The sequence below is a fragment of the Lycorma delicatula genome, chromosome 8 (genome assembly GCF_047948215.1).
Source record: "Lycorma delicatula isolate Av1 chromosome 8, ASM4794821v1, whole genome shotgun sequence".
In the NCBI taxonomy this organism is placed as follows: Eukaryota; Metazoa; Arthropoda; class Insecta; order Hemiptera; family Fulgoridae; genus Lycorma; species Lycorma delicatula.
Genome location: NC_134462.1, coordinates 126,559,693 through 126,669,808, shown reverse-complemented (window position 1 = coordinate 126,669,808; position 110,116 = coordinate 126,559,693). Strand labels below are relative to the sequence as shown.

At 30.1% G+C, this 110,116-nt stretch overlaps 2 protein-coding genes across 2 annotated transcripts; both read right to left on the bottom strand.

Annotated features, from left to right (window-relative positions):
• Positions 1–6,767: 6,767 nt before the first annotated feature.
• LOC142329527 (UDP-glucosyltransferase 2-like) lies at positions 6,768–32,457 on the bottom strand. Its single transcript, XM_075374201.1, has 7 exons — positions 32,385–32,457; positions 28,366–28,545; positions 22,691–22,881; positions 15,744–16,197; positions 13,700–13,928; positions 10,771–10,990; positions 6,768–7,044 (listed from the first exon to the last, which is right to left on the bottom strand). The coding sequence occupies exons 1-7, from the start codon at positions 32,385–32,387 to the stop codon at positions 6,768–6,770; spliced, it is 1,554 nt and encodes a 517-aa protein (XP_075230316.1). The 5' UTR covers positions 32,388–32,457.
• A 15,030-nt stretch (positions 32,458–47,487) lies between these two features.
• LOC142328813 (UDP-glycosyltransferase UGT5-like) lies at positions 47,488–89,803 on the bottom strand. Its single transcript, XM_075372861.1, has 7 exons — positions 89,721–89,803; positions 74,509–74,688; positions 69,332–69,522; positions 64,584–65,043; positions 56,623–56,851; positions 50,820–51,039; positions 47,488–47,765 (listed from the first exon to the last, which is right to left on the bottom strand). Exons 1-7 carry the CDS (start codon positions 89,730–89,732, stop codon positions 47,489–47,491), a joined length of 1,569 nt encoding a protein of 522 aa, XP_075228976.1. The 5' UTR covers positions 89,733–89,803; the 3' UTR covers position 47,488.
• Positions 89,804–110,116: the final 20,313 nt, after the last annotated feature.

Below are 110,116 nucleotides of genomic sequence, written 5' to 3'. Positions count from 1 at the left end.
CATATTAGGAGAAACCTTTTGAAGAGTTGCATTGGAAATATACGTATTAAGTCTGAAATATTAACTTTAAGTTCATCAATAGTGTGAGGATTGTTTTTGAAGGCCTCGGACTTAATATAGCCCCACAAAAAGTGGTCAGGAAATGTGAGGTCTGGGGACCTTGGACACCATAAGTCCTTGTTTATTATTCGATCATCAAAGAACTCTTGCAGAAAATCCACGGTTTCTCGAAACGTGTGGCGTGTAGCGCCGTCTTGCTGAAACCTGCAATACCGTTCTTGAGGTTCCAGGAGGGATTCAAATTGGCGCACAATATTCCTGTATACTTCACCATTTACTGTCTGTTCAAAGAATACGGGTCCGACGATACGATGACGAGATATCGCACACCACAAACCAATTTTTTCAGGATGTAAAAATTTGTCTTGTAAAGCGATAGGATTTTCAACCACCCAAAATCGATAGTTTTGACTGTTCACATAACGATCGAGATGGATCCAAGCTTCATCAATAAAGAACACTGTGTTTAAAAATTCGATTCCGTTATCGTTTTCGAGAGACCTAAAATCGACCCTGCAATCGCTTGTTTAAATCTGGAGGCTGAAGCTCTTGGACTAATCGTACGCGATACGGATACAATTTGAATTTTTAGCACCTTTCTGAACACTCGAATATTTCAAACTGACTTGAATGGAAACTTTTTGTAAACTTTTCCGTGGAGAATTGAGCAATCTTGTTTCCACGTTCTCTAAAACATCATCTGTCAAGCGAGTTGGTCGACTACTACGTTTTCTGTAGCAAACACTACCTGTCTCTCTAAATCGGTTTGCTAGCCTAGAAATTGACATTTTTTCTGGAGAAGGAACGCCACCAAATTTAATTTGAAATGATTCTTTTACACTCGCGTACGATATACTCGTAGCACTCGATATTCACTCGTAGCAAAATATTGTTCAAGAATGAAAACTCGTTGTTCTATGGTAAAAGACATTCTGTTCGTAACACGACCGGAAACGGCTCAAAAGTTTACACAGCTCAAGGAGAATCAAGCCACACTGCCGTATCTATACCGGTTGAGTAGCGCTACCAACTTCGTGTCACAAAACAAAATTTCCCTTTCTTAGAAAAAAATTTACCAAACATTAACAATTGGGTAACAGGACTAAAAATCATCCTGTATATAAAGCCAGTATGGGCCTACGGGATTTAACTAGGGGATACGGCAAGCAAAAGCAATATCAACATCATCCAAATGTTCTAAAAAAAAGTGGTGAGGAACATTTCGGAGGCACCATAATTTACGAAGAACAAGGAAATCAACGATTACTTACGGATGTCATCTTTTTTTCTTTTCTTTTTTTAACCTCCGGGACCGTCGATACGTATTGCTTCAGAGGATGAGATGAATAATTTTTAGCGTGAAAATGCCATGCCTGACCGGGATTCGAACCCGGGACCTCCGGATGAAAGGCCGAGACGCTACCACTCGCGCCACAGAGGCCGGCAAGGGCCTCCACAAATGTAATTTATTTGAGCCCAAATTCGGCTCAGTTTGAAGTTTGACATATGTACTTAAGTTTACCGCGTATGAAAACCATGTGGCTATTACCCTTTTGGTTATAATAGTGAAGATGGGAGACGATTGAAGAGGCTGCACCTATCGGATCTAAAGGTGGTTGTGCGTTGAATATCATCTTTTTCTTAATAAGGTTTTGCTGATACTTTTTATTAATTATTTTAATTTAGTAATATGAATTTTGTTTTGTTTTGTTGTTTATGAATTACGAATTGTTTTTATGTTTCGTGATTTCGATTTTGTTTCTTGTATGTGACCAATGTTATTGGAATGTCTTCTTTGTGTCTCATATATGACATTTTTAAATTTTTATATTCAATTGTTTGTTCTGTTGTGTAACCGTCTATTGCTCTGCATACTTTTTTTTTGTTTAATATCCGGGTTCACCGTTAGGTATTGCTTCAGCGGATGAAATGAATGATTTGTAGCGTGTTTGAAAATGCCGTGCCTGACCGGGATTCGAACCTGAGACCTCCGGATGAAAGGCCGACAACTGTATACCTATGTTATTTCATGTCACCATTTAACTTTTTTTCTTAACAGTTAATTTTCGAATTTAAATATTTATATTACTATTATTTATTTATGAATATTTTGTCACAGAAACTTTATTTTATTCGAATATTTTGGTGATGTTTTCTTTAATTTTTTTATTTGTTGAAAATCTCATAGTTATTTTATTTATTATCTTAGTTATTCAACGTACCTTAGTTGTTAAAAAAAATGTTAATTTAATTATTTTTTCCATTTCTATATTATTGCTTACAATTTTTTTTTTCAAAATTATAATTGGCTAATTTAAAAATTATAAATTATAATTGGCTAACTAAAAGTTAACTAGATATTCAACTAATGATAAAGAATTGAACTAAAGAAAAAATAAACTTTTTTAAAATTATCCCAATAAAATTGACTCCGCTTTATATTAATTAGACTGCTTTATTTAAGCAAACTTTATTATAAATATGCCGTTTTTATGTATGCTAATGTAAATAAAATTCTTATTTTCAGGTTAGTATTGCATTGGAAATTAAAAAAATCTTAACATCTAAATGTAAGTTTTTTTAATAATTTTTCTTTAAATATCTTAGAATAATTTTACAATGAGAACTCATTATAATAAGCTTTCCATTATTAGATAGCCTATATTAAGTAAAGAAGCCGATTGTTCTAATTCAATTTCAGCATTATTTTTAGAATTTATCATAATACCATTAACCCTCAATAAGAGATATCAGATTGATTTATAAGTATAATTATTTAGAAATAAATTTTATTGTATGTTAATAAAAACTTATTTAAATTCTGTTTTTTTAAACATGTAATTTTAACATTTCGTAAAGTGTATGTAAATGATATGTTTATTTTTACAATATGTGAAAAACGTTTACTTTTTGTCATCAATCTGCTAACTTTTTTGATGCTATTTTTCATTCTTATAAACACTATATTCAGCATTCAGCATTCAGCATCAGCATATTTTTTTCTAAAGATTTAAAAATATTAGTTTTATAAATGAGACATATTTTCTGACATGTAAACACTCTTTTGATTTATGTTTTAATTATATGTTTTTAAAATATTTTTTAAATGTTTTATATTAAAAATTTTAAGATATATATTGGAATGTTATACGGTAAATACATTTTAATATTTTACCAACTTAATAATAAAATTTTCCATTATCCAAAAAAGTATAAATTTTCAGGAAATCTCAAAAAACTACACAACATTTTTTAGTACATTACGGTATCACTATCATATACAGTATAACAAAAAGAAAATGAAAAAATAGTGTTTAAAAATAAACCATTTATATAATTGCTTAAACATAATTGCAAATTATGAAATTAATTAGTCACTCAAAAGGTGTATTTCACATGTTGTACACCTAGTTAAATTATCCAAAAATTTCTAGTTTTAAAAATATTATTTTTACATAAAAAAAAGCAAAGAACCAATTAAAAAAATGCAAGTCTGATTAAATCAGCAGCTTTTTTTTTAATTAAAGTAATATTTTGTTTTCATTTTCTTTTTTTTATGATGGATTTTCAACAACTAAACGCTTCATTCACCGATTATATACATATATTATTATATTATCCCATCTATTTTCCTTTCGTATTGCAGCTTATTCGTAAGATGAATGTTATTTTTAACACAATTTTTTATTAGTTTTGCCTCTGCATAGCCAATTGCATAAATTATCCAATTGCATAAATTAGTCGTAATTTCTTCGTCACTTTGTGCATGCTTATATCTTCGTTGAAATAAGACACGTTATCATAATCTGAGGGAGCGATGGTCCAATCACGAGAGGCCGCAAAATATGTTGGAGAGGGGTTGAACCATAGGCGGTCATTCACTCGTCACGTCCAGTCGGTGAGTGAGAAAGCTGGCAGATTGTCAAGAATTTTGTTAAGTTTTGTTGTTTCTACTATCGAACGTTGGAGGGCCTCGAACCGCGAAGAGGGTGCTATACGTGCATTTGGCGAGCTCAATTCTTCTTTATGGTTCCAGTATGGAACATAGCTATGGCGATAGGGCGTAACAGAAGACTGTTGGAGGAAGTACAGCGCCGTATGGCTCTTAAGGTGGCGTCGGCATACGCCTCTGTCTCCACTGTGGCGGTGTTGGTGGTGACTGGGATGCTGCCACTACAGCAGCTGGTGGCGGCTCCTGCGCATGTATCAGAGTGTGTCTAAGAACGATGCCAACACAATGTCTTGAGGGATTGACAAGCCAGGTGGGATGCATCAACGAAAGGGAAATGGACGCATCGTTTGATCGCGCTCATTGAGCCGTGGGCCGGGAGGAAGTTTGGCGAATTTTGATTCTGGTTGGCACAATTCCTGACCGGTCATGGGATCTTTCGTTCATACCTGTGTGGACGAAGAAGAGCTGAAGATCCCTTCTGCCCCTACTGTCGAGAGTTAGACACGTCGGAACACATGGTATTCCATTGCTCGGGTGGGACGAGGAACGCCGCGACCGTATTGCCGTAACTGGACATCTCGAGGTGGGGACCATCGTTGGAACGATGTTACGCAGTGGACTTCGACACTGTGACGGGGTTTGTGTTGTGAATACTGCAACTGAAATATCCGGAAGCGAGGGGGTGAGGGACAGCTCTGTACGGAACTGCCGTTTGCCCGTGGTTACACGGTGGACCGTGGTGATGAAGTACGGAGATTCTCGAGCCCCCTGAGGTAAAAGACTGAGTCCCGGCGAGGCCGTCCTTCGGGGATGTCCCCGTTAGAGGCGAAGCACAAAGGACCGAGTCCCGGTTGCTGGTTGATGGAGGCCAGGAACGGCATACCCTGGCCTGGCGTTTCCCTCGTCTGGCGACTAGAGGCAAAGGCACCTCCCGGAACAGTGTTCATGCTTAATTGGGGGGTCGGTTCTGGATGGTAAGGGGGGAAAATCACTATTAACCGTATGGTACTCACTTAGAATTATGATTTTTAAAACAGTTCAGTACTTTTTCGTGTCGGTGCAGTGGTTCTGAGACTACTCCAAACAAACCAACAGACTATGCATCTTTATATAATAGTACATAATTAATGAAGCACTATTTCATAAACCACTAGACCAATTAATGTTAATATATCAATTTTATGATCATCATAAATAATAAAAATAAAAATGGTTATTCTTACGTTATACCAAAATGTGGAATGAGTGATAACTTACCAGTGCTTATAATCGGAAATCTGTGTGATGATCAGTTAATCTCTTACAACTTAAAGGCTAGATCATCTCATGGTAAACATATAATATTACTGTACCAGTAAGTCAATTTATTTAGTAGTAGTTCTTGAACGTGAGCCAATTCTTCATATAAAGGTCATGTATACTGATCTAGAAAAGCATTTCTGAGCGGAAGTATTTAAAATTTCTGATAAAATACTCTTTTATTATTTTTTTGAGTAGATTATAAAAATAATCTACGAAATTATCTGATTATTAATTAGTATATCTTAAAAAAAGACTATATGAAAATTACATTAAAATATTTTTCACGTTTCTTACCAATATTTATTTAAGTTATGTATTCGTTAACTGAGGTCATTTATAAAAATTAATTACTACATTTATTATTTTTTTTGCTTAAATATGGAAGGCGTAAAATTTTTTTTCAGTTATTAGCCGAATTATTTACTGTATGGCCTACAGAATTCAAAAAATTCTAAACCACACTAATAAAGGGTCTGTCTAATAAAGGATGCTTTCTATCTTGGACCAACCCGACCCAATCGCGGTCCGCACCCGTCTTCTTACAGCTTAAAACAAGTATTATCTTCGCAAATTTATCTGGGTTTACATTCAATTAGGTCTCATTTAGTCAAATTAATCATATATGGACTAATAATCTAGGCAACTAAAGTTCTGGGGCTTCCTCGATATATTACGTGGAAGTGCAGTTAGTGACTCCAAATCGTGAAACCAAAACATACAGCAAGCATATTCCACACCAGTAAATGTATTCACTTTTAACATCACTGATGAAACTGAAACGAACCCATGTACTCGACTTAGGGTCTGCGTAACAGTTTGGAATCTAACACCGTCAAGTTTAGCGGTGTCGTATCTAATTTCTTGTTACTTTTCTATGTTTTTCTTTTTTATTTATTATTAATGTTTTTGTTTTGTGTACTATCTGGTGCTGAAATTAATGGTTTGTGTTTCATGACTGAGCTTGAAATTTCATATTTGACTTTAAGTTTGCTTAGAACTGTTTATTGCATATTATTTATTTTTGGGGTTTCTTAAGGACCTTCTTATCACGTGTTTTTGTCAGAAAACTTACTTATGGCTCTGCAGGAGAGACAATTGTAATTATAATTATTATTGAGAAAAAAAAAAAAAAAAAACAAAAAACTGATGACCCTGCTCGTGTCCGAATTTGGTAATAATGAATTATTTAGTCAAAAATTGATGTGTTTTTCTATGAAATGAGACCTCAGCCAAAACTAAGTTATCTCATATTTTCATGTGTTTTTAAATTGTGAAGTCCTTTTTCTAATTACCAGATCCCCTTAATTATTAATGTTACTAATATATGTGAATGATGCTTTCGTAATTTATCATGACACATGCCGGAATACTTGCTTTATGGGTAAAAGAAAATCTTTAATATTTTGAATATCTAGGAAACATTTTGAAATAATTCTCATTTTTCTAATTTAATTTACTGTGTTTTAATTTTAGTCTTATTACGTATAGAAAATAACAATTTTTTAACAATAAAATATATAAGATAAATGAACACAAAAAACAACAATAAAATAAATGCAATGATATCCAACAATGTGTATTGAAACCAATATAAATCTTGTACAGCTGGTCTTAAATGCGGTGCGCCTTTGTGTCTTATCACATACTCTACCCACCACGTAAGAGTTTCCTCGTTTTTCATTGGTTTATCTTTTGAAATGGTGGATAATCTTTCCATGTTCCTTTTGTACCTAAATATAAAACAAAATTAAAAATAAGTGCATCACAAAAAAATATATTTCAGATTATTTAAAGCTAAACTATTAGTATTTTCATATACATTAATGTTATAAAGATGCCCTATTTTATTGTACGGAATCTTTTTTGGCTTTCCCGGCTATTGTTGTTATGTTGCTGTTGCATCACCGTATCTAGAAAGCGAAAGTTTAAAAATCGGCCAAAATTTTGAGTAACAGTGTTTTTTGTAAATGTCGGTTTCAAAACTTTCTTTGCTAAAAAAAAAAAAAAACAAAAAAAAAACGAAAATTTTACAGATGTTATAAGCAGTAGGTTTACCAATTTTATTTTTTTGCTTCTGTAGTAATCGTAGAATATTGAACTTTAGAACATCAAAAATAACAATCAATTTATTCAAAATTTTACAGTTTTAAGTCAATCGGCTTTAGGAGTGAAAATATTCAACTTTATTTCGAAATTATTTTTCCCTAATATCAAAAAATACCCTTTGACAAAAATTTCGAAATTTAACGCAAATATTTTCCTTATACATTTTGCCTACGCCCTGATTTTTGACTCCATCCGACAAGGGGATATCACAGAACCCAATTTTTTTATACGAAACTACAATATTTTTTTAGCCATTTTTTGAATAACATAGCATCATGTAGGACCGACTTATTCAAGAAATTATAACTTGAATAAATACTACGGTCCAAAATATATTGAAAGAGATCAAGGGTGTCTAATGGGAACCAAATTTTGTTAATAAAAATATTGATTAATCTTGATGTAAAAACGTCATTTGGTCAAGGGGTCAACTGTAACCGAGAATGTTTTATTAGGGTTTTTCACAATTTTACTTTTAATACTACCTAATTTTTAAGATAATTTTATAAAATAGGTCAAATCTGGCCTAAATAAATTTATTTCTTCAATTGTGTGATCCTGTAACAAATCAGTCAATCCAATAAAATTTCAATTTTCGGATGCAACCGTGCGAAAAGATTGCACGGTTGCTATACTAAATAAACTGACCTTGGTTACGGGTAGGCCATACACAAAATAAAATACGATATTTAATTTAGATAAAACGACAAAACAGAAATTAAACACGGTAAACGTTATTTAATGTAATATAACAAAACTAGACGTAATTAAAAACAACGGAAAACGAATAAATTACGCAAAACCAAATACAGGTTAACGTAAACAAAACAAACTGTAACGAAACACAAAAATTCAATAAAAACTGAAGAAAACAACTAAAAAGAATACATGCAAACGAAAAACTACAAAATTATAAAGAAAAAACACAATAATAACAGCAAATCCACGGAGCTAGAAAAACCCGACCGTATCCATTAAGCGATCAACAGGTGTCCGTATTTAAAAACTTATGTGCATTAAATTAACTTATTAAATCAATATATTTAAATTTATTATCACTAATAAATAATTTTATTACTTATTACCATTTATTTTTTTATTATTATTATTTTTTATTAAGAGAAAAGATTATGGAGGTAGAAGAATTTTGTTATTTGGGAAGTAGAGTTACTAAAGATGGACGAAGCAGGAGCGATATAAAATGCCGAATAGCACAAGCGAAACGAGTCTTCAGTAAGAAATATAATTTGTTTACATCAAAAATTAATTTAAATGTCAGGAAAAGATTTTTGAAAGTGTATGTTTGGAGTGTCGCTTTATATGTAAGCGAAACTTGGACGATCGGAGTATCTGAGAAGAAAAGATTAGAAGCTTTTGAAATGCGGTGCTATAGGAGAATGTTAAAAATCAGACGGGTGGATAAAGTGACAAATGAAGAGGTATTGCGACAAATAGATGAAGAAAGAAGCATTTGGAAAAATATAGTTAAAAGAAGAGACAGACTTATAGGCCACATACTAAGGCATCCTGGAATAGTCGCTTTAATATTGGAAGGACAGGTAGAAGGAAAAAATTGTGTAGGCAGGCCACGTTTGGAATATGTAAAACAAATTGTTAGGGATGTAGGCTGTAGAGGGTATACTAAAATGAAACGACTAGCACTAGATAGGGAATCTTGGAGAGCTGCATCAAACCAGTCAAATGACTGAAAAAAAAAAATTAATTTTATTTACAGTCGCATCAACAATTAAAGTCATTAGCGCGTTATCATTTATTATTGTTTATTATCACTTATTGTTTCATTAGCCCTAATAAGAAAGGGAGTCCGACAAGGATGTTCCCTATCTCCGTTACTTTTTAATCTTTACATGGAACTAGCAGTTAATGATGTTAAAGAACAATTTAGATTCGGAGTAACAGTACAAGGTGAAAAGATAAAGATGCTACGATTTGCTGATGATATAGTAATTCTAGCCGAGAGTAAAAAGGATTTAGAAGAAACAATGAACGGCATAGATGAAGTCCTACGCAAGAACTATCGCATGAAAATAAACAAGAACAAAACAAAAGTAATGAAATGTAGTAGAAATAACAAAGATGGACCGCTGAATGTGAAAATAGGAGGAGAAAAGATTATGGAGGTAGAAGAATTTTGTTATTTGGGAAGTAGAATTACTAAAGATGGACGAAGGAGGAGCGATATAAAATGCCGAATAGCACAAGCTAAACGAGCCTTCAGTAAGAAATATAATTTGTTTACATCAAAAATTAATTTAAATGTCAGGAAACGATTTTTGAAAGTATATGTTTGGAGTGTCGCTTTATATGGAAGTGAAACTTGGACGATCAGAGTATCTGAGAAGAAAAGATTAGAAGCTTTTGAAATGCGGTGCTATAGGAGAATGTTAAAAATCAGACGGGTGGATAAAGTGACAAATGAAGAGGTATTGCGACAAATAGATGAAGAAAAAAGCATTTGGAAAAATATAGTTAAAAGAACAGACAGACTTATAGGCCACATCGTAAGGCATCCTGGAATAGTCGCTTTAATATTGGAAGGACAGGTACAAGGAAAAAATTGTGTAGGCAGGCCACGTTTGGAATATGTAAAACAAATTGTTAGGGATGTAGGATGTAGAGGGTATACTGAAATGAAACGACTAGCACTAGATAGGGAATCTTGGAGAGCTGCATCAAATCAGTCAAATGACTGAAGACAAAAAAAAAAAATAATTTTATTTACAGTCGCATCAACAATTAAAGTCATTAGCGAGTTATCATTTATTATTGTTTATTATCACTTATTGTTTCATTATTTATTAATTAATTTATTATTATTTTTTATCTTTAAATTAGAATCTAATTATGTTTAAAAAATCCAGTAAAGGATAATTAAAATTTACGTTACTAATGTTCATACATCATTCCACTTTTTGATAATCCAATGAAATACCTAACCATAATTTTTTTTATCTTGTTTATCCTCCGGGACCACCGTTACGTATTGCTTCAGAGGATGAGATGGATGATTTGTAGCGTGTGTGAAAAATGCCATGCCTGACCGGATTTCGAAGCCGGCACCTAATCTTGTTTTTTTTTTAGCCTCCGGGTCCACAGTTAAGTATTCTTCAGAGGATGAGATGAGAATGACAGTAGCGTGTGAAAATACCATGCCTGACCGGGATGGCACCTAATTTGATTTAATTATTTTCAAGTATACTTTAATCTGAAAGTTATTACTTGCTACTTGAAGAAAAGTAGTTTCTGCGTAAAAAAAATAATAAATCACTAAGAATAAAAATTAATAATATATGAAAATAATGAAATAATGGCTTAGTAAGCATATTTACTTGTCGTTAGTTAGTAATTCCTTCAATGCTTGGTAGATTTTATCGTATGTTATTTCAAAGAAATTAACTACAAGTCCGGCTTCTTCTTGAAAACTTTTTATTGCGTTCCATTCTTGATCGTAAAATAACGGGATTGATATTAGTGGTACTCCATAATTTACAGCTTCCTGACGACTTTGATGACCGCCGTGAGTAATGAATACTTTTAAATTTTTGTGAGCTGAAATAAATAAAAATTAAATTTGTGATGATCAGTATTTTAAATTAATCTTACAATTTTTTAAATTTATAATCAATTTATTGTCAAAAATGATTTAACAATTCAGTTATTTTTTTTATTGAGTAAAATTAAAATCACGTAAATTATAACATACCAAATTCAAATTCTACACACTAATAGAGACGATATCTGAAATAATGTTAAACTCGAAATTGATAGATGCATTCAAGTTCCAAAAAGAAGTCAAGAATCTGATTATTGCAAATTTAATTTAATGCAGTATTAGAAAAAGTAATTAGGGAATCATGAAAATAGTGACACTAAAATAAAATTGAAAAAAGAAGATTACGACCCAAGATAAAAGGCCTCTCAAAAGTTTGTTTGGCATTTTCAAACAATAAAACGGGCAAAGAACAGATAAACACGTGGAAGGGAAACGGGTAAAAAATCGGGTTTACGAATAACATAATAGAAAAAAAACAGAGCTCAAACATAAAAAATGCACCCAAATACCTTTGTACAAGATACGGTTAAATCTAGAGTGATGACAGCTTTAAATATCTTGGAGAAATAATACAATCCAATCAGTTAGCCAAAGAAGTCAATAAAACTGAAATTACAAAATTCACAAAAACGTATGGTTCGACCAAGAATATACCATAACTAGAAACCAATCTCAAGAAAGAGGAAAATGAGGCATTATAGAATCGTTGTAAGACTTGAGTTATTATACTCGACCTTTGTTATTATACTACCTTTGACAAGAAATAGATAAATTAATTTGAAAACGTGGGAAGGAAAACACTAGAACCAAAAAAAGCAGAATATGGTTGGAACCTACGAAAAACGATGCACTTTACCTGAAGGTAGGCAATTTATCATATAAGTAAACACAAAGTTCCCTCTTACGGACGACACTTAATGATAATGGACAAAAACGTAGCATACTGACAAAGAAAATCTTTGATCAAGAAAACAATACAAATTCAGCTATCAAGTGGTTCAAACAGGTGAAAGAAGATCTAAAAAAAGCAAAGGTAGAAACACAGGAAATCGCAGCAGACAAAACTCATAACTTTTAAAAGATTCAAGAAGAAATTAACAAAAAAAGAATACAACAACGCAGTCGAAAATAATATTTAGAGCGAAAAGTTACTGGGAACTAAAGACAAGAAATGGAAAGAAATTAAACTATTTATCATGGTCCTACAGGAACATGTGCCGATGAAAAAAAGTGTATATATACACACACACACACACACACACACACACACACACACACACACACACCTTAAATACAAATTTGTTAAGAAGTTATGTAAAATTAATTTCATTGCCAATAAATTAAAAGCTAATTAATATGAAATAAAACTTTTATAAAAGTAGAGTTTGTATTGACATCTAAAATAAATACTTGTTTGTCTAGTAATAATTTGTTTAGATGCTCCAAAATTCACATTCAATGGCAGATATAGTTTGCAATGTCAAGGCAAATAATATTAAAAAAAAAATTTTCAAATTTTTTAAAAACTTGCTTTATATTTTTTAGTCGTACTTTAATCAAATCATTATCATACAATGCATGAATTTAATTAGAAGGTTAATTTGGATTTCAAAAGATAATGTCATATACTGAAATTTTTAATATATTTATAAAATATCAAACAAATTTTCAATAAAACATTTACAATACAAAGTAACAAAATAGTGAAATTTTTGCATAGTAAAGTTTTGTTTATTTCATTTACCCATTCGATCCACCTCTGTTATTGCATCATTATTGATGCATTACTAAATCCATTATTAATTTTCACTAGTGGGATATGATGTTCCCACCCGATCTTAGTAATTCTGTAATTTTTCATCAATCGGCAATTTCAGGAAGTTTGTTAAATTAAGGATGCAAGATTTGAGGATAAACATGAAAAAAAAAACATTGTGAGTTAAAGAAAAGCAAGTAAAAGCACTAGTTGCCTTCAGGCGTCATTTCTCTCTGACCACTTTCAGTATATCTACATTATTTCTACGTATTCACTAATAAATCAATTCAAACAAAAGCCTAGTAGGTAAAACATTTGTTATTACAGCTGTAACAACTTTTATTAAATTGTGGTGAATTGTGTATTTTATTTAAACTGTAAATGAAAGTCTAAAAATTGTTAATTATTCTATGTTTGTTTAGAGAATAATCTACTGTAAGTAGATTTGCTTACTTGCGTTATAAATATAATTAAAGAAAAACAAAACTGTCTTTAAAATTCAGCGCCGAGTTGTAATGAATTCTTGAAGTAAATTTTTCCTCCTCATATGCTAAACAGATTTGTTTGAAAAAGTTTAGTTATTCTCGTTTAGGTAAACAGAGAATAGGCTCCAACACATTTCCATTTTAAATTTATTTGCCTCAAAATGATTGAAGTTTCATAAATTGTTTGAAATTATTCACATCTATTTTTCATTGAAAGCCGGAATAATTTTCAGTAATTTATAATTTAATTTACCATCAAAAGTTTTCTTTTTTTTAATATATAAGTATTTTCTGGAACAACTAATTAAATAAAAAATACTTTGAATTAACGAGTTATTTAAATAACGGTTTTTCTTTAAAATCATTAAAGATTTACACAATTCCCAAATAAAATATGTATTAATTTGTCTAATTCATTGTGATGTTTTGAAGTTTTTCATGAATATATGTATTTTAACGTTTACCTAGAATATCACTTTGTGGCAACCATTTTTTAAGATATACATTTGCTGGTTTATTGGGAAATTCGACATCAGATTCCCACTTCATTAATACTTTAATTTTAGGAAATTGTTCAAAAGCTTTTATAAAAACATATAGTTTTTCTTCTGGTAATGAAATACTTCTCATATTACTTCCAAGACTAAAGTAAATGACGCCATCTTTTGCATTATCCATCAAATCTTGTAAATCCTACAAAAAAAAAAAAAAATAAGTTACATTTTAGATATATCATGTGTTTTAAATAGTAGTTAAAGCACAATGTACGTTTGTATAAATTCAGGTCATGATTAATCTTATAGAGGTTGTTACATCAAAGAACATAGAACAGCGACAATATATTTCTTGCATGACCAATTATATTTTGCATTTTACTTTTAGTCAATCTTATCATAATTACTTACTGTATTTTTGAGTAAATACAATTTTTATACTTCTAATCCTTTAAATTCCAATTTTTTAAATTAATAATCCTGGTATCTTTAAATTTTTGAAAATAATTTTGCTTTATAAAATTTAAAATTTATATTATCAATAATAACACGAAGTTACCACTGAAATATTAATTAGATTTTACATTTAAATTATGATTGTCGACAAGTGAATTTGTTCGTTTCCTTTCTAATGAACTGAGGTCACTGGCCATTTATGAAAAGATGCTTTAATGTTTTATATTGGAAATGATTAATAGTATGGCTTGGCAAGTACTTTAGTTTGTTTGTCTGGCTTTTTACATACCCACCGGGTTGGAAAAAAGAAACTCAGAACGGTTCAATAAGCAAAGCTTTCTTTATAAGTCTTTATAAATATCAAGTTAAAACTCGAAGCGGTCCCATAAACTATAACACGGATTTAATGACAATCTAACAAAGACAAAGAAATTAATGGTAGCGTAAAATATAAAGGAAAAAGCAGCTATTCAACGTTTGAGCTTAAAACGAAACAATTAACTCATTCATGCCAATCTTTGTTCGTTTGGAAATGAGGATATTTCTATGCAGGATTGAAAGAGGCATATTTCTGATCAAATTTTACGAAAACTTGGAAAAAATAATGTTTTTCTTTCAGATATTTAAGAACAGTCATCTTCCGTAAGGAAGAATATTTTTTAACCAAAAAATTGTGTGATATTTCGAAATATCCAACTTAATTGTGCAAGCCATTTAACCAGATCTTAGATTGAGTAAAAGGTTCACGTATTTGAAACAAAAGAAATACGCAACGTAACTACGCATATATAGTATGCATGTATGAACACTAAAATTATTTCTGGACTGAAAAAATGATGAGATTACAAGTAAATAGTTTTCTATAGATAACGTATATGAAAACAGAATTAACAAATTTTTGATTGTGCTCATATTAAAAATTTTAATTTTAAATGGGCGATGAACTAACTGACGTCAGCCGTTGCCGTGGCGGTGGACTAACACACGTTGCGGTAATCATAGCAACCACTTACCTACCCATCAGCCAATCGCCGCATTATCCAATAATACGGTTCCCATTTCAGTTCAGCCAATCCCCGTCTCTTTCTTTCCAACGTTTGTTTCATAAAACCCTAAATCAAAATTTTGTGCGATGAAATTCTCCTTTATTAGATCATCTATTTCCCACGAAAAACAAATACATTTTAAGAGAAAAAGATTCAAATTTTAAAAGTAAACGTAGTTTATTTTACATATATTATTTATAGTAATAAATATTCTGTTACTAATTCTTTGTTATTATACTTTAGTTTGTATCAAACACACATTCTTTTCAATTATCTTTCATGGAAAAAAAAATTATTATTCGATATTGTGTTAAAAAAAAAAAATATTTTTTATTTCTTTCAAATTTTTCTACCAATGAAAATTAGGAATATAAGATTTATTTCAAGTTACATGTAATATTTTGTTGTATATTGTATGTTTTTTGCTGTTTTATCTTATGAATCTAATAGATTAATTTTCAAAATATCGACCATTAAAACATTATTTAAATAAAATATTTCTTTATATTTACCTTTGGTAATGATTTGTTTGGTTTTAAATGTAAAGTTCCAACTTGTATAGTATTTGGTTGTAATGGCATCGGATATGATTGTGCTAAATCTCCAGATAATATTAATAAGCTGTTATTCATTTCAAGTTGTTTTGATGAAGGTATGTCGTTTCCAAAATGTTTTTTCATTACAGCATCCATTTTAGGGTAACTATGATAATTATGAATATAAATTTCGTATAATAAATAATACGAATTCATTAGCCGTTCAAAAAATGTCATTTTATCACTAAAACGGGTTACAAATGATGGTATATATGAAGGATTAACTGGATTACCCATTGAAAAATGTAATGCTCCATATAACGGTGTGGTAAATACGACTATAGATGGTACATTATAATGATATTTAAATGCTAACAAGCCTGGATACAGACCTTCATAGATTATCAAATCAAATTTTGTATCTTTTGATCTGAAACAAAATAAATAAGTATTATAGTTTTGTTGTCAATTTTTTATCAAAATAGATTTTTCTTAGAGTTTTACATATAAAAACTTGTATAAACAGAACCAAAAACTGTGGTGGACAATACAACATTTATTGTGCAACAAATCCTATGCGATCCTTAATAAAAAAATAATAATTTGATTGCTTATTGCAACTCGCATTTTTCTAGCTGCAGCAAATCTTAAGCTTTTATTAAATATCTAGCTACTTAGAGCTCGCTTAGCAAGTCCTTACCGTTTGGTCTGTGTGGAACTCCTAGACCCTCGCTTTGTTTGTTATCCTCATGGTTGTGAGAATAATACTGATAAATATAATAAAGCCTGTAAAACTCTCTTTCCTCCACCGTTTCTCTCGTTCTTCACACAGGTGTTTCGATACAATCCTGATGCAGACGAAGCTACAGTCGTGTCTGGGAGTAGCGCATTCGGTTTGCTAACCGAGAATCACAAATATCAGCTGTTTCAGAAGATCTTGATCAGCTATGTCCAACTCGTTCTCGTGGGTCGTATGCAAACCAATTGTTCCTTTTGTGTGGCCCTTATAGATTTTACATACATACTTTTTTTATGCGTTAAATAATTTTACAAAAATTATAATATATTTTATACAAGTAATTGAACATCTATGTAGTATAACTGTGTAGTGCATATATGTAGCGTAACTTGAACATCTATTGACTGTAACTACTTAATACCGTAATACAGTTTTCGTGGCTATATTTTATATTAATTATTTACATCATTCATAGATGGCTCATAGAGTCTTAAGTTTAAGATATGACCCTAAAGATACGTACTATAATAGAGGTTTATTTTTAAAATAATGATTTAAAAATAAAGTACATATATTTTAAATAAAAATGAAAAAAAAATATTAGAAACAAATTATAATAATTTTAGTCGGATGTGAGGAATTTGATTAAAAAAAACATAAAAAATTAAAAAATGTTAAAAAATAAAAACTTTTTGATTTTTTGAAAAATATTGTTTTATTATACTGAAAACTGTTTAATAAATTTAGAAGTAAGTTAAACACTCTAATTATAATAGACGGCCGGCCCTTTATAGATTTTCTATATGTCCAAAGGCTCACTTCACATTCTTAGTATTTTATTAGCCTGGTAAAGATTTTGGGTTGAACATAGCTAACCTAGATAATCTCATTTCTTTAGCAGACTTTGAATAATAAGAAAGGTTACTTCTAATTCTTGAAGGCATATTTTTTTAACTTTTGACAACCCAATATCGACAGCCAAAATAAATAATCAAAAACCCTTAAAAGTTCCCTAAATATGTTTTTTTTAAAGTTAATTACAAAATAATAATTTAATAAAAATATTTAAATATTTTTCACATTAGTTAACATGATTAATATACATATAATAACTTAGAGATCTTTTCTGTTACCATCTAAGAGACAATATAGTTAAGTAAGAGGATTATAACCCACCGAGTTGGTCTAATAGTGAACGCGTCTTCCCAAATCAGCTGATTTGAAAGTCGAAAGTTCCAGCGTTCAAGTCCTAGTAGAGTCAGTTATTTTTACACGGATTTGAACACTAGATCGTGGATACTGGCGTTCTTTGGTGGTTGGGTTTCAATTAAGCACATATCTCAGAAATGGTCAACCTGAGACTGTAAAAGAACTACACTTCATTTACAATCATACATATCATCCTCATTCATCCTCTGAAGTATTATCTGAAAGGTAGTTACTGGAGGCTAAACAGGAAAAAAGTAAGATTAATTTTTTTTTCTAATGAATATTTTTTGTATCAACCCCCACTACATCGTGATAATTCTAATGGGGAATAATGACGAGCTGTATGGCAAAAATCTGCAAAGTTTTAACAAAATCATTCCAGTAGGTTTTTGCGTGATGCGTACAAATGGACGACCCTCGTTGTCATTGTGTTATTTTTGTAGATAATGTTCATCACAATTAAAAATAAATAAATAAATAAATAAATAAATAAAGGAAATTAAAATTGTCTACTTGTTAGATTTAAAATATGTAATAATATATTATGCAATATAAGATTTAAGAAATGACTTTCAGTTTACGTACGGGTAATATCTGCATAATATTTAACCAAAAACCAGTGAATTTTTAAGATAGAAACAACATTTTTCTGTAATACTAATTATTGTAATTTAACGTCAATAATTAATTGTGAAATTGGATCGAAATTACCATAGATGATTGCTAATATTCTACCGAGCAAATGTCAAATTAAAAGATAATCTAATGGACATTACATCAATAAAGAAACTTACATAGAATATGGCATGCGATAAAATTTACAGCTGTTGAATTATTTCTGCCTTGGTGAAGTACCTCGGATAAGTTTAATTACTCTGAATATATTTAATTATCCGCTGGTTCAACTGCATAAATAAAAAGCCTTGATTCAATTATTAATATGAATAATATTTATTGTAATTCACATTAATGATGAATTGTAACAAACACAATATGAGGCTCGAACGATGGACAGTGACTACCAGATTCTAGTGCGGAGCCGGCTTTTATAGTGTGGATGGAGCCGAGTGAGCCTCCAGGATCTGTGTGAATCCTATGGAACCGAGTGAATCGTCAGGAGCCTTATCTCAACAACAGTCTTCTGAATACAGAAATAAATAAAGAGTTCTTTTAGATTGTTGTTGTTAGTTTTCCTGATAATGCCAGTATCCTTAAGATCTTGGTAATAGATATGATACATATGTTACGTTAGTGCTAGACTAAGCAAGAGATATTTTCCAATTTTCTTTTGTAATTTTTGTTGTATGATTTTGTAATTTATGATTTTGTTGATTGTGAGTTATGATTTTGTAAAAACTAGTGAATGAAGGTAAAACGAATACATACAGTAAATTCCTGAGCGTAGTCCGCCGTGGTGTATCAGGAATGCAGGGGTGAGACGCGGTGTAGAGTTAGACTAATACGTAGTAGATATGTAGCAACGAGGTTGGAGATTCTGGATCAAGGAAAATTTAATTTGCGATTCGAGAAGATTCGACGTCGATAGAAATGGCAGTTTGTAGTAATTGAAGCACTTTCAGCAGAAACGTAATATAGTGAATTTGAAGAATAACTTAACGAAGAAACGAGGCTGGACGAACATAGAAAAACTGTGAAATCACGAAAAACTGACGAGTAGAACTAGAAAATATTTTTGACACAGGAATACCGCATCGTGCATGCGAGTATGGAGGTGATGATGAGATTAGCACAAATCTTGAGAGTGAAACGTAAAGACGTGTTTACATTATGAATGTCTGGTCAACTCTGCCGAAAATATGGCGTGAGTGGAAGGAGGGGGAAGCCACAGCTAGGCAGTGAACAGGAGAGAGTGTGTGTTGGCAACAAGAGTATTGTCTTAGTGTTAGTATAAGAACGATTAGAGAGAACGTGTTGGAATTCGAGACCGAAGACATAACAAAAATAATTCTGAATACGCAAGTTGAAGAAATGACATCAGAGCCGACAAAGAGAAATAGACTTTAGGAACTATAACAGTATTGAAATTGGTTGAGAATAAAAAAAACACTAAGCCTAATATATACATTAAGATTAAACAGCAATGAAATAATGCGTGATAGAAATGCGCAAACACCATAACCTTGAATTCATTGGAATAAAACGACTTTACGCTAAACGGCGTAATCATGCTGTTTTCTTTCTTTCGATCGTTCATGAGCACCATTATCTTTTCTCCTATTTTTTTCTTTTTTCCTACATTTTTACTTTTTCTTTTAATTTAGTATAGATATATATTTGATTACTTTTATTATGTAATTAGATGGTGGCTATATTTTTGATTGTAAACGTATATTTAGAGTAAAACATTTTAACCTGTCTACAATTAATGCTATAGACTGTCTTAATTAAAGCTGTAGAATAAAGTAAATATTTATTTTGGAATACATCAGTCATTTAAAATTGTTTTGAATAATAATCAGGTATTGCCATAAAATTTCCAAAATTCTATTTTAGAATAGTTTAGTGTATTTTGTAAATTATTTTAGTCTATTTTGGAAATTAAAAATGTTTAGTATAAAATTTTATTTTGGAGGAATTTTAAACGTCTTTTAATTACATATAAAAACTTTTATATTTGAATTAATATATTTCATATTAATTATATTTATGATTCTTGTATGCATTTGACGTGCCATAATCCACCCACATAACCACCACGAAAATGATTGACAGATTGTAATAGTGATGACGTTGATATTTATTTCATACGCCATCTGTTTTCAGTAATTTATGACAAATCATCATGGAAAGCTAATCGCCTTAACAATTTTGAAAATCGTAAAATTTTATTATTAAAATATGAAATTGTATCACTTCACAATATTTATGGTGTGCATAATCAGCCTAAAAAAAGCACAATTTATCGCTGGGTTAAAATGTTTCAAGAGAATTTGCTCAACTAGATGTTGAAACACCAATTCACAAAAGAATTACAGAAATGAAAATATTGCGGCTGTAAGTGCAAGTTTTCGTGAAAATCGAAATTTTACATGGTTTGTTTAACAACATGGGCAATGTTGCATCAAGATCTTGGTCTATATTCATATAAGATTAACTGAATCAAGAATTAATGTCACGGTACCATTCTTTGTGCAGACAGTTTGTTGATTGGATTCTAGATCATCTCAAAGTAACCCACCGGGTTTGTTTAGTGGTGGACTCGTTTTCGCAAATCTACTGATCTCAAATTCGAGAGTTCTAAGATTCAAATCTTAATAAAGGCAGTTATTTTTATACGGATTTGAATACTAGATCGTGGATACCGTTGTTCTTTGTGGGTACTTTCTTTCTTTTTCCTGTTTAGCCTCCGGTTATTATCGTTTAGATAATTCTTCAGACGATGAATGAGGATGATATGTGTGAGTGTAAATGAAGTGTAGTCTTGTACATTCTCAGTTCGACCATTGCTGAGATGTGTGGTTAATTGAAACCCAACCACCAAAGAACACCGTTATCCACGATCTAGTATTCAAATCCGTGTAAAAATAACTGGCTTTACTAGGACTTGAACCCTGGAACTCTCGATTTCCAAATCAGCTGATTTCGGAAGACGAGTTCACCACTAGACCAACCCGGTGGGCTGTTCTTTGTGGGTTGGGTTTCAATTAACCACACTTCTCAGGAACGGTCAACCTCTCTCTTTTTCCTGTTTAGTTCCGGGAATTACCGTTCAGGTATTACTTCAGAGGATGAATGAGGATGATATGTATGAGTGTAAATGAAGTGTAGTCTTGTACAGCTCGACCATTTCTAAGAAATGTGGTTAATAGAAACCCAGCCACTAAAGAACACCGGTATCCACGATCTAGTATTCAAATCCGTATAAAATAACTGTCTTTACTAGGACTTGAATCCTGGAACTCTCGACTTCCAAATCAGCTGATTTGGGAAGACGCCTTCACCACTACACCAACCCGGTGGGTTAGGATTGGTCGACCTGGTACTGTAGAAGACTACACTTCATTTACATTCATATACATAATCCTCATTCATCCTCTGAAGTAACACCTTACGGTGGTTCCGTAGACTAAACTGAAACAGAATTATCATCTTGAAGTGGATCCAAATTTTTATAAAAAAAAAAAAAATCATCTTTTCAGATCAGGTTCATTTTTCATTTGATGACTTTGAAACAGGTAAAATTGCCGTATTTGGGATGATTCCAATCCACGAATGATTCAACAGCGACAATTACATCAGCGAAAAAAAATCAGCGTTTGGTGTGCATTATGGGCTGGTGTCATCATTGGATCATTTCTTTTTTGAAAATGAGCAAGGAGGTGCTGTTGCAGTAAATAGAGAACACTCTAGGGCTCTGATTCGTGATATATTTTTGTTTGCAAATTTGGAAAATTTTGATTTGAACGAGATTTTTTTCAAAAGGATGTTCACCATCTTTTTGAGATGATTATCTATGAGATTTATTTCACTCAAAATCTTATAGAGCCACATACCATATAGCTGCTGAATAATTCAATTATTGTGTCAAACGTTTGGTGATTCAATAATTTCACGAAATGGTAATGTCAGTTGGCCACTTAGATCATGTGATTTGACTTCCTTAGAATTTTTTCTGGAATTATGTTAAGCTTATAGTCTGTACTAACAAACCAGTATGACTTAAAACAAAGATTCCAAGCGTTATTAGTGGAATTCAAGCTGGTTTGTGTGAAAGAGTCACGCAAAGGTTTGTTGATAGACTTGTTTACGTCAACCAAAGCGATGGAGGCTACATGAATGATATTGTTTTTCGAACATAATGTAAAGTTATAAGCTTCAAGATAAAAAAAAATTTGCTTTATAATACACAAGTTTTGTTTTATTGCAATTTTACTTTTTACGCTAAAACTTAAAAATCCTTTATTTACTAATGTCAGTATTAAAATATCTATTAATTTACATAATTACAACTGACCTGAGCATATTCTGTATAACTTCGGAACTAAATATCGCATCTGTCCAAATTCTAAGTAAATTAGTTATAGGTGGAAAAAAATCCGATGGTGTTAAATGTTTTTGAACAGAAAAATTATTTTCTACTTCGAATTTTCTATACAAGTCATATAAAATCTTCATATTTATTATATGAAGATTTGGATGTGGATCCTGGAAAAAAGTAAAACAAGATTACATTTTTTTTTTCTCTTTGATAATTAATTAAAAACTATTCGGTTACATTCTCTATCTGCTGGTCGTGCAACTTTTTTATGTAAAAATTAAAAAAATTAAACTAGTATTAAATTCCATGATTTTATGTACAAGTGTTAGTATTTTCAATCATTACGTAGATAACGGTGCACCAATATCCTGTATGAGCTAACGGCGTACCGGGATCCATCCAAAAAAATTATGGGAAGAGATTCCTTTTTTTTGGAGTAGCCTATCTGCACATTGCTAAAGTATAATTTCTTTAACTTTATATTATATACTATAAAAAATAAAAGATTTATTTTTTATTTAATATTGTAATTTCATACCGGAAATAGTTGATGTAGGAAGATATGTTAATAAATTTGTGTAAAGATATCAGACGAAGAAGTTATGATTTTAAATTAAGTTTTTAAGAGAATAAGGGAGAAATTATGAGTGTTCAATTACTGTTTGGTACACCATATTATTTCATCATGAACCATTGAAAACTTAAACTACAAATTTTGAACATCAATTTTGTATTTTTTACAAACCGCTCGTGTATAAATACAATTTTGTGAAAATTAAATTACTTGTTTTTATTTTTGTGGAAAGGGAAAATATTTCTATTTACTTATTATTATACATATAACAAAGATTTACAATTTTTTTTTTTTTTAGTATCCAATCCCTAATAAATAGTTGATAATTTTATTTTTTTTTTTTAATTTTCATTAATACATTTTGAATTCAGTGGAGGATCCAGCTACTGAATTTGAGAGGCCGTTGGTTGCAAGGGGTCAAATTTTCCTACTCCCTTGTAATTGAGTTGGGTATATAATATTTAATTCACTTTTATTGGATACATACTACACTTTTCAATTTTTAAATACCAAAAATCGTTTAACCAATCAATAATGTTGCTGTAATAGAGGCAAAAAGGGATGGTTTAGGCAAAGCCAAAATAATACTACAATTTTATTTCGATTTATAGAGATTAAGCTGTAAATTATTCAAAGTGACCCACACGGGGACTCCAAGAGCTAAATTAAATTTAAGCTCGGACTAGATAACCCTAACAACATCCATCAAAACTGCCATGCAAACAATCAAAATTATATAATAATATAAGATGGAATAAAAAGTAATATGATGAAGATTAGGTTTATATTTGTTCATTCTTTTCAGTAATTTTATAATTAATTAATTATAATAAAAAATTTTACACATTTTGTTTCATACACTAATAATAATAATAATAATAATAAAAATAATAATTTATTAGCAAAATAAATTCATCTACATGATTACACATCTTAGCATATCAACTGATAACGTGCTCTATATAAATTTGCATATCGTTATGAATATGCATATGCTGTTGAAAGAGTCAACAGCTTCTCTTAACTACATATTAAGAAAAAATATATATTCATGTTAATTACAGAGTTGCAACTTGCGACTGGTTATTTTTACAATACAGTATTGGTAAAATATTCAATTCTTATCACCTAGGTTTTCATCCTAGGCATTTCAAAATGCAAGACCTTACGGGGGCCTATATATGGCCTCCTGGATCCGCCACTGTTTAATTTGTGACTTATTTTATAGTTTTTTTTTTTTTTTTTTTTTTTTTACTGTTTCATGTTTCTGCACTCCAGAAAGTAAGTTATTTTTGTGCCTATCGTGGAGATGGGTGGGGGGATAGAGCCGCCATATTGGCGTCAAAACGTTTCTACACTCAGTACGGATCAATCTGTCGTAGCGTGTGGACTGTGAATTATTGAAATGTGCGCTTCAATAGAAAATGCTGCAAGTTGCGAGGTGCATTCAGTGATTAGCTTATTACTAGAAAAATTCTCAAATCAAATTAAATTCATCGGCAACTTTGTGAGGTGTATGGAAATAGAATAATGAATGAAGGTGGAATTAGGCTGTGGTGCATTCAGTTTTAAAAATGGCAGCACCAGTGTTCGTGATGAGGACCGCAGTGGTCCGCCTAACCTTGTGACTGATGAACTGACGATGAAAATCAGTGATAAATCTGTGAAAATCGCTGCTTTACAATTACGGAACTCTCATTTCATTTCCCCCAAATTTTACGTAGTTTACTGCATGAAACTGTATCAGGGGAAGCTTGGCAAGTTTATGTAAGATGGGAGCCAAAATTCTTGACGGAAGACCAAAAAATAAGCGTCTTGCTGCATCGCTGAATTTTCACAAAGCCTACGACAATGATGGTAACACACTACTCGATACTGTCATAATGGGATATGAGACACGGGTAAAGCATGTTAATTGTAAGACAAAAAGACAGTTCGTGGAATGGAGTCACAAGAGTTGTCAGAAAATGTTTGCAAACGTTGTCAGCCAAAAATATTACGGTAACTGTGTTTTGGGATCCTGAGGGTTGATTCTGGAGCAGTGCTTCTGGTTGATTTTCTTGAATGTGGCAAAATAATTAACTCAGAAAGGTATTGTGAGAGGTTGATAAAACTAAGGCGAGCGATACAAAACAAGCGTCAGGGAAAACTGAGCTCAAAAGTGTTGTTTTTTCAAGACAACTCACGTCTACACACGTCTAAACGTACCCCCGAGAGCTCTTGGATGGTTTTGCATGGGAGGTATTTGAGTACAGTCCAGATCTGACGCCGAACGATTACCACCTCTTTCCAGCGATGAAGACCTGGCTCGCAGTACAGCGCTTTGACAGTGACGCAGAACTTCATGCCGTGTAAACCAATGATTGAAATCTAAGGCGGTAGATATCTACAGAGTAGGAATTAAAAAGCTTGTGCATCGTTATAAGTGCATCAATTTAAATGGCGACCATTTAGAAAAATCTTTTAAAATAATTTATAAATAATTAATTAATAAATAATTAATAAATAATTAATTAATAAATAATTAATAATTAATAATTAATAATTAATTAATAAAATAAATTTATAAATAATCTTTTATAAAATAATTTTTTTTTAAATTTTATTTGGTTGGTTTTTTATTTCAAAACAAGTTACTTTCTGTACAGCCCTCGTACTTATATTTTCAATAATTTATAAATATGGAGTTTAACCACATAAATTTTTCTTATTTTATAATTTGCTGTGATTTGCAATGCTGCTCCGACCATGGTTTCCCTTAATTTTTTGTGGAATAGCATATCTAACCATTCCTGATGTCATTTATTGTTACGTATAAAAAATTTGTTAATTTAATAATTTATTATTGTAAATTAATATAATACCTAATGTTTTTTTAATGGATTTTTAAACATATTTAGAATTTTGTATTAAGACTATATAAAATATTAAAATATAAAAACTAAGTGTAGATCAATTTGACATGACATGTGTTTTATATTTTGTTATCGCTTTTTACCAAATACAAGGCGTCTCCAGCTTTCCTCTACTATCTACGTGTAACTTTATCGATAAGGACTCTATTTTTTCTTCTGTCCTTGGCCTGCCTATTAATTCATTCTAAAAAAATAGAAATAAGTTAATTTTTATAAATTCATGTGCTTTTATTTCTTTGTAATCAATGTATTTTTTTATTTTATTTTAATTTCTACGCCTTTACATATCCAGCTTTTTCAGGATGGTTCATAGGCTAAACTAGTAACTTATTTTCAAATAAATCGTATTCTATTTTTATAAAATCCAACATAAATGTGTATTCTGTAAAAACCAAAGGAATTATCACGCTAGGATGGGATAATATTGTAATTTTCCATTAAAATAATATACAGTAATGAAATAAGCAGTTGATGGAAGTATTAATTTAATTATATTTTTAAAAACGTAACTTTTTTACCAACCTTCAATACTTCCTGTTAACGAAATTTTAAGAGAATAAAACTTACACTTTCAAAATTAATATTTATGTTTTTTGCTTGATTCTGAATTACTTATAAACTTTTTTATTTTTGAAATGAACGTGACGAACCTAATACATGTACGAGATTTTATATTTATACAGTATAAAGTTTGTTCAAAAAATAACCGAGCATTTTTAATTACGTGCCAACAGAGATATTTAGTGACGACCGGTTGGTGTTCCGTATAACCACCTTATAACCCCATGTTATTGGATTGTTGATATCTCATTTAGTTTTCGTGTTATTTTTATTTGAGTGCAAGTGTTTAAGTGTTTGTAGCGAATTTTGTAATATGCGACTTTCGGGAGCAATTATACAGCGTAAAATTTTGCGTAACATTGGGGAAAACTTTCACAGATACATTTCAAATTTTGAAGCAAGCTTACGGAGATGATGTTCTGGGTCGTTTGCAATGTTACGAATGGTTTTCACGATTTAAAAGTGGTCGTCAGTCAGTTTTAGATGACCTTCTACCAGGAAGGCTTTCGATTTCAATTGATGACACCCACTTTCAGAAAAATCAACCTTCTGGTATGTGCAAATCGCCAATTGACTGTCAGAGAACTTGCACAAGAAGTTAACATCTCAATTGGATAATGCTATGTCTTTTGACTTAAAAATTGAACAAGCATCTAGTTGCAGCTAAGTTTATTTCTCATTTGATGAACGTTTTTCGGCAACTTCTTGAATAAGCCAGTGACGGTAAAACATTCACGCAAAGGATCATAACGGGAGGTGAAAGCTGGGTTTACGATTACGACATTGAGACAAAACTTTAACCACACAATGGATCGGTAAAGGATCTCAGTGCCCCCAAAAAGCACGTCAGTCTTGTCAAAGTGATATTGTATGTTTTTTAAAAATTTTAATGGGATTATGAATTTTTAATTTATACTGCAAGGTGAAACAGTGAACCGTGCTTATTATCAAGGCGTTTTACAACGATTACGTGAAAGAATTCGCAAAAAGAAACTAGAGTTGCTGCCAGACAACTCATTGTTCCTTTACCACGATGTACATTGTTCATTCACAATGCACCCGTAGCCTCAGCTTTACCAATTCGTCAGTTTCGTGGCAAAAATCAGATGATTGTCCTCATTCAGCTTTCCTACTCGTCAGACCTGGCTCCTTGCGATTTTTTCTTATTTCCGAAATTGAAATCGCTGATGAAAGGACCCCGTTTTCAGACCATTGATGACATTAAACTAAATTTGTCACGGACCTTAAAGGCCGTTTCAAATGAAGCTATCCAGGACTGCATTACAAAATAGAGAGGAGGGAGTACGATGATAAGGAACAATAAACTGTAAAATTAAAAAAAATAAAATTCAGTATTTACTGAGCAGACTTAGTATATATGTATTTCTATGACATTAGATACACATTTATATATCAGAATAAAGTAGGTTTTTCTAATACTGCAGCCTAAGTTTACTTATGTATATAATTTGTTTGTATATAAAGATATATTAAGGATAATGTAATAACGAAACCGATTTATCGTAAAATTTGTTTAACAAAAAATATGAAATTTCTGTCATAAATTATATTATTAAATATAAGAAAACCTTAATACTTACTAAGATTTCAGGATTAGAAGCTAATGCTGTTACATTATGACCTTTTTTGACTAAACTCTGAACTATACCAAGACATGATTGTTGATGGCTGTACGATGCAGTAGGACATAATGAAAGTATATTACTACATGCAGCTAGATTCAATACGGACAGGATTAAAAATGAAATATATTTGATAACCTGCAAATAAAGAAAGTTTATTTTTAAAAAAATACAACAATCTTAACAAATTAGTGTAAAAATGTAAGCACAGTTCTTACGAATATATCTTTTCTGAATTAATTTTTCAGTTTTTAAATTTCTTTATAATAAACAATAATAAATTTGACTTATTAACTTGTAACTTCCTACACGGAAATTAAATTAATTATATTTATATGAACAGAGATTTATAATAATTGTTTCATTAAGGAAGCAACTCGCAACGTTTCTAATGATCTATTGTTAGTTTTTCAAGTTGGCAGCACTGTGCTGTAGGAGTGATCATATATTAGTTGAAATAACCTTGCCGTGATGTACTAATTCATTTCAATACTCAATCCTTTTTTTAAATCATAGATATCGTTTATCTACTTTGTGCGTGTGTTTATTCTGTAACTTTTGTTACATATGTCGTTAACAATGTTATTGAAGAATTTCAGTTGGTATTTTTTTTCCATTTTTCAGTAATATTAATTAATAAATAATTTACATTCATAAATTTTGAGAAGCAGGAGTTTTCTAAAATCTTAAATTCTCAACACCCCATCACTATTAATAGTGATATTTGTTGATTGTGTGAAATTGTATCTAATTGAAAAATTCAGTTATGAAATTAAATTTTCTAACCCTGAAATCATGTAAATATACTTCTCACCGGTTACACATCAACAAACGGAAAATATATAACAAAATTCATAGTTGATCTCATAAGGACATATTCAGATAACGCTAATATAATAATGTACCGAGTATTATAAAATAATTAACATAATTAATTTCAATTTTCCAGGGGTTGACCAACTATTTTTATATTATTTAAAAGTATTCCTGAAATGTTTTCATGATTTTTTCTGTATGCAGTTATTGGGTTTTTAATTACGACCATTGAAGTCTGCTGGCTTATATCTTATAAAATTTATTCATCAACGATAAGTTTCCAGACCAAAAAACAGCCGATTTGCTTTAAAAGACTATTGCAAAAATTCTTATGTAGACACCACATGACTTCCTTGTTCATCTATTAAATTACATATACAATTTTTTTTTAATTTAAAAGAACATAAAATTTTATTTCATTAATAACTTCTGATATTTTTTCATATATATATATTTTATTGTTATTATTTAATTATTATTTATCGTAAAAGTTTTTTTTTTTAAATCAGGGGTTAATAATTAATTATAAATCAATATATTTAAATTAAAAAAAACAAACAAAACAAAACACTTAAAAAGGAGATAACGTCTGATTCGAATCGATGTGCCTTCCCCTTGTAAGATCCAAATATTTCATTAATTAAAGTTTTATTTGACTATAACTCTGTAACCAATGAAAATAAGTACCACTTATGATATATTGTTGGAAATCTCTCAATGAGGGCTTATTACTGCGGTTAAGAAAATGTCCAAAATTCAAAGTTTTGGTGATTTTCGGCTTTTTTGGACACTTTTGTTTCAGTCGATTGCAATCAAAAGGGAAGGTGCTGAACTAGATTTTAGATCTAAAATTTCAACATCCTACGGCTAATCGTCTTTAGCTATGCGAGATACATACATACGAACAGACGTCACGCCGAAACTAGTTAAAATGGATTCAGGGACGATCAAAATGGATATTTTTACTGAAGTCTGAAAACAAAATTTTTACGGGATAACAATATTTCCTTTACTTTGTACAAGGAAGTAAAAATCAGATAAAACATGAACACATGAACACGGAAGATAATTGTCTTACGTGTAGAACGAATTTAAAAATTATCTTTAAAAATATTTTAACTTTAATGTTATTGTTAATACGTAGTAAGAAATCCGCGTTTGTTCTCGGCAAAGGTAACTATAAAACAAAATCGGTTAAAAGAAAGAGGATATATTAACTGCATTATAAGAACAAGAATTTAAGTATAGAATACGCTGTCAAAACTCAAACTCAAAGAAGCATTGATACTAGAACATTAAATATGTGATTAGCTCGTTGTAAACCTAAAGGATCGACTGAAACCCGACATTTCTTGGTAGCTAGATTGATAATTATAAACTAAAATTTAAAACAGTGTCAATAACAAACACTATATACCTTCTTTTTTTTTCAACCTTGTTAAACACCCCCAACATCCCCGGCCACCGCCGTTAGGCTATGCGCAGGAATGTCGAATGTCGGAGTGTCATGGCAGTCGACTGCCCCCCTGTCTTGCCGTTTCTATGGCGTCCCAATCGGGGTCCTCTCAGTTTCATCAGGATGCAGTAGCCCTCCCTTCTGGACGACCACTACATCCCTCCACTGAGAGAGGCTACCCTTCCCGTCCCAAACACTATATACCTAGGTAGTTAAAAAATTACAGTATAAACAATTTATTAGTAGCTTTATTGATGAATAAATTTAGGAAAGGAATTTTTAATATCCATTTAGTATTTATACTTATAACTGTTTGTTATAGTTTTCTATCATTAAATCTCTTATCATTACTTCCTAAACGTTGAAAATTTTGTACAAGGAAAGTCTAAGATTTCTGGTACTTCTGTCTTTTTTTACGATAAATTTGCATGTTAATAACTCTAATATAATGGACGCGTATTAAATAGCGGTGAAAAATCAGTGTTGTTTAGAGTGGTTTTGAAATAACTTTCTACTTTCGACTGGAAGTGTCTAAAATTCATTAGATTTATTCGCTATTCAGTTTTTCTTAAAACCTAAGTTTAAATATTATTTATTTTTAGTGTTTCCTAAGTATTTTTTGTTTAGTAATTAATTAATATTTTTATTTTATGACTGTCTTTTTGCCTTTTTTATTTATTTTAGGTGTTTAGTAAATACCAAAATCTTATATATAAGAAACCTTTTAATAAAGTTCATAATTGCTCAATATAGGCTTATTATATTTGTTATAAAATTTGGAATGATCATACAATTTTTGATTTTAATTAAAATTTTTATAAAGGGTTTTAGAAACTTTCGTATTTTTTTTTAATTTTATAAAACATTTACTATAAAAGTAAATAATTTTCTTTTAATTCTGAATCTGTTATTCATTCCAATATTATAATAAAGGATGTATTTATACCGCAAGTGTATTTTCAATCATCATATTAATTTCTTTGTAATAGCTTTCAGTTGCTGTAAAATTGGATGTAGTATACTTTAAATTACATGTTAAATCTGAGTATATCTGAGATAATTCTTAATATTAGTTTTATTTTTGGAGGATTTTCTTCGTAATTCCGCCATCCCAGATTTCAAGTCATAAAACCCATCATACTATATATTTGTAGGATGTAAGGGGTATACCGAAATGAAACGACTGGGAATGTTGGAGTGAGAGATAGGGAATGTTGGAGAGGTGCATCAAACCAGTCAAATGACTGAAGACAAAAAAAAAACTATATATTTTTATGTATTGCAGTATTTTTATATGTGAAATATTCTACATTATGCGTCTAAACCAGTTATCTCCAAAGTAAGGTACGCGTACCCCCCGGGAGGAGGGTAAGCAAAGTGATACTTCGGGAGTACACGAAAGAAGTAATATAAATAATAAATAATTTTTGGGTAAAAACACACACACACGCGCACACACACACACACACGCACACGCGCACACGCACACACACAAATATTTATATATCTATATATAAATAATATATTATATGGAGTACAACTTATAATTATTTTTGTGGTAGGAGTTCGCGATCAAAAAGTTTCGCAGATCGTTGATCTAAACACGTAAAAAAAGGAATAATTGACCAAAAAATCAAATAATATAAATGATGACAATAGTAATGATACGTACGCAATACATAAAATAATGATTTGAAAAACTCACCATTATGAACAGTTTGTTTATGACTTCAATTCCTCACAATCTAAAATCTACACACTATGCTGTAAACATTCTGTGTATGCCGACTTGTATACGGTTTATTTTTATATATACTACATGTGGAGTACTAAAGTTATTGATAAAATACTTCATTATATTTTAGGTGTTATCTAAAGTAAAGAAACAGCGTAAAATATTAAGTATTTAATACAGAAAGTTTAGCAATACTGTTACGCACATAAAAGTTTAACAACTCTTAATAAGATTTTTCGTTAAAATTTAATCGAAGTTTAATCCTGCTACTAACTAAATTAATTATTTCATCATCAGTTGAAACAATATGGTTAACGCGATCATGCGCACCATACTTGGTGCGCATGTGCATGGTTACTTTTAACGCACCATTTTGTTAATTCCTATATATTTGTTTTGGTGGTTTAATGATGTATTGTTATTAATTTTTTATTTTATTTTATTATTATAATAATTTTTAGAAAATATTTTACTAATATTTTATTATAGTTAAATACAAAATTGATTAAAAATGTCGTTATAGGCATAGCATACTTCTGAGAGTATCAAAATTACTTTAACACAGTTCTAGTATTTTGCTAAATTATATTATAGTTTAATTAATTGTAGTAGTACGCGATTAAATTTAGTTAAGAAACGAATAGATCATCCACGTATATACATCACTAGAAGTGATTCATAATTCCTGGGCGTTTTTATACATGGCATCAAAAAACAAAATTGTCTATTACTTAACTACACATTTTCTTTCATTCATTGAGTAAATAATATCAGGTTTTTCATAATTATATAAGTTTTCATCGTTCTTCTTTATAAAACTAACAATCAATATTTAATATATATCTGTATTTTTGTCATCAAAATGTAAGGTAAATTTTATTTTCTGATATTCCACACGGCTTTTTTTTCAAAAAGAAATTCTATTAGAGTCATAATTAGAATTATTATAGGTTACTTTATTTTTATTTTTATTTTCATACATACAGGCAGATAAAAGATTATTTACAACAAAACGAATAAGCTCGGTGATTACATACACTGATAATAATTAATTTATTATCTTTTCCATTTCTGGGTGGTATTAAAGATTTAAAAAATGTTTAACATTCCAAATACATATAAATTTATGATAAACAATGTTCATTATTTACCTGAAAAATTTAGCTTATGTCGACTTAATTCAATTTGTAGTTACGATTACGCTATTGCTGCAGAACTTTATGATCCTAAGAGATATTATTTCTCGGTGTAATTCCATTAGCAATCTTTTATTCACGTTTTCAATACGGTCATTACCATTAGCTGTCGGAATAAGAAACACAAAACTCATTTGCTGATTAACAGAATGTCAGACGTGTAATTACGTCTAAACTGGACTGACCGGTTGGATTTATAGAACCGCTGGTCTGACCATGTCTTGTAGAACAGCATGGATTTGTTTTTATACCGGGCTTGACAGGTAGGAGCTCGAAGCTAAAATTTAAGTGTGGGTTCTGCTTCATTGGGTTCAGCTTTAACCGTGGCCTATTCAAGGCCACGGTTAAAGTTTTCTATAAAATAAAAGAACCGAAATAAATGAATCAAATAGAATAGCTGAAAGCAGGATAGTAATTTAATTCTACACTTTACGACATTAAAGAATATGGTTTTTAAGCACACATCGGTTTAACCGAATAAATAATAAAATGTCAATACAGATAATGTTTTTTAACATTAAATAACTTAATAAAATGTCCGCTTAAAAATACTATAGTCCAATGGTGCTTAATTTAAATTTCTATGTAGACAGAAACAAATACATAATTACTTTTTACTAATCACTTTCTCTTTCGCCCTTCCAGCGTGTTTTTGGACAGATTTGGCAATCAGAGTCCTTGCTTTTCGCCATCTTCTGATCGCTACTGAAAAAACAACTATCTCACTTTCATATTCCTTCCACCGGCTAAACTGGAAAAGGGAACGAACAAGGAACGTTCCATTCCCACGGAGAGTAAAAAAAATCTACCTTCTAACACCACGCCAGGGGCGGCATTGCGGAAGCGACAATGCTCTCTCTCCCTGGCAGCCTCGCATGCAGCTTCCTTTGTGCACATGCTCTCTCTTTTTTCCTGTTTAGCCTCCGGTAACTACCGTTTAGATAATTCTTCAGAGGATGATATGTATGAGTGTAAATGAAGTGTAGGCTTGTACATTCTCAGTTCGACCGTTCCTGAGATGTGTGGTTAATTGAAACCCAACCACCAAAGAACACTGGTATCAACGACCTAGTATTCAAATCCGTGTAAAAATAACTGGCTTTACTAGGACTTGAACGCTGTAACCCTTGACTTTCCAAATCAGCTGATTTGGGAAGACGCGTTAACCACTAGACCAACCCGATGGGTTTTTGTGCACATGCTCACAACAGCCAAACACCACGCTTGCCGGAACAGTGAAGCGCAGTTCCATTCAAAGACTTTTGTATATTTTTCATAAACTGGGGTATGGCTATTGACATTAAGCTTAAGAATTATACATTGTACAAGTATTAAGTAGAATTAAAGGAAAACGAACTCATTATATTAAATGTTATCGATAATATCAAGTGAAAATAGGGGTGCTGCAGTTCCACAGTGCCTATACACGGTGAACTTGAAAAAAAAATATACCTAGTCTTAAAAAAAAATATTCTGTTACATAACATATATACGCGCCCGCACACACTGTTATATTTATTAAACACAACAAAATAAATCCACAGTTATGTTTAACTAGTTGAATTACACCTAATAAAAAGACGGTAAATGTAGTCTTACAAAATGAAATCAGTTGAGCACCGCGGGTGTAACCTAGTAGTCAATATATAAATGTATTTTTATAAACTGCGTAACAAATATAGAAAAAACAAACAGAAATATTAAAAAATATTACTGTAAAATTATTGTGACCATCGTTCTGCGGAAATTCATTTTTTTTTTAAATAGGACGGACTAAATTAATTACGTACGACTACTAAACTGGATTTATAATGTTCCAGTTGTAGTGTTCAACGTTAATAGCTATCCTAGCTGTTTGTAGTAGTGAGAATATACTTCAGAGCGTGCGATTGTGTAAGGCCAGTAATGACCGAGTGACTCAGTTTATGTAGTCCTCGCACTATTTATATAACACTTTATCGTCTATCTTGTGTTTTTATCAGCAGTTGATATAACTTTAAACATATCTGTATGTAATTAATTCGTAAGTAACACGATTCAGTCTCGCCAAATGGAAACATAAAATATAAAACATCGAAACATAATTTATACGCGTATACTAGTCCCAGACAATGTACGAGCTTGTGACGTCACGAGCAGACTGCGTGTTACCGGATTGAAAATATCAACTCCACATACGAAATCGAAGTATTACTTATTATCATATTGCACGCGGTAATAACTATCAGATTTACTTTACTCATTATAAACAATACGTAATTAATTTTATTATAACCTATATTTGTACTGAATTATTAAATTTTAATAATAAACTAAAGCTTACTTCTTCATGCATCTAATTCAAACTTTTAGCAAGTTCAGCATCCTTGCTAAACGAATAATTGTCACTGTCACTTTCATTTTCACTTTCACTATCCGATTTTACACGTATAATATAACGTTCTGTCATTTCATCTATCAGTGATTCCAGTTTTTCATATCTTTTTCAATATTTTTTACTTTTTCACAATAGTGTTTCCAGTCATTTTCATTCGTGGATTTAATTTTCTCCGTAGTTAATTTTTCAACATTTGTGAAAGAAACTGTTGTGTAACTCGCCACGTGTCTTTTTACGGCTGGCCATACCACCTCAATCGGATGGTAGGGTGGGAGTCTAAGAACACGATACCCATGTTTTTTCAAAGTTCATCCTAGTGATATTTTTGTACTTTAGTCTTATGTAAATTTACTGATCGATATAACTGTGGTTTCAGAATTTTTGAACTATAAGAAATACGGGTTTTCTCTAGCCAATCGGTCATATCTTTTCTTCTGGAGTTAGAATTTTACGCTTTATCAATACCTGTAACGGGCGTTATCAACAACTACTACATTGGTGGAAGATTTGGAATCAATTTTTCACGCGCCCATTTAATGAAAATGTCTATATTCATGTTGTCATTGTAGTTGCCACTTTTCGAACTGGCTTTCCAAGTTAGTGATGCGTTCCGAATAAAACCGATTTCTCCTCCAGCATGAATTACTATTAAACAGTCACCTTTATTAATCGGCACATGAAGTCCCTCAACAATACCATTAGACCACGGCTTTGTCAAACAATGCGAACTTAAAACGCACGTTTCATCCAAGTAAATAATTGTAGAACTTACAATTACTTTTTGTAGCCATAGTCTGCAAATATTCAATTCTCTTCCACCTGATATCGGATTTCTCAATTAAAAGTTTTCTATTATTTTCAGTTTTACGCCATTTGAAACTTAACTCTTTTAAAATAACACCTAAAGTTGATTCATTTTCTTTAAATCAATAAATGACTGAAGTTATTGCCTTATTTTTTTTAAAGTAGGTAATTCATTCTTCTTTGAATGAAATTCATTAACTGTTCTTTTGACTATATCCAAATCAAAACTGTTCAGTCCACTGACAAATTTCAAACGTCGTTTATACTTTTTCGGCGTCTTGAAAGAACTCGATTGTGATGTTGTTGGAAGAATCATGTCTTGTTTTTCTCTTGAGTTTTTGAACTTGTTTGAAAGAACTTGTGTTCTTGATGTACCACAAGCAGCAGCAGGTCTTTCTTTACATTTTTCAGTACCAATTTTATGTTTGTCGTCAGTTAATCTACCTACTTTTACAGCTTCTTTTGTCATAAAATCATAAATATTATTGATAATTTCACGTGCTTGACTCCTAAGTTTTTTTTCTTAACTACGGATTTCAATTCTGCCACAACAAACCGCACTAATACACGATAAAAATAAAACAAAAATAATATATTACAAAAAAATTGCGAAAAACAATGAGTAATTATAAAATAATATGACCGCACAAAAACGTTAACCGAATACCTTCACCGAACATGATATAAACTGGACTAAAGTTTATTTCTTCATACACACAGATTGTGCACAATGAAGGACCGATCTAAATATAAACTTGACGAAAGACATCATTTCAATCTGCATGTATACATTTTTATAGGCCTGTACATAATACCAATCAGAGCAATAGTCACTGGTTAAGGAATTTTTATTGTTTACAAGATTAAGTCATTAAGAATTTTTATACACGTAATCAACTCAAGTGGAAGAATTGTTCATACAAGATAAATGTGTTGCTTGGGGGCCCGTATTGTTTATAAGTCGAAAAATGAAATAAAAATAATAATTACGCTCAAAAATAATGTTTTGGAGAACAATAATATAATGCAGTATGTGACGTCACAACCTCATAGATTCGCTGGAGCAACTATATCTTTTGAAACATCTATTCGCCACAAGTTTGCTTACAAACGCTCTTAAAGTGAATCGAGTACAGGTCTTTTATTATTATATTTCTTAGAATTGAGTTTCTCACCCTGTGGATCGCGCTGATATGAAAGAAGTGGTCGTGAAATTAGCTTACATTTTTACTCGTAAACAATAATGAAATCATTTTATGAGAAAAAAAAAACATTTATTATAAACATTTTACTTATATAAATACATATGTAAAGAAAATAAATTAATGAAATGGTTTCCTATATATAATACGAAAGGTAAAGTCGATAGATGGGTGGAATATATTGAAGAGTTATACGGCGGAAATGAATTAGAAAATGGTTTTATAGAGGAAGAAGAGGAAGTTGAGGAGGATGAAATGGGAGAAACAATACTGAGATCTGAATTTAAGAGAGCATTAAAAGATTTAAATGGCAGAAAGGCTCCTGGAATAGACGGAATACCTGTAGAATTACTGCGCAGTGCAGGGGAGGAGGCGATTGATAGATTATACAAACTGGTGTGTAATATTTATGAAAAAGGGGAATTTCCGTCAGACTTCAAAAAAAGTGTTATAGTAATGATACCAAAGAAATCAGGGACAGATAAATGTGAAGAATACAGAACAATTAGTTTAACTAGTCATGCATCAAAAATCTTAACTAGAATTCTATACAGAAGAATTGAGAGGAGAGTGGAGGAAGTGTTAGGAGAAGACCAATTTGGTTTCAGGAAAAGTATAGGGACAAGGGAAGCAATTTTAGGCCTCAGATTAATAGTAGAAGGAAGATTAAAGAAAAACAAACCAACATACTTGGCGTTTATAGACCTAGAAAAGGCATTCGATAACGTAGACTGGAATAAAATGTTCAGCATTTTAAAAAAATTAGGGTTCAAATACAGAGATAGAAGAACAATTGCTAACATGTACAGGAACCAAACAGCAACAGTAGCAATTGAAGAACATAAGAAAGAAGCCATAATAAGAAAGGGAGTCCGACAAGGATGTTCCCTATCTCCGTTACTTTTTAATCTTTACATGGAACTAGCAGTTAATGATGTTAAAGAACAATTTAGATTCGGAGTAACAGTACAAGGTGAAAAGATAAAGATGCTACGATTTGCTGATGATATAGTAATTCTAGCCGAGAATAAAAAGGATTTAGAAGAAACAATGAACGGCATAGATGAAGTCCTACGCAAGAACTATCGCATGAAAATAAACAAGAACAAAACAAAAGTAATGAAATGTAGTAGAAATAACAAAGATGGACCACTGAATGTGAAAATAGGAGGAGAAAAGATTATGGAGGTAGAAGAATTTTGTTATTTGGGAAGTAGAATTACTAAAGATGGACGAAGCAGGAGCGATATAAAATGCCGAATAGCACAAGCTAAACGAGCCTTCAGTAAGAAATATAAGTTGTTTACATCAAAAATTAATTTAAATGTCAGGAAACGATTTTTGAAAGTGTATGTTTGGAGTGTCGCTTTATATGGAAGTGAAACTTGGACGATCGGAGTATCTGAGAAGAAAAGGTTAGAAGCTTTTGAAATGTGGTGCTATAGGAGAATGTTAAAAATCAGATGGGTGGATAAAGTGACAAATGAGGAGGTATTGCGGCAAATAGATGAAGAAAGAAGCATTTGGAAAAATATAGTTAAAAGAAGAGACAGACTTATAGGCCACATACTAAGGCATCCTGGAATAGTCGCTTTAATTTTGGAAGGACAGGTAGAAGGGAAAAATTGTGTAGGCAGGCCACGTTTGGAATATGTAAAACAAATTGTTAGGGATGTAGGATGTAGAGGGTATACTGAAATGAAACGACTAGCACTAGATAGGGAATCTTGGAGAGCTGCATCAAACCAGTCAAATGACTGAAGACAAAAAAAAAAGAAATGGTTTCGCTTGTTTTTCATTTAAAAGTTTTTTCCATACGTGGATCTATATTAGAAAAAAAACGTTTTTAGTGATAAAAAACGATTCTTATATTAAGTTTTTAGCGGAACGATAGACGAAAACACTTTTTACATAGGTAAGATGCGGCGAAAGGGATTAATATTTTCAATGCTTCTGTGACTAAATTTCCATATTCACTTCAACGAGCAAACCAAAACATATCTAAATTTTCACATGGGAATTGTAATTGTAACGTTTTATCGGCAGACATTTGAATGAGCTAATGGTGAATCTTAAATGGTAACTTATCAGCTGCAACAACGTTTTTTACTAAATGGAATCCATTACCTATCTGTCCAGGAAAACAGTTTTATCTTCCGGAAAATACTCCGCCAACTGAATTTTTAGCTCACGTAAAAGCAACTGCATGCTGTCTAAATTTTCCAGAATAATAGTGTCTTCTTCATTCAAATTTTTGACAATATAATCGGAAGTGAGTGGAAACATATCGAAATGATTGCTTTGAAAGCGAATACTCTAGATATCAAGCTTCTTAATGAAGCATGAACTTTATCTCTCATTAATAAAATGTTTTTATCGCGACCTTTTAAATTCACATTCAAGTAGTTTAAATGCGAAAAATCGGCTGAGTAAGCCAACAGCAACATATACTCATTATTGTGTAAAACCATTGAGAATAACGTTTGTTTATCCTACCAAAAATATTATTAATTTATCTCGCAGTTCCAATAACCGGGTGACACTTTCCCTCGCGATAACCAACTGACTTCTCTATTGAGAAGATTTTTTTCTTTTCACCAATTTCATAGCTTAGTTTAGCAAACAGCTTATTTTTTATTGGTCGATTTTTAATAAAATTAACCATTTTTTGGTATTTTTTTTGTGGTAAGAGCATGTTTCTTAGGGGGGCAATGCGTCCATTCCGACCTCGGTATCAGACAATCTTTTATTTTTTTCAGAAATTCACTGTACTTTCCTGTTATCGGTTTTATATCATCACTACATACTGCAATAAATTTTGTCCTATCTATGTTGTAATTTTAGTAGCTTCATAAAAAACATCAAAAAGACATTGTTCTGTTACACGACCAATTATTGATTTGCAAAACAACATATTTTCTTTGATTGATCTTTCCCTACCGAATTCATATTTCATAAAACATAAGAATTGAGAAATGTTTGACACATCTGTTGATTCATCAAATAGCGCATTAAAAAATTCAATTTAACTCACTTGATGAATAATCTGATCGCGAAATCGGCAGCCATGTATCATCGATTCGCCTTGATACTGTGTCGTTAGAAAGCGGAATTTTGTTCAGTTTTTTTGCTTTTTCCACGCCTATTAAAACACTGAACATATCGATAGTAGCAGATGCTACTATGATATATTGATTAATTGACCATATCAATCAAGGATGACTTGATTTATAAATAGAAGCTTGTTGATTTCTTAAAGTAAGTCATTTTCTTTCGAAAGATTCCAAGGGTTTGCTTTTATTATCTGGATGTTTAGATTCCACGTGTAGAATTAATTCTGATGGTTTCATGCTTTCATCGGAGAGGACTTGTAAGCAAACAACGCACTGTGGCTTTCCTTCCAATTAAGTAAACCGTAATTTAAATAACTTTCGTTGTACATTCTCATCTTTTTTCCAATCGATTCGCTGAATGTATATGGCTTACTTTCTTTTTTTGACAAATTGGGTGATAAAACTTAATGCTAAGAGATGATCAGATGTGACTATTGATATAACAATCAACTTGTTAAAACTAGAGTGTAGTTTAGTACAATACTGTTTTTTCTAAGTCTTCAAACTTAAAATTATCATTATCGCCTGTGCAACTCGGTACACAATATTTTGCGAATCTTTAAGCAGTAATATAATTATGACAGACGTTAAGTCATTTGTCACAGTTATAATGTTTTAATTTACAAAACGAGTTGCTTTATATGAACAATAAAGCCTGGAGTTACAAATGGTCATGATATAACACGCATATTCTGTTTAACCTAAATCAACGAAGGGTACAAAATTAGTCGAAAGAGAATGTATTTATCTATTTGCATTACAGAAAACCAAATTATATAAGGTAAATTACGTCTGTAAAAAAAAATTAACCGTTAAGATATAAATTATTATTTTCTTAAATCTGAAGATATGAATTTATTTTCGGTAGTTATTAAATTAATAAAAATTAATCGTCTTAAGCGAATAAATTTATGATGATGTACATGAGAGGCTGTTTATCATCTTCAGGTTGTACATGCTGTATGTAGCGTTACTTTACTTAGTGCAGGGTATAATCACTTTACTGATTAAATTGGGCTATACAATTACGTAGTCATGTTTTTTACATAAGTTAAACTTCGTTATTACTTTTTTTTTTATAAATTTCTTATTCTTGATATAGATAAAATTAATTTTTATAATTTATTTATTTAATATTTAATCTTTGTTAGTATTTTAGTAATATATGGCTTGAATGAAACTTTTATTTTTTTATTTACAACCAGAAAACTTTACTTACAGATGATAGTTTATTAGATGATAAGGGTCAATTTCACATACCCAACCATTTGGTCAATAATTCTATATATAAAAAGCAAACCGTACAATCAGTTCTTTGAAGTTAAGTACATAAAGCTTTTCACATACGGAAAAAATAATCTACTTGTTTGTTTTTCTTTCAATTTTTTATATATTTTTTCCCGAAGCATTATCAAAACTGAAAATCCTCTTTATTTGTTCAAATCTTAAGTCTCGTCATTCTCTTAAAACTTTGTTTAAAAATAAATATATATAATTTTTGTTTGTTTTGTGGAATACGTAAAAGAATTAGATTTTCCTTGTGCATTTCGGAAAAATCAGGATAGAGTAATAATGGAGAAGTTCATTTATTTCCACATTATTGGTTTATGATTCTAGCTGTTTATTCATAATTCTAGTCACATAAAATTTATATTTTCTATTCTTTGCATATAGTCTTCAGTGATGCCATTCAAACGTCGGGTGGCAATCAAGATGTCCTAAGTTGAAGGAAAATTAACTTATTTAACTAAATTTTGGATAGAACAAAATTCTATTGGATAGAACAATATATGAAGTCGCTGGTGATTATCTAAATATAAAGATGTATTGCATCATTGATTTATTTCAGTGAAAATATCACTTTTTAATGATTTAAAAAACAAGGTTAAGCTCTTTAAAAAGGAGATAAACATTTTTATTAATTATATGTAATGTCTGCCGATTTAATGTTTTGTGTTTTAATTATAGAGTATACAGATTATTCATCCGTTACACAGATATTATTCATATATATTATACATATATATGTTTCTAAAACAATCTAAATTTAAATTTTAAATAATTAAATTTAAATAGGAAAAGGATTTTTATTTGTAAAAAAAACACACCAGATGCCTCGAAAAGGTTTTTTTAATTCACATACAACATATTTATTAATTTTTTTTAAATTTTAAGCTGTATTTCAGATAATCTTCTGAAAATAAATCAGTTTTCTATTCGTGTGACTGTCATTTCGTCAGAAAAACTTGAGATCTAAATCCATATGATATCTTAGCGCATCAATTTGTTAATTCTGTTTATTTCTGCCATACACTTCCAATACACTGAATTGTGTATCTTAATTCATTTCCTTAATTCCTTTAACACAAATGACATTTTCTGGATCCTGATACATATGACTATTTATTTAAATTAAATTCACTTAAATTATTCTTCTTATGAATCATTCATCATTCATCTTATTACAGCATCATTATTTTATCATGTATCACTTATTAAATTTGTTGAAGCAATTCTGCTGTGCTTATCTTTTATACGTAAATTTTCTTTTTTCATAATTTATTTAGAGTTTTATATCAAAGAATTTAATTATACGGAATGATTCACGAAGAATGTAAAAAATGTCAAGACATATTCCACTAATAAAAATAAAGGAGAAGAAACATTTATTTTCACCATAACATAAATTCACGGATATAAATTAAATACACAAGTAGCCATATTTCAAGTTCTTATTAACCATTATGTATAAGGGTTATTGTGAGAGTGGTATGTGTCGTTTTATGTATAAAGAATTATGATTTATAATAATGCATTTTAACATAGTTAAATATAAACAGCTGGTAACCATGACAGTAACTGTCTTGAGAAAGAAATAGCAAACACATTGATATTACAAAGTATCAAATTGCACAATTCATTTTCATCCTTATTTCAGTGAAGCCATAGAAATTCACATAAATAAGAATCAGCATAAATAAGATTGCATCATTTTTGTATATAATTTGTTTATTTAATGTTAATTAGACAACGTTAGCGAGCGAAACGAGTTAGCGAGCGAAACGAGTTAGATTATGAAAAAAAACAGAAAACATTTGAGGGGTAAATTCTGACAGAGTACCGTTCTTTTTATTTCATATTAGAGAAATAGAAATTTGCATATAAATAATTACAGTTTTTTTTTTTTTATGTAATTACAAAAGAAAAAAAACTAATTACATATGAAATAAAATTGTTCGTTTCCTGAAAAAAAATAAAAAATGAAGTTCTTCTCTTGAAATCTGTGATGACGATGATATAAGGTAAACAAGATAAATAAATATAAGTTCATATTAATTAATTGACATTAAAATACAGACCGAATCCTTGCTATCTTTGACTATGTAAGCTACTTTATTTTGACAATGTGCGATAATTTTACTGGTATATACGGTGCAATGACTCAATAATAAAAACAATGAAGCTGAAATAGAAAATTGTTCATAATTTTGTAATTATTTTTTACACTATTCTTTATTCTCCTTCGGATAGGACCTTTATATTACATTCTGGTCTCTACTGATTCCACTTTATATATATATATATATTACACATAGTGTACAACGAAGTTCTCCCGGGAGTTTAATATCCTATCCTTTCATGTAAACATATATTCTAAAATGCTTCGTTTGCAAGTTACTGCTGGTGAAAAATTTCGCTCGGATATCAGCTACCCCTGTGAAAAGAAATTGTACTGAAACTTTTAAGAAGTTAGTTAAGATGAAGAATTAGTGGTTTCTTATGGATTTTTATTTTAAAAAATCTAATAAAATAGGTGCCAGAACCATATTGGGAGTAGTTTTTGAAAAGTCTGGGGTGGAAACCAATAAATTGCTGTAAAAATCCCTGTTGGGCCTTTCAGTGCGAGAGAGAATTTAAATTAGTGGTTATTATTTTATGTTAATTAATATTTAGATCAGTTTTGTATTTAGCTATACAGATCGAAGGTTTTGTTACAGAAATTATATTTTATATTCTGAAGTATATCTACCTTGATTTGTACACTAACGATAAAGTAGAAATTTGCAGAATTGCTGATTTTGTACAATTATATTAATAATTTCACGTTTAACGTATGTAAATTCTCGAAGTACGTTTAGACACTTATTTTTCTAAGAAATGCTACCAAATATTTTCTTTTTCTGACAAATTTTTATTCCAATTGTTAGTATAACCGATAAAAATTACGTTTGAAAAAATATATCTGGTAAATTGTCACCGTACTCATTTTTATCTATTTTCACGCTTTTATCGTAATTTACGGTTATCTGAAAGAATTTCTGTGATTCCGTTTCATGAATTAGGAGTCAGATCACATTTTTTTTAATGAATAATTAAAGTTATCTCATAACTTTAAGTTTATTTTTATTTTTTTTCTGTAGGAAGTGTGAAAATTTGCCTGAACTAAACGCCCAGCAGCCCGCACGTACTGGATGTGTAGGGTTCACTGCCTATGCGGTGGGACAAACTAAAATCCCATTCCACACGCAGGGTGGTGTTTAAATTGACTTAAAGGCAACACCACCCGCGTCAGAATAATTCCGCAAATATTTACGTAACACATTCAGACAATATTTACAGTTAATAATATATACAGCTCAGAATTCACATTATAGCTATTCCGGTCTTAGACAACAGGAAACAGGAACGCGTCCCGCGGGAGCCATTGGTGACGACAATGCCGAGGCACCCCGCCACCCTCCCACGAAGACTGGTTCCCCTCGCCATCAACAACCAACCTCTCCTTTTCCTGACGGTCCTCCTCAGTTTCTGCGGTAGCACCCTTATAAAATACCAGGCGCACGCAGTACATCCCTCACCGGGAGAGTGAGGGATGGAGTGAGTGATTGTTGGCTTATATCTAACTTAATGTATCACCGAATTTTTAAGTAACTTTTTTTTAAAAATTGTGACCCTGAACTATGTTTGCAATGATGACATTGTTTTCTTTGTTTAAATACCGCTCTGTTTAAACCCAAAAAGTTATTTGTTGTGTGTGTTAACATCTACGTTCATTAAAAGGGCTTGTCTTCATTTTTAATATAGGAGTGATTTATAAAACTCATTAACTATTTGAAACAGTGACATATTGCAAATGAATTACATTTTCATAGATTTTTTTAAGATTTCGTTACCTCGGATATAATAACTTTGTTTTATTATCATTTTCTTGCAAAACTTGTCAGCTGCTTTGTTTACAAGCATCTACTCAATAAATATTACAAATGTTTTATATGATACATTGATTTCAATTCCTATGTAAATTGAGGCTAAAGACAGGCCTTTTAATTCTACGTAAATACAAAAGTTTGTTTATTTGCAAAAGCATCGTGCGAGAACCAACCAACCGATTACTTTCAAACATTTTAGGATACAATCGCGTTATCCCATGTAAGGTTTGAAGCGCAGATCGAGGCCCAGCCTCCTGGGAATGAAATTTTGAATTAAATATAATAAACAGAAATTAGTCCTTTACTCCATTATAAAATCTGCCACCATGCCAACAAAAATATATATACAATATATATTTTAATATATATATATAATATAATTAAAATGACTATTTGTTTTTCTTTAATGAATATCTGAAAAATATTTAATACTTACATTACTATAGTTACTCTTACTATAGTATTACTATAGTTTTTTTCAAGTATTTGTAAATTCTTTATATTTCCTTCTTAGTCGTTTCCTGTTCTCTTTTCTTTTTTTATACATACATCCACTTTCGCTATTAACTTTTTTCTTCTTCCTTCCACATAGTTTTTTTCAATTTTTTTTAGTATGTCTTCTAAGAAGAGATTGAAACCAGGACGACAATCAACTGCCGCTAAGGGTAGCCGGGTTTCACGAGAACAAGAAATTAAACAGGAAAGAGATAGGCGCCTGAAGGTATATAAATACGAAATTTTCTCATAACCATGAGAATAACGAACGCTTCGGGAATCCAGACTGGATAGATAGTGCGAAGCGAACCCTAAATGCTAGTATATATATTTATAATTGTTTTTTTCAGAAGATATATTTCTATAATAACGTTATTCTACCGAGTATCCCTTTTTATAACTAAAATTTAAATGGCTAGTGGATGACTAATATGAAAAAAAAATTACACAGTTCTATTAGACGATAGTACCGGAACCAGTTTCATTAATTATTGCTGAAAACGTTTTTGGTACTTAAGTAATTGCCGATGATGTAGAAAATTATTTCTGATCTTAGCCATTTGTTTATTTACTTGTAATTAATTATTTGGAAAATATTAACGTAGGTAATTATCGAAATGAAAAAAGAGAGGAAACAATATTTTCTTGATAAAGGTAAATTTAAACTTTTTTTAAATTTAATTTAATTTTATTTTAACTTCATTAAGCGATTTACCTAAAAATCGACTCACAATATAGTAAATTACATAGATGACACTAAATAACAAGATTAAAATGAATGCTAAAATATCCAATAAAGTATACTGGTACCAAGATAAGTCTTGAACTGCTGGTCTTAAATGTGGTGCACCTTTGTGTCTTATCACATACTCCACCCACCACGAAACAGTTTCTTCATTATTCAATGGTTTATCTTTAGAAATTTCCGATAATTTCTTCATATTTATTTTGAAACTGAAAAGTTAAATAAATGAATGTTAATTTATATTTAAATTTTAATTTAGTTTTCGGAAAAATAATTATGTATATTAATAATATCGTATTTCTTTCGAATAAAAATCTGCCCACAAAGTTTTAACTTTTTCCTGTAGATGATATTTACTATAAAACTAGTAAATAGTAATGAAGGATGGTGAAAATATGATAAATAGTGGGAAAGAAAACAAATTTGTTGAATAGAGCGTGAAAACACACAAAATTACTACAACTCACGTTACTGAGGAGCACAAGATATAACTTCTAGTATTTTCTTAAAAAGATTATATTGAAGAATTTTTCATTACACAAATTTACAAAGAAAGCTATCCAACATCGCTGAATTAGTAGCAAAACGATGACTAAAAGATGATTTTGCTGCATTCTACTATATACATTCTTTCTTCTATACAATGGACATTCTACTATATTAATATGAGCATCCGCATCAATAAAATTGTGATTGTGTCCTTAGCTTCAGTTGGCATTCCTTATGCAGTTGCATGTACTCCACTAATAGGCAATTAAAACATTGTAAACAACGTATCAGACGTCTTCAATAGCGAATATAAAGCATTTTCGGGTCCCGAGACAAATGTCACCATACACCCACTACTCTTTGGGTATACGGGGAACATTGTATTTAGTTTAGCGAAGGTGGTCTCATCAATTTCTACTGTGAGTCCTAGTTCTCCTATAACTTGATGTGAAATTAACAGTTTTGTTACAAAACCTCTAATAAATAATTATTTTAATCAATAACAGTTAAGCGATTAATTCTCGTTCAAAAAAATCGTGTAACGGTAAATTAAAACTACAACAATATATAAAAATTAATATCTTGCAAACCAGGCATTAACACGCAAATAAAAATTTGTGTACTCACTTTTAGCGTAAAACCTCCTTCCACCATTGTCTACAACATTTAAAACCATATCGTGGTCATTTCACCCTGTTTCTCTATTTTTTAAATCTAAAACACTGAAGTAATTTAATACAGACTTCTTTGTTTAGATTTATCCAGTTTATAAACTTTAAAAATAATTAGGAAACTTTATCACACACTGTACAAATACAATCTCTGAATAACTATAACATGCATTTACTATTCTTATGTGTTTAGTCACGATATACGTAATCGCTTTCTTGTAACGGGCAAGGTACTTGGGATAAGATAGAGCGGCCTAACAGCTTATTATTACTTGGTAGACATTGTCTACCAAGTAATAATGTTATTAGATTGTTCACTGCTACTATATGGAAAAGTTAAATTTTTGTGGGCAGATAACAAAGTCCGAACTATGTTATATTCGCATTAGAATTATGTTTATAGGTTTTTAAATCAAAACTCTGTAGCGAAAATTACTCAACAACTCTATTGCTTGTATATTTATTTGTATTAGTATATATTAGAATTAAAACGGTTTTCACGGCTGGATTATGAGATATCGTTTAACTGTTGGAAATTGTTTGAATGCAATAACGGCGTTTAAATTTGTATATAGTGTCCACATTAGCGCCACTGTTGTCAAGATGATTATGTTCTTACGAAATGTTAGCGACGAAGAATATTTTACGTAATTATCTAAAAATATTATTCAAAGTTATAGAAAATTTCTTATTAAATTTAGAGGCAATAATTAATAGATCAGGATAATAATTAAATAGGTTCGAAAATAAACCTAATGTGGTTATAATATTTACTATTAGACTATACTTAATGGGCCGGCCTCTATGGCGCAAGTAGTAGCGTCTCAGCCTTTCATCCGGAGGTCCCGGGTTCGAATCCCGGTTAGACATGGCATTTTCACACACGCTACAAATTATTCATCTCATCCTCTGAGGCAATACCTCCAGGGTGATCCCCTGGATGTTAAAAAGAAAAAAAAAACTTAATGAAAAAATGTCTGTATTCCATTATATTTGTCAGTATTATTTTTATTATTTTATTAACAATGTTGTAAATAATGTAATTTATATCAATGGAATACTTTATGGCTAAAGTTATAAAATAAATTCCTATTCCACTTGTTTGTTCTGAATTGAAAAAAAATCATATGTAAAATATAATTCGTTGGAGGTGGAGACAGGAAATGTTCAATTCTTTACGTTTAAATGTTTATATTGAACATATTTGTTTCATACCACTTCAGAATTTAAACTTTTATGACATAAGTTGGCATTTTGAGTATCCACTTTTAGATTAATTCTCTTTTATAAACATAATATAAATTGTAATGAGAAATAAAGTTTATCACCTATTAATATTTAATAATGTAGTAATTTTTTTAGATGCATACCAAAATATTTAAGGCTAAAGTTAAATTAATATTTAATTTATAATACTAGAACAGTTGCTAAAAGTTTACCTAATTCATAGAACGTTATTTAAATATTGATTCTATAATATAATATACAGAGTGTTTCTTAAATAGTGGACTGGCTATACTTTTTCGGATTTTCCTTTTAAAACTAAACAAAAAATATCCTTAGGAAAAATAGCAATTTCTCCTTCGATCTCTTCCATCCGCCATTTTGTTATTATAATATAAAAATTAATATCTCTAGTTCGGATAGAGGAATCACATTAATATTTGGTAAGCGTCTTAAGTTCTAAAATTAGTAAAAAATCAGGAATAAAGTACCTTCGCAAATTAAAAAATGGCGGCCATGTTTATTTTTCAATCCAAAATTTATGTTTTTGCAAACATATTAATCCTTTTATTTTGAACAAAATGGAGGAAGAACGAAGGAGAAATTGCCATTTTTCTTAAGGATATTTTTGTTTAGTTCTACATGTAGAATCCAAAAAAAGCCAGCCCATCATTTTATAAACATTCTGTATATCTATTTACACTGACCAACAGTTTAATTAAAAATTATTAAAATGCAATAAACATTGTAATTTATGAACACATTTGAGTAAAAACACTTCAATTTTAATTAAAGTACTTTAATATTATTTTATTAAATTATTTTAATTAAAAGTACTCTCAAATTTAAGATGTTGTAATCGTTAATAAGAATTCATACCTTTTATCTGTAAGAAGTAGTTTTAATTTTTCATAAAAGGTTTCATAAGTAATATCTGAAAAATCTAAAACAAGACCAGCCCCTGATGATTCTGTTTTTTTGCCGTTCCATGTCTGATCGTAAAACAACGGTAATGTTAACGTGGGTATTCCATAATGAATTGCTTCTTGACGACTCTGTTGACCGCCTTGAGTTATAAAAAGACGAACTTTTGGGTGAGCTAAAAGAAATGTACACAAATAAATACATGTTTAGTATGTTTATATTAATTGGTATATTTCTATGTTTTAAATTAATGTACAATTGTTTACTGACATTTAATGCAATACCGAATAATGCAATATCGAACAAATGAATTTAAGGAAAAATTATAGTATCAGATAATAATTTACTCTTTTTAAAAAACGACAAAAGAGAAGTTTCTGTTTCTGAAACTTCAGATTATCGTCATTAAAATTTAGAAATGAATTAAAATATAAAAAAAAACATAATTAACATCAATCAGTTTTTGTATTTTAAATAAAATATTTTGAATTAAATGTGGAAATATTTCATATTTCCCATCTAAATATTATATATTTGGATGGAAAAAGGGTTGTGAAAAGACGAATCCCTGATAAACGACTAGGAATTTTACCTGATTAAAATAATGCAATCCTTTGATGCAAATGAAGAATACAAAACAGATTTTATGATTGTTTGTCACTGTGATCATGTGAAGTAACTTTTATTCTTTTCACGTTATTTAGCTTTCTTAATTGATGTGTTATTAGGTAGATTTCATAAGAAAGCTGCCTATTGTAATGAGTACCATGACTTGATTTCCGGAAAATTTCGACATATCTTCGCTTTTCACATCTCCCACGTCCCAAAACCACCGTCAGTTCAAAAGTTTATATGTATATATTTCTATATTTATTTCACTTTATTGTGGACAAGTAACTGCCGTAATTTTGAGCCAATAACTTTAAAATTAATACATAAAATATAACGATCCAAAATCTCGGTCGAGTTCGTTAATGGGAAAAATCAGACCATGGGTGGAAATTGAGGGGGGGGGGGCTTTTTCGAAAAAAAACAAAATATTGCTATAAATTTCACATTAAGCAAAATATCGAATTAGTTCCTACTATTCTTTGGATAAGGCCCTAAACCTTATCTAAGAAAGGTTTTTTTGATATCACCAACCACTGGCCCAGGAAGTGGAAAAAATGGGGTTTCGAAGACAACAAAAATCATACCACCCTTAATAGGTACAGTATCGAATCGGTTTAAAGTGGTCATTATTCCTCTAAACATTACCTAAAACTTTTGTCTGAAACAATTTTTCATATGACCAACCATTACGGCAAGGGATGACGAAACTTTTCTGGAATTGTAAGGAAATGAGGCTTGTCGTGTGATAAACATGTGAAACTTTTTTCACATGCATCCATAACGCAAAAACAATTATCCATAAGATGTTGAAATTTTCGAATTAGGACTTTTGTAACTTCTAGTTGCGCACCTCCCCTTTTGATTGCAATCCACTGAACCAAAAGAGGCCAAAAAACCAAAATCCAAAAGAAAAATTGGATTTTGCACTTTTCCTTAACTGAAGTAATAACCTTAATTGAGAGCTTGTCAACAATATATCATATAAGTGGTACTTATTTTCATTGGTTTCGTGGTTATAGCCAAATGAAATTTTAATTAATAAAATATTTTATCTTACAAGGGTAAGGCACATCGGTTCGAATCAGACTTCAATCCTTTTTTTAATTTTTTTTTTAAATTTAAATGTATGGATTTATTAATAATTATTAACCATTGATTGTTAAAAAAAAAAAAATAAATAGTAATTAAAAAAAAATATATATATATATCAGTAATTATTAATGAAATAACATTTTATATACTTCTCAAAAAAAAAATGTGTATATGTAATTTAATAGGCGTCCAAGGATGTCATGTAGTGTCCACATCGGAGTTTTTGTGCATTTGATATTGACATCTAGTGAATTCCGTATTTTGTTCTTATAAGCATTTCTATTTCCGCTTTAATATATCTGATTAATATTTAATATATCTGAAGACGGGTGTTCTCAATAATTGGATGACGGAAGACATGTAGTACGCGTAGTAGTTGAAGAATCAATTCCCAAGTGTGCCAGTCCATAATATCTTTATGATACAGGGACACTTGAGTAATTTAAAAGCTGCGCAATCTAGCAGCCATTAACAGAACTGTCAGGAAGCACAACTTTCCCACTCTGACGTGCTGCAACAACTCCTAGCGGCTAACTGAAGAACTATTATCCGATCGCTGACTAATAGCGGTGGTTATAATTTCATAGATAAAATTACATATTCAGTATAAAAATAATTTAACGATGTCAAATGCAAACTGGAATTTTTATCACTTTGTGTAAGGTTGCGCTCACATTTCTAATTGTACCATATTTGAAATACGTTGTTTATGATATTTCTGTTACAAGCAATGAAGCGAATACTGTTTTCTCAATTCACATCATTTATATTTATTTAACCGTGAATTAAACGTTCGTTTTCAACCGATATAATCACATACTGTAGAAACATCACAAACAATAATATACAAAATATATATTTAACTTTGACGTTATTAACAAAAGCGTTTATACGTTTTACACAAAAAATATTTTTAACTATTTTTAAGGTATTAATTGTTAATAATTAATAAATATATTTATTTAATGTAAATCAGAAATAAATTTGTTTTAAATAGTTTAGATTAAATATATGAATATAGGGACAAACTTTTCCTGTCGATCAGACCAGGTGAAAAAGATCCCTAAGCATACCTCAATTAACATACTCTCTTTTTTTGTTTAGCCTCCGGAACCACCGTAAGGTATTAATTCAGAGGATGATATGTATGAATGTAAATAAACTGTGGTCTTGTATAGTCTCAGGTCGGCCACTCCTGAGAAGTGTGGTTAATTGAAATCCAACCACCAAACACCGTTATCCACGATCTAGTATTCAAATCCGTATAAAAGTAACTTGTAACCTATTAACTTTTACTATGATTTGAACCTTAGAACTCTCGAATTCGAAATCAGCTGATTTGCGATGACGGTTTAAGCACTAGACCAGTTCGAAGGGGTTCAATTAACATACTAGGTAAGTCGAGAGCCTTACCTAAAAAAAATTTGTGATATCCGAATGGATCTAGTTACAAGGCCCATTCTATTTTGGTGTAATAGTGTCGTAGTCCCGTTTTTCGGGTTTAACTAGTAAAAATTATCGAAAAAAATTACAAACAAATGGTGTAGAACGGAAAATTCTACACAAAAAACTTCTAATAACATTTTTATAACATGAAAATTTATTTTCATAAATAAACATGAGAATGATCTGTTACTTACATAAAAAACTCGTTTTTTATCGTAAACTATTAAATTTTTTTGTAAATTTAAAAATCATTATGAAATCGAGGTTAGCATTCAATACAGTACATATTTGTGGATAAATTTACCATGTTTGACATAAAAATCTGACTATTTAACTTTTTACAAACTTTTACTTAAAAACTTTACTTTTACACTGTTTGTTGCGCATTGACGCATTTTATAACCATTACGCTCACAAGATTCACTCAAAAATTAGAATATATATAAAACTAATATAAATATCTAAGGGTAAGTACTTTTCTAGAAATATTACTATTATTTAATATTTAATTTCGTAAAATTTTAATAAGTTATGATTGGTTTTTTGTACTTAGCCAAAGTTCCAAAATACGCTTTTTGAAATACAATTTTAAAATTATTAATACTTAAAAAATTACAATATATTTTGCTACAAATCTATTACATTCATAAATAATCAGGATAAAAATATATTCGCATCGTTTTTTTCGGTTTTCTGAATTTTTTTATTTTTAGGCATTTTTCCTCTCCTTTGATGGGAGGGGAAAAAGGCCTTTGATAAATAAATTTGAAAAACAACTTCGACCTGACTATATTATACTATAATATGCTATTCCTAAATACAGGAAAGTTTTTTAGATTTTTCAAAACTTAATCCTTTAGTATCATTTATCGATGACAATTTGGATTTTTCCATTATCGCAGATGAAAAGTTATAGGTATTTGTTTATCGCACGCGGGTGTAGAAATGGGCCGCCGGCTATCTTAACCTCTCCGCGTCGGCAGTATATAGAGCGATACTGTTTATTGCGCTAGCTCGTTTATTTTTGAGTTGGTCAGAATGTGTCTACAAAACATTTTCTGTAAAATTTTCCGCTCTACATTTTTGATATGAATAATTTTTTTCTGTAAAATCAATATTTAACAACCTACAGCCAAAATAGTGAAAAAAACATGGTTCTTCACTTTTATTTTGTTAATGTCGGAATGCTAGTGAGGCTCTCGACTTTTAGTTTATTAATAATTAAGGCATGCTTACGGATCTATTCCATCTGGTCTGATAGACATGGAAATTTCGCCCCTATATTTATGTTTTGAATCTAATGCTCCTACTTTAAAAATCTATAAATAAACATTGAATGTGAAGAGTATTTGGGTCTTTTATGTTGAGCCTCCCGAATTTTTTTTATGTCGTTATTTGTGAATATCTTTTTCCATATATTCGCTGAGTTTGGAACTTAAGACCATACAAGTCTTGCCAAATTCCGCTCGGATACTACTAGTTCCGGTAAAGCAGGAAAACGTTAGCTCCTACAGTCGTGTCACCCATAACAACTGCAGTTTTCCAGGTTTTACTGTACACGGCAACTAACGAAACATTTCCTTAACTTCCAAAAGAAGCAAACAGTAGTAGAATTGTTACATCATCCACTTTAGATCATCCAAAAGCCGACTTGCCTTACGGAGAAAAAATCTCGTAAAGTATTTTCAAAAACTATTCTACACACTTAACTCGCACATTTAACATATTTTTTTACACTTAACCAATTAAAACTAACTAAACAATACTTCGAAAAATGGAACATTAATATGAAGGCACATTAATTTTTTTGCACAGAACAACGAGATATTAAAATTGCGTACAAATACATAATACCAGATTATCTGTAAGCTGTATCAGCCAAATACATGTAAGAGTTTTACAAAATTATTTATCTACGCCATTATTTAATCATTTATTACGATTATTTAAACGATATGACATAATAGTTTTATTTAAATTTGTGATAAAAAATAGGTAAGGGGCTGGGTGCGTAATAGAAAAGACCCAAATATTTTTGATAGTATTAACAATATTTTTTTATTTTAAAGATTATAATATTCTCACTATTTTTCTATTATTGGGTCTCTCACAACAAACAACACTTGTTTCCAAGGATGTAGCAAGCGGTAGTTACATAGATAACATAATTTTGGGATGCAGCTGCGAACAGGACCTTACTCTGTCAGAAATTTATAGAATATCTTTTTCAATAACATTGAAGTGAATTTTGTAATTGTTTTATTATAATTTTGTTTCCGTATTTTATAGAATGTAGATAAAATGAAAATTAATTTTTGGTGTTATAAACAAACCTGTTCTTTATAAATATTTTATATCTATATTTGTGATATTCTAGACATATGAAAGTAATAGATATTTAACTGTGTGGAATATGTATATTGAGGATTTCTCTGCAGTAAGATTATTATTATAACGTTCTTTTATTTTAATTTTGAAGACATTTTTTACTCTTACACATTGTAAACAACAATCATAAATCAATTTTATTTATTTAAAGAACGGCTGCGGAATGTAATTAAATATGAATTAGAATTTTCAAGTAAAAATAATTTTTTTCACAACTTACCTAGTATAGAATGTTGAGGCAACCATTTTTTTAAAAGAACATTAGCAGGTTTACCAGGAAATTCAATATCCGATTCCCATTTCCATATAACTTTGAATTTTGGAAATTGTGCGAATGCTTTCATAAAAGCGTTTCTTTTATCTTCCGGAACAGAAATTCCTTTCATATTAGATCCCAGACTAAAGTATATCACTCCTTCTTCAGCGCTATTCATCCATTGTAGTACGTCCTATATTCATGGACTTAATTTAAGTATTAATTAAAAATTATTTATTTATGATCATTTTTATTTTATTATGTATTTACAGGATAAATATTTTTACAATAATAATCAAACTACTCTATATAAGTTTACTTTTAAATTTTTATTGGGATTTGATTTGGTAAATTGTTTTATATCTAATTGTTCAAACCCAGTCTTCGTTAATATATCTTGCCTTGTTGTGTGTATATAAAAATAAATTAATTACATTATATATATTAATATTATCACATACTGTTATATATTTAAATTATTGTTCAGTAATATACAGAGTGATTCAGGAGGAACGGGAAATAATTTTGGAATTTATTAATAAGGTAAAAAGTTAATACAAATATATTTTCAAAAACGCTGTGTCATTGAATTATTGCTAGCGAAAACTTTCGCCTGGATTTCAGTTCCCACGGTGAAACGAGACCGTATTGAAATTTTTAAATCGTTATATAAGGGGTAAATTTGATAGTTTCTTATAGATTTTTTTTTTGATCCAAAAAATTTAACAAAAAACAGGTACCATTTGGTCATTCTGTTTGTTTTGTAGAAAATTTAATTCCGAGAAAATCGAAATAATAAAGCCTATGAAAACCCTCCAAAAGAAACAAACCCTTTTATTATTAAAAACAAAACAGAACAAACTATAGAAAATTATTATGAATTTGTAAAATTAAAAAAACAATTTTTTTTAAATTTGAAAAATTAAAATATTTTCAATTTACTTTTACAAAAATACTGTATTAATCTACAATAAATGGTCGAGAATTTCACCACTGACATCGATGCATTTTTATATTCGTTTCCTTATCTTCTCATTCCTTGATAAGGGCAGCAACATTATGATTGAGAGCTATCAGTTCATAATGTGTATCTATTTTATGCTTTTAGACTTTGCATTTCATACATCCCCATAAAGAGTAATCTAAGAGATTAAGGTCCGGTGATCTAGATGGTCAGTTTACTAGACCTGTACGTCTAGTCCATTTACCAATAAATCTTTCATCTAAGAATTGTCTTACTTCAATCGTGAAATGTGATGGTGCTCCATCAAGTTAATAGTACATTTCGTTTCCTCAATGAGACGTTTCTAAGCGCTGTTAGAAATTCATTGTTTAAAAAATTTCAGATAATTTTTCCCCGTGACACGTTGATCCAGTATGAAAATATGTAATCATTGGTTGTCGATCTTAACTGTTTTTACCTCCGGGATCACCAACAGGTATTGCGTCAGAGGATGAGATGAATGAGAAATAGCATGAATGCCATGCCTAACCGGGATTGCAACCCGGGACTTCTGGAAGAAAGGCCGAGACGCTATCACTCGCCCAACGGAGGCCGGCTAGTTGTCGATCTGTCACACCAAACCTTCACCGATAATCGATTCAACAACAGCATTTCAGTTTTCTTCAGATCATCGATGTTGAATTCCGTGTGTTGTTTATGCTATTCGGATAAAAGTATCGTCCGAAAATAGTATGATCGGAAGTAAGTTATAATTATTGTTAACCCATTGACAAATTTGCAGTCGTCTGGTGTGGTCACCAAGATCGAGGTGTTGAACTTTCTGAACATGATGAGGATACAATCCGTGAGCATGTAATATCCTCCATAGTATAGGAAGTGTGTGAGAAAAGTAATGAAACTGGTAACACTGCGAGCGATCTGGCAACGCTGTATCTATCGGTCTGTGCTACACCGGTTTGTTCATCCCTTCCACACGATCAGTACGAGTTTCAACACCGTTCAGCCAACACATTATTTTTGACAGTGCCATCAGTGAAGTTGTGTATTATGAAAATGGAGCTACGGAATTTGGAGCAACGTTGTGCAATAAAGATTTGTGTTAAACTTGGAGAATCCGCGAGTGTGACCTTTGAAAAGTTGAAACAGGTTTATGGAGAACATTGCTAATCAAGAGAACCAGTTTTCCGCTGGCACAAATCATTTTTGGAAGGCCGAGAACACTTCAAAATCTGACGAAAACGTTGAGCGTATGAGGGTTCTTGTGAAATCAGACCGTCGTTTAACAAAATAAGGATGATGCGTGAACAGTTAAACACTTTCACCGTACATCAAATTTTGACAGACGATTTGGAGATGTGAAAGGTTTGTTCGAAATTGGTGCGGAAAAACCTCACAACGGAACAGAAGGACGATCGAAGAAACGTGTGCTTTGATCTTCTTGAGAGGATTGATAACGACCAAGAAATCAATCACAGGTGATGAACCGTGGATATTTGAGTACGATCCTGAATCATAGTGACAAAGCGAAGAGTGTGACACACTCCGTCATCTACTCGACCGAAAAAATGTCGAATGAGCCAATCAAAGATCAGAACCGTGCCGATTTGATTTTTGACAGCAGGGGTATCGTGCATAAAGAATTTGTTACTCTAAGACAAACTGTCAACCAAGTTTTTTATAAAGGTGTCCTTGAAAGACTCAGGAAAAGAGTGATTCGCGTGAGACCAGACATTACAGACAAGCGGATGTTTCATCATGACAATACCCCGTGTCACACGGCCATTTCCATCAGGGAATTTTTTACCTCAAAACGCATTTCTACAGTTCCTCAACCTCTTATTCACCTGATTTGTGTTCTTGGGACTTTTTCCTTTTCCCAAAATTGAAACATGTTTTAAAAAGACGTCATTTTGGAAATCTGGTGAACATTCAAATGACTGTGACTGACGTGTTAAAAGCGCTACCAGTTGAAGCCTTCCAGCGCTGCTACCAGGAGTGGGAACAACGACTCCGCCGGCGTATAGCTACCCAAAGGAACTATTATTTGAAGGGGATAATATTGTTGTTTGAAAAAATAAAAACTTTGGTAAGTAAAAAGTCAGTCTCATTACTTTTCTCACACACCTGGTACTTTGTTGAATCGTATAGAAATTCTTCGCGTGCTAGTTGTAGGCCTAAGATGTATTGCCTGAAGAATGTTTTCCCTTTCATCACCATGTACCGGTTGACGTTCGGATTGAACGAGAGTGCTGGGAAGTGTACCATTCTCACGAAGATTATTAAGAAAAATACTGGAACTACTCGTCCAGGATTCCTAGGTTAGTATTTTTCCATTGCAGTTTAAGAAAATTCCATCTCAAAAGCCGGACATAAAAACGTATCAGGATATTCTGCACGAGTGAAGAAATGTGGAATTTTTTGAAACAAAGAATTCAAACCGAAATTTTGCTTTTTAAATTCAGATTCAATTAGGAAAATGTAGGAACAACCGAGTGTACTACAAACACAAAAACACTACTTTACTTGATTCTCAAAAATAATTAAACGCAATCTGAATTATGTCAAAAACAACTAAACCGCCGAACGATTATAATTAACATGTAACCACAATTTTATGAGAACAGTGAGTAGATTTAAATTTATTTCGAAATATACAAGTAATATTTGCCGACTCAAATTTTACTAAAATTTAAATTTATTGTTTTAAAAACTGTCGATTTTAATTTTTACAAATTCATAACCCTTTTCTGTTAAATATCATTTTACTTTTAATAATAAAAGTTGAGTTTTTTCCTTTTCATAGACTTAGTTATATAAATTTTCTTAGAATTAAATTTATTCCGTGTTCATAATAAATTTACCCATTTCTTAGTCATTTAACAAAGTTAAACCACTTTGATTATTATTTTCCAAATCAGTGATCAGATTAACAACAATAAAGACAAGATTATTGTTCACTGTTCACTATTTTCTAATCATTTAGCACCGATATAATTTCATAATATTTTTAGGTTTTCTTCAAACCTAAAAATAGTTGTTTTTCCTACAACAAATGTTTCTATTTTACGTTGGATATCATAAAAACTGTGGGAGATATACAGTTGTGGGGCCTATTTTATTTTATATCAAGTCAAAAACAAATCATCAAGTTTACCCCTTATAACATCTTAATAACATAACACCTTAAAACTTTCAGTATGACCTCGTTTTTCCGAGGAAATACGGTGGGAAATATTTCGCCAGCCGTAACATGATAACAAAGTTTTTACGGACATGTGTTTGTCTGAACTTTTTACCTTATTTCAAGCTATAGAATCAGTTCCCAAATTATTTTCTTTTTCTCCTGAAGCATCTGTATGCATAAATTATTGCTTAGTTGTTTAACAGTATGTTTTTTGTTTTAATTATCTTTTTTCAGAAATTATTTTTCTTAACTGAATTTTCTGAACGAAAGGATATTTTATTTTTATACCTGTTTAAGTTTTGCTTCTGTTGGAAGCCCTTCCAAAATATCTTAAGGTTGTTACATACACTACTACTTACATGCAATCTCCTCACTTCCACCATTCTTTTTAAAGTCTTTCTGAAAATTGTATTATTTAATTTTTAATTTAAATGGAAGTACAAAAATTTGTACAAAACAAGAAAAAAAATAATTTGTCAATATTTACATTATTGTGGAACGGTCATCCACGTAAATTTAATTATTATGAAAATTATATTTATATATTCACAACTCATACATTTTAATTTACTACCGAAGTGAATTTCGTGTACCACCACCCGTAAATCTAGTAGTATCCTTAAAGTATCACGGAGTTCGTTTGAACTTCGTCTGCAAGAGGCGACAAAGTCAGCGAACTACGTTTACAGTTCTAAACATGACTAACCTAACAGTGAAATGAAAATGGGGGAAAAAATTAGCGTGAAAACATTATATTTCAGTTCAATTAGATTAGTAATAAAGAATACTTTCAAAAGAATACCTCGAATTTTTTTAGACAACTTCTATTCCATTTGATGAACCGCGGGACTCTATGTCATTTTATTCAATTTTTTAATGTAAATTTAAGAATCGCACCGCTAGATTCTTGATAATACCAGGTAGCGCAAAAAAACTTCATGATGTACTTGAAATAATGAAATTTAAAAGAAAATATACTACAGCTTGTTTTTATTTGTAAATGAAGGTATTGACGATGAAGCAGTTTTTTTAATTCCCATCACTTCTTTAAAAAAATAAAAATATTAGTTTAGAAGAGATTATACTAGTTTTATTAAAAAAGGAATAATAAAAAAATAAAACAGAAACAAAGTCGATTGGTAAAATCGAACTTAACGATAAAAATCGATGGTTACATTTACAAAATAGTAAGTGCAATATTACATCACGGATCTTCGATTCGTAAAGGTCATTGTACTAATTTTATTAAAAAAACAAAAAATTCACGAAGTGAATGATAAGACTATCAAAAAAAAAAAAAAAATTGGTCGTGAAATTCAATTTGTTTGTTCTAGAAAAGCAATAAATTTTAATAATAGATCCATAAGATAACAATTAGTAATTCATAAAAAAATATAAAAGAATAATCTAACAAAACGCAGTAATATCCAAAAACATTACAATGAAATTGTAAACCGTACGGTAAGAGTCACGCAGATAACATTTCTTCCGCGAAAAAAAAACAAAAATTTCTGTAATATAAATAAAACAATTTTTTACAAATCGATACTGATATCAAAAAAGATAAGACACTACGTTTCTATTATCAATGTTTGTTATTAATTTAGAATTTTCTTAAAAAAAAAAAATTTTTAATAAATTGTTAAATATATATACAATAGAAAAAAAACAATGTTTACACGTTCCATAAAATAAGCAAAAAAAAAAAAAAAATTTGTTACAAAACTCGATTTTATTTATATGTAATCCATATCACATTTTCAGAAATAATACAATTCTTATGATTATTTGTTGTTTAATAAACGAAATTGGGCCGGTAAGAGTTTTGTAACAATTTTTTTTTCTTTTTTTGCTTATTATATGTTAATAAACATTGTTTATTAACAATGTTTCAGCGTTCCATATAATAAACAATAATAGATAATAATCTATGATTAATTATCTATTGTCTATATATTTAACATGTATTATTATTTCTTTAAAGAAAATTCTAAATTAATAAAAGATTTTTATAATTGTAATGTATTGCCTTACCTTTTTTGATATCAGTATTGTTTGTTTTTATATTACAAAAAGTTTTGTATTTTGAGCGGAAGAAATGATATCGGCGAGACTTTTAGCGAAAGTTTTAAAATTTTATTGTAATTTTTTTGGATATATATATATATATATATATTATTACTAAATAAAATTACTTATTTTTCGAATTTTCTCGATACTGCCAACCAATCATTACGAAATTTTAACTGTAAAATTTTTTTATAATACTCGGAATTTTTAGCACAGTTCAAACCTCACCAGTTTTATTACTGTGATTATCATTAAAAAAAAAACAAAAAAAAAACAGTAAAACTTAAAAATAAATAACCTAGAAGTTCATTTAGTAAATTTAATATCATTATTATGACAATAAATATGGTCTACATCGCTTGTCATTTTTTATTTCAATATTGATTTTTTCAGACCGTTATTATGTGATTTACTAACTTTAATGATTGTCTATCGAAGGTAAATTTGTAGTAAAATGCTAATATACTTAAATACAAATTTGTTTGATTATATAATTAAAGGGAATGATCACTATTTACATATTGAAACACTGAAATGATTTTATTTATCCACGATCCTAATTAATTTGTTTTATCTGGTACGTTATGAATAGCAATAAATCTGAAAGAAAACAGTCCACACATAATTGGAAAAAATTATTTAATTTTTTTGAAGTTCTATATGCATTTAGCGCGGGCAAAGTCGCGACGGAGTTTATATATATATTTTTCGATTAAAAATAAGTCAGTACGCAAATAATAGAAATAAATATAAATAAGCCGATAAAATATCTAGAACACAAATATTCCATATTATAATTCTTAAGGTAAAAACAACCTTTTTACAATATTATGATAATATTACTTCAAATAAAACAAAATACAAAACAATAACGCAACGTTTCGCCTTCGTTGCACTTGATGAAGCCTTTCATTGGTGGTGAAACGTTGTGTTATTGTTTCATATTTTGTTTTATTTGAAATAATACATGATAATAATGTAAAATTGTTGTTTTTACGTTTAGAATTTATAATATGGAATATTTTTGATCTAGATATTTTATCTGCGTATTTATATTAATTTCTATATTTGCGTAGTGACTTATTTTTGATCTGACTATTTCATTTTCCTGTTATTTTAACATCCAATTGAGAATTGATCATTTATTGTATATATATTTTGAATTACAATAAATATTACAGTACCCACTCGTTCATGATACGATGAACATATATATTCAGTTATTTTGTGAAAATAGAAGTTATAGATTAGCTGATAATGATCATTACGAATTCCCGAAACGATTGAAGTGCCAAATTTAGAGCCAAACGATACAAATCAGATTCCCAGAAATGACATTATGTAATAATTTATTCAATCGCCAATTTATTCGATGTTTTATATTCAATAATTTTATAGGTTGTATTTAGCGTGAAATTTACGCCGCTATGTTAAAATTATAATTTTCCAAAAGTTATTTTTTCCTAATGTTCATTTATGAGCAAAATATTTATTAATTTGTAATAATTTCATAAAGGTTATACAATAGTTTTTTAAGAAATTAACTTTTTTTAAAAGATATTCTTTCTAACCACCTTCAAAAGTAGTAGGGATTTATATTTTTCTTAAATTAATTAATTTATTTATAAATATGCATTATAAAAATTGCATTTGTTATACAAAAAAATTAATATTACTAAAACATAATTATTATAATTGTTTACTTACAGTCGATATATTTTGTTTTTTAATGTTCATATGCTGAGATCCAATTAGCACAGTATTCGGTTGTAGTGGTATCGGATACGACTGTGATAAATCGCCATTTAAAAACAACAAGCTAGTATTCTTTTCTAATTCCTTTAATTTTGGTAAATTAGCGCCAAAATACTTTTCCATTACTTTATCTTGCGATGGATATACCCGGTATTCACGTATATAAATTTCATATGAAATGAAAAAAGTATTCTTTAATCTTTCAAAAAATGACATTTTATTGTTATATTTAGTTAAAAAAGATGGAACATACGCTGGATTAATTGGATTTCCCATCGCATGTAATAATGGTGCGTAAAATGGTATAACTACCATCGCAATTGATGGAGGATATTTGAAATGATGTACAAATCCTAAAAGACTTGGATATAAACCTTCGTATATAATTAAATCAAATTTTGTTTCTTTTGAGCTGAAAAAAATAGAAAAATAATTATTAATGCACTGTATAAATAATAACAAAAAATATTCGATAAACAGCGTATAAATATCTTTTTATGTTAACATACAGAAATAATTAGAAGATTAATTAGTGAAAGACCGATATCTGACAAATGTCGATATTCTCTGGTGAATGTCGATAGATAGCAAATACGTTGGTAAAAGAACGAAATATTTGCCTATTCGGACTTTCGCCGGTATATGTCGATAAACAGAGATACACCTGGTGGGGTCGAAATGAAACAAGAAATTAAAAAAAATTATCCAGTACCAATTTCAAAGGTAAATAAATTACAACAAACCCTGGTAAAAAAAGGAAGTTTAAATTTAAGCCAAACATAGCGTTCAATTGCTTCGCTCGATTAGCTTGTTAAATATACAAATTATATATGTTATTCTCGAATATTGAAGACGATTAATCAAATTCACCGCATTTTTAAAAATATATAATAAAATTTTCAGCATTTTATAAATTGAAAGTGCCAATAAGGATATACAGAATATATTAACTGCATGATTGAACGGTAACGATACAAATAAATGGTCAGATGGTTTATCCTTTGTTCAATTTTCTTATAAAAATATTTTTATTCAACTTTCACCATCAGTACAAGCTGAATGCGGTGAATTTTATTAATCACTTACAATGTTGGAGAACAACATATATAATTTGTATATTTAATGTTAATTAGATGAGGTTGGCGAGCGTAGGTTATGTTTGATTTAAATTTAAATTTACTTCTGTTTACGAGGGTTCTCGTAATCTATTTTCCTTACAGATTGGTATTGGGTGAGTTTTTTTTAATTTCTAATTATTTTTCGAACCCCATCAGAGCTTATCAGTATTTGTCGAAATATACCGACGAAGTTCCGAATAAGAAATATTTCGGTATTTCTTGTACGTATTTGTTATGTATTGACATTCATCGGAGAATATCGAAATTTGCCAGATATCGGTCTTTCACCGTAACACACACAGACACCCAGAACCGGACAGAGGCTGGAAAACTGGTTGGAGAAAACAAGCATTGAAGTGTAATATTTGTAAACTCTGATATACCGGCGAAGGTTGAATAAACAATATTTTGGTCTTTCACCGACGTATTTGGTATGTGTCGACCATTTACCGGAGAATATCAGATAGTCTTTTATTTCGGTATATCGCGGTAACACATACACCAATATAATGTGCCGTTATAGTTTTCAATGAATGCTATTCCAGTCAACTAACTTATTGAATATTAACCGATGCTGTTAAAAATTAACGTGTTTGATCTTATATAAAAAATAAAAATAAATAAATAAAAATCAAAATCAAAACACAAAGCTAATTTTTATCAATACTCAATATAAATTTAATGAAATATTTAATAATTTTTTTAATAAAAAATTCTTACCAAATTCTTTGGTAAGAAGAAAATTATTTATTATTTTCTTTAATGGAGAAAGAAATGTGAAACCACTTCTCTCCACAATTTCTCGAGTAAATATAAAAGTGATTGTAATTTATGAAAATTAGCTATGCCATATTTTTTATTTACAAATCAGCTATTTTATGTCAAATCACCTATGATCTTTTGCCTATAAAATATATCATAAATTGATGTAATTTTTTGTATTCAGTCTTTAACTCAACTGGATTTGGGTTCACTTCCTGGCAAGAGAATGGTCTGGTTATTGTACCTTCAGTATTTAATTTATCTTACATCATCGATGAACTACAATTTAAAAGCAAGTCCAAGATCGTAGAAGTACTGTCGACTCTCGATAACACGTACCTTGATAAAACTCGAAATCCTTCATAACGAGAATTTAATTTCGTTTCCCCTGAGAAAATTTGCCTTACTCGAAAAAAAGTTGGATAATTCGAAAAAAATATTATAAATTGTGCCTCTATAAGTCGAAATGATCGAACGATTACCTCTTTAACTCAAAAAAGCTTACGTAGCTTTTCTATATCGAAAACTTATATAGAGTTACTTCTATTATTTGAAGGTTACCACTATATTTCTCTATTAATAATGAGGAAAATAACGTTGTTGAAGATTATTGCCGATGATGAAATTTTGGAATGTGACGGTTAAAGGTGTTATAAACACTTTGCGCATTTTCTTTCAGACAGTGTATTTTCTGTTGTTTCTACTGAGGACTTGATAGACTCACACGTTGCTAGTAAATAAAATCAAAGTATAATGGTAAACTGTTTTACGAGTCAATAATATACATTACTGTGTTTATCGGTTATAACAAATCAATACAACATTATATAACAATAATAACATTACTGTGTTTTATATTTTATTTTAATTTATCTAAATCAATTTTTAGGTAATGCAGAAAGTCATATTTTTAGATCTTGTAATAATATAAAAAAACAAGTATTCCAGAAATTAGATACAGTGAAAATAAAAATGGTTAAGAAATTAATATTTCAGTAATTACAATTATTATTCTACAGTAATACACTTTTAAATATAATAACGCTGATTAAGTGAATAAGAAATAATATAAACATTTTTTTTTATCTTAGTTTTTTATAAGAAAATTGTAAAAATATGGAATACACCGTAACATCTTAATAAAATGTATTTTTAATATTATATTAAAAAAAAAAAAATATTTTTGGGAAAATAAAAACAAAAAAAAGATTAAAACATAATTTAACATTGCTACATAAGCTAACACATCCATTCTTTTGTCTATAATTTATTTTTGATATGTTGGTACAATGTAGCAATAATACATAGTGTTCAAAAAATGACGCATCGTTATGGGAAAATAAGTTACAGTAATAGTTGAAAGTGTCCTCTATTATTCAATTCACGTAACTGAATACGATTTTGCATGCTCTTAAACACATTTTGTAAAATTTTGCTCGATTTGTAAACACATAGTTCAGTTTCGCTCTGCAGTTCGGAAATGGTGTGACGATCAGTTTTGTAAGAAGCGTCCTTAAGGTATCCCCACAAGAAAATATCAGGAGGGAATAAATCAGACGACCGAGAGGGCCACAACCCCTTCCAATCATTTGTCCATGAAAACACTGATCCAAGAAAGTTATACTATTGTTGGTTGTATGAGCCGTAGCATTGCCTTACTGAAACCACGTGTACTCTATCCGGTTTGCAGCTATAGAGTTTAAAAATTGTGGTACCATCTGTATGTAGTTCTCACTGTTCACTGTGCCATGAAAGAAAGTCATGAAGATTACGTACGTGACATTGCATACCAAACACCCATTTTTTGTCCGTGCAGCTGATGTCGATTTTTCGTACACCAAATGAGCCAATTCTGTGCATTCACGTATCTGTCAAGGTTGAACCATTCTTCTTCAAACCAAAACCAGTCATCCAGTTCTTCTGCATCTGGCGTTACAGATGATATAAACCACTGACAGAAAGCTACACGTTTTTCCAATGTCTGGTAACAAGTCGTGAACAATAAATTCTTACGGATGCATCTTTAAACACTTACGCTATGTCGTGTTGGCTTTACCAACGGAGAGACTAGACTGGTTAGATAGATGTCGCTCAGACTTCTTGTGACTAACAGAATTCGCAACTCGCACGACGATTAACTTTTCTGATGTTAGAACTGTCGGTCGGCACTTTTAGCTGCATCTGCCATCTTCTCTTTCTCTTGAAACTTCTCATACAACCGCTTCATGGACGACTTGTTTGGTGCATCCCCTCTATACCTTTCTGTGAAGGCAAACTTTGTCTGGCCATAACTGACACCTCTATTGGGAGACAATGAGTATTCTCTGATGCTTTTAGTAACCCATTTTTTTTTTTTCAATTAAACTTGCAACAAAAGAAGAAAACATTCTTCCATATGGTTGCATCAATTTTGAACACTTATATAAATTACATTCCTTCTGTTTGAAATCGGTCCACGGATGCTACGTTTTTTATTTTATTCTGGATGTTTAAAAATGTTTTTCAGTTATTAAATGCAGTTTTATAACTATACAATCCTTAGATTAACGGATGACAAATTTAATACCTTGTTGAAGATTTGCGCGGTGTTTAAAACGCAGCAAAATTTTTTTTTTATATTGAAATTTTAAGTGAATAATGTAAAAGTGAGCTCTTTACAATAAGAAGATTCGCTAATACCAAATGATAAACTATAAATAAAGAACAACTGATTGAAAAAAAATCTTATTTTATAATCAAGAATTAATGCCAGGGTTAGTTGTTGCAGAATAATTTATTATACTAAAACTTTAGAGTTTATTTACGTATATTTATACTTACTTCAACAAATTTTTAACCGGTTCAGATCCGTATAAAGCATCAGTAGCTAATGAATAAAATTTAGAAAACGCGTTCATTGTTTCAAAAACAGAACGTGTAGTCTGTAATGAAAATGAGTTTTCTTTAAAAGAATCCAAAAAAACTTTGTACATTATACTCAAGTCAATTTCATGAAGATTAGGTAAAGGTTCCTACAAAACAAATAAATAATTAACTTATTACATTGAAATGTTTAATTCTCACACTTAATTATTTTTATACAGTGTCCTACAAAGAAATAGAGAAAGTTTAAGGATATGTTCTACTGGTAAAAATAATTAAAAAAATTTATATAAACATAAGTCTGGAAATACTTTGTTTTCGAGTTACAGCTAACGAAAGATTTCGCCCGGATTCAGCTTTTGTAATAAAAAGAAGCCTACCATAATTTTGGGGACGCAGATTAAGGAGTAAAGTTGGTAATTTCTTATGTAATTTAAGGTGGAAAAAAGTATAAAACAAGATATCCGATGGAAACACAAGATTCAGTGCCGAAAATGTTGTTTTTTTTGGTTTGGACTGCAATAGGTTTGTTAAATAGCTAATAGATGCGGAACATTTAGTAATAAATTTTGTAGAGAATTTAATTCTAAGAAAGTTTACGTAAATACAACCAATACAGAAGTAAACAGATTTTTTTTAATGTGGTTTTTTATTGAAACAAAGAGACGAAAAATAGACAGAAAATCATTTATTCTGTATCTAATATTCTTAAAATAGAAAAAAAAATACATGAAATGATCAACGGTAACAGAATAAAAAACTCGGAGTCGTTCGAAATTCCCTCCTTCATAACGCACACAGCATTCTGTCTGACATAAAATATTTCCGGTGGCTATCCGTATTATTTTAGGATTGCTTCCTTTAAATTCAATAGCATTTCGTATTTTAACGAGTAACTCTTCTTTAGTGTTAACTTTTTATTGGTATGTTATCATTATCATTTGGCTCAAATGAAGTAATCTAATGGTATTAAGTACGGTGATTGTGGTGGCCAATTTCCTCTACGTCCAATCCGGTTTAAGAAATTATAATTCAAGTGAATTTTAGCAACTAAAGAAAAAATCATTTTCAATCTAGTTTGTAAATAGACATCCTCCAAAAGAGGCGGCAAACAGTCTATTTTCGTTTGTTTTGGTTCAATATAAAACCGAGTTTTAAACGTTTTTATTTACTTTATATTAGATATATTACAATGAATTTTTTTAGAATTAAATTCTCTACAAGTTTTGTTATTAAATCTTCCGCATTTGTCATTTAAGAAACCTATGGCACAACAAACCTAAAATAAACTTGTTTTTCGTCACTGAAACTTTGTATTTTACGTTGGATGTCTCAAAACCTATTGAGGTTACAGTTTTTGAACCTGTTTTATCCTATTTCCCAGCTCAAATTACATAGAAAACATTAAATTTACTTCTTAATTTGGGTTCTAAAAATTATAGTAGGGTTTCTTTATGTTTGAAACGCTTTGTTTAACGTTAAGTGTTTAAAAACTCAATATAGTAGTGATTTGAATGCATTGTCTAATTTAAGTTGATACGGGAATAGTTTTTGTGTGGAAAATTCGGTGTTAGAGGAAGGCTTCCGTGAATCGGTTAATTTTTGATAGTTGAATGTTATAAGTTATGGTAAGCGGTCTGGTTGGAAATTATAATTATAAGTTAGTTTAATCGATGTCCGTCATCTTAAAAAAAAAATATATATATACGTGGCACTACCATCAGCTCCTTTCAATCGGAGGTCCCGGGTTCGAATCCCGGTCAGGCATGGCATTTTCACACACGCTACAAATCATTCATCTCATCCTCTGAAGTAATACTTAACTGTGGACCCGGAGGTTAAACGAAAAAAAAACTACTATCAGCTGATTTGTACGTTTTTGATACTGTGTAAAAACTATTCCTTAATTTTGTTACTAATTATTTATTTTTATTTTTTTTATTAATGATATGATTTATTTTCTGTTAAAAAATATCTGAAAAATAGTTAGATTTCGTAAATTAATGATACGATCATTTACTGTAAATATATGTACTGCAATTTTTTACATTCAAGTCAGTTTTTTCGTATGCAAATTTATCCTCCCTTATATTTAATTATTTAAATATTATACGAAATTAAGTGTTTGCAGCTGCATAGATAATGAATTGTTGAAAAATTTCGTAATTTCAAGAAAGAAATTAATCCAGGGCATTCAGTACATCAGTTAGTTTCTTTACTAATTACAACCGAGATATTTCTATTTTACAACATATAATTCGCGAATTTTTAGTGAAAATGATTTAAATAAAATTAGTATTTGATTACTGATTTGTAAGGTAATGTAACTAAATTTATATTTATGATTATTTAAGATGTTGTCTTATTTATAAAAAAACAAAAAACAAATACAATTTAAACTGAAATGAAAACTGGTTATCTAAATTACAAACGTGATTACGGAAAAGATTTTCTACCTAAAGGTCAAAAGTCATCTCTCGACCTTTCAATTTCATTCTACAAATTATCGTTTCTTTTTTTTTATCATGACTTTGCAGAGAATATAGAATTCCGTATCTGATACAATATCCACCCCCTACCCACCAATTTATCGTTATTAAAGTTGATTAATTAAATCACGATTGATTTTATTTTACGTTTAAAAATTGATTAATTCGGAATCAATTTATAAATTTAACGATTTATTATTACTATATATAATAAAACTTTTAATCAAACTAAGCAGTGATTTTAAAATCATCTAGCAAATAATGATTTCAAGTAATTGAGTCATGTATAAGAGCCCAAATTTTAAAATCTGTATGATTCCGTTTGTACTCGTATATGTTTAAAGTGTGGCAATAATTTACTTATGATGGTAATTTTAATTTGGTTTTTCTCCTTAATTAATTTTTTTTTTTAATTTTTACAAGGATGACTGTCTTTAATTGTTATGCTTGTTAATACTAATTTATAAATTGCAAAATTCATATTTTATTTAAAAATTTAACAATTACAGTATTACTTAAAAATGAAATCAAAACATACCCCGTCAAGTATTTTTCTTGATTTATTTAATATTTACACTGATTACTGTTCACGCATACAACCACGCTTTTTCAAAACAGAAATTTGTCTTCGAATTTATTTCCAAAATTTGTGATTATCCTTTTTTTTACAAAAAAAGTTTATTTAGGAGCAAGTATGACTTAATTTACGTGGAACTCTATGGACAATTCCATCTTCAACTCTATACAAAAAATAACATCAAAACAAATTCTGCCATGCTTAAACTTTCATTTGATCAATTTCCTGCTACATGAAATTTCTTTTATATTTCAATATAAGACATTTTTTCTACGTACAACTCTACGCCTAAACATATTTATGTTGAACTATTTTTTTTTTGCAAACCATTTATATACTAAAATCTAGATCTTAAGGAAAGAGATGCGATAAAAAAAACAAATCACAATTTATTTCATCCCTGTAGAATTCGTAGAATACAAACAATGTCTCATATTAAAATTGGATTACTATAGAAAATATAAAATCAAACAAGTGACCAATGCCGTTACTCGATTTATTTTCGATCGAAAACACATGGGACTTTGACCACATTTGATGGAAAGAGATTGAAGCATCTAAAAAAATTTATTTTATCCAACTATGCTTAGAGTTTTTTAATGAATTACTATTTTCACTTTTATCTCTTCAACTGAATTGTTTGATTTTCATGTGATGGGAAAATAAAAAGACTCTACGTAGAAGGAAAATGATCGAATTTAAGCTTGACAGAATGTGTTTCGATTTCATTTTTTTGTCCATAGAGTTCCATGTAGATTAAGTCATACTTTCTCCTAAATAATCTTTTATTAAAAAAAGAATGATTACTAATTTTGAAAATAAATTCAATTTAGCAAGGCAGACAATTTTTTAACAAGGCTTCACTAAATCATCCGCAAAAGAGAAATGGTTAGTTGCGAGATATTAAATAATTTATTTTTATCGAATCGTTTATTCTAGTTCTTCCAACCTTTCCATTCATCGATTGACTATTTCCGCAAAAGCACAGTTAAAAAATATTGCGGAGAGTCCATTACCTTTTCTTACTCCAGTTTTTATCCAGATCGGTTTTGAAAAATGACATAAAAATTTCACTTTTGAAAATTTCCCTGTAAGTATTTCTTTAATGGTATTTCTTATTGGAATTTTTTATATACGTTATATTTCTCTGAAATCTGAAAACTCGCCTCTTGCTTTCTTGAACTCTACAAAACTCTGCTGTTAAACTTTTTTTGGGGGTTTTGAAGTATTGCAATGTTGTTTTTAAACAGAAAATTTCTTCTACGCAGCTTCTTCCAGGTCTTAAGTCACTTTCATATTCAGCTATTTCCATTTCCTAAATTGGTTGAATTCTATTTAGTTAATTTTTGTACGGTACTGATAAAAATGAAAACCTTATGTAATTATCTATATTTACCTATTATTCTTTTTTATGTGAAGGGTATAGAAGCGCACGTTTCTAGTCTTCTGGGATTTTTTTCTATTCAACAAACATTTTTGAATAAATTACCCAATTTTTTGGGGCGAGTATGAGCATGTAGTCTACTATATTATCTTCTCTGCTTGTTATATTGATTGGTTTTTTTAGAAATTTAATCATTTCTCGAATTTCACCCTTGTTTGGTAACTTTGAAAATGAGATCATCTTATTCAAATTTATAAATCTATTTGGGCCCTGGGCAATTGAAATTTTTTTCAAAATATCTTGCCAAAAGTTCTAAATTTACTTTTGTTTCCGTTACTACTTCTTCATTTTAAAATTAAAATAGGTAATTTGGTAGTCCTTCGTAACTTATTTTTTACTATTAAATAAATTAGGAACATTAAATGAATCTTATACATAGATATTATTATTTTATATTTAATAATGATATTCTAATAATTATTATCAGGTAAATTTATTTTTCTAGTTTTTTATATTAAAATAAATATATTATTATAATAGATATTTTTACATACATTTATCGTTTATTTACTAAACGATAAATGTTATATATTCTTAAAAAAATATTTATGATTAATTTATTCTTTAAAATACAAAAAAAATATTATTAATTAATAATCTATGAATGCGAAAACTATCAACTTACAAAAATACCAGGATTTGGTGTTAATATTGTCACGTTATGTCCATTTTTTACCAATGATTGAGCTAATCCAAAAGCTGTAAATTGATGGCTAAGCGATGGGGTTGGAAATACTGCTAATATGTTGCTGGCGTCTGTTCTCTCCAGTGTTAACAAACATAATCCAAATAAAGGAACTAATTTCTGTAATTAATAAAAAATACACAAATGAATATATTTATATGATAAAAGTAATATTGAAGGATTTATAAGAAATTGCGTAATTAGCACTTGATAGTTTCAGTTTATATTAAGGCCAACTGCACATAAAAGCAGTTTAGGTTTTAAGGATCAGAATGTGCCATCTGGTGGAATTCTAAACAACATATTTTTAGCATATTGAATATGTCAAATTTTCTGCAAAAAAACGGAATTTGCATGAAGCGTTACTTTTTTATTCCCATTTGATGAAACCAGCAGCTGAAAGTTTTCATTTTCTATCCAACGATTACGGGTATTATACTCCACCAATTTTAACTTGTGACCACTTGTTTACTTTTAGACGATTCAAAAGTGAAGATTTTCATTTGGAAGACGAGGAGCGACCTGTTCAACCACTTGTCAACCAAAAGAGTTTAATGGTTAACTATAAAATTTAATGCCTCCCAAATTGGATGCTTTGCTGAACGAAGCTCAATAGCAAACTCTTGAAGAACTAGAAAAACTATTAAACGAGACTGAAATGGCCGTCTCTAAAGGTTTGAAGTTGATGTGAATGGTTGAAAAGCAAGGAAATTGGCTCCATACGAATTGAAGCCAAAAGACATCAAAAGGCGTTAACTCACGTGTGAATTCCTCCTTCAACGGCAAAGAAGGAAGAGTTTTTTGCATCGTATTATCACTGACTATGAAAAATGGATACATTATGATAATCCCAAATGTAAGTATTATGATGCAAGCTTACCCAAAATCAACAGGAAAACCAATCCATCGTTCAAAGGTACTGAACTGTATTTGGTCGGATCAGAAGGGTATGATTTATTATGTCTTGCTAAAATGTGATGACACCATTAATCGGAACCGTTACCAACAACACTGATGCAGTTAAACCCAGAATTAAAAGAGGGATGACCAGAATACCCCAAAAGTTTTGACAAAGTAAGATTTTTAACATGACAGCGGTTAATCACATGTCGCTAAATCAGTCAAGAAAATGTTAGAGCTGCTCGGATGGAATACTCTACCCTACCACCAGAATTTACGAAAAGTTGCTCCTTCTGATTTCTAATTATTTCGATCTAAGCAAAATTACCTGTCTGACGAGCATTTCAGTTCTTTTGAAGATATTTAAAATATCTCGATTCATAGACAGCCTTAAAGACGAGTCGTTCTTCTGACGAGGAGTCCGTCTTTTACAAGAAAGATGGGAAAAAGTTGTAGTTAATGGACAATACTTTGAATAATATGTGCTTATCTCTTGTTTCAAAATTAGTATTCATTTTCCCATAAAGATTAACATTAAGTTATGTAAGTAAAAATAGTTTATATTATTATTTAAAAAACTGTAATAATATATTTATAATTACATATAACATAAAAAAATGAGATGAAAAGTAACATGAAAAATAAAAAAACTATTAATAGTTATTTTCTTATTAATAATTTATTAAATTACTTCCCTTTATAATAAAAGGGATCTAAGTTAATTTTTAAACACTCGTTAAACATAAGTTATTTTATAAATACTCGTTAATAGTTTCCGTTTTTTTGTTTTATAAATATCAGCTACGGACAAGCAGTGGCTATTAAGCTAAACTGAAGAATTAAAAATTTAACAAGTATGACGAGGAAATGATCTATCGACGTTATAAACAAGTGGCAAGGCTTCTCTCCATACTTTATACAAACTTACTGCTAAATTACACAAGTATTTTATTTGACGTTTTTCTCTAACTTTATTGTTATTCATAAGACACAATATCTAGCGTATCCAGTCGGGAAAATAGATTTCTATTTGCTTTTGTGTACTCGCGTATGTGTGTGTATGAGGGGCGGCTGAAATATTACGCACACTAAAACTAATGGGAGAACAAAATGTCGCACTAAGCAACAGGTGTTACCATCTAATAGTTTCATTCCCTTAATACTAAGTTTCATAACTCGTTGACTCGTGCCATCTAATTTTTTTCGCCGTTGTTATAGAGACGAGTAAGTCTTCAACGCATATATGATGAGACGAGTATATCAACTCATCTAAAACAGCATGTAGTGATTGAATTTTTAGCAGATAATTAGTGTACGCTAGTTACATTCATAGTCGACAAAAATCCGTTTGTGGTGGTAAAACTTTTGATTGAAGTACTGCTAGTAAGTACGCAATAAAATTTCGTGGATTAAAAGCTGTAAAATTGAATATTAAGGATGTATCTTGCAATGGTTGATGAGTTTCTGTGAATGATGAGAAGGACCAAACGGAATTAGATCCTTTATTCATAATTATTATTGAAAATAATTGATTCAAAATGATCGTCGCCTTCCTTACACAAGGCATCGCCATTTGGATAGAAATATTGAAGGAAGAAGTAGGACATATTATTATAAAACTAAGCGAGGTACTGTAAAATCTATTCATGATTGGTGCCACGAAAACTCGCAGGAAAGAAGAAGGAAAGAACGAAACAAATGTTGGGAATAGCTTCCAAAATCTTATTCTGACGAGGAAGATAACTTCCGTTTCAAAAAATTTAATGAGAATCAAATCTTGGGTGCATCATTAAAATCCAGAAGAAAAATGGTATATCATGGTACTGTGATTTGCCACAATAAAAATAATTTTAAAAAATCCCTGTAAAAATCTTTTTTTGACAAATGTCCAGGGATTGCAAACATGTGTACAAGTGAAGATCCTGGAATCCGTTCGGCTGTAAATTCTGTGTGATACATGAAGAAATTATTAAAACACGTAAAAGGACGTGTGTATCATGTTAGACGTTCCACGGAGCTGATAATTCTTTATCACAATAATGCCCGGTCACACACATCGCTTGGTACCACTGAGGTTCTTGCGGAACTGAAATTTGAACCCATTACATTATCTTCATACTCACCAGATTTATCACCCTACATTTTCACTTCTTTCTGCACTTAAAGATGGATGTTAACGGTATTAATTTAACCACGGATGATGAGCTGAAGGATGAATCCTGACCTCCGTAGGGGAAAACACGTGACGACGATCTTTGATGATCTCGGTCGCCACATCACTCCTTCATTCCTAGTCCTAATTGGTTTTACCGGAGGTTGTCTTTTAGACCCTCTAAACTTGATAACACAACACAGTCATCAGTTTGGCCTATGTCAGTATGGCACCGATGCAAATGCCTCGGCAGAATTTTCCATAAGTGTATTTACATAACCTACAATCCCCTTTGTATGGCCTCTTCCAACCTCGACCACCTACCATAACTTACAACGTCAACTATCAAAATAACTGATTCGCGGAAGCGTGATCCCCGCCGCTACTTGTAACACCAAATGTTTCACACAAAAACTATTCCCGTATCCAATCAGACAATGCATTCGGATCATTACTGAATTGAACCTTTAAACACCAAAAATACTATCCTCAAACCAACAAAACAAGTGTTGATTGCAACGACAGTTTTATCCTACAATTCAATTTACTCAAAGTCATCTTGATTTAGTTAAAAAAATCAGGATTTCAGATTCACAAATTTAATAACGCTCAGATGAAAACATATCCTATCTCTCTGTACTCTGGTCCTCTTTCAGGAATGAGATCAATGCCTTCATCCTCCCACCCCGTAGCTCCATCATAGAGTACACCACACATCCAACTCATCCTAACAACGAATATCTCAACTAACCGGGGCTTCACACCATAAAGCTTATCTTGGTGAAGTAAGCATCCAGACGGGCACTAGCCACCCGGGTTCCTCATTTTTCACTGGCGGAAAGATCACCGACATTCTTCATTGACGAAATGATAAAACTCGTCTACCATATTAGGAATATTTAAAGCTGCGAATCGTGACCACGTGAAAAAATAAAAGATAACCTTTTTAGCAAATAATACCTTTATACCATATTTGTTTCATGTGACTATCTCTTTCTATTTTCGAGTTATGTAGCGTCTTTGGGTTATATTTCAACCACCCCTCATATAAATGATAATCGAAACGTGATATGTTAACTCTGTAACATTATAAGTGAATTCCAATATTTGACCGTTACTGTACTCGGAATTTCACTTAACGTTATCTTGTTTAATTGAATCAAATAAAGCTGCATATATCACAAGTCAGCTGTTAATAACAATTAGTATATTATTCACGTTATGCCAAGGGAAAGGCAATTTTAGGACAATCATATTACGGCCTCAGAGATTGAGGGGACTGGAATGTTATTACACTGTATGATATTACATTACTGCATTTCTAATGGACGTCAAGGGAATAGATTTAACTGCAGTCGTCTCTTATGCGGTTCACTGTTAACGGCATTGCTTCTATTACGATCTCATTTTATCAAAATGTACTGTTGTTTAGTTAACATATTTTAAGATGATAAATTATTATTTTTCTTGTTCAGCATGGCTTATTATTTTATTGTTATACTATAAATAAATTTCTGTTGTTTTTTTGTTTAATAAATAAACCGTTGATTCAATTTTTGTTCGTAAAAACTTTTACGCCTACTCTTCTCATTACTTGGGAAAAATTGAATTCAATTTATTGTTTTTAACTCGCGTAACATCTGTACTCTAAAATATGTTAGGATTAAACAAAAAAAGAATAAAGAAATTTAATAAAAAAGAAACAGACCTCAAATTTTACAAATTAAAATTGCATAATTCAATTTTTTTAAATTAATCTTTTTTTTATTTATGAAAAGAGATTAAAATTAAAAAACAGGACTACTGAAAAAATTACTCTTTGATATAGGATAATTATTAATCTAGCATAACTAAAGAGCGTGCGGGTGACAATTTTGTATATAGTAAAATTTATTCAAATTTTTAAATTTATTAAATATATATATATATAAAGAACCTATGACACTCCCGGTAACAACGCGGGGTCACACATCTAAATCATTTCAGCTCTTGAGCTGCTTCGGTAGAAAAACCTAACCTACATACAACTAAATACATTATATTGCTTTTTGGGCAGTCGTGTAAGAATCAAAACCAATGAAAAAAAAAATTATTTTGGAATAAAACTGCAAGCTACCGTATATTGTAACTTAAAGAAATTTAGAATCCAAAAGAAAGCTCTAAGCGATAGTATATTTTTTGTTTAATATAACTTATCATTCACAATCCACTTAAAAGCTCATTAATTGCAGAAAAAATACAAGGAATGAATGTCTTAAAGATTTTATTTTTTTTATTTTTTAAATTTACAAGTATAACCGAGTTATTTCTTGTTGTTATCTATATATTAAACTATGGAATACGTATTCAGTGTTTAATTAACTTTTTTTTGGAAACTTTATCTTTTATTTTGAGATAATACTGCAGCCAGGTGTGTTGAGTGTAGTAAACAGGCGGTAATGTATTACGTAAAATAATTAAGGAAAATTCTTTATAATTTGTGACAATAGATAGTGTCTCCACAGAATTATTATAGTTATAGTATTATATTATTATTATAGTTATTATTATTTTAGATAGTGTCACATGGAATTATTTCTGGGACTATAAATGTACTGGAATAAAGTCAATGCTATTTAGATTTCTGATTAAATAATGTTTCAAAATTATTAATATTTTATCATATGGGTCATATAAAAAGAAAACAAAAATTAATTTTTATATAAAGATTTAAAAACAATTAGTTTTGTTACTATTTACGTCATAATTATTAGAAAAAAAGTTGGGTATATAAAATAGTAGAAATGTTAAAGTGATCGTATTGTAATGAATATTGTAAAACTTAATACTCTTATAAATGTTATAAAATTACAGATTTTTCGAAAACAAATCGAGGTAACTACGAAAATCATAGCAAGATAAAATTAAAAAACTATTCAATACGTTTAATAGATTAAAATGTTTCCATAGAAACATATTTTTCCTATTTTTTAAGAGATATCATTGTTACAGTCGATAACCAATAAATAGTTCTCAATTTATAGTGAAAAACTGCACTCAGTATTGCTTTAATGGGAATTGGATCAGCTAAGTAATTTGTGTCAGTTTATCTCGGTGTCAAGATTAAAATGATTAATTTCTAAGATTGTACCGTTTGAGAGGTTACAAATGTTGCAGAATAATCAAGTTATATGGATGCAGTTTACAGTCTTAGTAAGTGTTAGATCTGTTTTACATATACTACGGGTAAAGACGATTATTTTGTCTACGAACAAATCTAATGTAATTAAAGATTTTCTTTTCTTTCTTATCGTTTTTTATTCTTTGACATTAAATCAAGCTGACTTCACTTTCAAATTCTGAGTCTAGATCGTATAGAATTGGAAACCTTTTGCTAGTCAAACAGTTTTCCGCTAAGGGAAACGTAGTGGAATATTTTTTTTGGATTGTATCATGAATATTATGCAATATAACTAATTTCCTTATGTACCATATAATACAGTGCGTTTCAAAACGAATATATGGGTTTTAAACTTATATAATATTTATTTAGTTTTACTACATTGATAAATTATACATTAAATGAAAGAGCAAGTCAAACAGTTTCTCTTGTAGGTGTTGAATAATACTTACATGGTGTTACATAACCGCCATTTCTCACTCTGTACACATTTAGCCTATCGGAGAGTTCATCTCATATTTTAATCGGCAGATCTGGAGTAATTGATGCGACAGATGCTTCAATTCTGTGTCTCAAATAGGGTAGATCAGCCGGTAACGGTGGCAAATACACTTGATCATTTATAAACCTCCCCAAAAAAATTTCGCAGAATAAAAATCGCACTTAGTGAGATCGGGCGAACGTTGAGGCCACGGTAAACAAGCCCGATCACCTGGTCTCCGGCGACTAATCCAGCGGTCGGGAAAAATTTCATTTAACCAATCACGTACATCTTTATTCCAATGAGAAGACGCACCAACTTGTTGCCAAATAAAGGTCTGTGGTTGAGGAAAGAGCCGTAGTTGTAGCATATGAAAATAGTTCATTCCAGACACATTGTAAGTGAATTGTAGTCTTGTACAGTCTCAGGTCGACCATTTCTGAGATTTTCGGTTAATTTAAACTTAGCCAACAAAGAACACCGGTATCCGCGATCTAGTATACAAACTTTATAAAAGTACTGCCTTTAATAGTATTTGAACATTAGAACTTTCGACTTCGAAATCAGCTGATTTGCGAAGACGCGTTCACCACTAAGACCCGTTGGATTATTCCAGACACACTTACTTCCGTGAGAAAAACGGCGTAAACATATCTTCGGATACGGCACAAAAAAAAAGCACATTCAGTTTTGGGGACTGGTTCACACTGCAATATTTCGTGAGTATTTGCTGATCCCAAATACGCACATTGAGTAATTTACTACATTATTGTTGATTCATCACTGAATACCACAAGATAAAGAAAGTCTTTATCGTCACGGTGTATCATTTCACTTGCGAAGCTAGCACGCAAACTGTAATCTGTAGGCTTTACAGACTGTAACAGCTGTAAACGATATGACGCAGTTGTAAGCATTTCCTTAAACCCTCCCCACACAGACGTCACTGAAATTACTAATTCCCGGCTAGCTTTTCTAACTGATTCCTAGGACTACCCACAAAAAAATGTTGCAGGTTGAATATTGTCTTCGGACATACTCGGTCGTCCTGTACTCTTCCTTCTACAAATACAGTCAGTGGTTTCAAATAGTTTATACAATCTACTAATGTTATTGTCACACGGGGGGATCACCACAGAACTTCAAATGGAATGCACGTTGAACGGTAATTACAGATTCACACTTGGCAAAGTGCAAAACAAAGTACTTTTTCTGTTGGGGGTTGCCATCTTTGGTACTAGCGCTTTCAAGCGGAAGATACAGATACCGTTGATAACCTTGCTTTCAGCTAAAACTGTTTAAGTTGTTATTTCATTTCATGCATAATAAATGAATATACGTTAAACTTGAAAAATATTACATGGCTTTAAAATCCCGATATTCATTTTGAAACGCACGGTATAATAAATACAATAAAAATAAATAAATTTAATAATCTATTCTAATATTCTTGGCTTTTTTATTTATATTATATGTAAGATATTGATTTCTATATCAAATATTAAATTAAGTCTTATATTAAAAAAAAGTAAATATTTAAAGATATAATTACAATTAGCTCTTTCAATTATCCAACGTGTAATTAAACTAATCCGTGTAATGTCTGTAATGAAATTCAATAGTAAAAAAAAATGTAAAATAAATTATTTAAAAAATAAGTTCTAAAACGAAAAATAAGTTTTGATAAATTGTAAAATTAAAAATAGATTTAAATTAAAAATAAAGAAATTAAAAATTTAATTAAAATTAAATTATTATTCATTGTTTTAATATTATACAACGTTAATACTCAATAATAACATTCATTTTTATTTATAATTTTATTTGTTTCTGGTACATGTGAATAAATTATGATTTTACAACATTTACGTGACAATTTGTACATTTCTTTCAATGTATGTAAGTAAGAACAATTTGTGAAATTTATTAACAGATTCTGTTACGTAATTTAATTTAAGGTAGTTATACCTCGTAACTACTACTTAAGTATAAAAATTATTCTGGTCGTGAATTTGCAACAAAATTTTATTACAGGTTTCGTTCGCATTCCAACATGCATTCGCATGTACTTCTGTTTACGTTGCCAAATATATTATTTAATTTAGTCAATTATCTAGGCTTTCTTATTATTTTACCTAACGATTGCTATCAAAAGAAAAAAAAACTAATGTTCAGTAAAATAATAAAATTTAAATAAATACAGAATAATTATAATTAGAAATTTTTTTTAAAGGAAATTATTGAATTTCATTAATAAAAAAATTAAAAATCCATAATTTTATTAAATAAAAAATAAAATTCATATAATTCTGTACGTATGAAGAAGATAAAATCAGGTATAAAAAATTATTTTTTGTATACCGAATCAGCTTTCCGTTTTACATTATTGTATGAAGTAAAGGAAATACTGTGATTGCGAAATTTTCAGACTTCAATGGAAATATCCATTTTGACCATCCCTGAACCCATTGTGACTAGTTTCGGCTTGTTATCTATACGTACTTACGTATGTATCTCGCATAAATCAAAAACGATTAGCCGTAGTATGATGAAATTTTGGATTTAGAACTGTTGTAACATCTAGTTGTGCACCTCACGTTTTGATTGCAATTAACTAAACCAAAATTAAAAAAAAAAAAAAAATAGATTTTGGATTTCTTTCTTAGCTACAGTAATAAGCCCTCATGAAAAGCTTTTCAACGATATATCATAAGTGGTACTTATTTTTATTGGTTCTTATAATGGAAGGCACATTGGTTCAATCAAAAAAATGGAGACTTCATCTCCTCTTTTTTTTAATTAATTTTTCATAAACTTTTATTGTTTTTAATTTAAATAATTGATTTGTTAATAATTATTAACCTGTAATTGTAAAAAAAAACAATTTTCAGTAAATACTTATTCAATAATAACAATAAAAAAAGAATATGAAAAAAATCAGAGGTTATTACTGAAATACAATTTTATGCACTTTTAAAAATGTGTATATTTAATTTAATAGGCATTATTACATGTGTGTGTAAATGTAATAGATTTGGTGAAACATCTGATTATTTAATATTAATTGAAGATTATAATTTAGAATCTTATTATTTTTGGATTTTCTAGTTTAATTTCTGTTTAATTTTATCTACATTAAAACTATCTATAGATTGTCTGAAAACATACGCGCTCACAAGAACATATACACAGTATACATGCCCGATCTTTAATAAATTGCAAAAAATTCTTATCTTTTAGTTCATTCCTCCTCTGATATTGTCGGACTATATTCTCCCTAAGTCGGAGTTGATCGCCATTTCTTTAATTTGTTTTTTGTTGCCAATCATTTAATCACTCTTTGGTTTGATATTATTCTTATTTTAATTTGTGTACACGTTCTCTAGTTTTCAAATTTTCTGTCTTTTTATATTCATCATCTCGTAATCTTTTTGTTCATTCCTTGGGAACGTTTTCTTCCGCTTTATATTTATCATTATCTCTTACTGTTTTTCTTTCTTTGTTTTCATAATTTTCTTCCTGTTTATTTTTTTGATTTGATAAATTTACTTCCTCTTTATATGTATCAATTTTTTCTTAACGTTTTTATTCTTTCTTTGGTTATAACATTTTCCGTGTAACCTTAAGAAGAGGTTTAGAAGCTCTTCTTATGGTTCCAAAACTTTTTTCTAAAACAAATATTAATCAAAATTCTAGGAAAAAATACATCTATTAGTTTCAGTATTTCCAATAAATAATATTAACTTTCTTGGATATTTTTGAATATATATAGATTAAATGAACACAGTTGAAAGTTTGATAAATCATTAACAAAATGAACATTAAATTTCACAAAATTTAACCTTTCCCTTTTTCCATTTCTCCATTTTTCCCTTTTTCCTTTCCTCATTTTAATATTTTCCATTTCCCCCTTCTACCCTTTTTCCTTTCCTCATTTTAATATTTTCCATTTCCCTATCCCCATCCCCCATTTTCCCTTTTCCTCCGCTTTACATTTACTTCCCCCCGTTTCTCTTTCCATTATCTCTCTTCTCCCATTCATCTTTCCCCTTTACTTTATTTTTTCTCTTACCCTCTCCATCCCCCTTCATTCCTTTTTACCTTCTTCCCTTTTATCTTTTTCAATTTTCCCTATTTCCCTTTCCGATTATTTCCTTTCTCCATTTTCCCCCACTCACAAACCGGTCCAGTAATTTTTAGTCACCGCGGGCACACATATCAAAAACATTGGAATGGAATCGTAAAATATTTAGTAAAGCGTGTGTTTACCTCCAACAGATAGCGCAGTTATTCAATAAACGCATGATTTTACCTATCACAGGTGTGATATCTATATGATAGTAGATATATAAAAATATGGGCGTATTCGAATGCAAAGTTGAGTCAAAATTTAAAAGCAATCGGTGAAAAACGTTTAGAGATTTAAGATTTTGAACAAACGAACTTTTACATTTTTATTTACATAGATTGAGGATAAAAAATAATTTCGTTTTGTATTTCTTATTAACAGAAATGGATTTCACGTGAATTTATAAGTAACATTTTCCTTTAGACTTACGTTAAAATTTTACTGGATAAAAATATTTTTATAAGATTCAAGGATTAAAGATAATTAAAAAAAATTAAGCATGTTAATAAAACGATAATACAAATCTGTATTATTAAATAAATGTAATAATTAGAATTTAACATAACATATCCCTAAAAGTGAACCCATGAATCTACTATCAACAACATACACTTAGATCGTCGGGCTTAACCTTTGGAAACATATTGATTTATCAGTTTTGATTTGAATATGATTGAATAGCTTTACAAACCGATGAAACTGTTGTAAAAGCTTGTATCAGCAGTATTCTGTTTGTACTTTACGAGTATGTTTTGTTTACATTATTTTACCATAAATGTTATGTAAATACGGATTTGTCATTTGGAGATGGTTTGATTATTTGCTGCCCCCTTTACAAGATTCAGCTTCAGTTGACCTAATAATTCATAAGTTTTTTCTTTTTTTAATGAGATTTGCAGATATCGACAGCTGTAGTCGTTTAACCCGACTGGAAATTTGTAGCGTATGAAAGATCCCATTCTTGTCCGGGCTTCGAACCCAGATTCTCCGGGTGAAAGGCTGAGACGCTACCACTCGCGCCATAGCCATAGTTTATCTTTTTCGTAACACATTGTTGTAAATTGATGTTATATTTATAACTATTGTAATAATTACGAAAATTTAAAATTAATATTGACTAAACAAATTCTAAATTTGGGGTATATTTAATAACGTAGCAATGAATTTTTTTTCATAAACAATCATTTAGACTTTATTAAGTAAATGTTTTGAAATATTTTGCTCAAAAAAATACGTTTTTATTAATTGTCTAATATATCTTTTATTCCTTTTTCATAAGTTATGTGTAGATGATTTATAATACTCAGTTAATCTTTCTTTGATAGAAATAATAAATAAAGCCTTATCATTAAAATAACTGTAAAAAAAATCAATATACATTTTAATTTTTAAACAGTAAGTGTTGTTATTTATACTATGTGGAAAGTTTCTTCAAGCTAGATTTAGCTTATTAGAGGAAAATAAAACGAAATTTATTTTATTTTACGTAATTCGTTTTATTTTCCTCTAATAAGCTAAAATTGTTATTACTTAACGATAAATAATATTTCGATATACTTGTAACCGTTACTTAAATAAAAATAGTTCATTTTTTACTTATTTATTGTTTTAAAAAAATAAAATAATGAAAAAATTGACTCACGAGTCAAGTAAGTGGTCTGATTATCGGCTGAGAATTTGATGCCTTTATTGTTTTATGACTATCGTTTTTTATCTGGCTTTATATTATCACTTTACTTGAATGACTTTAATGTTTTCTAACTTTATTATTTCTTATCCGTTATCTTCGTTTTTATTAATTAATTGCTTCGTTTGTGTCATGAGACGTGATGAATTTATATTATATTTGAAGTGCGCTATCTTTGGGTAGTCTATTCCACGTTTCTCTAAGCCAAAAAAAAAAATTTACTTATGGTCCCAATCCTTTTTGGGACAGATTGTAAAAATAAATTTCTCAAAAAAACACTAATTAATAACCATTAATGATACGTAAGTATAAAATTAAATGATTTAAAACACTGTATCGTAAAATATAAACAATTAATTGTAATACAAGGAAGTATTTTCTCAGGAAATAATATAATACCGTATGACTTGTATCGTGTAATTAATTTTGAAATTCAACTTGGAAGACCATACTTGACCACTGGTTGTATGTCTACTAAGCTTATGTATTAAGAATTTATAACTGTAAATAATTTTATCTTCATTTGTTATCTGTTTATTTTGTAGAATAAAAATTATTATTATGCGTGTTCCACGAAGAGCTATACCCTTTAGATTTAGTATTACTTGCTCATTCTCCCTGTGATTTTATTGAAATTATACAGTCCTTTAAGGAAGGTTTTAGAAATGTAAAATTTCAACCTTTTAGAATTTATAAAGCCAACCGGGCAGGTCTAACTCGTTATTTTAAATCAGCTGATTTCGAAGTCGGTAGTTATAAGGTTCAAATCCTAGTAAAGGCAGTTACTTTTATACGGATTTGAATACTAGATCGTGAATACCGGTGTTCTTTGGTGATTGATATGTATGAATGTGAATTAAGTATAGTCTTGTACAGTTTCAGGTCGACCACTCCTGAGAAGTGTGATTAATTGAAATCCAATCACACTTCTTTAATTGAAATCAATCACTTGATTTCAATTAATCACACTTCTCAGGAGTGGTCGACCTGAAACTGTACAAGACTATACTTAATTCATATTCATACATATCATCATCATTCAACCTTTGAAGTAATACCTTACAGTGTTTCCGGAGGCTAAACATAAAAAGAGAGACGATTTATAGAAATAAAATGGCCGCTTTCAAATTGTATCAATTTCAGATAATCATGGTAAATATATCTAAAATATCTATATTAAAGTGGGAAGTATGGTGATCATGTCGAAATGAGGTTTCGGGTTTTTTTGTAAATCTTTATTATTTACTGTCCAACTAGTTCATATAGATTCCTAGACCAAAAAAATCTGTATATACTATGTATATGCATACGTAAGTACATATTTGTGTATCACACTGCTTTTGACCTTATACTCAGGGCTGACAAAATCGATTTTCTTCAAATCTGATTCATATATATATATATATATATATTATATATATTATATATATTATATATATTATATATATTATATATATTATATATATTATATATATTATATATATATATTATATATATTATATATATTATATATATTATATATATATATTATATATATTATATATATATATATGGAATCATAGTAAACTTCTTAAAATTCATTAAGGGGTGGGGAAATATCGCGGGAAAAATCAATGTTGTTTTTCTTTAGAGGAATTTTAGAAAAACTTTATTAAAGAAAATCTGTTACCTATAATGCATATATAAATAATAAAAATTCAATCCCCATCTCTTAATATTGCAATACATGTGTTTTGTTCTTTCTCTCTGTCTCACCACGATTTAACTGTTTTTCAAAAGTTTATACTTCATAATATACCTATTAAGAAATGTCTACAATTTTTTAAAATTATAAACTCCGTACCTAAATTGCAGAAAAGTTTTTTTAAATTATTTTTTTATTGTTTTAGCCTTTATTGAAGGAGGTCTTAGATTTAAAGAAAACTTTACCCTTAAGCGAATTTATTAAGCTTAATCTATATATGAATATTTTTAGAAAAAAAATTCTTAATATTTATTTCCCACCACCAAAAAAATTTATAAGGATTTAAATTAAAAAAAAACTGTTTTGGATTTATTTTTTAAAAAATCTAACATACAAATCTTTGCTATGGCACAATTGATATTTTGTTAGTATTTGTTTTTTTACAGATATATTTTTTTAATTTATATTTATTTACTCGTTTGAAATTTATATTAATCTATAAGAGAAGTTATAATACAAACCGGGATGAACCTTAGACGTTAGATTTTACAAAATACAAAAATTTTTAAACCAAATACTTTTGAAGGTCGTTGTAATTATACATTTGACGATGGCATTTTGGATAATTTAATTTAATAATTGAATTTTTTAAGTGTAAAAATTCTTATGGTACTGACAGCATCAGTTCAATCAACCACAAGATATTTCAATTCTCTAAAGTAATTTTGTATCTGCAATAAAATGTAAGTTTATATTCACGAATAATAATTTTATTGTAATTATAATTATGAAAATTAACAGTTTTTTAAATGTAATTTAGACGAATTATACAATATAAATATAGGGAAAACAAAATTTTAAATTGTTCTCGCATTCTCTTGAAAGAATGTGTTTAAAAAAAGAAAAAAAATGTATGTAATGTATTTTATACTGCTATAAAACACAAAAAGAAAACTTACCATAATTGTCATTTGAATATGTATGTAAGTAGATTGCTTAGAAACACAAGTAAAACACAGTAACAAGCAGTAACAAGCAGTACTTATATGTAGTTTAAATCACAGATAATTTACAATAAGATACGAAAGTAATTAATTGCATTGTTATTTAATCCCAGCAAGATTATTAAAATAATTATTATGTTTAAATGAAATATTATCATGAAATAGACTTTATACTCCATAAAGAATTTTGTAGTTATGAATTAATTCATTACATATAGTATAAATTGAGAAAACAATGTTCTCACATAATTATCAAATACAATTTTTTTTTTTTTTTTTTTAATAGGCTGTTTAATATTGTTAATTTTCTAAACATCTAATGTAAAATTGTGTGAGTTATTTTTAGGTAAAGGTAATCATATTGAGGCGGTTCTCATTTTTGGAAGCGACTTTTGCCGTCATACATTTGCTCCCTTTTTCTCATATTGTAAATAGTTGATATAACCTATAACCACATTAATATTTATCCCCCATTATATTCCATTAGTAATCTGCACTCAGTTGAACTTCAACAAAATTATTGAATTGACCTGGTTGAACCGATTCAATGATAGGTTGATAGGTATGACCTGTTTGAACCAAATCACGTGATAGTTCAAAATTAGGAAAAAAAATCAAATAAGAATACTAGAAATTAATTTTCCCTGACTATTTTGTGCCACATATGTGTATCTAAGTTTCTACATTATTGTAATTAATTTATACACAAAATCTTTCCTCATTTTTTACTTCCTTGTACGAAGTAAAGGAAGTATTATAATCGAGAAAAATTTAGGTTTTGAGATTTCAACCGAACTATCCATTTTGATCATACCTGAATCCATTTTGACTAGTCTCGGCGTGACGTCTGTACTTACGTATGTATATATCTCGCATAACTCAAAGACGATTAACCGTAAAATGTTGAAATTTTGAATTTAGGACTGTTGGAACATCAAGTTGTTCACCTTCCCTTTTCATTGCAATCGACGAGACTAAAAGTGTCGAAAAAGCCCAAAATCCTAAAAAAATTGGATTTCGGACTTTTTCTTAACTGAGTAATAAGCCCTCATTGAGAGCTTTTCAACGATATGTCACAAGTAGTACTTTCATTGTTTGTGAGGTATAGCCAAATAAAATTTTAATTAATAAAATATTTTTATCTTATAAGCGAAAGCACATCAGTTCGAATCAGACTTCATCTCATTTTTTTTTTTTTAATTTAAAGGAACTGATTTATTAATAACACTGATAAATAATTTTTTTCCTGACATGCGATGCATGATTTTAATCTGTTTTTTGATTCTGAAAACGAATATGTTCTCAGAATCTTTCTATCAGCCACCATTTTTAACAAATTTTTTAATTTAAATTTAAGGATTTTTAAAATTTTTCGACGTATAATTTGTAATTTTAAGCTCCTATATTGTATTTTGTTAGATCACATTGTATTGTTTAACTTAACATAATTTTTAAGCTATAAATAAATAACACTACACAAAGAATTAAATCATACCATAATCACATATAATGACATCATATGCAATACTGAAAAGTGAGGCTTCATGGACAAGATTAATCATGTCTGTACAGGTCAAAACATGTAGCTGAAAACACAGCTGTTTTGTATGTATAAAGCACTGGATTTAGGAATGAATTAATTTTGTTCAGTCTTGTTGCTGTCTTAAGTTTGTTAATAGTATAGTGTCGTCATAATGCTTCGAAATTGTGTAAATGATGTGGATGCCTTTTGTTATATATCTGGTGAGTTTACCGTAAAATCAAATAGAAAAAACATTACACACCTTTAATTAAAAAAAGCATATTACTTGTACTTTCAGTGTAAAATTGGTGATCAGGATAAGACGTGGGCTCCTCATATAGTATGCACTAATTGTTTTGTATATTTAAGAGGATGGCTGAAAGTTACACGGAAGGTTTTGCCATTTGATAAACCTATGGTTTTTCGTGAACCAAAGGAACATGTAACCGATTGTTAACTTTTGTTTAAAAAGTGTGTCTGGAATTTCTAAAAAATCTAAACATACTGTAAAATATCCTTCATTGCAATCTGCAATAAGGCCTGTACCTTACAGTGAAATTATTCCAGTTCCTGAGCCACCTGTGAATATATTTTCCGAAAGCAGCGATGAAGAATCAAGCAGTACTGAAGATGACTACAATGAGTTTGATTCTGAATTATCTTCCAATAAGCCGCATCATACATCACAAGGTGAATTAAACGACTTGGTTAGGGATTTAAATTTACCAAACCACTGATTTCGTACTGAAGTACGACTCAACAATGGAAACGCGTTAATCTAGCGAAAACATCGTCTTGTCTCTAACAATACATTGAACGTTATGATTGCATTGTTGTTACTATTGGTAGTGTTATACTGCGTCGCCGCGATGTTCAGATGTTGGACGAGTCCATTTCAGTAACGAGTAGGGGAGTAAGATTGACTTTTGAAATTTCATGGATGAGTGATTGATGGGTTGCGTTTTATATGGGACACCCTGTATTTACAGATCTCTAATGTCCGCAAAACAGCAATTCAAGAAATGGTATGACATTTAGAGAAAATTAAAAACTTTTTTCTCTATCAGTGTAATTATTAACCTCTATCGTAAATAAAAAAATTGTGAAAGAATATCAGAAGTTATTAATGAAACAACATTTTATGTACTTTCCATTTTATAAAAATGTGTATGTGTAATTTAGTAGGCATAAAAGAAAATAATGTGGTGTACAAAGTAAATTTTCTTTTAATGCTACCCAATTAATTAGTTGAATATTCATTCTACTTACAAGGTAGATTTAATATTTCATCTTTTATCAGGTTTTCCTTTTTAATTTTGTTAGGGAATATAGTTCGTTCGTTTTCTGAGGCATTCACAGTCACGAACGTTGTTTTCAAATCTGTACTAGGGGCGGGGTTCGCACTTGCGTGGTTTGGGTTAGTTACTTTGAGGGAATCATGTTAGGTTGGATGTGAAGATATCCGTTTTGAGGCCTACGTAAAGGTGAAGTTTGATATGAATTTTACTGATGCAAATGTCTTCCGAGGCATATATGTTGGTGGCATCCGACCGAGGCCTGGCTGACGACTGTGAGATGTAATCAGTTACTGGGTCTAAAGACGACCTCCGGTAAAGCCCCTCAGGGCTTTGAACGGAGGGGGTGTTATGGCGACTGGTGACGTAACAAGGTTGTCTTCCCCTTACGGGGTTGGGATGGGGAATATAGTTAGAATATCTATATTAAAAAGGAAAGTATGGTGATAATGTAGATGAGCTTTCGGGGTTTTTGCAAATTTTTACGTTTTAGGGTCCAACTAGTTGGGCAAACTAGTTGTATGTGCTTTAAACTCAGGATTGACGGTTGACTAAAATATTTATATATATGGGGACATCGATCATATTGACTTTTTTCAAAATTCTTTAACGAGGTAGGAAGATAACTAAAAAAACAGTTTCGGTTTTCTTCAGAAGTGTGTTAAGTAAAACTTAAAGCAAATTTTATCTGCAATGCATATATAAATAATCCCAAGAAAGTATTTTTTTTAAATATCAACAGACTTCTCTTAAAATTTAAATATATGTATTTTGTCCTTTTGCCCTATCTACCTACGATTAAAATATTTCTCAGACATTTTGAAAGTTTATTTATATTTTATAAATAAAACTATCAAGAAATATCTACAGTTTTTTAAATTATAGATGGTGGATCTAAAATTCAGAAAATTTATTTTGTGAAAATTTTTCTTTTTCTTGTTATAGTCTCTATTGAAGAGAGTATTAGATGTAGAGAGAACTTAAAAGCAGATTTATTCAACTTAACCTATATATGAATATTATTAGAAAACATTTTCTTAAAATTTATTCCCCACTTCTAAAATATGTAGTGTTTTTTGGCTGTAACTCTACATTTTTATTATTAATAGAGGTGAAAAATCATGTAATACTTCGCCAGATTTTGTTTTTTACATCTTTCCGTATGTATATTCGTAAATTTCCCTTAAGTATGAGAATCATATTGATCCTGTTTCATAGTATCTACAAAAATGTTTATAGATTCAATTTTCTTGTGGAAAAGGAATTATATAAAATTAAGACTTCATGAAGGATTTTTTTCTTATTTGCCCCGTCCCCCAGAGCCGGACACATAGAAAAAGAAACTCAGCTCTGGGGGGTGCTATAGCCTCAAACCACTTTTTAAAGAAAATGTTTATCTCTTCGTGGGCTATCCATCAGAGAAATAAAACACAGTATTTCGTTCATTGTAATTGTATGACTTATATGGCAATAAAGATGTTTCAACTAGTGTTTACATTTCACAACGTTTCACAATGAAACATTTCACGTTCTCACTATTATTCAAGTTAACCTTAATACAGATAGTGTATCACGAAGTTCTCTCGGGACTTTCATAACTTATTCTACACGTGAAAATAGTTGAAAAGTTTATATAATTATATATCCTTAAAATGCTTCGTTTGTGTGTTACGGCTAGTGAAAACTTTCGGTCGGATTTCAGCTACCCCGTAAAATGAGGTCATACTGAAATTTTTAAAACGTTAATTGAGGAGCAGAATTAGTGATTTTTTAAAAATTATTTTCGACCTGATTTATCGGAAAAAATAGACTCCAGAACCGTATCTAGAGTAGTTTTTGAGAAATCTGGGGTGAAACCAATATGTTGGGGTAAAAAATCCTGTTTATGTTTGATCGTAGAGAATTTAATTCTAAACAAAATCGTGTAAGATAAAATGAATAAAACAAAGAAAAATTATAAAAATTCGAATTTTAATTAGAAACAGTACATTACCTACATTTTTCAGAAAAGTACTTATTTAATGAATGCGAAAACCAAATCCTTTTTTAGTGATGTGAAAAATGTATAAAAACAAATTTTACCGTTAAAAATTGCTGTTAAAATATTTAAAAAAAATTGTAATTACACAACAGTACAATAGAAATTACTCAGATAATAATTTTTTATAATGACAGAAAGACAATAAATTATTTGAAAAAATATTATTTCAATGTTGGCAATAAAATCACAAAAGCTGATCAACAATGCACAATAGTAGCGTTTAAATCATTTTGTATGATACATTAAGTATATAGGATATTATGTACTGTGTTGTTGTTAGCGAAGGTTTGCTGTGAATTTTGTTTGAACGTGATCGGTTTGTCATAGTAATGCCGTAGTTATTTATAACAAAGAGATATACGTTGGTATCGTATTCATTTTGGAAGTGTGTAATGATGCTGCAGTTGAATATGAAATATTTATGTATATAATAATAAGTAAATTTTATATTTGAGCAGACTTAGAATAGTGTGCATACAGAAATCTGTCTCTACTAACATATATATAGGCCTACTAAAAAACTCTATTGACTTTATTGCATGATTTATCATCTTATCCTAATAATCATTTACAGCAGTCGGTCCCTATTAGCGATTTCAAGTTGTAAACACTATTGAAAAACAAACATTATCGAAAGAAATACTCAGAATGATTTACGTGAAAGAAATTCCAAGTAGTTGAAAGAATTAGTTTTGAATACTGAAAATATGCAAAAGGCAGTTCTGCTATAGGGAGTAGAATACAAGAAAACTGATAAAATATTAAGTAAAACAAATTTCTTTTATATTTTTGAAAAATTCTAGAAAAGGCTGAAAGATTGCACAAATTCGATTACACAAGCGAGGTACTGGATTATCGTATTTTTTATATGAGATGCCTTATAAGAAGTATTTCTTATAAGGTGAAATATGCAATTACTTGCATATTTTTGAAAATTTAAAGGGATAAAATTCTGTTGACCATTGGAGGCTTGGTTTTGAAAGTTCCTCGTTCATTTCATTTCGTTCATAACATTTTTTTTGAGTGTTCCTTGTTCGAATTCTTGTAACATATTCCTCTGGTTACGAGAATTTGAAAAGATACAATCGTAGATGAAGGAAGCTCTCTATGAAGATATTTATAAAAGGAAATGTGATCAAAAACGTCCTTTCTAGTTGTTAAAGTAGGAACACCTTATTGATTCATAGTAAATGGAGCGAACAATTGTAGATACAACTTTAAGAAATTTCCGTGTCAAGAAATTATACAAGGGATTTATCATGAAAAAGAGATTAATTACTTGTAAAACGATATGAAAAACATACCACCTTAATATCAAAAGAGCAATTCAAAATTACTTAGTAATCATTCACAATACCCATAAATACCGCGAAATCTTTATCCAGGAAAATAGTTGCACATTATTGATGAACGATTTTGAATCGACCAGCTCTGTACATATAAAAATTAATTTAATAAAACTATATGTTTCATTAATTTTTTCCATTTTAAGAAAATTTATTAGTAATAATTTCAATGCTTGAATAATAAACGTTTCCCAAACCATCGAAAATTTACGTTTCATTAGTAATCGTCAGATATAAATTATATCAAAAAAATTAATTACAAATGCAACAAGGTATTAACTCTATATTAACTTCATACAGTGTTCAAAAAGTGACGCAACCTTATGGAAGAATGTTTCATGTTGCATGTTTGATTGAGGAAACATGAACGAGACACTGCTGCAGAGAATATCCATTGTCTCCCAATACATTAGATGTATCAGTTATACAAAAAATGTCGGTGTGGATGCGCCAAACAATTTCTCCATCAAGTGGATGTATGGATAGTTCCAAGAGATAGGGAATGTGGCAGATGCAACCATAGGTGGTCGACAGAAGGTGCTAACACCAAAAAAAATTGATCGACTTGCAAGTTGCATGTCTTTTAATCCCAAGAAGTCTGTGGGACGCTTATCTGGCCAGTCTGGTCTCTCCGTCGGTAGTGCCAACATGGCATCGCTGGTACGTTTCAAGATGCATCTGTACAGAATTCGTGTTGTTTATGAACTGGAGACACTGGAAAGTTGGTTGATGTCATCTGTTATGCCAGAGGAAGAACTAGATGATTGGTTTTGGTCTGACGAAGAATGGCTCCGCCTTGATGGATACGTGAATGCACAGAATTCAGGTACGTAAAATCCACATCAACTGCACGGACAAAAAGTGGGGGTGTATGATGTGCAACTTCATGTAGGCAGATCTTGATGACATTCTTTCATGGCACAGTGAACAGTGAGCGCTGCATACTGATGGTGCAACAATTTGCAAACCCTATACCTGCAAACCGGCTAGAGTACATGTGGTTACAGCAGAAGAGTGCTACGGTTCATACAGCAAACAAAACTTATGACTCTTGAATCAGTGTTTTCAGGGAAAATGATTTCATAGTGGTTGTGACCAGCTCGGTCTCCTGATTTATTCTCTGCTGACCTTTCTTGTGGGTATACCTTAAGGATGCTGGTTAAAAACCTTATCCTCACACCGTTCCCGAATTGCAGAGTGAAATTTAAGATGTGATGCCGCAATTCCTCAACGAACATTAGAAAATGTTTTTGAGGGCATGCAACGTCATATTCAATTATGTGAATCGCATAATGAAGGCCACAGTCAACAACTACTGTAACTTACTCATTTTCCCATAAGGTTGTCACTTTTTGAACAGTGTAAAAATTTTGTCTTGTTTTATTTGAAGTATTTCTGTTTAAATAAGTTTAAATGTGTTACTAAATTTTAATAAAACTTGTATTATAAGTACAACATTTCGAGATCAGTTACTAGCTGGTTACTTTATTTTTTTTTTTAAATTTTCGTAATAATCATTATTTTCCCTGTAATAATAAATCGATAGTTTATACTCTAGTAATTATTTAATTTACCCTCTGATATATTTTTGTTGCCAATTAATTTAATTATTATGTATAGGTAATATGCATATGCAACATAAATAATGTAGGCATTTATTACAATCATGCAGTAGTGATTCTTATAATGCAGTATTATTCTTTTATATATATATATATTATATAAAAGTAAAACAAAGCAATTTTTCCACAAAAAAAACTGGTTAAAAAAGTAATAAAATGCTTTTAGGATTTTAACAGCACAAAGGGTTATTGAAATCCGTTAATGCTGCAAACAAACAAAGACTGCAAACAAAATTATATCGAATGGATAAACATTTTAGATAAGTCTCAAAGATAAATAAATACATGATGAACGATGAGCGATGAGCTAGGGAATTAAAACTTTATTATACTATTATTAGTACCAATATGTTAAAATTTAAGCTTTTTAAGCAAAAAGGATTTTCTATCAATGTAATCTCTAGCGCGAAAAATTATGTATGCACGAAAAATTTTACTTCATTTAGTTTGAAGTTGACATGTAGTAATGTTTAAATTATTTTGTGAAATGATTTTTTATAAAACAATTTTTTTTGCTTTATATAAATAATATTAATAAAATATATTTTAGTGATAAATTTCAGCTTCTGTGGCGATATAGGTAGCGTCTCGGCCTTTCATCAGGAGGTTCCGGGTTCGAATCCCGGTCAGGCATGGCATTTTCACACTCTAAAAAATTGCCTTTTCATCTCATCTTCTGAAACAATACCTAACGGTAGTCGCGAAGGCTAAAAAAAGAAAGTATATTTTAACATTGATTTTAAAAATTAATTAAAATTCTCTCATTCATAGATCTGAAATTTGTTATTGGAATAATAAAGAAATGTAACGGTTCTAACACTTAACTCAACCCTACTGGTTTATATATCATTAAAAATTTTAATTTTTAAAAATAAAACTATCTTAAAACCTTATTTTAAAAATTGTAAGAAAATTAATGTATCAGTACAGAAATTTTCCACACAGATGAATATTAAAAAAAAAATTTTTTTTTTTACTGTATAATTTATTTTCCAGTACAGAGTTATAGCTGAACTCTTAGCTATTCATTTAAGTATGCAATGTACTATAAAGATTTTAGCAAGAGTTTTGTAAAGAAAACACGAATAGCTTGTCCGTAGTTGTATTTTTAGTAATTAGTGGAAAATAAGTTACTTTTTATACGTACAGAGCTGGTCAATTCAAAATCGTTGATCAACAATGTGCTACTACTTTTCTTGTATAAAGATACCTCGATTTGTCGGTGTTTATGAGTACTCTGATCGATAACTGCCTAGAGGTAGCCTTGAATCGATCCTTTGATATTAAGGTTTCGTATCGTTTTGCGTCAATTTGCAGGTAAGTCGTTCCTTTCTAATGATCAATTATTTTCCGATCATCCTAGTGCTATTCTGTAAATTTCAGTTAGACGTTCACGGATTGTATAGAAAGGTTACATAGAGGCTCTGTTTGTGCACTTGCTTGTGATCTTACTTTACATTACAAAGCTGAATTTCGTAAAGTATAAAACCTAGTGCCCAATTTCCTTATAATCCTGTAATTTGTATCAATTTTTTAAACAATTTATTTCCTATATACACATTGTAAGTGCTATAGATTATTTCATAACCCTCAAAATTAATCTATATTTTACGTTTGCGTTGTAATAGAAAAATGAGGGCAGACAAATATTATTGCTTAATATTATGTTTATATGAAATATCTTCAATTGACACACTACTTTTATGCTGTTAGATTAAGAAATTATAAATTATTTTACTAATTATAATCAGTTTTAACAGGATTCGAACTGTAAACCTTCTTTCTTTCTTTCTTTCTTTCTTTTTTCTGTTTAGCCTCCGGTAACTACCGTTTAGATAATTCTTCAGACGATGAATGAGGATGATATGTATGAGTGAGTGTAAATGAAGTGTAGTCTTGTACATTCTCAGTTCGGCCATTGTTGAGATGTGTGGTTAATTGAAACCCAACCACCAAAGAACACCGGTATCCACGATCTAGTATTCAAATCCGTGTAAAAACAACTGGCTTCACTAGGACTTGAACGCTGTAACTCTCGACTTCCAAATCAGCTGATTTGGGAAGACGCGTTGTTAACCACTAGGCCAACCCGGTGGGTTCGAACTATAAACCTTGGAATTAGAAATCCAAACGTGAAAATTTGCATATCATAATTGTATATAAAATTATATACATTATTAATACCCAATAATTTGGTTTTCGATGAACTGTACTTGTTTAAATAAACCTGATAACAATATTAAATCGTATTTAATTACAGAATTTTTTAATTTATTTCATTATTATAATGATTTGTAATTAGTGCCAAATAAATTAAGATTGTAATCACGTATATAATAAGTGTAGATAAATAATTCTTACTAATTTAGAAACTGCAATAAAACTTACGCAGTCAGTATTTAATTTATTTAACAATGCAGATGTTATATAAGAATTTTTTGGATAGTTGCCGACTAATTCGTATCAAGTAATATTATTTAACGGTCATTGTTTAGGCATATATTCATCATTGTTACATAATGCTTTTCTATTATTGTACAAGTCGCGTTATGTTTTTTTTTGAAGTTACATAACACGTTTATTAATAACGGTAAAAAATCTAGGTTGATTTTTTTTTTATGTGGATCGATTACTGTGGTCATTTTATCAGAAACAAAAAAAATTCTCAATTTCATTAAATTAAGTGACTACGTCAAAAGACCAATCTTGTGTAGCGGATCATCTGGAAAACAGACTTGTCATCAACAATAATACTATAGAAGAGAAAGGTGGTAAGTCTCTGCCACGAAAAACATACAATCTATTCCTGAAGAAATGTTAAAACCATAAAAAAATGAGATTATTAAGAACATCCTTAAAGAAATCTGTCTTAAATAAATTGCTGAAACGAAATACATATAAAAAAATTTATATAAATAAAAATGTAATCCTTTCTTCAAAATAATAAATATCCGAAAATTCTTCATCGACTGCTTTGAAATTTTTGACATAATGTTGCATTCGAATACGCGCGTGTTTTTATATACCTACTATTATATATCTAAGATGTCACATCTCTGACATGTAAAAACGTGCTTTTTTTTAAAACAGCGGTACCTGTTGGACATTAAAGCAACACACGCAATAATAAATGATTTACGATTGCATTTCAATGTTTCCGATATGTGTGCCTGCTATAGAAAAAAAAACTACTACTGAACCGATTTACGCGAGGGGGAAAAGGGAAAAATCGAAAAAAGTAAAAGGGAAGAAAGTAAAGAAGAAAAAAGAGGAAAATAGGGAAAATAAAATGGAAAGGGGAAAGGAGAAATAAGAAAAAGGGAAAGAGGAAGGGAAAATGAGAAATGGCAGGAAATGGAAAGAAGAGTAAAGTTTGGGGAAAGTAAAGGGATCAAATGGGGGAATCGGAAAGGGAATACGGTAAAAAGAAATGGGAAAGGGGGGAATAGTGAAAAGGAAAGGTTCTCCTATATGTGTGTCTGCTATAGACAAAAACTACTGGACCGATGTGCGCGCGGGGAAAAAGAGAAAAATCGAAAAAGGGAAAAGGAAAGAAGAAAAAAATGAAAAGAAGAAAAAAGACAAAAATGGGGAAAAGGAAATGGAAAGGGGAAAGGATAAATAAAAAATGGAAAATGGAAAAGAGGTAGGGGAAAAGATAAATGGAAGAAAATAGAAAGAAGGGGAAATTGGGTAAAGTAATTGGAGGAAATGGGGAAATGGAAAGGGAATACGGTAAAAATTATTGTGGAAAGGGGGCATTGTGAAAGGGTAAGGAGGAAAATGGAAAGGTTAAATTTTGTGAAGTTCCATAATGTTCATTTTGTTGGGGAAATGGAAAGGGAATACGGTAAAAATGTTGGGGAAAGGAGATATTGTAAAAGGGAACGGGGGAAAAGGGAAAGGTTACATTTTGTGAAGGGGTAAAGGGAAAGGTTAAATTTTGTGAGGTTCCGTAATGTTCATATTAATTATATATATATAATTATCTAATTTAGCAATAGCGAAGCATTGCCGGGTCTGCTAGTCAATATATAATCTTATTGACGTGAAACGTATTATTTGTTAAAGAAATGGTGGTTTATTAGAGCGACTTTTTTAAACCACTTTTTTAAGAACTTATAATTTTAAGATAAATCGTTCGACAAATTTCCGGTTAATTTTAGCCTAATTCTCAGGTCTCTGTATAAAGCCTACACTCTTCTACTATATAGAGTGTAACTCGACGTTCTCCCGGGACTTTCACAACCTATACTAATCATGAAAATAATGGAAAAAGTTCATAAAATGCTTCGTTGGGAGTTAGGGTTAGTGAAAGATTTCGCTCGGATATCAGTTACCCAGGTTATAAGGTCGTACTGAAATTTTAAGGATATTAAGGTACAGAATTTGTGATTTCTTATAGTTTCTGACCTGAAATATCGAATAAAATAGATCCCAGAACAGCATCTGTAGCAGTTTTTTTGAGAAATCTGGGGTGAACACCAATAAATTTGGTTATAGTTATTTTTTACAAATTTTTCACATCAAGATGTTCTGTTAGTTAGAATGTTCTGAAGTTAGAATTTCTAACTTCTGACACGTAAGACGAAGTGAGTATGGTGTGACCTATTCGAAGTCATACAATGGCAACTTGTTCCGACGCATCACAACATTCTTATTTTAATGGAAATGGGAGTATTCTTAATGGAATTTTTAAATATACCCCATTTCCTTATCCATTCTTTTCCTTTTCATATAAGAAGGTCGATCTTATTATATTTCACATTGTTTTTTGGTTATATTACGCTAATTGATAACATTTTTGAAATTTATTTAAAAACATTACTTTTTATCCCATCGCGATTTTACGTAAGAGATCGAAAAAAAAAATGTTTTAATACCTACATTTTTTCCATTAATCTCGCATGATTTCACCGATTTTGGATTGACGGTTTTTCCGTTGTCGATTATCTTTTTAAGTAATAGCTGCCTTAGTTAGGGTTGGATTTTTTAATACTTAAAAAAATCTGATGTGAACACCACATGACTTCCTTGTACGTCTATTAAATTACATATACACAATTTTTTTTTTTTTTTAATTAAAAAGTACATATAATTTTATTTCATTGATAACTTCTGATATTTTTTTATTTTTTAAATATAATTTTTTAAATTTATTTAAATTAAAAAACATTTAAATTCTAATTCAAACCGATGTGCCTTCCCCTTGTAAAATAAAATTATTTCATTAAAATTTTATTGAGCTATAACTCTGGAACCAATGAAAATAAATACCACTTATAATATATCCTTGAAAAGCTCTCTATGAAGACTTATTATTGCAGTTAAGAAAAAGACCAAAATCCATTTTTGTTTTGATTTTGAGCTTTTTAGGACACTTTTCGTTCAATCTATTGCAATCAAAAGGGGAGGTGCACAACTAGATGTTTCAATAGTCCTAAATCGTAAAATTCTATTTTAAATTAAAAATAAATAGGATATCGGGCGATACAAATCCCTCTATTCATTGTAGAGACTGGCCATCAGTCTCTTGCGGCTGGGTCATCGTTATTATCGGACGGGTATTTGTTTTATTTATGGACCGTATTGTGGATTGCGTTCTGATCCTTACAAATCAATTTGAAATATTAAATGGGCTATCCTTGGGAGATTAGCAAGGTATTTGCTTTTTTTTTCCGGTGCTATTTCCCTTCAGTCGGTACACTGAAGGCCTTTAGGTGCTAGTGCCTTACAGTCTAGCAAGAATACGCCTGATGAAACCCTAGTTATTAGAGGATGTAATGCTCTCACCTGAAGGTCTTTTGAAAGGACACTCGCCATAAAATTCTAAAACAAGTCCCAAAAACAGAGAAAAAATTCTCATCTTTTTAACGAAGTCCAGAACGTTGAGTTACTAGTGTTAGTCGTCAACTAAACATTCCTTAAGACACTGTCGATTACGTTCCCATGGGAATGAAATTTCGTGCTTATAAATTGCGGCTACTCCACGAATCCTTGAACAATAATATTTCACGATTGATAAAGAACTGTTGTGGAATAGTTTTAAAGATATCTAATGCTACACTCTGTCTAAATACTTGCACTTTTTATAATTTTCACCACTCAGCTACTAATAAATGGAATCGTCTCTCATGCACAAGGTCACGCCTGTGTATTCTATTTGCTATATTTTGTTTAATTTTTTATGAGTTTTATGTCATAAAATGAACTTTTTTAAATATAACTTTTTCAGCAATTATGCTGAAGTTTATATGTTATTTTAAATCACCTCAGTAAAAATATAGCCAACTAGTATGGTACAGTGCAGATATTGATTGTATAATTGCAGAGTATATATTTATCTTTTTTTTTTAAATTTATGTATGAAAAACTGACAAGTTGAATAACGACCTTGACTTTGTTATTAGTATTTAAGATAACATTTATGTTGTGTTATATATTGTATTGTATTAACATGTACATTTATATTTTATTTACTTCTTTGTAACTGAAACTGATTTGAAATTTTATCAAAATAGTCTTTTTTGATTACTATTTTATTAAATAAAAATGCTTATTTAACATTTCTCAATTCAATTTTTTTGTTATTAATGTAATTTTAGAAATTTATTAATTTAATAAAATTTAGAAAAGATTTTCTTATTAAGAAAATCCTATATTAATCTTTTAGATAATTAATATAGTTTGCAATGTAAATTATTAAATTAAAGAACGTATTCAGCAGATTACTTGGAGTTAACAATTTCCTTCAGCGTTGTTTTTTTAGTGATAAAACTTGACCAATTACTGAAAATAATTGAAAAAAAACCTTAGAGGGACTTAACCGTTCTTTATAATAATTACAGTTTCAAGCGACTTTGAAAAAAGAAAACCTACCTCGCATATGAATATAGCTTGAGGCCTAGAAGTAGACTCGTAATGGTAACATAATTATAACCGGCTTTAATGAGTTTATTTAGGTAAAGTTAAAAACAATTTTTTTTTTTTTATTCAAAGAAATAACTTTTCTCGTTTCACGAGTAATAACTTTCATTAAATTTTAATATATTAAATATCCATTCCAACGTGTATTTATTTATTATTTTAACAAAATTAAAATAGAGTGAGCTTAATTTAATGCTTACGTAAGCAAAGTTTATACGTTTACTTGAATCAGTACAATTTAAGTTATCCACTGAATAAAACGGTACGGTTTACAATTTTATTGTAATTTTTTTGGTTATCATTCATATTTCATAACATTGGTATTCAGTTCATAACATATTTTCCTTTTTTTTAATAAAACTAGTATAATGGACCTTTACGAAATCTGTGATCTAATATTACACTTATTTACTTTGTAAGTGTAACCCTCGATTTTTATCGTTAATTCCTTTTTTAATAAAACTAGTATAATCTCTTGTAAACTAATACTTTTATTTTTTTATTAAAGAAGTGATGGGAATTGAAAAATTTCTTTCATCTTCAGTACTTTCATCTACATAAGAATAATGTTTTCTCGGTCACTTCATTTTTCTCCATTTTCATTTCACTGTTAGGTTAGTCAAGTCTAGAACTGTAAACTTAGTTCGTTGACTTCGTCGCCTCTTACCTAAGTTCTAACGAGCTCGTGGTTATTACACAGTATTATACATTATAATTTTATAATTTAGTGTCTACATTATATATAAAAACATACTTTTAGGACAAAAACACAGTTTTAAAAATACTTCGTTAGCGAGTGTCTATTGGGGAAAGATTTTGTGCCGATTTCTGCTTCCTCGATAAACTTATCCACAGTGCATTACTTGAGACCCAAATGTCTTGAGACCATATGTCATAACATGCTTCGTTTGCGAGTTAGGGTTAGTGAAAGATTTCGCTTGAATTTCAACTATCCCAGTGAAATGAGGACGTACTAAAATATTTCGGACCTTAATTAAGGATGAATTTTTTTTTTTGAGTTTTGAAACTGGGTGAAAACCAATAAATTTGAGTAAAAAACAATGTTTTTTTTGTTTTGTTTTTTAAAAAATAAAACAAAGAACAGAAAAATAAAAATTTTATTTAGAAACAGTACCGAAGATCAAATGTCCAAAAATGAGCCTGTCATTTTAAACACATTTCTTGCCACGCTTCTGTACTACTTTTTTGCTCATTTTAGTCCTTCAGCGCTGTCCTTAAGTTGCACAGCCTTAACTATAACTTAATCATTTCAAATTTGGCAATAAAATTACAGCTGATCGATCATAAATCATAAATTATACTACAGTATTGCGCATTGTTGATCGATCAGCTGTAATTTTGCCAAATTTGAAATGATTAAGTTATAGTTAAGGCTGTGCAACTTAAGGACAGTACTGTAGTATAATTTAAAAAATGCATTAATGTTAAAAGATACATTAAGTATATCGGTTACTGTAAACTGTGCTATCTTTATAGAAGGTTTTCTGTGCATATTAGTTAAGACGTGATCTGTTTCCAATTGAAGTAATCCCGTACGTATTTATAACAGAGGAATACGCTGATATTGTATTCATTTTTGGTGAGTGTAATGGTAATATTCACAAATGGAAATCTCTATAAGGATGTTTTGTTTACCGGCGAGAAAATTTGATTCGAAATAGCTTCAACAACTTATACAATGAGCATACATGTGTGGAAGTAAATCCTCATGATTGTCATGACGATCTACTCATGAAACCAGTGTTTCAGTCAATGTATGGTACGACCTTCTGCACAATCAGCTGTTCAGACTGTTCATATTACCTGGCCGCTTATATGCGTAGGTCTTCAAGAAGAAAAAGAATTTTCTTCAAGAAGAAATGTCAGTTGCTTGGAGATGTTCCTCTAGCGCAGAGACGCAAAATATACTTCCAGAACGATGGCGCGCCTCCTCACTTCTTTTGTACCGTTTCCACTCGCTTAAACCCTATCTATTACCTGAAAATTGGATCGGTTGCGGAGGTTTACATTCGTGGTCACCAAGAACGCCTGCTCTAACATCTTTAAATTTTTGCGTCTGGGGATGAATGAAAAATATTGTATACAAAACAAAATTAAATTTCGTGCGGAAATAATTCGCATTATGGATGCAGCTGAGGAACTGCATCAAACTAAAAAGATAAGAGAAGCGTACCAAAAAATCCGTTGAAAATTATGAGCTCTTTTTGAATTTCATCTAGTGTATTGTGTTTCTAAATAACATTCTACTTTTTCTAACTTTAAAAGAAATACAAATGTATTCGTTATTTTAATTTTAAAAATGTATAATTTACAAAACTTCCACATTATAGGATTTCTCATAGGATTTCCATTTTGACAAGAGCCGAGGATAAAGTTGACAGTTATGTGTAAAACTGATAAAAATTTTTCCCATCGAAAAAGTTTTAAATCGTTTTTTTTTAATATTCCCACAATTTGAAAATTTTATATTTTTCAAAATATCAGAAGACAATTATATAACTTTTTTAAAATTAATATACCCAACATTTTTAAATAATAATAATAATAATACTGAAACATCAGATCGTTCCATCTTGCGCTTAATTTTTGCAAGAGTTCCGGATTCAAGGGATTTTGGAAAATGTTTAAAAACGGGAAGCTACAATCCGAGGGGAATCTTTCACTAGCCATAACTCGCAAACTTAGAATTTTAGGACATAAATATGAACATTCTAAAATCATTGATTTTTACTTCCTTGTACGAAGTAAAGAAGTATTGTAATCGCAAAAAATTTCGGTTTTCAGATTTAAACGGAAATATGCGTTTTGACTTGTTTCGGCGTGACGTCTGTATCTCATGTAACTCAAAAACTATTAGCCCTAGAATTAATAGGCGTGGAAGGAAGTCATATGGTGTTCACATCAGATTGGGTTTGAAAATTAGTAAAATAACAAATTTTATTTCGATGATGATTAGATTTCAAAATTCTATTTAAATTAATTTGCAAACGTTATATTAATTAATTAAAATTTATTTTTGTAGTGAAAGGTATCGACTTTTTAAATATATAAGCTATCAGTTGTTTTTGAAAAATATTACGAGTAAAATACTTAGTTTTTGGTATTATTTTTCAGTTCTATCTTTTTATTTGCAACGAACTATACAAGTTAAAGTATTTATATAACATTATAAAATTAATTTTATATTGTAGTTTACTAATTAATTAAGAAAAATAAGTAATTCTTTGTGATTTTAAAAATTTTCAGAATTCTTACAATGAGAAAGATACGAGGTTTTACTTTATATTAGAATAGTAGAGTACCACAAAACTCTGTGATTATTTTCATTTGTTTAAAAGTTAAAGGTTGCAAATAAAGGATGACTAAAATAGAAAAATTTAAATGATCTTCATACAGCCACATAAAAATGAAGTTGAATGTTAATGAAGTTTTTACAGTTAACATTTACCGTTCCATTTTAAACTGTCCAATGGAATTTAGTATTTATCCATTTATTTTTTCAGAGTTAAAAATTGTCTATTTAGTTAATTCTTTTTGTCATCGTTATATTCTCCCAACCGTATTACCGTATTATAATTTCTTACATTTAATTGTTCATTTTCAGTTTATTGTTCATTTTTAATACATTATGGGTCGACTTTTGTTAACATAAAAATTAAATGTTAAAAGTTTAATGTTTACAGCTCTATTAACAAAGATAAAAGAAGTAATTGTAAAATTTTATCCATAAATACTGATATTTTATTTAATTCGGTAAATTATGGTTAATTATAATAAAAAGCTTTCCGTGCCAGAGTCGACTTAAGTTTATTACTACGGCGAAGTATATGCATAATTTTTCATCAAATATTTAATATGAATAAAACTTAATCCTACAGAATATTAAATTTACCTTCAGACATCAGTTTTTTTTTACTGATATAATTGTCTAATTTACATAATTGTGAATGAATTATTTATTTCACATTTTATATGCCTTTTTTATTTAGTTCTATGCCTTTTTTATTTATTTCTACAACTAGGTGTAAATCCCGCGGGGATTGTGGATTTGTACCTAGTAAAAACTTCTAAAAGAAAAATTTTGGATTTGTACCTAGAAAAAAATTCAAAAGAAATATTAGAATTTTATCAAACTTTTTCTATAATTTAAAGATTGATAGTTTGTGGGCATAATGGTTGGTAAATTAGTTTATTTAATTTGTGAAATATTTTGCTCTTTTCAAGTTTTTCTAGTGGTTAAAGTTATCCTGGAACACTGTAGACTTTGTTGACCAGATTTTTTTAGCAGGAGACAGTGCGTTCTTTTAGGGAAACACTACAAAAATCTATTTGAGCACTTCTTTGTAAAATACGATTCATTCAATAATTAAGACATTAATATTTACTCTCGTATGACCAAATAATAGGAAAAATATCCTAGGGAAAACAGGAATTTTTACAAACGGGTAGAAAAGTTAAAAGACTGTTTAACTTCAGTCATCAAACTGAAATTTCATCTTCAGCGCTTAAAACGTAGACTCTCTCATCCAGGACCATCGACGGATTACAGCTGAATAATTACAAGTAAGGGTGGGTACAAGTCATAGGGTTATCACTAACAACCTCAAGTACCTTTGACTACTGTGAAATGCTTAAGAAGCAGGCAGTGTTGAAAAAACCCCGTGGATCTTAGCAAAGGTATCATTCTGCTTCTCGATAATGCTTTGCCTTAAACAGCTCAGGTAACTCGAGAAGCATCGAAAAATTGAATTTGACAGTAGTACCTCACCCCATATATAGTCGTGAACTGGCCCATCAGAACTCAAGGAGGCAATAATTGGTAAGAAGTTTAATGACAAATGACAATGAAGATGTCAATGAAAGTTGCAGCAAGTATAAATAACTTGATTTAGTGATGGGACATGTATATAATATTGCTGGAGATTACGTTGAAAAGTGGAGTAAGTTCATTCTCACACAATCTGTGTGAGAATGACCAGAGGATTAGATAATCTCAATCTGGAACTGGCCGCATAAAACTGTCCATGACAGTAGAATCCCATTGGTCAGTTTCCTCCACTTTCAGAGCTTACTCCTAGGACTTACTGAAGTGTTTTTGATTCAGAGTGATGTACTTATGATGAAAAGATATTCCCGGAATAACACCGACTCCACTTGGTAACATGCGGTTTTTAGATTTAGATTTAGAATTTTTATATTAAATTTGGCTTCGCCCTCTCACCCTTCGCTAACTGGATGTTTGAAAAATAGTGAAATATGTATCAGTTTAACATCTTCAGTTCCGGAGATATATGCATTTCAGCGCGTTCTAGGGGTCAGTGCATCAGCGCGTTCTAGGGGTCAGTGCACGACGTCACATTCGATGGTTTGGAGAACACCCAAACAAGTTTTATCCTTTTCGTAAACAGCCTGTTCAACATGTACAACCAGGAGACGGTCCGCTTCGTTTTCCGTTCTGCAACTGGTAAAATACAAATCGACAACTGTACAAGTGAATGTTTTATTTATCGAGGAGGTAAATTTTACTCGAGATTTTCAACACCGATTTAGCGTCAATGTATGGCTTGATCTTCTTCA

Coding starts and splice junctions, on each gene's coding strand:
- LOC142329527 (XM_075374201.1), bottom strand. Junction 22,882..28,365: donor CTTCTAATCCTGAAATCTTA/GTAAGTATTAAG, acceptor ACTTTTTTCCAG/GATCCACATCCAAATCTTCA. Junction 16,198..22,690: donor GTTATACAGAATATGCTCAG/GTCAGTTGTAAT, acceptor ATTTTGTTTCAG/ATCAAAAGATACAAAATTTG.
- LOC142328813 (XM_075372861.1), bottom strand. Junction 56,852..64,583: donor AAAAACAAAATATATCGACT/GTAAGTAAACAA, acceptor CCATGAATATAG/GACGTACTACAATGGATGAA. Junction 47,766..50,819: donor CTACTTCTTACAGATAAAAG/GTATGAATTCTT, acceptor TTAACTTTTCAG/TTTCAAAATAAATATGAAGA.